The sequence below is a fragment of the Osmerus eperlanus genome, chromosome 18 (genome assembly GCF_963692335.1).
Source record: "Osmerus eperlanus chromosome 18, fOsmEpe2.1, whole genome shotgun sequence".
In the NCBI taxonomy this organism is placed as follows: Eukaryota; Metazoa; Chordata; class Actinopteri; order Osmeriformes; family Osmeridae; genus Osmerus; species Osmerus eperlanus.
Genome location: NC_085035.1, coordinates 9,482,446 through 9,624,192, shown reverse-complemented (window position 1 = coordinate 9,624,192; position 141,747 = coordinate 9,482,446). Strand labels below are relative to the sequence as shown.

General features: G+C 41.7%; 7 protein-coding genes, 2 long non-coding RNA genes and 1 pseudogene across 22 annotated transcripts in view; 9 read left to right on the top strand and 1 right to left on the bottom strand.

Moving 5' to 3' along the window:
• The first annotated feature begins 63,096 nt into the window (after positions 1-63,096).
• LOC134038727 (uncharacterized) lies at positions 63,097-63,614 on the top strand. The gene is made up of 3 exons (XR_009932679.1): positions 63,097-63,250; positions 63,379-63,480; positions 63,581-63,614. It is a non-coding gene; the product is annotated as an uncharacterized LOC134038727 (long non-coding RNA).
• Position 63,615: 1 nt separating this feature from the next.
• On the top strand, positions 63,616-66,383 carry LOC134038726 (uncharacterized). The gene is made up of 9 exons (XM_062484269.1): positions 63,616-63,775; positions 63,900-64,078; positions 64,178-64,268; positions 64,371-64,703; positions 64,791-64,908; positions 65,027-65,118; positions 65,257-65,368; positions 65,537-65,876; positions 65,963-66,383. Exons 1-8 carry the CDS (start codon positions 63,623-63,625, stop codon positions 65,710-65,712), a joined length of 1,254 nt encoding a protein of 417 aa, XP_062340253.1. The 5' UTR covers positions 63,616-63,622; the 3' UTR covers positions 65,713-65,876; positions 65,963-66,383.
• Positions 66,384-69,644: 3,261 nt separating this feature from the next.
• On the top strand, positions 69,645-72,217 carry LOC134038863 (putative nuclease HARBI1). Its single transcript, XM_062484490.1, has 9 exons — positions 69,645-69,671; positions 69,754-69,840; positions 69,928-69,969; positions 70,038-70,211; positions 70,291-70,326; positions 70,424-70,978; positions 71,048-71,163; positions 71,260-71,371; positions 71,466-72,217. Exons 6-9 carry the CDS (start codon positions 70,507-70,509, stop codon positions 71,834-71,836), a joined length of 1,071 nt encoding a protein of 356 aa, XP_062340474.1. The 5' UTR covers positions 69,645-69,671; positions 69,754-69,840; positions 69,928-69,969; positions 70,038-70,211; positions 70,291-70,326; positions 70,424-70,506; the 3' UTR covers positions 71,837-72,217.
• Positions 72,218-85,764: 13,547 nt separating this feature from the next.
• On the top strand, positions 85,765-86,964 carry LOC134038864 (uncharacterized). Its single transcript, XR_009932694.1, has 3 exons — positions 85,765-86,166; positions 86,316-86,435; positions 86,675-86,964. It is a non-coding gene; the product is annotated as an uncharacterized LOC134038864 (long non-coding RNA).
• Positions 86,965-88,930: 1,966 nt separating this feature from the next.
• Positions 88,931-92,345, top strand: LOC134039090 (myosin heavy chain, fast skeletal muscle-like; annotated as a pseudogene).
• Positions 92,346-92,546: 201 nt separating this feature from the next.
• On the top strand, positions 92,547-102,640 carry LOC134038859 (MARVEL domain-containing protein 2-like). 4 transcript variants are annotated; one of them, XM_062484479.1, is made up of 10 exons: positions 92,611-92,632; positions 92,801-92,853; positions 93,471-93,568; positions 94,143-95,126; positions 95,259-95,479; positions 95,943-95,978; positions 96,242-96,393; positions 96,815-96,986; positions 97,410-97,460; positions 101,197-102,640. In XM_062484479.1, exons 4-10 carry the CDS (start codon positions 94,160-94,162, stop codon positions 101,314-101,316), a joined length of 1,719 nt encoding a protein of 572 aa, XP_062340463.1. In that variant the 5' UTR covers positions 92,611-92,632; positions 92,801-92,853; positions 93,471-93,568; positions 94,143-94,159; the 3' UTR covers positions 101,317-102,640. The 4 variants fall into 4 exon arrangements, with proteins under 4 accessions (XP_062340465.1, XP_062340464.1, XP_062340463.1 ...); XM_062484481.1 differs by lacking the exon at positions 92,801-92,853 and having other exon boundaries at positions 92,547-92,632; positions 93,471-93,535; XM_062484480.1 differs by lacking the exon at positions 92,801-92,853 and having other exon boundaries at positions 92,550-92,632.
• Positions 102,641-106,675: 4,035 nt separating this feature from the next.
• LOC134038860 (uncharacterized) lies at positions 106,676-114,139 on the top strand. Of its 5 annotated transcripts, none has more exons than XM_062484487.1 (11): positions 106,676-106,885; positions 107,177-107,267; positions 107,781-107,815; positions 108,020-108,113; positions 108,242-108,396; positions 108,582-108,718; positions 109,133-109,226; positions 109,361-109,690; positions 109,780-109,948; positions 110,874-110,998; positions 111,289-114,139. In XM_062484487.1, exons 3-11 carry the CDS (start codon positions 107,789-107,791, stop codon positions 111,610-111,612), a joined length of 1,455 nt encoding a protein of 484 aa, XP_062340471.1. In that variant the 5' UTR covers positions 106,676-106,885; positions 107,177-107,267; positions 107,781-107,788; the 3' UTR covers positions 111,613-114,139. The 5 variants fall into 5 exon arrangements, with proteins under 5 accessions (XP_062340471.1, XP_062340470.1, XP_062340469.1 ...); XM_062484486.1 differs by having other exon boundaries at positions 106,678-106,885; positions 108,227-108,396; XM_062484485.1 differs by having other exon boundaries at positions 106,678-106,885; positions 107,781-107,882; positions 107,973-108,113.
• A 5,835-nt stretch (positions 114,140-119,974) lies between these two features.
• On the top strand, positions 119,975-126,739 carry oclna (occludin a). Its single transcript, XM_062484488.1, has 9 exons — positions 119,975-120,050; positions 120,421-120,501; positions 120,787-121,444; positions 121,557-121,724; positions 122,755-122,879; positions 124,360-124,545; positions 124,731-124,902; positions 125,601-125,642; positions 125,917-126,739. Exons 2-9 carry the CDS (start codon positions 120,449-120,451, stop codon positions 126,013-126,015), a joined length of 1,503 nt encoding a protein of 500 aa, XP_062340472.1. The 5' UTR covers positions 119,975-120,050; positions 120,421-120,448; the 3' UTR covers positions 126,016-126,739.
• A 1,198-nt stretch (positions 126,740-127,937) lies between these two features.
• On the bottom strand, positions 127,938-132,545 carry LOC134038730 (ankyrin repeat domain-containing protein 34B-like). Its single transcript, XM_062484273.1, has 2 exons — positions 132,327-132,545; positions 127,938-129,857 (listed from the first exon to the last, which is right to left on the bottom strand). Exon 2 carries the CDS (start codon positions 129,797-129,799, stop codon positions 128,108-128,110), a length of 1,692 nt encoding a protein of 563 aa, XP_062340257.1. The 5' UTR covers positions 129,800-129,857; positions 132,327-132,545; the 3' UTR covers positions 127,938-128,107.
• A 5,554-nt stretch (positions 132,546-138,099) lies between these two features.
• LOC134038762 (ras-specific guanine nucleotide-releasing factor 2-like) overlaps positions 138,100-141,747 on the top strand; it is a 26,556-nt gene continuing 22,908 nt past the window's right edge. For all 7 annotated transcript variants that reach the window (XM_062484324.1, XM_062484323.1, XM_062484321.1 and 4 more), the window contains exon 1: positions 138,100-138,811. In XM_062484324.1, the coding sequence (XP_062340308.1) occupies positions 138,533-138,811 (279 nt within the window). In that variant the 5' untranslated portion in view covers positions 138,100-138,532. The remainder of the gene's footprint in view (positions 138,812-141,747) is intronic.

Genomic DNA, 141,747 nt, shown 5'->3' with positions numbered 1-141,747 from the left:
CTTCCAGGTGCTGCCATCTCTTATTCCTGAAGGAAATGGCTCAGCAGAGATCTCGGTCACCTTCTTGTTATCTTTGTCAGTCTTTGTACAGATCAGCACTGCTTCGCTTGGTTTATTTTTCTGACGTCCAATAATCCTATTTACTCCTCTGGTCTCAATAAGACCACAGTAGTCCCAGCCTGAGTCTGTCCTGCACCAGGTGTGGTTATCGCCATGGGTGTCACACCAGTGATCCGATTGGCACTGCTCGTTCTTGTACGTTACATTATATCTTGGAGAGCAGTAATCCCACCCTTTATCTGTGTTGCACCCGTGGTACAAGTTCAACTCATCATACAAACACTCGTCCCTGCACACACTCTGATACATCGAAGTTATATATAGTAATGATTTGAGCTTCACTTCTCCACAGTAACTACCATTACCAGCCTTTGTATAGCACCAATAGTAATCTTTGTCATGCTTCCCACAAGGATGGTCATCTTTACATTCGTAACCTTTATAATCTGTGTTCTCCCGTAACGAGCAGTAATCCCAGCCCTCTTTAGTGTTGCACCAGTAGTAGTCATTTTCATACATATGGCAAGCGTCATAGCACAACTGCCCATACGTTGATGTGTAATGGTTTAGAAAGATTTTCTCTCCACGTGTCCAGCCGAGTTGGTCAAGGAAAATTATGGACACAAGGACCAGAGTGATTTTTAGTCCTTCTCCCATTTTGGTGTTTTGCTGCAGAGATAAAGGAAAAGTAGACCAAGGAGTCAACATTAACCATACCAGCCATATGTTATAGGTTGACCTTTGATCTTCCATAAATATGAAATCAGTCAAGTACATTCTGAAGAGGGTACATTTTAGGGGTTGGAAACTTTTGGTACCTCAGGATTCAATTCTTGGGGTCAGGATTCGATTAAAAATCGATTCACGTTAATCAAATTCCGATTCAATATATGTTTACATTAAATTAAATGATTTTTTAAATTTGGGAGACTGAATCGCGATTGAAATGTCAATCGATTTTTTCCCCAACCCCTTGTACATTGTGATGTGTGCTTGCAGCCCCTGCAGTTTCCTTATCAACATCACCAAACTTATTTTTTGAACTAGTATCAAATGTCCAAATATTTGAAGAAAGACAAAATGACGTTTCATGGGCGTTTACATTTTTCATCAAATATTGATGAATCGTTATGTATGTATACTTAACATTTATGAAGATTGCATAGATTTAAAAGGGATACAAAATAAATATGTTGCTGTATTTATATGTTACAACTATGATTTCTGCACATTTTAACTAGGTATAATGCAGTTTATACATATTATTTACATTTAGTCATTTAGCAGACGCTCTTATCCAGAGCGACTTACAGTAAGTACAGGGACATTCTCCCGAGGCAAGTAGGGTGAAGTGCCTTGCCCAAGGACACAACGTCATTTGGCACGGCCGGGAATCAAACTTGCAACCTTCAGATTACTAGCCTGCTTCCCTAATCGCTCAGCCACCTGACTCCCTATTTATAAAGATTGCATCGATTAAAAAGCATATAGCATAACTTTTTTGCTTCTTGTTTATACATCAAAATACTAAGAGAGAAAGTATAGAATGAAACAAGGTTCTCTCATCTTCCTGAGTGAAAGAATTACCTTAGGCTAGAGGTGATGTGTGTGTCACTTAGGCCGAATACCAATTCTCTGTCTTACCCCTACCCCTTAGTTTACCCCTAGGCTTTGTCCCTTGAAACTGAGTGGTAAGGGCTAGGGGTGAAAACTAGTGCTAGTGTTAATAACGTGTTATTAACGGCGTTAATGCAAACCCATTTTAATTTCAATTTTTTTATCGCGAGATTAATGTTCTTTTTGGCCTAGCAAACTTTGTAGTTTTTTTCACATGCTGTTGTAACAACTGACATTAGAAAAACTACAACACCACACCGGATCTAGCTAGATCGGAAACAAAACAACAGGCACGACGCACACACTTGTTGGGTGTGCTTTGCCTTCGGCAAGGGCACAACCTTTGTACTCTCACATATATATTATTTGGTGTGCTTTGCCTTCGGCAAGGGCACAACCTTTGTTCTCTCACATATATATTATTATTATTATTCTTTTTGCCCCCCTAAAACTCAGTCAATATTTGGCCTACATAGACAACCTAGGTGTCAAAAGTTTCGTCTTGGTAGCGATTGAGTTGCTTCTATTGGGATTTACGTTCCGTTGCACGGTTTAAGTAGAAATTAAGTTTTTGTGTTGAAAAGTGAAGCTAACGGTGGCTAACTTGCTAACCACAGTCAATGACGCTACTTACGTCACTAACGTCACGAAAACTCGCGTGACTACCTCTAGCAGAATATTAGTTTAGCAGCTCGTTAACTTCTGGGAGATAGCTAAGCTAACTGCTTTACTGCAAGGCAGCTGCAGAAACGCCACAAGCAAAGAGGCCAGGGTGATAACTATTTACTAATTTTACTTTGTGATATGACACCCAATTGTGATGTGTAATGTACAATATAAGCTGATATTATTAAGGAAGTACATCTACTTTTGGAAACAGTAGTCTACTATTTCACTGAAGTATTAGCATCATGACATTAGCCTCTGTTGCCTGGGCAACACATAACAGTGGTCTATGATGCATCTGTTTTCAATCGTTAAAATAAACATTCCTCACAAATACGTTTTCGTTGTAGGATTTATTATGACATTAGATTACAAGTAAACGATTTGTGGGTGAAATTATCATTACCTGTCGTTTCAAACCAGTGTAGCTCACTTCACCAACAAATCGTTTACTTGTAATGTCATAATAAATCCTACAACGAAAATGTATTTGTGAGGAATGTTTATTTTAACGATTGAAAACAGATGCATCATAGACCACTGTAGTATGTGTTGCCCGGGCAACAGAGGCTAATGTCATGCTAATGCTTCAGTGAAATAGTAGACTACGGTTTCCGAAAGTAGATGTGGTCCTACTTCCTTAATAATATCAGCTAATATTGTACATTACATTTCACAATTGTGTTTCACATCACAAAGTAAAATGAGTAAATAGTTATCACCCTGGCCTCTTTGCTTGTGGCGTTTCTGCAGCTGCCTTGCAGTAAAGCTATAGTTAGCCTAGCTATCCCCCAAGTTAACAGATGCGAAACTAATGTTCTGCACGCGTGTTTTCGTGACGTTAGTGACGTAGTGACGTTAGTAACGTCAGTGACTGTGGCTAGCAAATTAGCCACCGTTAGCTTCACTTTTCGCCACAAAAACTTAACTTGAGCCTAAACCATGCAACTGAACGTAAATAAAAATACAAGCAACTCAATCGCTACCAAGACGAAACGTTTGACACCTAGGTTGTCTATGTAGGCCAAATATTGACGAAGATTTAGGGGGGCAAAAAGAAATAAAAATAATAATATATATGTGAGAGAACAAAGGTTGTGCCCTTGCCGAAGGCAAAGCACACCCAATAAGCTTCAAAGGGGGTTCTTTATTAATGAATGAATGCAATATGAGTAGGCTAAATGCCTGAAAATATTTAAGTCATAGAGATTAGGTCCGTTTTTACACCGGTCTGCCAAATGTATTTGTTTTGATTCAACTATGAGGCTGCTGATCACCATTCCCTCTTGCAGGGGAAATGAGAAGACAACTATTTCATTCTACTCTTCACTCTTAGTATTTTGAGTTTTAAATGAGCAGAAAAATGTATGCTTTTAAATCTATTTAATCTTTATACATAATAAGTAGGCTATGCATTTGTTATATCAAATATACAGAAATATCAGTTGTAAAAATGTCATTAAAAAACGGATCCCTCTGCAACTGACGCAAGCAAACACACCCTACAATTTCCCCAGAAATTGTACCCTCTAGTTTGGGCTTGCGAGCCGGCTAAAGAGTAGTAGGCTAACATTACGTTTTGAGTGGATGGCGAGCGCAAGACGCCGAAATGGATGCCAGTAAGATTCTGAATGGAAAGTTTACTTTTAAAAAGTTGCCAAATGGTTCCATTGACAAGACCAAAGTGATCTGTGTGTTTTGTCGTTGTGAACTGAGCTATCATCGCAGCACGTCCAGTCTGAAATACCACTTGATAGCCAAGCACACAGCTTATGCGAATTCTCCGCCCCCTCATCAAAGCCAGACGATTGCAATGTTGTTTTCAATTTAAAAAAAACATTTGCACTAAGCAATCCGATCCACTTTTCCATGTTGATCAGAGCATTAAAATGAGAAAAAAGAATGGGACAAAAAGAAATCAACATTTAGAATAGATAAAAATGTGCGATTAATCGCGAGTTAACTATGTCATTAATGCGATTAATCGCAATTAAATATTTTAATCGCTTGACAGCACTAGTGAAAACATACCCCTATGAAATGAGGGGTAACCGTATATCGATGTCAAGACGGTAATTTGGAAATCAATTATTTAATATTTCAGAAAATATTACATTTAACGGACTCTCTGGATGATCTGGCCACCATTGTTGCCGGTTATGCAGTATTCACATACCCCTTGGTTTCAAGTAAGCTCCCGAAAACACTGGGTTTTAAGGGGTATGCACCCCTACTCCTTAGCCCTACCCCTTGATCAAAACGAGTATTGGGATAGCCCTTACTCTCACATGAACACGCAAATCTAAGGGGAAGGGGTAAAACAGAGAAATGGGAATAGGGATTCGGCTTAATATTATGCCTGTGTGTAGCTAGTGTAGTCGTTTTGTAGGTCTACAGTCCCTCCTGGAAGCTACTAGCAGCTAGCTAACAAAAAACTGAAAACAAACAGGGAGCTGTACTTTTTGTTAGCTGTAGCTATCCAGGTAACAAAATTACTTGACTTATCGTTCAGGGGCGTAGAACCAACAGTCCTACACCAGTTTTTACTGGTGTGGCAAGGTTAGACCCAGGAATTTTATCAGCGTGGCCAAAATAACTACTTATCTACAGAAAATGACTACGAAAATAAGTTTTACATTCGAAAATATAAAAAAATTCACTCACACATGGGATTAACTATTATTTATGTGTATTCCTGAAATAGTTTCTGGTGAATGTGTGGCTACCTTTTCAGGTAACCTACTGTTTAAAGCCTGACAACAGTTTGAGTGCAAAATTCCGTATCGACGTTAGCTTTATAGTGTCCCATCCAGTGGCATTTTTATATGTAAAAAATTGGGGGGCACAAAACATTTCAAAATATAGGATACATACCAGTAAAGCTACAAAACTACCTCTTGCTACTGATGTGTTTATTTAACACATCAACAAACAGCGTGGCTCCACAAAACACTTTTAAAGACAGAGCGGCTTGCTTCTACCAGGTGCTGTAGTACACAAACTGGAGAGAGAGACCTTCTTGTGTAATTGCTCTCCTTCTCTCTCACACACATGTACAATTACCACTGTCATATTTAAAAACCTAAATTAGAAATGCAACCAAGCTCAGAACCAATGTGCCTACAGGGCCATACGCGAACAGCAATGAGACAACCACTGAAGGCCACAACAAAGCGGAAAGACAACTTTTTAGGGATACAGATCCATTCTATGACAACAACCCTATTAGATAAGCATGGACACACTGACACTCGTCACCATCTTTATCTATCGATCCAGCCCAAAAATATGACCAATGCACGGACCAGCACCACAAAGGCAGGATGATCAAAATATGCGTTCATTCACCAAGGCTGAGAGCTCACGTGAAGAGAAAGGTGCCTTCTTTTGTATGCTAAACGTTACACACTTTTTCTTCAAAAACCACTCCACATTAAACCTGCGGTTACTTTTACCAGCAGTTTGAGCGATGACAATATTGTGGCTGATGGGCACCACCAAGTCGCTTTATTTCAACTTTCTCCTCCAAATTAAGGGTTTATAGGGTATATAACCGGTGCTCGAAATCCACTTTATTTATCCACTCTACAGTTAGGTCCATAAATATTTGGACATTGACACAATTTTCATCATTTTGGCTCTGTATACCACCACAATGGATTTGAAATGAAACAATCAAGATGTGCTTTAAGTGCAGACTTTCAGCTTTAATTTAAGGGTATTTACATCAAAATCAGGTGAACGGTGTAGGAATTACAACACATTTTATATGTGGCCCCCCCCTTTTTAAGGGACCAAAAGTAATTGGACAATTGGCTGCTCAGCTGTTCCATGGCCAGGTGTATGTTATTCCCTCATGGGAGTTCGTTATTTCATTGACAAGGAGCAAATAAAAGGTCTAGAGTTCATTTCAAGTATGGTATTTGTGTTTGGAATCTGTTGCTGTCAACTCTCAATATGAAGTCCAAAGAGCTGTCACCATCAGTGAAGCAAGCCATCGTTAGGCTGAAAAATCAAAACAAACCTATCAGAGAGATAGCAAAAACATTAGGTGTGGCCAAATCAACTGTTTGGTACATTCTTAAAAAGAAAGAACGCACTGGTGAGCTCAGCAACACCAAAAGACCCGGAAGACCACGGAAAACAACTGTGGTGGATGACAGGAGAATTCTGTCCCTGGTGAAGAAAAACCCCTTCACAACAGTTGGCCAGATCAAGAACACTCTGCAGGAGGTAGGCGTATCTGTGTCAAAGTCAAAAATTAAGAGAAGACATCACCAGAGTAAATACAGAGGGTTCACCACAAGATGTAAACCATTGGTGAGTCTCAAAAACAGGAAGACCAGATGAGAGTTTGCCAAAAAACATCTAAAAGAGCCTGTACAGTTCTGGAACAACATCCTATGGACAGATGAGACCAAGATCAACTTGTACCAGAATGATGGGAACAGAAGAGTATGGAGAAGGGAAGGAACTGCTCATGATCCAAAGCATACCACCTCATCAGTGAAGCATGGTGGAGGTAGTGTTATGGCGTGGGCATGTATGGCTGCCAATGGAACTGGTTCCCTTGAATGATGATGATGATGTGACTGCTGACAAAAGCAGTAGGATGAATTCTGAAGTGTTTCTGGCAATATTATCTGCTCAGATTCAGCCAAATGCTTCAGAACTCATAGGACGGCGCTTCACAGTGCAGATGGACAATGACCCGAAGCATACTGCGAAAGCAACCAAAGAGTTTTTTAAGGCAAAGAAGTGGAATGTTCTGCAATGGCCAAGTCAATCACCTGACCTAAATCCAATTGAGCATGCATTTCACTTGCTAAAGACAAAACTGAAGGGAAAATGCCCCAAGAACAAGCAGTAGAGGCCTGGCAGAGCATCACCAGGGACGAAACCCAGCGTCTGGTGATGTCTATGGGTTCCAGACTTCAGGCTGTCATTGACTGCAAAGGATTTGCAACCAAGTATTAAAAGTGACAACTAGATTTATGATTATGTTAGTTTGTCCAAATATTTTTGGTCCCTTAAAAAGGGGGGGGGGGGCACATATAAAATGTGTTGTAATTCCTACACCGTTCACCTGATTTGGATGTAAATACCCTGAAATTAAAGCTGAAAGTCTGCACTTAAAGCACATCTTGATTGTTTAATTTCAAATCCATTGTGGTGGTATACAGAGCCAAAATGATGAAAATTGTGTCAATGTCCAAATATTTATGGACCTAACTGTTTATTCTCAAGTTATCTGGCGTTTGTGAAGCTAACAAGCTAGCTAAGACAATCTACCCTACTCGCCCTTCTTGCAGACTAATGTTGGCGCCAGACAGACAGACAGCCAATCAGGTCTGAAATACGAAATGACGCTTGGCGGGGCTACCGGCTCTCAGCCCCACTTGGCATCAAATTTGTGTGATCCACATTACATTACATTCTGAGCATGCATATTAATACTTTCCCACGTCCAATCTACATTGCATTGTGAGAGAGGGGCTAGCCCCACCAGAGCCCCACCTTCACGATTAGCCTATTAGGCCTACTACTGCGAACTCGAATCGGCAGAACGCAGTCTGAAGCAGCAAGGCAGGGACCAATGAACATGCAATAAAATCCTAACACAAATGAATGATATGCAATTTAGGAAGATGCTATATTCATAGATAAGAAATTATACAAAGTAATCTTTGAGAAATAAAGAATAACATAATTTTGTTGCAATTCTTTCTGTTGACAACAGAAAGAACTAAGAAAGAATTCTAATAACCAGTCACCACTGGTCCCATCAACAACTGATAGGGCCACTAATGGATCCTAACGACGGGTGCACAATGTACAATTCTTATTAGTCTTTTGCGAAAGTTGCTTGTCGGACTGTACGAACATGATCCCCGTTATAAGCCATGTCACAGGGCCGGCCCAAGGCATAAGCGAACTAAGCGGCTGCTTAGGACCCCTGTGGATACCAGAGGGCCCCCAAGAGCACATGAAATTACAGTTTAATGTACCGTATTTCCTCGATTAAACGCTGCCCTCGATGAAACGCCGCACCAAAAATGAACCTTGTGTAATAAACATCACCCCAGAAATAAGGTAGTAGCAGCATGTCATTTTAATGAAAAGTATCTTGTGTTGCACTAGGGTTCCACTGCTAGCTAAATATGTTTCAAATACATTTACATTTGGTAACTTAGCAGACGCTCTTATCCAGAGCAACTTACAGTAAGTACAGGGACATTCTCCCCGAGGCAAGTAGGGTGAAGTGCCTTGCCCAAGGACACAACATCATTTTGCATGGCTGGGAATCGAACCAACAACCTTCTGATTAATAGCCCGACTCCCTAACCGCTCAGCCATCTAACCCCTGTCATATCACATCAACATACCTTACTTAGCAAATGACTCTAGCTAGCTAGAGACTAGCTGTTAGTTGGTATTAGAAGGGAAGCTTACGAAAAAATAGCCAGAAAACGAATAGCAGTCTAGCCTATTGCTAACACCTTTCTAGATTATCTACTATTGAAAGAACTGGAGAAGCAGCTGCTGTTGCATTAGCAAGCTAAACTATCTTACATGGCTACAGTAGGTAGTCTAGGTGTTTTCGCTATCTAGCTATTCTTGCATTCCTTGTAAATCAGTGTTAATAAAAAGCAGCTGAGATAGAGCTAGCTAGTCTAGCTAACATTGACATTTGCTCATTGCTTAAATCGGTGATTTAGAACAGTGGTTCACAAAGTGCGGGAGACAGCGAGAGGGGGTCGCGAGATGATTTCCAGAAATCAAGGAACATTTTAAAACAATTAGAAATAGCATATTTTAGCCAAAATTTAAAAGTTAAAAAGAGTAATTAAATTAATGCATGCAAAAATAAAAAAGCCATCAGCCTTTTGATTTTCCATTCACTGCAAGTACGGCAAACCATCTGACATCCATCCAGGACGACGCATTAGTTGAACTGTCAAGCGACCGAACGTTAAAGGCAGCGTTCTCAGCCAAGACACTGGCTGAGTTTTGGATTTCAGTGGAGAGGGAATACCCATGACCACGGGAACTAGGGGTGATGAGGGTGCTGCAGCACCCCCTGACAGCACGAGAATTTAAAATAATATGACTTGAAAATCCACCACCGCGGTACAGCCCCGCAGTAGCGGACTGGCCATCGGGAGCATCGGGAGAAGAATAACAATGGAAAACCAGGCTAAAAACGTAAGGGTGGGGCTGAAAAATTAAAAGACAAAAATACATCACCTTCACTAGACAAGGTTTTACCAATTGAAAAATGGCTATGTTTATTTTACACAATCTCAAAAAATATTTAGCGCTCAAATATAGGCCCAAAAATTTTGCTCACGCTCTATGCGCGCTCGCATTAACTGTCTAACTCCCAAACAAGCAACGCATCTAACTCAGAATGTGCATGCATTAGCAGGTTAGCTGTAGTGGCGGGTAGGGATGGGGATCGTTAATTTTTAGATATCGATACCATTTTCGAGACTGCTTAACGATCCGAGTCTTTATCGATACCACTATCGATACTTTTCTGGGGTGAGCTTGAGCTAACCACCATCTAAATGAATTAAGTTGGCAAATGTTAAACATATAGCAGCACCCACACAACCCACGCCACACTTTATGTAAACAAGATTACTGAACAACATTTATAACAATAACTTAAGTAAAACAGATGTCAAATAGAACAAGGAGAATGTGTTGCTCTCAGGTGGAGGCTGGATAAAAGGAGCACATATTTGCACAATGGATCCTGGCTCTGGCTAAATCTGCAATTGTCCACTACAGATGTACTATCCACAACCTGGATGAGTAAATAGTATAAATGACTGTGATTGGTTGGTTGACAAAAAGTGACATTGACAAGCCGTCATTGTTCAAGACTTTATGAAAAGTTTAAAACGTTTCAACAAAAGGCACCTGATCTAGCTAAATGACCAGCTAACCAAACCCAAACCTTCCTTATCTCATCCCTATTTTGTTCTGTCTCTGTTATTGTTTAACAAGACGCTTAAGCAACCCACAGACCCATGCTCCCGGTGACTATGTTTTGAATGATCAACAGCGGGGCGGGGGAGGCTAGTCTTTACTCACACACTGACTGTGCTCATAAAAAAAAAATCTGGTTCGCGCACGCATGAAATATTAGGGGCATAGCATAGGCGAGTGAAATAGTTGCACTGTAGAGCCCTGGCACTTATTATTGAGGCTTATTATTGTCAACGATGGATACTTGCTACGAAGTTGGGGTGCGCTGACTGCGCTCACCATGCAAACTTGGGTTGAGGAGGAGGATTGTCCGGCAGCTGGAGTTGGCACCGTTGCTTCTCGAAGATAGTCTAATGCATTTTACCTTCATGCACAACAGTGAGGTGCTTATTCATTGCAGTAGTATGTCCCCCCCCCCCCCCCCCTTACAATAAATTATCGTCGAACATACATTACACGTCGTCCTCATCTTTGGCTTTATTAAAATGTAGCAAGCCTTTGACCGCTTAGTATTGTAATAAACCTTGCCTCCGCTATGGAGCGTAGATAGTGAATGGCTAGTGCGAGTACACCGCTGGACATAGGAGAGGGAACACTCAAGATACAAAAAGGTTACTTTATTTGAATTCATAGAAGAGAGTATTGAGCCAGGCACACAGATCTTCCGGCAGTAGTCAGAGCCCCGCACACAGAAACCCCCCACCGGGCCAACCTAGGTGTCTGTCACTTGGACAGCCCCTCTAATTTAAACACCCCCACGGGGCACGGCAAACGTGTCTCACCCTACACACCCACGCAATCCCTTTAGGGCACAGCACGCAATGGCCACACGATGCTATCACACCCACACTTCACCGCAACGTCACGCGTGTCTCGGAACCGCTGGTGGGGTCTCTCTACTGTACGGGAGCGCCGTTGCCTCCCGCGGTACACTAGCTCGCCGCCCTATGACTAAAATGCGACCTCCCTAAAACTGGAGTGTACAACTGAGAATAGCGGAGATTGGATACATACAAAACAAACAAGGGATAGAGTTTAAAAACACTAGGCCTATATACTCAACTCTCCGGGGGTTTGAGACCCTCCCCTGGGGTCTGCGCTTTGTGAGGCTGCTCCAAAGACAGCAGGAGAGCCTCCTCCACAGGCTGGGAGCGGACAAGGGTACGCCTATAGCCCCGCTATCTAGGTCACCCTAACCCGCCAGGAACCTCGCCCTGTCCCCCCTAAATGGTCTGCGAACGCCGCCACCCCCCGATTGCGTACTGTGTATTTCTATTTCCGCGATATCCACCACAACGGCTCCCAGACCAACGCGACACCCTACCGATCTTCTCCCTTTTATATCCCTCTCGACACTCCCTTCAACAGGTGCAGCCACTTGCCTAATTGTCAGCGCAGCGCATGACCGCTCCCCTAACTATCCCCGTCATTCACTACAGTATGTTCAGCCATCGTAGCTAGTAACAAAATGAGAAATAAAGCGAAGTAGGGCGTGAGCCAATTACATTCTTCTTCTTTTAGTTTAAAGGCGATTAGACAATCGATGTACGTTTGTGCACCAGTGATTTGATTTAACCCTTGTGTTATCTTCGGGTCATTCTGACCCATCAGTCATTGTGACCCACCGTCGTATTGCAACAACTTTACCGCATACAAAAACAAAGTGAAGCATTTTCTTTTAACCGTTGGGCTGTCTCAGACCCCCCACATTGCAAAGGTTAAAAGATCATTCTTTTTATTTGTTTTTGTATTGGGTAAAATTGGGTTAACACAACGATGGTTCGTTATGAAACTTTGGGTCATGTGACCCGAAGGCAGCACAAGGGTTAAATGACATAACTTCTCTCTCGAGACATAAGTTACATTATATTAGCCTACCTAGTCTCGATAGCGGTATCGATAAGCTCAGACCTTATTGATCTTCGGGTTTTGAGAAATTTGGAACCGGGTCCTTACAGAACCGGGTATCGATCCCCATCCCTAGTGGCGGGGGCGGGTCTGGTGGGCCGGATGCGGGGGTCGCGAGTCACTGGCACCATTACTTTAGGGGTCGTGGGCTGAAAAGTTTGAGAACCCCTGATTTGGAAGACCGTACTGTTCAAACTATCTAAGAACATTTCATGTAGAGAACTAACACGTTAGCATGCTAACACAGCTAGCTTAGAACGCCACACCAAAAATGAACAATGTGTAATAAACGCTGCAGCGTTTATTCAAGGAAATACGGTAATTAAAATTTAAAAAACACAGAAGGCCCCCAAATGAATTCTGTTTAAGGCCCCATTAAGGCTTGGGCCGTCCCTGCCATGTCACACTAGAATCTCTGTTTTAATTATGAATTACAGACGTGTAGTGTGTCTTCTCTTACGACTGTATCTTTAATTAATGTTGACTGAGACTTCTTACGTGCGTAAGAAGCTACTAGCCTACAACAGAAGCTACTAGCCTACAACAGACTGTTGTAGGCTAGTAGCTTCTTACGCACGCAAGAAGTTGAAGGCTAGTAGCTTCTTACGCACGCAAGAAGTCTCAGTCGACATTAATTAAAGATACAGTCGTAAGAGAAGACACACTACAGGACTGTGGCTCAAATCTTCTGACACTGTCAGAATTAAATCGGTGTAAAAATCTGATCATAACAGCCATTAATCTGTTGGGGAACATGTCAAACTCGCAATCAATGACTACAGATTTGGCCAAGGATTAAATCAATCTTTTAGAATTCTCACAATTTGTTTCAGACATAGACTTATATATACTGTAGACACAGCAAGACTGCTGCTCTTTCAAGATGGCGTCCCCATTCATTTCTATGAAAAGTGCTCAGTGAGGCAAGCGAGAAGGCGAAACGGACTGCGCCATCTTTCTAGTTCCGGCTCGTCCGGTCTTGCGCAGAACAGTGGCTCGCCTTGTTCTTAGCTCCGAGACTCGTGCACATTTGCAAGTAGCTGTACATGTTGTACTTTGCGACATCTGGTCGCGAGTGTGTGAGCTAAGGAGCTAAGGCATTTTAGTCGAGTCAGAAAACTTGTAGAATGGGGTTAAAGTCCGATTAAGAATCACACACATCTTGCAAACTTTAAGATAATCAATGCTATCACTATAAAAAAAACTAATTAAAAGAATTAGGGTTGTGTATCGTTTGGATTTATACGATTCCGATGCCGAACCGGTACTTTTAAAACCATTCGGATTCCTAAACGATTACTAAACCGATTCTTGAAAAATGAAAATAATCAAAGAAAGGCTCTTTTATCGTATTTTTTTTTTATGGAAAATTATTTAAATGTAACAATATTTTAATGTTTTGAAGTAGCCTACTTAAATATATAATAAGTAAACCTAAGTCACCTAACACACAACTACAATAATTTAACAATAAATAACAGTTACACTATTAACAAGTAACAACAAAATAAAGGTTGAGTTGGTATGCTAACTAAACCAGCTTCAAACTTCAGCAGTTCTTTTGCAGATAAATGACCATATTTGCCTTCTCTGGCAAGATACGACACCTCTCCTGTCTTATGGCATGTCCTGCACAGGAGAAAACTCTCTCAGATAGTGTCGAAGAGGCCTGTACACACAGGTATGAGTTTGAAAGGGCAGACAAATTGGGGAGGTTGTCCCGGGACCAGGGACTGATGTTCGCAAGCTGACGAACACAGTGCATCCCTCTGCTTTAAGAAGTATTCCGTGTGTCGCCGCATGTTTCAATAAATTCGACGTGCTTCCCCCTTTGCACGTAATCGTTTTGAAACATTTGTTGCATTTTGCGATGTCGGAATCCTTGGCTGTGAAATACAGCCACACTTTCGACCGCTTTGCTTTAGGCATTTTAAATGCACTAAAAGCTAGCTAATGATAGACTAGCAGAGCAAGTGTAAAATGTTTACTAGCGATCACGTGCAGTGAATGGTTAATATGCTTTAACGTCCGTTTTGATGAGCCCAAAGGTAAAATATGGCATTTTGAAAGTAGCCTACATTTATGGTAGCTACCTAACGGTAGACTACAGAGAAAGTGTGATCGTTTACATCCGTTTCGGAGCAACAGAGGGAAATATTTCAGTCGACACATTAAGTGGAACCGAACTGAGGAACCGAAATGTGCGTTCTAATCCGGTCCGATTCCTACCGGATGCGTAGGAACCGGTTCCATAGTGGAACCGGGTTTCGGTACCCAACTCTAAAAAGAATACTATATAAATATAGGGCTAAATATAGGGATATTCTAGATGGAACTCACCACATGTTGTTGTTTTTCTTTGTGTTTTGAGTATGATTTCCAATGCATTGTATCGGATTAAATAAACTGTTCACTGGCTCATTCGTTGTTCTCGCCAGGCAAAGAAAGCTTAGTAGTTATTTTGGTAACAGAAATATTCCATACGTACGCATGATGTAGACTACGGTCAACTTTCTATTCAAACGAAATGTTTTCATATTGCCTTCAATTTAACATCAGTGTAGAAATGTAGCCTGTGTTTTCTATTTTTAACCTTCAAAACCAAACTATAATTATGCCTATTTTCTTTTAATCGATTAAATGGATATAACATGATCTAACAAGACTTGGCAACAGTTAACAGCGGCACAACTCGGCATGGTTTTTATTAAGACATTATACCTGCCACTAGTGACCGTAATTGATGAGTGAGTGTAGTTCCGGAGTCAGGATGACTAACGAAGATCATCAACTGAACATAATATACACATAATTATCAGTTAATGTATTAATAAGACTCCTGTTAAATGTGCCCTGAAAACGCCTATACATCATACCCAAAGTAAATTGAAAGATGTTCTTGAACCATTTGGAGAGTACATGCATGACTGTGGTCTCTTTTGAAAGGTGACGCTCTGAAGTTATTTCCCCTGTTGTCAGGACCCCTGCCAGTCCTACTGGTGTTGAGTAATAGAAGCTTGAACACAAGGAAAGTGAAAGTTTCTATTTCCACCTAGATTTTGTTTTGAAAACAGAGGCCTGAAGAGGCCTAGAGGTGGTAGGTATTAGCTGGAAGACAGAATTGGACGACAGCTTGAAGCCTTACCCAATTCAAATCAAAGGTCAAACATATTACCACAATATATTCATAATTGACACATGTTTTTATAAGAGTACATCCAGACCCTTTGTAACCAAGGTCAAATACTTAGGATAAAAAGGTATTATTTTTCATAATTGTTATCTCTAATGAAAGGTGGTACTTAGAACTATCATATATTATAGCTAAATCCCCCATTAATATTGATGAAACACAAAAACTGAAGCATGAACACATTGGAGTGCTTTATCTGACTCAGCAGGTTTGACGCACAAAGAACACTGCTTGTGTCATCTATTTTGGGCCCGGGACTTTTATTGTGAAGGCTCCACAGATACCTAGCATGTTGAGTATTAGCATTTGCAGCATTTCCTTAGCTACAAGGCTAACAAGCGGGGGGGGGGGGGGGGCAGGACGCACAGACCTAGTTGGCTTTAGAGGGCTGTCAAACAATGCGTCAATCGAAAGGGCAGAGTGTAGCAGCCTTCTTGACACTCTCCAATCGTAAATATTCGAATGACATCTCTTTCAATGAGCTTTAGTGCATGAGAGAGTGCAAATGGGTGAGTAGGGTTGTTTGCTTTTGCTTTGTTTAGATATTGGTGAATGGACAAAGACGTTGACTGAACTTGCTGTTGCGACTTGATCTTGAAATGGATTACAGCAATACAAGCACGATAATCGTTGCTTTTCAAGGATGTATGGCATGTGTAGCAGTTTAAAATATATATTTTTTAGTATTGAGTAAGTAAGAGTAAGTAAGTAAGTAAGTAAGACTTTATTTATATAGCACTTTTCATACAAGAATTGCAGCTCAAAGTGCTTTACATAAAATCAACAAAACAATAATACAAGTGTTGATCTAAACTAGCCGCACTCTATCTGCGGTCTCTCGAATCGATCTTAGATCCGAGCTGCTACTTGCAGTTTCTAATACACAAACATGACAAGGGGGTAGACAGGACAAGACAAGGTAAACATGAGGAGAGAGGAGGAAAAAAGGCAACACCCAGACAATGCTCCTAGAGGAGTACAGTGTGGGAACAGACAAAAACCTCAGCACATAAGTACAACAACATTTACAAAAACAGGCGAAGGCGTTGGATGGGGGTGGGGGGGTGGTGATATCTGTAGTAGGTGAAAGTTAATGTGTGAGTAGGTCTGGGTTGGCGCCCTCGACCTAGGCCACAATCAGTCTGATTCTCCCTATGCAGATTGTGTTGGCCAGGAGACATCCTTGGTCATGACCCAGGCAGAGACCAAACCACAGATGTGGGTGGGGGGGGGAAGGGAGGAGCAAGATAGTCTCGCTTCAGCGCTCTCCAGGGGAGTTGTTTTCCAGCGACGGCCTTGGCCAAGGCCTGTGCTGGTTACGGGGCCGAAAGTGGATAAGATTGGGGTAGTTGTTTTGACGAGTAGCCGCACTCAATTGAGTGCACAGTAACTTGGGCAGGAGGGGGGCTCGGTTCCGGCCCGCGGGCATCTCTGGACAGATCACAATCTATGCTCATGCCTTAACATAATATAGTAATTGCCATAATGTCATGAACGTAAAAACACGACAAAAAAATATAATCTGTTTTCAAATAACGGGAATAAACTATATTAACAACATTTCATGTATGTGTGCCAACTAGTGATGGGCATTCCGGCTCTTTTTCGTGAGCCGGCTGGTTTGACTCAGCTCATTCAAAAGAGACGGCTCTATTGGCTCCCAAACGTCTCTTATAAAAATATATATGTTTTAACTATGACTTTGACTATGATAGGTGTGAAAACAATTATAATTAAATGAAATCATACTCTACCTTAACCACAATGTATTTAAAAATGCATTGATTTGTTATGGCTCTCCTCCGAGTTTCGACAAGGCCTACTCGTCTGACTGTGTGTGTGTGTGTGTGTGTGTGTGTGTGTGTGTGTGTGTGTGTGTGTGTGAGTTGGCTCGGCCATCCCTTATTCCAGGGGTGGGGAACCTTTTTTTCTGCAAAGGGCCATTTGGATATTTATTAAATCATTCGGGGCCGTACAGAATTATCAACTTAAAAATGTGCCTGCTATATTTGGTCAAACATTTAATTAACTCACCCCTAATGTGATGGCTGGAACTGCTTGTCTTTGGTGAGGTTTGTGATGTTAGCTGGCAGGGCCGGATGCAGCCTGCTTTGACTGGGGGTGCAATAAACATTTCTGGGGGGGTATCATGATTACGGAAAGGGATTGTATAATTTTTTATATTAATACAATTTTTGACACTGCTTATCGATCCGAGTGTTAATCAGGCGTTGTAAACATTCGGGGCTTAGCTACATTTTTTGGTACATTGGTACGGAATGCTGCGCACCTCCACGGTCCTCTTCCACGTATTAAAATAGTGCTGCTGCCAACGAATAATACACCTAATAATATGTTGCCTGCAGTGCCATGGCAGGCCGGACCAAATGATTGCCGGACGTTCCCCACCCCTGCCTTATGCAGTCAAATTGGTTCACACCGCGAGCATGATTAACAGGAACAGAATGTGAGGCTTACCAGACAGTCGAAACAAATGTTGGTGCACCTTTAGGCCTACATAATTTTTTTGGGTTGTTCTTTGAATTAGTCAATTATTTTAAATACAATTAAAATCATTCATTATTTCATTATTACATAATCATTTAATTTCTATAGGCCATATTAATCTATTAAAAATAGAGTCGGCTCTTCAGATATGCGAGCCAGCTCCCGACGTTCACCTACATCTCATATTAAAATTGGAAGAGACATCTGATGAGAGAATATCTTTTAGAAAAAATGCATTTGTGAATCTAATCGCGTCAGGAAAGTTCCAAAAATACTCACACAAATGCAGGGATTTGTAACTCGTGTTCGTCAGGTTGCAAACAAATGGAATGGAATCACAAAATACATTTGTGAATCGTGTTACATTTATTTGTGAATCATGAAATACATTTGTGAATCGCGTTACGTTTGTTTGTGAATTATGAAACTAATCTAACTCTATAATTGAAAGACGCGATAAACTTTCAGCAGAAAATTTGTTTTTTTTAGATGTGTGGATATATATATATATTTATTCTGCGGTTTTACACTTTTATTTCAAGTAGCCTATTCAATTTGTTGCTGCTACAACTTTGTAGGTGAAGCCAAACATACTGTTCAAATAAATTGAACACCAAATACAAATTAAAACTAAAGTAACAAGCCTGGTTTGAAAATGTAAGAAGTAGAAAGTACGCATATTTGTGTAAAAAATTGAGGAAAAAAGTAAGTAAACCAAAACCAGAAAAATCTACTTAAGTACAGTAACAAAGTATATATTTTAACTTTGTTACTTCCCTGGAAATGTGTTACTCATGCTTACAGTTTTACAGTATATTAAATAAAATGTTTGCTCAATTATACTCACCTGCTGTATATAGAAGCACACAAGTTAGTGTTATTTCCCAAAGACATGAAAAATGACAAATTTGTATGTCATGATCAGAAGAGGTGGTTCTCACTCAGCCAATCCTGAAACCAGATTTTGTGCTTTTTACCAGAAGTGAATGAGTGATAGGGTTTACCGGAATTCATTCCCCAGCAATATCATGAGCCAAGAAAAACACTCAAGACAAATGTTGGCTATATGGGTCCGTGTACCTTGTGGCCCCGTGTACCTTGTGGCCAATGTGTGTTCTATTTTGCAACCCGTTTTGACAACCCCCCCCCCCCCCCCCCCCATTGAAATCAAAAGGATGTTATGGTAAGACCGATTATGTTCTATACATCTAAAACAGCCTGGGGTCAAATTGACACCAAACATAATAGGAGGGTTACGTAAACATGCCCTTACACGCTAAATGTCTGTTATTACATGCTATATTAATATAACTTTTAGCTAGGAACACTTTTAGTATGACGTTAAACTATACTTTGTCACGAAATATTGAATTAAGGGCTAATTAACTAGGGCTAATTAGCCCTTCATTCATGACATGGATACCGTAATAATCATACAGAGACATATTTGCATACCTTTATCTTCTTCTCGTTTCTCCTCTTCTTCTTTTCTTTTTTTTCGAAATTGGGCACCTAATGGCTTACTTGACCTTTTCCTGTCCATCTTCTTTGGCACTCAACAGTCAACAGATTTCCCATCCCCCCAACACTGTCACTCATGACCAGAAGTCAAGACTAAACCAATTCACCTTGGTGACCACAATCGTTTTGTGTTACATATTTTTATTAGCCATTTCACACAATTAAAAAAAACTAAAATGTGCAGGAACTTTAGGCCTATATTTATAATATTATGAATGAAATGTGCGTTATTTGGAAGAAAGTCGAGGTGCAACTGACTTTAGCCCACTAATTTAGAGTATTGCACTATACAGTGGACCCACCCCCCCCTGTCCGTTCCATTTGGGAGACCCAGTCAGGTGAGCTGTCTGTCCCCCTCCGCTTTTTTCACACAGCTTCTGTGCACGGCACCTTCTCAGCAAGCAGGGGTGCCTGCAGCTGCCTGAAGGGAGCGCCAATTTGCCAATTCCCCACACAGTGAAATGACCTATCTGCGATGCTAGATAGGTTAATTGGTTAATATTTACAAATTTGCAGTTTCATCAATAAAATAAGCACATTTTCAGCAACTACACTGCCCATTTCTCGTCACATTTTAATTCAGATGCTGACTTACATGTACTGTTTAGCTGAAATATGAATTGTAAAAACTTACAGCAATGGTGGTCAAAGGATTCTGTTTGTCTTGTTGGTCACGGCCCCTGACAGTTTTGCGCCAGTAAAGGTGGTCTTGCGGTCCAGGAGTAGTTACTTCAGACTGATTTCATCTCAGGACTGAAAGACGTTATCAGAAGGTAACTGCTTACATTTAGCTGCTTTCATCAAGTTTAGTCGCACGTAAAGTACTTAACGTTAGTAATATGTTAGAAAAATTATATACATTTGTCTGTTGAGAAGTGAATGTCGCTTTGTCAGGTTAAATCAAATTAACCAGTCGACGGTGCTAATATATGCTAGCTGCTGTAACAAAGTTAACTACCAGTGTCACTACTGTAGCTGCAGAGTTGCTAGCCTAGCTAATTACTTATATAATATGGCTATTCACAATACATGAATTAACTGTGGCTAGTGTTGGGATACAGATGTTGTCTAGTTAGACGGTATACTGTATGACTGACAAGCTATTAACGTAGACTTTTGCGTCTTTACACATTTTAATTCAGCTATAGGGTTAGCATGACATGCATTTCCTGAGTGATTTTGTCATTCCCTCAAGTTTAACAGAAGTTGTGGTGGCGGATTAAACAGTAGCCTATAGATATATAGCATTTCCCGTTTGGGTTTAGACATTTTGATGTGATCATCCACATTAATGATCAAACTTTTATTTTTATGTTTTTTGAATAGTCAACGTCATAGACTTATGACATTAACTGTAGTGGAAACTTTATTTTGTAATGTTTGGTGAGTTTCGGCACTTTTCAGTTAGAATTCGCCATGTTATAGAGCCAGACAAGACTTTGCGGACGGTCCGCACATTTTCACGTCAAGTTAATTTGTATACATCACACCGTGTGCGTGAAAACCAGCGTACGCAAGCTTTTCGTGTGTACGCAACGTTTATACATGAGGCCCCTGAAGACTCACTTCTCCATGATGGAGTGGTCCAGGTTGGAGGAATGGGAGAAAGTCCACTTTAAGAACATAAAGTGGGAGTCAGGTGGCTGAGCGGTGAGGGAATCGGGCTAGTAATCCAAAGGTTGCCAGTTCGATTCCTGGTCATGCCAACTGACGTTGTGTCCTTGGGCAAGGCACTTCACCCTACTTGCCTCGGGGGAATGTCCCTGTACTTACTGTAAGTCGCTCTGGATAAGAGCGTCTGCTAAATGACTAAAATGTAAATGTAAAAAATAAAGAGAAACCATCTGGCTATGCTGGCTATAGGTACGTACCTTCTTAGTGTCTCACATGGTTACTATCAACACTAGGGTTTTCCTGGATCAAAAATATGTTAAGGTGGGTAACTGCTGCGTGCATGCAAAATATCGTTCCCCCCGCACCGCTGTAAGGTGTATCTCAAGGAAACAGCGGATTGTAATGCTGGACAAAGGAATGGGTAACAGTAATTTACCTCACTTGAAAATTCACCTACAATATAGCTTGTATTGTTTGTATCCACCATGTGGTTGTGCAGGTCTGAACTCCACTGCTCGAGCATTCATGCGTCGTGGCAGGGCAGAGGTTCTGGCCCCCCTCCCTGGACCTGGATAAAAAACACAAAATAATATTGTGTTTTTTATCAATAAAAAGGGAAGATTTGCTCACCGATTGCCTCAATGCACTTCATTAAAGCTGTAAACGGTCATTTAGGTGGGGGGAGGGTTTCTTGCACAGATGTGATTGTCTTTTTAACTGATACCATATGGCACTTTTGGCCTTGTTTGAACACACTGGAGCACCGTCTTGTAATGTTTCTAGTATATATTAAAGAAACTTGGGTTCATCAAATATTTATTAACTAAGTAGCAACTAGAAAACTCGTCAACATGTGCCTCCAGCTTGGTGTATGTGTCTTCTACAAAAGAACCTGCTGCTGTGTCGTCAAGATAGTAGGCCTACAGATCACAGGTTAAAAAAAAGCTAGTCGTTGCTGCCCTCTGGTGTTCCGAAGTAATAACACCCTCAATCGTTGCACATCTCTCCCCCTCTCCCTCTTTTTTGCTTATGCCAGTATGCATAATCAATCGATCAAACAAACGAGTAAATGGCTAGTTATACTATTTGTGTTATATGGTTATTTCATTATTCCCCAAAAAACGAAACAACCAAAAACAAGCCATAATACTTAAATGTGTGTTTGAGTTACTAAAGTGACAAAACTATATTACGGCCAGGGGCGGTTTTAGGCACGGGCGGACCGGGCATCTGCCCGGGGCGGCATTTTTTCATGTCACGTGCATAAAATAAATAAAAATCTCTGCGCTGCGAAGCGGTTTTCTCTTTTCTATCATTTCACTGTGTGGGGAATTGGCAAATTGGCGCCCCCTTCAGGCAGCTGCAGGCACCCCTGCTTGCTGAGAAGGTGCCGTGCACAGAAGCGGACAAGGGGGGGGGGGGGGGGGGGGGTCCACTGTATAGTGCAATACTCTAAATTAGTGGGCTAAAGTCAGTTGCACCTCGACTTTCTTCCAAATAACGCACATTTCATTCATAATATTATAAATATAGGCCTAAAGTTCCTGCACATTTTAGTTTTTTTTAATTGTGTGAAATGGCTAATAAAAATATGTAACACAAAACGATTGTGGTCACCAAGGTGAATTGGTTTAGTCTCGACTTCTGGTCGTGAGTGACAGTGTTGGGGGGATGGGAAATCTGTTGACTGTTGAGTGCCAAAGAAGATGGACAGGAAAAGGTCAAGTAAGCCCAATTTCGAAAAAAAAGAAAAGAAGAAGAGGAGAAACGAGAAGAAGATAAAGGTATGCAAATATGTCTCTGTATGATTATTACGGTATCCATGTCATGAATGAAGGGCTAATGTTAATTGGTGGGTATAGGCTAACTCTTACGTTTGTTAGCCTTTTTGCTATGATGCTTGCTATGCAACAACAATATTTCGGTTTTAACTCAACAAACACGTGATAACATTTCACCATAATAGTGTGCGTTGCAACAAAACTGTTACAAGTTCAGTTATTATTTATTTTCATTATTTAGGTTAGGCCCTGTAATTAGCCAACGGAATTTTCAAATTTCAAAGACGAACATTTGCTTCAACTATATTTCGTGACAAAGTATAGTTTAACGTCATAACTAAAAGTGTTCCTAGCTAAAAGTTATATTAATATAGCATGTAATAACAGACATTTAGCGTGTAAGGGCATGTTTATGTAACCCTCCTATTATGTTTGGTGTCATTTTGACCCCAGACATAATCGGTCTTATCATAACATCCTTTTGATTTCAATGGGAGGAGACATCAGAAATGTTGGTGCTGCAGAGCTAGCCTTGTTGGTAAGACCTACTCTTGTGTTTGGTTTCACTTTTGTAGGATAATTCAGACTGAAATCCCATCAGGCTACAGCAGAACATCAAGCTATAGTTAAATACCATCAAATACTAGATGTCCCAACCTTAAATGCACCCTGCATCATTTTATCTCCCGTACAATGTACGGGACTCTAACCTCCCTCTGGGAGGTTAGTCCTCTCCAAGGGTTAGAGTCCCTGAACACGTGGTCTTTGTCAAGAGGGAGGTTAGAGTCCTCTCCAAGGGTTAGAGTCCCTGAACACTGTCTATTTGTGTGGAGTCAGATTGAGTTGAATAAAAATAGAGGAGTGCTGTGTGGTTTTTTTCTTTGACCAAGAAGTTACAGAAATCCTGAGGAGAGTTGGAGAAAGGTGGGGGCTAAAAGAGTCCCGTTGCTTGAGATCTTACAAAGGTGATCCCAGAGGGTATAGTTCTACATAATTATGTGAGTATTAATGCTTATAGATGTGTTCGTTTAGATGAATCCCAAGTTTGGTGGTTAACAAATGCGTGATCAACATTTGTTATAATTCCTAGCCAAACAGGGAGGTTTTTTGAAGCCTTTCCGACCAGAACTTGGATTTATAGGAGGAAAATCTGTGATGTGTGATGGTTCTAATACAATTGGAAGAGTTATACTAGAGCAAACCAGCTGTGTTGGTCAAAGAATGGTTTGAGGAAATGTATGTGAAAAATTATGAGGAAGCAATTGGAAAGTTACATAAAGGATTGGTTTAGAGAGGATCATGGAAGGTTATGAAATGAAACAAGAGAACGTTTTGTGGATGTGAAGAGATGATTGGTTTAAACACTGATGTTTTGAAGAGGAAACTATGAATATACTTTGAGGGTATATGGGACAACATTTTAAGTCAAAATAGTAAAATATAGGGTTTTTAAGAGTTTTGATAAAGGTATTAGATGTAATTTGGCTAAAAATGAGCAAGAGAAAAAACTAAATGTATTTTTATTTGGAGTTTAATTGTAATTTGGTTTTAAGTTTTATTTGAGAGTTTTATCAGAGCCTGGCATACTGTTTGGGATAAACAGTTAGGCTGTGATAATGTTGTATTAATAAATGGTATTAGTGCATGAAGAGGGTTATTATAACATTCAGTTCTGAAATAATTTGGGAAGACTCATCAAGTCTGATAAATTGTGGTTATGATGGTTTGAGCTAATTGGCTCGTTTTGAACTGCAGCAAAACGAGTTATGAAGTTCTACCTATCTGACCTTTATAGAAAATATATTTGGGAAAAATGTTTGGTTAATAGCTACATTAAGAACATTATTTGGTCTATATTTCATTTAAGAAGCATACGGATTCTGGTTTGGCATAATGAAAATTGCTTTTATCATATCTTTGATAAAAAGGTGTGATTTGGTAAAATAGAGAATCTAAAACAATATTGGTCTTAAACTTAACTGTTTTAAAAGACAGAAAAGGTTTTTTGGAATGTAAGAAATTAGACTAACAGTTGATTTTCTAAAGAAGGGAACAAAGAAACAGATTGTCATTTCTAGGCATGACTAATAGGAGTTGAATATCAAATGATGATGTATGGTCTTATTAGATGCTGTTACATGTGTTTGCTCAACAATAAGAAAACTGAAGGGTCAATACTGCCTAGATATGTTTACTGTGGATTGAAATCTTTCCCAGTCCTGTACCAGATGCATTAACAACATTTGAATTGAATTATAGAAGATCATAATTACACAACTTAAAACCTAAACCTAATGCTCACGAGAAAAGAGATGTCTTCTGCTAAATTCTGTTCCAGGTGAAGCAGTAAACCAAAGAGTGGAGGAGTCAAACGAGGAGATTGGGTATTGATTAAAGTTAGCAATGAAAGGAAGGATCTTATGAACACTTTAAAATATCCTGTCTAATTTCTGGTTTTTCTATTTGTTTCGAATTTAGTTTATTTTATTACAATTCTAAAAGCTTGGCTAAAGTTGTATGTATGTGGTGAAGGGGGCCTGTGAGCATGTCCAGGTCTGCCGTGGATACATGGATGTCGAATGTCCACTCTGTGGAGTGACGGTGGGTTTTCCCCTATAACATCATTAGGGTTTTCCCACTGTGTCCAGTGTGTCCACACCACTTGGCCATAACGCTGCATAGTCTCATCATTATTGTTGATTTGTATGTCAACATTGTGTAATCGGTAATGGGATATTTTTTAAATTTGGGTTTGTTGTCACACCCTATAAGGGTGTGAAAGGAGGGATTTATTTGAACTTTAAAAAATATCCACTTTAAATCCTCAAATGGGTTCTTGATTTCAATATCTGTGTTTAATCATTGGTGTTCGACTGTTCGCATCTCATTTGACTCAGTTACTGCTTGATCATGGGAGATAAGGTGATGCTGGGACTGTAACTATTTTCTGCTTCAGGACGAGTCAGACCGGCGGGTCTGACTACCTAACCCCTGTTCTAAGGCCCCATTCCCCTGGAGACCCTGTCCCCCCCCCTTCTCACTGGATGATCTACCCCTTCCCCTTGAAGACCCTGCCCCATCTGCCCCTATGCCTCATCAGACCTAGGAGTGGTCTGCCCCCCCCCTTCCCCTTGAAGACCCTGCCCCATCTGCCCCTATGCCTCATCAGACCTAGGAGTGGTCTGGCCCCCCCCTTCCCCTTGAAGACCCTGCCCCATCTGCCCCTATGCCTCATCAGACCTAGGAGTGGTCTGGCCCCCCCCTTCCCCTTGAAGACCCTGTCCCACCTGCCCCAATACATCATCAGATGTTCGGGGAAGCCTGTTGTACATTTATGGACAGGACCATTCAAGGTCATCGAGAGAACCTCGCACGCCCTAAGGGTGCTGGGGAAAGGAAGTACGTGGTACCACTGGAGCATGTGTTGTGCTGCTCCAGAATCCAGTCGTACGTTGCAGGAGTTGGTGGAGAAGGGCCAGTGAACCTTTTGCTATTGCTACGAATGTGAGAGTCAGGAAAAGAGGGTTACGACTAGGTCAAGAGTGATACTGCTTGACCACACTAGAATTGTACTGGACTAAGAAGGTTTCCGCTATTTTACTTAAGAGTGTGCTATATCAATATCAACATGATTGTTGCTGTATCCCGTGTATCAGGTTCCTGTGTAACAGGATCATTGTCTCGGCTGTGGAGAACCCGACGAAGGGGTTCCAAATGCCGTTGCTGGGGCTGGCTGACCAGGACGAGGAGGCGGTGGTTGATCCGGGCTATGTTGATTGATCTCTGGTGTTTTCAGAGATCAAAAGAGGGATTAAAGAATATATTGTGCTTATTAAAGTTATGACTGAATGAGGGAAGCAGGCTGTTCTTTGTGTCTCTCTCTTCATTTTCAGAAACAACCTTGAAACTGGGTGGAGATGGCACCCGAGCAGGTGGGACGCGCGGCAAGAACAACTCCCTGACGCACGAGAGAACAAGCTGAACCCTTTTTTGATACTTGTGTTTCAATTGCACTGTATAAATATATGCTGGGGAGGGACAGATAGCCAGTTGGACTTCGTGAACCAGCCCAAACTCGGGTTTGGGCTGGTTGCGGTTAGGGAAACATAGACAACCCACAGAGCTCTGTACTTGTTGATTTCCAACTGCTGCATTAAAGCTGATATTATCGGACCTCTGCGACTCCAGACCACTCTTTCTAGAACACAGATTTGTGTCATTGAATACCATCATTACATATTGGAATAGACACAAAGATTTTCAATCCTTCAAGATTCAAGCAAACAGACTTAAATTTAGGAAAACCAGACGCTGATTGAGCCAAACCAGGCTTTAATTTTGTGTGGTTTGCTAGACACGTCTCAAAAATTTAGACGAAATGTACATGTGTAAATGGAAACATGTCACGTGACATGGTTCAATTCGAGGCGAAAAAGACGCCGACTTTGTATGCAAGTCGGCGGTTTTTATGCGTGGTTGACACACGGGGGCGTCTTAATACTTGCCCACTAGGCTTGCCATATCGAACGCACCTATTGACAAGGAGATCACCGTGAGGGTTGCCTGTTGCCTGTCACCTGTCACAGGTCCATGATAAAGAGTCAAAAGCCTCACAGCATGATACATTTACATTTATGCATTTAGCAGACGCTTTTATCCAAAGCAACTTCCAAGAGAGAGCTTTACAAAAGAGCATAGGTCACTGATCATAACAACGAGATAGCCCCAAACATTGCGAGCAGCCAAAACATGAAGCATACATGGTGGAAAACCAAATAAGTGCCAAAGGGAAGAACCATAAGAGCATGCAGTTAAACAAGTTACAATTGAACAACATGAAACTCCCCACAAGAGTGTACCTGTAGAAAAAACAATCAACAGTAAAGTATTTCACAGCGAGTACAAGAATTTGAAACCGTTACAACTAACCAACAAGAGCAACAAGTCTCTCAATACGAGTCATTGTGATCCTGGAGGAAACTAACATCAGGTCCAGCCAAGCATTCCTAAGTGACGTTGTACTCCCGGAACAAGTGCGTCTTGAGCCTTTTCTTGAAGGTGGGGAGACAGTCAGTGTCCCTGATGGAGGTGGGCAGTTGATTCCACCATAGGGGGGCCAGACAGGAGAAGAGCGTGTCTTGGGACCGGGCGCTCTTGAGCGGTGGGACCACCAGACAGAAGAAGACCGTAGGTGGCAGGGGGGGGGGGGGGGGGGGGTGTAAGGCTGGAGGAGAGACTTGATGTAGTCGGGTGCAGTCCGGTTCAGGTCAGTACCAGAGTCTTGAATCTGATACGGGCCGTGATGGGAAGCCAGTGGAGGGAGATGACGAGCAGGGTAACATGGGAGCATCTGGGTAGATTGAAGACCAGACGGGCCGCCGCGTTCTGAATCCTCTGGAGAGGGCGGGTTGCGCATGCTGGGAGACCGGCGAGCAGCAGTTGCAGTAGTCCAACTTTGAGAGGATAAGTGCTTGGACTAGCAGCTGGGTGGAATGCTCAGACAGGTATCTCCTGATCTTCCGGATGTTGTAGAGGGTGAATCTACACGACCGGGAGACCGCAGCAATGTGGGCTGTGAGGGAGAGCTCGTCATCCATGGTCACCCAGAGGTTCCTGGCAGAGGATGAAGGGGTCACCGTCGCCGATCCCAGGGTGATTGAGAGATCGTGGGAGATGGAGGGTTTGGCCGGGATGATGAGGAGTTCTGTTTTGACGAGGTTCAGCTGGAGGTGGTGCTCGGTCATCCAGGCGGAGATGTCTGTGAGGCAGGCCTCGATCCTAGCTGAGATCCCTGGATCAGCCGGGGGGAACGACAGGTACAGCTGCGTGTCTTCAGCATAGCAGTGGTAGGAGAAGCCATGGGAGGTGATGATTGGTCCAAGCGAGGTGGTGTAGAGGGAGAAGAGGAGGGGTCCAAGGACAGAGCCCTGTCGGACACCAGTGGAGAGCTGGCGGGGGCCTGACACTTTGCCTCCCCAGGAGACCTGGTAGGACAGTTGGTTAGATACAGCACATTCAATTGTTTTAGAAAAGAAGGGTAGTAGTGATACTGGTCTGTAGTATAATATATATATAATGTAATGTCCTCAGACAGGTCTTTCCAAAGCTTAGGGATGCTACTTTTAAAATCCTTTACAATCCTTCAGTGGATGAACTCTGATGAACTACAGTGAGACAAGTAGTTCATCAGAACTACTAAGTATTGTATTCCTTAAAGTACAGATACAGCAACACAACCTGCATCACCCTCAACAGGTCTTGTAATTAAAACAATAACAAACCAACCAATCTTACTCAACAAACGGGTCAAAAACACAGACACTCTAAAGGGCTGCAGAGATAAAAAGGTCATCCAGAAATTAATATTGAGCACCTTGATGGGTTTCTTATGAAATTACAAATGTGTGCTTCAAAACTGAAAGGTGTCAGACAGTGTTGACCAAGATTCTACCCAGTCTGACACAGCTTCCCCTCCATTGTTACAGGGGTAGGGTATCTTCCCTGTGTCCTGTCATGTTGGACTGTAGATATGGTGGTAGTGCATGTGCTGTCCCAGTAGGTGCAGGCCGGTAGTTCTTCCAGCTGTGGGTCATACAGAAGTTCTCCCAGGTGATGACTGCTGGGACAATTTCACCCCCTTGGTTTTTCTATTATAGATTACATTTACATTTAGTCATTTAGCAGACGCTCTTATCCAGAGTGACTTACAGTAAGTACAGGGACATTCCCCCCGAGGCAAGTAGGGTGAAGTGCCTTGCCCAAGGACACAACATCATTTGGCACGGCCGGGAATCGACAACTGGCAACTTTCGGATTACTAGTCCGATTCCCTAACCGCTCAGCCACCTGACTCATAGATATGCAAGACACGTCAATAGGTCATTTGTTTGACATAAATAGTCAGTGTGGGCTGCTTAGATCTTCTCTTCTGTGTGGGTCCTGCAGTGAGCTCTGAAATGGCTAGCGTACCTAAAGGTTTTATCACAGAGGTCACAGCTGTAGGGCTTCTCTCCAGTGTGGATCCTGCGGTGAGATCTCAAAGTGGAAGTCTAGCTAAAGGTTTTACCACAGAGATCACACCTGTAGGGCTTCTCTCCAGTGTGGATTCTGCTGTGATCTGTGACATTGCTAGCATGGGTAAAGGTTTTACCACAGAGATCACAGCTGTAGGGCTTCTCTCCAGTGTGGATCCTGCTATGAGCTCTGAAATGGCCAGCCTGGCTAAAGGTTTTACCACAGAGGTCACAGCTGTAGGGCTTCTCTCCAGTGTGGATCCTGCTATGAGCTCTGAAATGGTCAGTCCGGCTAAAGGTTTTACCACAGAGGTCACAGCTGTAGGGCATCTCTCCAGTGTGGATCCTCATGTGCTTCTTGAGGGAAATGGATGAGGAAAGGCTCTTCCCACATGTATCACAGTGATGTGTCTCCATAACTCAGCTCTCTCTTTGTTCTCCGTCTGGTCTCTCTGGATCATGTCTTGTCTTTGGAAGCTTGTTTCTCTCTGGTTGATCCTCTATCTGGTTACTGCTGTTTCGGGTTGAGTCTCTTTCTGTTGTCTCTCTGGTTGATTCTCTGTAGTCTCTCTGGAGCCTTAAGATGTCTTCTCTGTCTAGTCTCTGCCCATGATCAAGTAGGATTAGCCAGTAGGGGATCTGGAAGAAACAGTTCCAAGTTAAAGGCAGGGTAGGCACGTTTTGCGAAGCTAGATATTTTAGCTTTTTACATTTAGTCATTTAGCAGACGCTCTTATCCAGAGCGACTTACAGTAAGTACAGGGACATTCCCCCGAGGCAACGTCATTTTGAGCAGCCAGAAATCGAACCTTCTGATTAATAGCCCGATTCCCTAACCGCTCAGCCATCTGACTTAGCCTGACCTTGTCATACTCATAATTCTAGTCAGAATATGAGTCTGATACCGCTCCGTTGGGCTGTGAGTATGAGGTGTGTTTCAACCGAACCCGGAAAAAAATGCCTCTTCACTCAATTGGATAGACATACAACCAATCAGAGCAACGTAGTATGTTTTTTGTTGCAAACAAATTCAACCCAAGCGGTCTTTGGTGATGTGGTTGATTAAGTTACTGTTGATCATCTGTCCATCATCGTATAAAGCCCGCCCTGACAATTTGATTGGTCCGAGCTCTTGTTCGGACATAGTTTTTCCCCAACCGAGCAACCACAGACCCAACTTCCCGACCAATTTTTTTTGTGGGCGGGCTAAGTTTGGCTGGCACCCAGGCTACATCTGACTCCCTTGTTTGACAAGATTCAAACCAAAATATCACACCTCCTCCCTTCAAAGCAACTCCCACAAAACTACAGTAACGAGCATTTAGTGGAGTGGCAGAGTGCGTGCAGGTATGTAGACAGACAGACAGGTAGCCTGTCCAATCACTAGTCAGGGTACCCCTTAATGATTGGTCGTGTTTATTACAGTATTGCAACGCCCACAGATGTCTGAATGATTTAATATTACCGTCAAACCTTAAGATATATAAAGCTAGCTATCTAGCACCGAAATTAGTTTAAAAACAAGCACAAAGTTGCAAATCCTGGATACAACGTCAAAAGCAACACATATATCGGTGGACTCCCGCAGGTAGACTGCCTTGTCTTTGTTTGACCGAGTCTTCGTGCGCAGAGGCTGCCAGACGAGGCTGCCTCTGAAGTGCTAACCGCCTAAATATGCTAATGTACAGATACCACGCCCCCAATTACTATCAAACAAAAGGCAGCTTGAGTACCCTAACACCGAAACTGACTCACTGGCTAGCTATTCTTTGACCAGTGTAAACTAGTTATCTAACTGCTGTCCCTTAAGTTCTTCCGATGAGACTAGGGTTTAGCTAAACTCAATGTTAAACAACAGCCTTGATCACTCGCAGTCAATGCGGCGGTCTCGATGTTCACCTCAGCAGGACACTATTTGCTCTCTTTTTTATTTACTTACTTACTATTTTTTATTTATTTACTTACGTCAAGAAAAGTTGCCTGGAAACGTGCTCGCGGATACGAACAGGGGACAAGCACAAAAGGGAACATCAGCAAATCGCTGATTTACCTGAGCAGAATGAGAACAAGGAGAAAGGATTTGATCCCTACAGTTGCCTGCCTTTATTGTAGCAAGTTTTACAAATGTTTGCACACATACATGACGGTTGTTTGTACAGTTTATTTCCAGATTTAACCATTTTGTAATGAACGCTATTATGCTCATGGCCAGGGCCGGATTATAATACGGGCAACCGGGCCAGTTGCCCAGGGGCCCCCAGCCATCAGGGGGCCCCCAACGACATGTCGTGTAACTGAAATAAATAAAAATTAGCAAGTCAACTGTCCAATGTTTACACACTCACTGTTTAAGCGCGACAAATTGACCCATTAAATCGTGTGAATTTTTCTACCAGAAGACCCTTTACGATTGGTACAATGGTAAGGGAGGGTGGGTTTAATGAAAAGGCTGACAAAAAACGTAGCCTAGCTAGACAGGCAGTGAATAAAAGAATGAATCGACGCACTCCTAGTGCTAGCGGGTACGTTAAGCGAAAGCAAAAAAGGAGAAAGAAGCGAGAGGAGCAGCTCTTTTACAAAGTGTGCCTTCTATCGACCTTGTTAAAAGGAGGTTGCTAGTTGCTCGTCAGAGAGGAGGCACCTGTTGCTAGTGCTAGCTCGTCTGCTAATGTTAGCAATGAGGCAGACTTTAGTTGAATCTACTAGTAGGCCGCAAGGCGAACCACGAAAAGTCTTTTAGAAAATGATTCCCGCTCCACAGTCTGGCATCTACACAATCTTTAGCTCATAAAAAAGAACGAGCCGTGCTAAGCTACCAAAAAAAAGTTTGTTGCTGAAATTCCAGTCAATAATCGTTGCGTCTATGTTTTATGCAGAACTAGTTTCTTCAGAGCGTAATAGGATTTTGGTGGCACAGTTCGACACGTGATCGTTCTACACCAATAAGGTAGCTGCTTTTTGTCAACATGGATGGATATGTTTGGCAAATAGAGGATGGAACCTTGCACGTAACAGAAATTCGGCCCCTGTTTGTGTGTTTTGCATGTGATACACTGCGGCTGCAAAAGTGCGTGTGAGACAGGCAGATGTTCATGTTTTTCTGCAGGACTGTATTGCACAGACTTATGTCGTTGTTGTAATTGTGCCAACACAAAAACTGAGGAACTGGAAGATAACTGTCCTGACATTGAGGACTGAGTGTCCTTAATCTGTTATTCCTTATTCTGTTTTGTACAGTTTTATATATATTTTTCATAACGATTGTTTTTATGGTTGATCAGTGTTTTCATTTGTGGAAGAATGAATGAATGTTACAACAACGACATAAGTCTGTCTGTCCCCCCCAGGTTAATGTAATAGCCTAGTTTAATAACTAATGTAATATTGCACATATTTTCGTACTATTTCCCCTAAAGCAATAAGGTTAGGCTACTTAGAGACCTTCCACTCATAAAGTATGTTCTAAATGGCATAAATGCTGCCAATTATTAATTGACGTATTGACGTTGGTCAGTAGCCTATAGCCTATCGGTACTCGAAGGCATGTACACTGTCTGCTTCAATTGAGCTTGATAGGCTAAGCATTCTGTAGCAAATAATAACAATAAACCCACTATTTATTAATTAAAACTACTTTTGCATAGTAATGCACCGAAAATACAAACGTAAGCAAAGGCAGCAATCGCTATTGAATCAACAGGCATGTGCAATTTAGCTAGCAGGGGAATAATACAAACAACGAAGATCACCAGTTAACTTAATTTAAATAAAAATTCTGATTCTGATTAGCAAGAACTATAGACTAACAGGCTTAAATTAACTGACAAATTAGCTATACGACTTCTCAAAGACGCACAATCTCAACTGCGGTGTGAAGCGCGTATCCGTGCTATTCTCCGACATGCACTCTAACAATCACATAGACGTCCTAAAATTTTGTACAGCCCTATTTCTGAACGAAATGACTCGCGAGCAGATTTGAGTCCGTCACTTCCGCCTTAGATTCGCGGGTGCTGCGAGCAGATTTGCGTCCGTCACTTCTGCCAAGTGGTTAACGTAAGTGTTCCATTTGAGACAGCACTAATCAGCGACGGAGTGCACTACAGATGTAAGTGCACTGTATTGCAGTGCACTGTATTGCAGTGTACTTCGTAAAGTGTTCGGTAATAGACACACCCAATGTCTAATATAGAGAGAACTGCCACTCTCGGGAAACTTCCGGGTTCTGAACTGGTTGCAGTTCCACTCTAGTTCCATATGAGGGCGCTAACGGTCGAGTGCAGAATGAATGGAGGTCTATGGAGCTATACCCCTCAAAATCCACTTTTCTCAGGATAACATTTTTTGTCTAGTAATTTGAATTATGAATTCGAAAGGGGAGGCAAAAGAAATACACACCGCTGGGTGATAGATTTTTTTAAAAGTCGCCTTTCTGTTCTAAAAAGCCTTTGTATGGCCTGAGATACTGCTTGACGGCAAGCTCTGGTTACTTCCACTTTTCTCTCGAGGCATCGACAACACAGCTGACAGGTTAGGCTCTCCGTGTCAATACACATGCTAGAAAGAGTTTTGGTTTGCTAATGTTGTTGCTAGTGTTAGCAGAATGCTAGCGTGTTATGGGCAACAACGACTTGCCCTGTAAGAAATCGAAAGGACATAAGTACTCGTTCATTCAACTTTCGACTTTTCGATCCATGTTGAACATGCAAAAACTACAATCAAATCTGAGATTTCTCAATGACAATCAGGTGAAAGAGACAAATTTAGCCGTTTAGCTCCATAGACTCCCATTCATTCTGCACTCGACCGCGATCACTCCCAGGGGAACTCTGGTGGAACTGCAACAAAATTCGGTACAATGGGGCTTTTAACCCTCGTGCTGCCTTCGGGTCACATGACCCAAAGGTTCATAACGAACCATCGTTGTGTTTACCCAATTTTACCCAATACAAAAACAAATAAAAATAATTTTCTTTTAACCATCGCAATGTGGGGGGTCTGAGACAGCCCAACGGTTAAAAGAAAATGATTCACTTTGTTTTGGTATGCGGTAAAGTTGTCGCAATACGACGGTGGGTCACAATGACTGATGGGTCAGAATGACCCGAAGATAACACAAGGGTTAAGGCTGTTTAAGGAGTGGCCAGGCTCTCCTTAAACAGGCTCTGGTCCCATCCTCTATTTGACAACCATATCCATCCATGTTGACAAAAAGCAGTTACCTTATTGGTGTAGAACGATCACGTGTCGAACCGTGCCACCAAAATCCTATTACGCTCTGAAGAAACTAGTTCTGCATAAAACATAGACGCATCGACAATTGACTGGAATTTCAGCGACAAACTTTTTTTTGGTAGCTTAGCACGACTCGTTCTTTTTTATGAGCTAAAGATTGTGTAGATGCCAGACTGTGGAGCGGGTTGAAACGATAACAGGGTTCACCTTACGGCCTATAGGGTGGACTAGGCTACTAGCAATAAACTAGAGAGGGTACCATTTCTGGGGAAATTGTAGGGTGTGCTCGCTTGCGTCGGTTGCAGGTGGGTCCGTCCCCTTAAGTTTTTTCCCATCTAGTGATATTTTCAAGCATTTAGCCTACTCAAGAACCCCCTTTGAAACAAGCGAACCCCCTTTGAAACAAGCTACTGTAACAATGTTGTCACCGGCAGTATTTCAGATGGAATCGCGATTCGAACAATACCATATGCTAACTGAAAATATGCCCCCAAAAACGTAAATACGCTTTACATCTATTTAGGGAGAAATGGCTAATTCAAAAGAAGGCTAGCCAAACTTCACTGAGTGAGGGGATTGTTTTTAAGCGCCGGAAATGAGAATGTTTCTTTTGACATAAAGTTTAGGCTGTGGCACTGAAGCCAGCGACGCACCACACAAGCTTGAGTTTAAATACATTCTTTAATGTGACATTACTTACTGTCCATGCAAGTTTTGATTTGCTTAAATGTACATGATGCTGCTAGTACACCACGGCACGATACTCGCTGTGCAACAGCACATCTATGCACGTTGTATCCATGCGTCGTTGCTAACGTAACAACGTTGTCACCGGCAGTATTTCAGATGGAATCACGATTCAAACAGTACCATCTACTAACTGAAAATATGCCCCCAACAACGTAAATAAGCTTTACATCTATTTAGGGAGAAATGGCTAATTCAAAAGAAGTTTGCTACGAGTAAGCTAGTTGCAGTGGCTAGCCAAACTTCACTGAGTGAGGGGATTGTTTGAAAGCGCCGGAAATGAGAACGTGCTGTGGCACTGAAGCCAGTGACGCACCACACAAGCTTGAGTTTAAACTTTACATACATTCTCTAATGTGACATTACTTACTGTACATGCAAGTCTTGATTTGTTTAAATGTACATGTATGATGCTGCTAGTAGTAGTACACCACGGCACGATACGATACTCGCTGTGCAACAGAACATCAATCCATGCGTCGTTGCTAACGTATGCTGACGTGGTGACGTAGCTAGCACTGAGTACCCTTCGTTGACTAAAGGCACTTTTTGCCACAAAAACGTCCTAAACCGTGCAACAGAACGTAAATAAAAATTTGTGGTGGGCATAGATAAAAAATTTTTAATCTAGATTAATCTCACTGTAATCTTGGCGTTAATCTAGATTAATCTAGATTAAAATGGCTCATTTGAATTCCGCCGAAGGCATTCAGAATGTGTGCTACCCAAATAATGACTAAAAGTAAGTCTTTGAAAACGGGTTTCTCAAGCCAGGTGGCGCACTAGACCAGGAGCTCATCTCCTGTTTCCAAAATGCATCACAAACTGCTTGAGAAAGCTTTTCTACTATGATAATTGGTGATGAAAATAAATTATGTTCAATAAGATGTACTTGTGTTTATTAACTGTTTATTAGATTAGTTAGCTTGGCTGATAGAGCAGGGCTGACGGGCTTGCCTCGATTGCACTCAAACATCGTAGTTTGACGACGATTCTTCCCCTGCGCTACATCAGTGCTTGGCCCGGCATCTTCCGCATTAGCTAAGGGATGCTTTGCGTTTAGGTGGTATTTGAGACTGAAAAAACTCCTACAGTAAACTAATTCCGCATAGCACAAGGTGCAAACAACCTTAGTCTTGTCGAGGTTTCCATTGGGAAGCTTCTTAAAAATACATTTTCCCTGAAGCAAACCAGGCGGCTTCATAGCTGCATCCATGTTAGCACGTCACGTTTGATGTGATAATTTCATACACAAGGCATACACACAGGTTCGAAGACTCGTTCTCGCCCCCACAGTGCAATTCGGCTAGGTATACATCCGCGCAAAAATATCAAGGTGAAAGTCATCATAGCTTTCGTAGTATAGACCCAGCTCCCAACCCAACTTTGAGAATAGAGTCGGCCGTTATCGCGTTAACGCCGATAACGGCCCACCACTAATAAAAATACAAGCAACGCAATCGAGACCAAGACGAACATTTTGATACAGGCGTTGTCTACGTAGTCCAAATATTGACTGATCCTTAGGGGGGCGAAAATAAACAATAAATAATAACTAGAAACGGCTGTTCCTGCGAAACAGCAGTGAGAATGCTGAAAACCTGAATGGGGATAGCTGACCATGCTTAAAAAGCAGAAAATAGTGAAAATTTAATAGAAAGTTATAAGCTGAAGCTTCAAAGCGCCCAAAAGGTATTTTTGAAAGGGGGTGGAGCTGGACAAAGGCATAAAACTACAGAAAAGAGAAGAAAAATGCAAAAAGAGAAATAATTCAGAAGAATTTGAAGATTTAGTAGAAAGTCATTTGCTCAGGTTTCAAAATGCCTGAAATGTATGTTAGAAAGGACCTTCAGCGAGATGAAGGCAGAAAAGTACAGAAAAGAGAAGAAAAATGCAAAACAAAAAGTGAAAAAAATCAGAAAGAAGAGAAACAATGCATAAATATAGCTGCAAGCAGCAATGAGGTGGCCAAACCGGTAAAGCAGGTAAAATGAACAAAAAACATTTTAGACATCCTCAGAACAGGGTTCTGAGTAAATGCAGCATTGAATCCATCAAAGATTTGCTGAGATACGACCCAACTTCCTGTTTGCCGGCCTTGCCGCAGATTTTGATTGGCTGTACCGACCAAACCGTTTCGAAAATATAAAATAATTTTGATAGTTTGTGTGCTAGACAGAAAACCAGTGACATGGCAGGCTTGTTGGCTTTGGCTACGTTGCCCTTGCCAGGACACCAATTTATCCTAGTGAATTATTCTCAGTCCTGGAAATTACTGTGTTCAGTTACTGTGTAAAAATATAAGCAGTTTTTCAACTGGCAAGCAGTTTGTCCCAAGTTTAAACAGCTGTAATTGGGTGTGCTCAAGCCTTCGGCGAGAGCACAACCTTTGTTCTCTCACATATATATTTATTATTATTATTTATTTTTGCCCCCCTAAAACTCAGTCAATATTTGGCCTACATAGACAACCTAGGTGTCAAAAGTTTCGTCTTGGTAGCGATTGAGTTGCTTGTATTTTTATTTACGTTCCGTTGCATGGTTTAAGTGGAAATTAAGTTTTTGTGGCAAAAAGTGAAGCTAACGGTGGCTAATTTGCTAGCCACAGTCACTGACGTTACTTACGTCACGAAAACACGCGTGACTACCTGTAGCAGAACATTCGTTTCGCATCTGTTAACTTGGGGGATAGCTAGGCTAACTATAGCTTTACTGCAAGGCAGCTGCAGAAACGCCACAAGCAAAGAGGCCAGGGTGATAACTATTTACTTATTTTACTTTGTGATGTGAAACACAATTGTAAAATGTAATGTACAATATTAGCTGATATTATTAAGGAAGTAGGCCCACATCTACTTTCGGAAACGGTAGTGAGGCATTAGCATGACATTAGCCTCTGTTACCCGGGCAACACATACTACAGTGGTCTATGATGCATCTGTTTTCAATCTTTAAAATAAACATTCCTCACAAATACATTTTCGTTGTAGGATTTATTATGACATTACATTACAAGTAAACGATTTGTGGGTGAAATTATCATTACCTGTGGTTTCAAACCAGTGTTGCTCATTGCAACGCTGTAGCCTACGCGAGACACACGACAAAAACATCTAACTTACACAGCTGTTTAGGAAGTCAAACGGCGACAGAACATGTTCGGCACTCCCCTTACTTAAACCAAAAGTCTTTCAATAGGTGAAACTATCTGACTACTAACCTGAACTTCATTGCCACAGCCTAAACTTTGTCAATCTGTTCATGAAAATAATTCATTTCAGCCTAAACCGTACAACGGAACGTTAAATCGAATTCAACCAACGCAATCGCTACCAAGACGAACACAGCAGTAGTCTAGTACTGTACTGTAGTAGAATTTACAGGGGCAGCTTCTCCACACAGGGCTATATCGCATTTTGCGTTGTTACTGACAATGATCGCTACCAGTGAGCTTTTTATGAAGGAGCGATTTTCCACTAAATAAATGTCAATCTTATTTACGTTTTTGGGGGCATATTTTCAGTTAGCAGATGGTACTGTTTGAATCGCGAGTCTATCTTCTGCCGGTAACGTTGTAGAATAATCTTCAAAGGGGGTTCTTTATTAATGAATGAATGCAATATGAGTAGGCTAAATGCCTGAAAATATCACGAGAAGGGAAAACTTAAAAGGACGTTTAAGTCATAGAGATTAGGTCCATTTTTACACCGGTCTGCCAAATGTATTCGTTTTGATTCAACTATGAGGCTGCCTCTTGCAGGGGAAATGAGAAGACATCATATTTCATTCTACACTTCACTCGTATTTTGAGTTGTAAATAAGCAGCAAAAAAAAGATGCTTTTAAATCTATGTAATCTTTATAAATAATAAGTAGGCCCTATGCATTTTTATATAAAATATACAGACCCCTGTGCAACCGACGCAAGCAAGCACACCCTACAATTTCCCCAGAAATTGTACCCTCTCTAGTTCAGTCTTATTTTGACATGTCAAGGTGATTGTGGTCTGAAGATAATCTGTGCCAAATTTGGTGAATATTGGATACATTTTGTTGGAGGAATAGGGAAAAAACTTTTTATAAAACGTGAAATTGGCGGCCGCATCAATTCAGCTGGTATCACAAGTTAACATGTGTCAGACACGGGATCGCCCCCTAGCGGTTAGATGACACAACCTTTTGTGGACCTCTTTGGAACAGGGTTCCGAGCACCTGTACCAAGTTTGATGTAAATTCAGCAAATATTTCCTGAGATATGATCTCACTTCCTGTTTTGGCGGCTTCATCGCCGACTTTGATCATTTACCGGAAAAACTATTTTGAAAATCAAAAACCATGTGAAAACATTTGTGAAGCTTGATCTGAAGATAATTGGTGCCAAATTTGTTGTTATTGCAGCTCCACCTAGAGGTGTAATGGCATGACCTATTTTGGACCTCTTTAGAACAGGGTCCCTAGTCCTTATACCAAGTTTGGTGTCAATGCACTAAAGAGGTGCTGATATGACCTCACTTCTTTTATGGTGGCTTGGTTGACGACTTTGATTAGCTGTTCCAGTCAAAAGGTTTAGAAAATCAAAAAACATGTGATGTCTTTTGTGAGGCTTGGTCTGAAGATGATCTGTGCCAAATTTGGTGAAGATTGGACAAACTTTATAGGCGAGTTAGCGAAAAACTTTATATTCAAAATGGCGGCCACATCAATTTGATTGGGTGTAACAAACTATTTCGAAAATCAAGAATCCATACGATAACTTTTGTGAGGCTTGGTCGGAAGATCATCTGTGGCAATTTTGAAGAATATTCGACAAAAATTGTAGGAGGAGATACGAAAAAACGCTTTTCCTCAACATTCAAAATGGCGGAGAATCTATAAAACTTGGACTCGTCTTGATCCAGGGAATACAACGATACCTCATTTTCGAAAATGAGACATGTGGTTAAAAAGTAAAGTGTGTAAACACACCTTCAACTTTGACCCATTGGTGGCGCTAGAGGGTTTAAAATGGAGACATGAAACTTGGTAAAATTGATGAGGGGACTGGCCCCAAAGCGTGTGCCAAATTTCACAACTTCTGACAATACGGTTCTAGGGGCTGCCATAGACTCCCATGGCAGAAGAAGATGTATAATAATAATAAATATAGCTGCAAGCAGCAATGGAGGGGCCAAGCAGTCCAGAGCAGGACATGGCCTCCATAGCACTTGTGCAACAATTAAGTCACAACAACCTGTTGCACTCATGCAACACACCAAGTTTGGTTGAAATATATGTTTGCGTTCAAGAGTACTGAGAGTTCAAAGTTATTTTTCTGGTATAACACTGCAGGCCTCCTCTGCTCCTCATGGGAACGATGGAACCCAAGTTTGGTGACAATCGCGCAAATGGTTGCTGAGATATGCTCTTGCGCCTCGTTTGGCGGCTTCGCCAGCGCTTTTGATCGTCTCTACCGAACAAACGTTTTTGAAAATTGAGAATTCATCTGATTGCTTTTGTGAAACTGAGTCTAAAGATCATCTTTGCCAAATTTGGTAAACATTGGACAAAAATTGGGGCGTGCAAAAGGTTTTTACACTTTTCCATGAAATCCAAAATGGCGGCCGCGTCAATTCGGTTATTATGAAAAGTTATCAATGGTCAGGCTTGATATCTCACAAGACATCAAGAGACAAATAAATTACTTTATTAAGGTAAAAACTTCAACAGTTATTAGCCAAAACACGTTTATGCTTCCGGCCACGCCCCCTTTTAGTCACATGACACAATTCTTGGAGGACATCCTTAGAATAAAGTTCCGAGTAGGCGTACCAACTTTGGTGTCACTGCCTCAAAGAACTGCTGAGATATGGTTTCACTTCCTGTTTGGCGGCTTTTCTGCAGAATTTGATTGGCTGTACCGGAAAAACATTTTTTCGATAACTTTTGTGAGGCTTGGTCTGAAGATCATATCGGTAATTTTGAAGAAGATTTGACAAAATTTCTAGGAGGAGTAGGCTTTCAAAGGTTTTTGATAAAACCGGAAAATCTATATAACCGGAAATTGACGCCATGGTGTGCATTGAATTCGGCTTGATCCAGGGAATCCAATGGTACCTCATTTTTGAAAATGGGTCATACGGTTCAAAAGTTGCGTGTGTAAACACAACTCCAACTTTGACCCATTGGTGGCGCTAGAGTGCCAAAGTATGGGACATGAAACTTTGTGAATTGGACCAGGGGACTGTCCCCAATGAGTGTGCCAAATTTCACAACTTTTGACCAAGCGCTTCTAGGGCCTGCCATAGACACCCAGTCTTAAGAAGTATAATAATACTAACAATAACAATAGGTGCCTCGCACCTTCGCTGCTTGGCCCCTAACAAGAGAGGGTACAATTTCTGGGGAAATTGTAGGGTGTGCTTGCTTGCGTCGGTTGTACAGGGATTTTAATGCCATTTTTACAACTGATATTCCTGTATATTTTATATAAAAATGCATAGGGCCTACTTATTATGTATAAATATTACATAGATTTAAAAGCATCTTTTTTTTGCTGCTCATTTACAACTCAAAATACGAGTGAAGTGTAGAATGAAATATGATGTCTTCTCATTTCCCCTGCAAGAGGCAGCCTCATAGCTGAATCAAAACGAATACATTTGGCAGACCGGTGTAAAAATGGACCTAATCTCTATGACTTAAACGTCCTTTTAAGTTTTCCCTTCTCGTGATATTTTCAGGCATTTAGCCTACTCATATTGCATTCAATCATTAATAAAGAACCCCCTTTGAAGATTATTCTACGACGTTACCGGCAGAAGATAGAATCGCGATTCAAACAGTACCATCTGCTAACTGAAAATATGCCCCCAAAAACGTAAATAAGCTTGACATTTATTTAGTGGAAAATCGCTCATTCATAAAAAGCTCACTGGTAGCGATCATTGTCAGTAACAACGCAAAATGCGATATAGCCCTGTGTGGAGAAGCTGCCCCGGTAAATTCTACTACTACAGTACAGTACTAGACTACTGCTGTGTTCGTCTTGGTAGCGATTGTGTTGGTTGAATTTGATTAAACGTTCTGTTGTACGGTTTAGGCTGAAATTATTTTCATGAACAGATTGACAAAGTTTAGGCTGTGGCAATGAAGTTCAGGTTAGTAGTCAGATAGTTTCACCTATTGAAAGACTTTTGATTTAAGTAAGGGGAGTGCCGAACATGTTCTGTCGCCGTTTGACTTCCTAAACAGCTGTGTAAGTTAGATGTTTTTGTCGTGTGTCTCGCGTAGGCTACAGCGTTGCAATGAGCAACACTGGTTTGAAACCACAGGTAATGATAATTTCACCAACAAATCGTTTACTTGTAATGTAATGTCATAATAAATCCTACAAAGAAAATGTATTTGCGAGGAATGTTTATTTTAACGATTGAAAACAGATGCATCATAGACCACTGTGGTATGTGTTGCCCGGGCAACAGAGGCTAATGTCATGCTAATGCTTCAGTGAAATAGTAGACTACCGTTTCCGAAAGTAGATGTGGGCCTACTTCCTTAATAATATCAGCTAATATTGTACATTACATTTCATAATTGTGTTTCACATCACAAAGTAAAATGAGTAAATAGTTATCACCCTGGCCTCTTTGCTTGTGGCGTTTCTGCAGCTGCCTTGCAGTAAGGCTATAGTTAGCCTAGCTATCCCCCAAGTTAACAGATGCGAAACGAATGTTCTGCTACAGTCACGCGTGTTTTCGTGACGTTAGTGACGTTAGTAACGTCAGTGACTGTGGCTAGCAAATTAGCCACCGTTAGCTTCACTTTTCACCACAAAAACGCAATTTCTACTTAAACCATGCAACGGAACGTAAATAAAAATACAACCAACGCAATCGCTAACAAGACGAACCTTTTGACACCGCCGTTGTGTATGTAGTCCAAATATTGACTGATCCTTAGGGGGACGAAAATAAACAATAATAAATAAATAAATATATATGTGAGAGAACAAAGGTTGTGCCCTTGCCGAAGGCAAAGCACACCCAACTAGAGAGGGTACAATTTCTGGGGAAATTGTAGGGTGTGCCTGCTTGCGTCGGTTGCACAGGGGTCAGTTTTTGAATGACATTTTTACAACTGATATTTCTGTATATTTTATATAAAAATGCATACTTATTATTTATAAAGATGGCATTTTTTTTTTGCTGCTCATTTACAACTGAAAATACGAGTGAAGTGTAGAATGAAATAGATGTCTTCTCATTTCCCCTGCAAGAGGCAGCCTCATCGTTGAAACAAAACGAATAAATTGGGCAGACCGGTGTAAAAATGGACCTAATCTCTATGACTTAAACGTCATTTTAAGTTTTTCCCTTCTCATGATATTTTCAGGCATTTAGCCTACTCATTGCATTCATTCATTAATAAAGAACCCCCTTTGAAAATTATTCTATGACGTTACCCGGCAGTAGAAGATGGAATCGCGATTCAAACAGTACCATCTGCTAACTGAAAATATGCCCCCCAAAACGTAAATAAGCTTGACATTTATTTAGTGGAAAATCGCTCATTCATAAAAAGCTCACTGGTAGCGATCATTGTCAGTAACAACGCAAAATGCGATATAGCCCTGTGTGGAGAAGCTGCCCCGGTAAATTGTACTACTACGGTACAGTACTAGACTACTGCTGTGTTCGTCTTGGTAGCGATTGCGTTGGTTGAATTGGATTTAACGTTCCGTTGTACGGTTTAAGATGAAATTAATTATTTTCATGAACAGATTGACAACGTTTAGGCTGTGGCAATGAAGTTCAGGTTAGTAGTTAGATAGACTTTTGATTTAAGTAAGGGGAGTGCCGAACATGTTCTGTCGCCGTTTGACTTCCTAAACAGCTGTGTAGTGTAGATGTTTTTGTAGTGTGTCTCACGTGAGCTACACTGGGCAACAGAGGCTAATTTCATGCTAATGCTTCAGTGAAATAGTAGACTACCGTCTACCTCTCTCCGAAAGTAGATGTGGGCCTACTTCCTTAATAATATCAGCTTATAATGTACATTACATTTCACAATTGTGTTTCACATCACAAAGTAAAATGAGTAAATAGTTATCACCCTGGCCTCTTTGCTTGTGGAGTTTCTGCAGCTGCCTTGCAGTAAATCTATAGTTAGCCTAGCCATCCCCCAAGTTAACAGATGCGAAACGAATGTTCTGCTACAGGTAGTCACGCGTGTTTTTGTGACGTTAGTAACGTCAGTGACTGTGGCTAGCAAATTAGCCACCGTTAGCTTCACTTTTCGCCACAAAAACTTAACTTGAGCCTAAACCATGCAACGGAACGTAAATAAAAATACAAGCAACTCAATCGCTACAAAGACAAAACTTTTGACACCTAGGTTGTCTATTTAGTCCAAATATTGACGAAGATTTAGGGGTGGGAAAATAAATAATAACTAGAAAGGTACATTTCCTGAAGAAAATGTGTGTGTTTGCTGAAAGCAGTTGAAACGATTGTTTTGATGGCTTGAATAGTGAAGAAGGTTTTACAAAAAAATTTAAAGAGGTATGTGCTTTAAAAAGAAAATGGTGAGAAAAAGTGTTAAAAGTATATCTGTCATTGTTATGCATTGCGATATTTTCTTACTGTTGAAAATGGAGAAAAACAGTGATGAAAAGAGTATCTTATTGACTTTAATACATTTTTTATCGTTAAAAGTAGTGGTGGGCATAGATAATCTAGATTAATCTCACTGTAATTTTGGCGTTAATCTAGATTAAAATGGCTCATTTGAATTCCACCGAAGGCATTCAGAATATGTGTGCTACCCAAATAATGACTAAAAGTAAGTCTTTGAGAACGGGTTTCTCAAGCCAGGTGGCGCATTAGACCAGGGGCTCATCTGTTTCCAAAATGCATCACAAACTGCTTGAGAAAGCTGTTCTATATAATTGGTGATGAAAATAAATTATGTTCAAGAAGATGTACTTGTGTTTATTAACTGTTTATTAGATTAGTTAGCTTGGCTGATAGCGCCGTGCTGACGGGCTTGCCTCGGTTGCACTCAAACAGTAGTTTGACGACGACTCTTCCCCTGCGCTACATCAGTGCTTGGCCCGGCATCTTCCGCATTAGCTAAGGAATGCTTTGCGTTTAGGTGGTATTTGAGACTGGAAGAACTCCTACAGTAAACTAATTCCGCATAGCACAAGGTGCAAACAACCTTAGTCTTGTCGAGGTTTCCATTGGGAAGCTTCTTAAAAATACATTTTCCCTGAAGCAAACCAGGCGGCTTCATAGCTGCATCCATGTTAGCACGTTACGTTTGATGTGATAATTTCATACACAAGGCATACACACAGGTTCAAAGACTCGTTCTCGCCCTCTACAGTGCAATTCGGCTAGGTATACATCCGCGCTAAATGCTAAAATATCAAGGTGAAAGTCATTATAGCTTGCGTAGTACAGACCCAGCTCCCAACCCAACTTTGAGAATAGATTAACGGCGATATTTTTTTATCGCCCGATAAGAGTCTCACGCCGATAATGGCCCACCACTAGTTAAAAGTATTAAAGAATGAAAGATTGAGAAACAGAAAAAAGTTTGAAGTTAGAAAAATGAGCAAATATAGTGATGAAGAGTATATTGCATAACAGTTATCAATATCATAGCAGACAAAAGTATGTCAGCAGTATGAAGGTGAAAAAAAGTGTTGCTTTGAAACCAAAATGGTGAGACAGTGTTAAAAGTATATCTGTCATTGTTGGGTGTGCTCAAGCCTTCGGCGAGAGCACAACCTTTGTTCTCTCACATATATATTATTATTTTTTTAATTTATTTTTGCCCCCCTAAAACTCAGTCAATATTTGGCCTACATAGACAACGTAGGTGTCAAAAGTTTTGTCTTGGTAGCGATTGAGTTGCTTCTATTGGAATTTACGTTCCGTTGCATGGTTTAGGCTCAAGTTAAGTTTTTGTGGCGAAAAGTGAAGCTAACGGTGGCTAATTTGCTAGCCACAGTCACTGACGTTACTAACGTCACGAAAACACGCGTGACTACCTTTGGCAGAACATTCGTTTCGCATCTGTTAACTTGGGGGATAGCTAGGCTAACTATAGCTTTACTGCAAGGCAGCTGCAGAAACGCCACAAGCACAGAGGCCAGGGTGATAACTATTTACTCATTTTACTTTGTGATATGACACACAATTGTGATGTGTAATGTACAGTATAAGCTGATATTATTAAGGAAGTACATCTACTTTCGGAAACAGTAGTCTACTATTTCACTGAAGTATTAGCATCATGACATTAGCCTGTGTTGCCCGGGCAACACATACTACAGTGGTCTATGATGTAGCGTTATCTGTTTTCAATCGTTAAAATAAACATTCCTCACATATACATTTTCGTTGTAGGATTTATTCAGAATCAGAATGGGATTTATTCGCCATGAAAGTTTGCACAGACAAGGAATTTGCTTTGGCAGGAAGGTGCATACAATAAACATATACCTAAAATTTAAATATGTGGACTATCTATACTAAGGGTACATAAACTAGCAGTACTAAGTGGGATTAGAATATAATTAAATATACAATAAAATAAAATATAAGTTGCCGTAAATTACAATACAAAAATACAAATATTACAAAAAATACAAATGTACAAGATACCATTTTGTAATGCAGTGCAAAAAGCAGTGTGTTTTAAGCAAGAAGTCATTAGAGTCAGTGTGGTCCCTTGGCCTTGTTGAAGAGGCCAACAGCGGAAGGGAAGAAACTGTTTTTGTGGCGTGAGGTATTGGTCCTGATGGACCGCAGCCTTCTGCCGGAGGGGAGTGACTGAAACAGGGAGTGTCCAGGGTGGGAGGAGTCGGCCACAATCTTCCTCGCTCGCCTCAGGGTCCTCGAGGTGTGCAGGTCCTCGAGGGTAGGCAGATTGCAGCCAATCACCTTCTCAGCAGTGCGGATGATACGCTGCAGTCTGCTCTTGTCCTTGGCAGTGGCAGCAGCGTACCAGACGGTGATGGAGGAGGTGAGGATGGACTCAATGATGGCTGAGTAGAAGTGCACCATCATTGTCTTTGGCAGGTTGAACTTCTTCAGCTGCCGAAGGAAGTACATCCTCTGTTGTGCTTTCTTGATGAGGGAGCTGATGTTCAGTTCCCACTTGAGGTCCTGGGAGAGGATAGTGCCCAGGAAGCGGAAGGACTCCACAGTGTTGACTGGGGAGTCACACAGGGTGATGGGGGTGAGTGGGGCTGTGTTCCTCCTGAAGTCCACAACCATCTCCACTGTCTTAAGAGCATTGAGCTCTAAGTTGTACTGGCTGCACCAGGTCACCAGGTTGGCCGCTTCCCACCTATAATCAGACTCGTCTCCACCAGAGATGAGCCCAATAAGGGTGGTGTCGTCCGCAAACTTCAGGAGTTTGACGGACGGGTGACTGGAGGTGCAACTGTTGGTGTACAGGGAGAAGAGCAGAGGAGAAAGGACGCAGCCCTGAGGTGATCCGGTGCTGATGGACCGGGAGTCAGAGACTTGTGTTCCCAGCTTAACGCACTGCTTCCTGTCAGACAGGAAGTCTGTGATCCACCTGCAGGTGGAATCAGGCACGTTCAGCTGGGAGAGCTTGTCCTGAAGCAGGGCGGGGATGATGGTATTGAAGGCAGAGCTGAAGTCCACAAACAGGATCCTGGCATAGGATGCTGGGGAGTCTAGGTGCTGTAGGGTGAAGTGGAGGGCCATGTTAACTGCATCGTCCACAGACCTGTTGGCTCTGTAGGCAAACTGCAGGGGGTCCAGTAGAGGGTCAGTGATGGATTTAAGGTGTGCCAGCACCAGGCGCTCGAAAGACTTCATTACCACAGAGGTTCAGGGCGACGGGTCTGTAGTCATTATGTCCTGTTGGCCTTGGCTTTTTGGGCACAGGGATGATGGTGGAGGACTTGAGACAGGCTGGCACATGGCATGTCTCAAGGGAGGTGTTAAAGATGTAGGTAAACACCGGAGACAGCTGGTCAGCGCAGTGCTTGAGGGTGGCTGGAGAGACAGAGTCCGGCCCAGCTGCTTTGCGGGGATTCTGCCTCTTGAAAAGTCTGTTAACTTCACCCTCCTGAATGGAGAGAGTCGTCACTGTAGAGGGGGGGAGGTGGGAGGCCTCCTGGGTGGGAAGGGGTAGTTCAGGACTGTCCAATTGTCTTTCAAATCTGCAGTAGAACTCATTCAGGTCGTTGGCCAGGCGGGAGTCGTTAGTGGAGTGGGGGGCTCTGGACTTGAAGTTGGTAATCTGCCTAAGCCCTCTCCAGACAGAAGCAGAGTCGTTTGCAGAGAATTGGTGTTTTAGTCTCTCTGAGTACAGTCGTTTAGCCTCCCTCACCGCCTTGCTAAACCTGTTCTTCGACTCCTTGAAACTTTCTTTGTCCCCACTCCTAAACGCAGCCTCTTTCTCTGACCTCAACCTTCTGAGTTTAGCTGTAAACCAGGGTTTGTCGTTGTTGTAGCTTACCCTGGTGCGTGTTGGTATACAGCAGTCCTCACAGAAGCTGATGTATGATGTCACAGCCTCTGTGAGCTCATCCAGACCATTGGTAGCAGTCGTGAACATGCTCCCAACAGGATCCTCCATAGCTTCACTGGTCCACTGTTTTGATGTCCTCACAGCAGGCTTACAGCGCTTTAGCTTCTGCCTGTATGCAGGAATCAGGTAGACCATGGCGTGGTCAGAGTGACCCAGTGCTGCTCGGGGGGCCGCATGGTATGCTTTGCTGATTGTAGAGTAGCAGTGATCCAAGGTGTTTCCTTCTCTGGTAGGGCATTTGATGAATTGTCTATATTTTGGGAGTTCTTGAGTGAGATTGCCTTTGTTAAAGTCGCCTAGCACAATAACCAAGGAATCCGGATTGTCATGCTCCACACCCTGGCGAGCACACGTTGAGCCTCGTTGACGCTAGCCTGCGGAGGCATGTAGACGCCGACCAGAATGAATGATGCAAACTCTTGTGGCGAGTAAAAAGATCTACAGTTAATAAAAAATGATTCCAGATCAGGAGAACTGACATTCTGACATTAGTAAACGATTTGTTGGTGAAATGACCATTACCTGTGGTTTCAAACCAGTGTAGCTCACTGCAACGCTGTAGCTTACGCGAGACACACTACAAAAACATCTACACTACAGTACACAGCTGTTTAGGAAGTCAAACGGCGACAGAACATGTTCGGCACTCCCCTTACTTACATCAAAAGTCTAACTACTAACCTGAACTTCATTGCCACAGCCTAAACGTTGTCAATCTGTTCATGAAAATAATTAATTTAATCTTAAACCGTACAACGGAAAGTTAAATCCAATTCAACCAACGCAATCGCTACCAAGACGAACACAGCAGTGGTCTAGTACTGTACCGTAATAGTACAATTTACCGGGGCAGCTTCTCCACACAGGGCTATATCGCATTTTGCGTTGTTACTGACAATGATCGCTACCAGTGAGCTTTTTATGAATGAGCGATTTTCCACTAAATAAATGTCAAGCTTATTTACGTTTTGGGGGGCATATTTTCAGTTAGCACATGGTACTGTTTGAATCGTGATTCCATCTTCTACTGCCGGGTAACGTCGTAGAATAATCTTCAAAGGGGGTTCTTTATTAATGAATGAATGCAATGAGTAGGCTAAATGCCTGAAAATATCATGAGAAGGGAAAAACTTAAAATGACGTTTAAGTCATAGAGATTAGGTCCATTTTTACACCGGTCTGCCAAATGTATTCGTTTTGATTCAACGATGAGGCTGCCTCTTGCAGGGGAAATGAGAAGACATCTATTTCATTCTACACTTAACTCGTATTTTCAGTTGTAAATGAGCAGCAAAAAAAAAGATGCTTTTAAATCTATGTAATATTTATACATAATAAGTAGGCCCTATGCATTTTTATATAAAATATACAGGAATATCAGTTGTAAAAATGGCATTAAAATCCTTGTACAACCGACGCAAGCAAGCACACCCTACAATTTCCCCAGAAATTGTACCCTCTCTAGTTATGCATTGCAATATTTTCTCACGGTTGAAAAAGGGGAAAAAAGAGTGATGAAAAGGGTATCTTATTTAATTTCATAAATGTTAAAGCGTTATGTTAGAGCCATTTTATATTTTATTTCATTCTAAACCTTTTACATTTTTAAACCCTTAGTATTAGTTAGACTTGTACACTTCTTATTTAAGATTCTTATATGTTTAATGTGTGCACCTTCCTGCCACAGTAAATTTCTTGTCTGTGTGATGTTTCTTGGCGAATAAAACCCATTCTGAAAAGTATTAATAATTGAAAGATGTAGAAACTGAAAAAAGTTTGAACAGTGGAACAGTGAAGAGCGTTGGCCAATCGGATTGGTTCCTTGTTTCTTGTAACGTAGCAACTGTTGGTCATTGTCAACATTTCTAACCTAGAATCTAGGTTTTAGGTTCAAGATGGAGAAACTAATCATGTGTGCCTGCACAACCAGTCCTGTTCAGACACTTAATTTAAAGATGACATCAAAATAATAATCCATAGTGCAGGGTTGCCGATGTTGTCGTTGTCCCTGGTGAGTTTTTTAAATTCAATCTCGTCACATTATGTTGTGCAACTGGAAAAGCTAGCTACTCTAACTCAGAATGCTGCTGCAAAAAAAGCAGAAGTATTGTGGGTGGTAAATAAGATCATGCTACATCTAGCCAGCGGATCATTTCTTGCAAGTGTGTCAAAGTGGTATTTTTACAGACTGTATTAACACCGTAGGCGTGAATAATGCATGCATCGTCATTGTCGTCCATCTTTAGCCGAAGAAGCTAGAGAGAGGATGCAATGGGAGATTTCCTACAGTAAGCTAGATACTGCTTCAAATTGAAAACGGAGACGATCTTTTGATTAACCCGTTAAGGAGTAGCGTCACACATATGTGATCGTTCGAAAGCGGGCCCCACAGAGTACCGTCACACATGTGATTCTGAACATTCCAACCGACTATTTTCCGATAGACAAAAACTATATGAAAAACGCTATAGTATGGCTTCAAAATGTACAATTAGGAGGCTAACAAGTAACACTAGCAGGTAGTAGCATTGCTACGAGTATTATGCTGGGTTGCTAGGTAACGGAAGCTAACTAAAACTAGCTAGCTTCCGTTTTGGAAAAATAACTCACTCTGGTGGAAGCGTCGGTAATATTTAGAACTCACTCCTTAAAAGGTTAAAGACAAGTTCCTTAACCTCTGTTGTCAATATTGCCGATAAAAAGTAAATACTAGCCAGTTTCGCAGTTCTATGGCAGCTACAGTACTGTATGATGACAGTCGTAGCTAGCGTTGTAAGCACTCGTCACTAGAATGGCCATAACTTTAAAACAAAAGATCATATTTCAAATCTGTCTGCTGTTCTACATTGCCCACACAATTATGTATATATATCAACTCTAACATGGCCTGTATCTTGTATTGAAAGTGCTCGAAAATTAGCTTGTCTAATGTATGGTGGACTGAGAAAACATATTTGTCAAAGCGGATGTCGTGGGAGAATTCCTATTGTTCGATTTACTGCTTCAAATTGAAAACGGAGAAGATATTTAGAGTAAAGACAAGTTTCTTAATGTCTGTCTTCAATATCGTCAACTAAAAGTAAAAACTTTTCAGTTACGAAGCTTTTGTTCGTAGTAACGCCAGCTGCAGTAAACCTTTCGTGACCCCGGTTTGGCTGTTCGTGACAGTCGGATATGACAGTGTTGAGGCTCGATTTTTGCAGATTTCTGTGAAACTTTCTTAAAGAAAATTAATCTAGCTAGATTATGTACACTTTAAGATCAATGTACATACCTTGTTTGGCCAATTTGGTCAATTTTGGAAAAAAGTAGAACCGTTTTTAGTTATGGAGAGCCATCGCGCTAGCTTGGAAATGCGTTATCCCACTCATCACTTCAGTGGTCATAACTTTTAAACAAAATATTCTGTCTTAAATCTGTCTGCTGTTCTGAATTCACGACAAAAGTACGCACATTTCATACGCTCTAACATATCCTCTATCTTGTAGTGAAAGTGGTTAAAAATTAGGTTTTCTAAAAAAGTAATGCAAACAGAGAAGATTTGTCAGAATGGCTCTGTGAAATTGTAAAGGAAAAATTCTAGCGGCACTGTGTAGATTTGAATAGTCAAGAGATGGCGGTTACAATACATTTATTTTGCTTATACAGATCATGAATTAACAAAGTACTTTGTGATCAGTCATAACGAAGGAGGTGCTAGCCACAGGTCGTTCGCCAGAGTGATGAAGAACAACCCCAAAACCCTGCCTTATATAAACTTTAAATCAGATGGTTCCTCTGAACTCTGTGATTGGTCAGCACTGCTCAGTGACAGTTTGACTTTATACCACAGTTCTTAGATGTGGCATCTCTCCCCAAACCAGTAGATAGTAAAACCACAGGAGTTCACCAGTCAAATGGTCAACTGTCCTTTGTGTGGGCAACTTCAAACAAGTATTTGATTAACCCCACCCAATGCAACAGGAAGGGTCAGAGCAGCTTGATCAGTTAAACTGCTCCCTCAGATCACAATAACAATACAGTTGAATCCACATTGTCTCCAGACCAGCTGTCTCCTCCTCCCCAGGTGTCATAAACTGCAAATGTCATCTCTACCAAATGGAGTTGACTCTTCTTAGGCAACTTTAGACTTCCATTAAAACACATTCCTCATATATGAAACACACATATTATAACTGTATTCCAAATTTCCATGACAGAAATCGTCTTGATAAAGGATGATTTGCCTAACATGATCATATAAATATTTACATCATTAGAAAGCCCTAAATCTTGTCTTCAATGGTCAAATGGTATAAACAGTTCAGGTATATTATTTGAAAAAGTCTGCATATTCAGGCAGGAAAGTGTTAAACAGTGTCAAAAATTGACGCGGTGAGAAACAGTTCTGTCAGTGCATGACGTCACAATTGAATTTGACTTGAACATTCTGAACCATTGAAACCCATTCTTTTTTTTAGCACTTTAAACTTTAATACCTTAAAAACTTTAAAAGTTATCAATGAGAAAAGTAATAGCATACTAGAGCAGTTCAGACTTTATCAAATGAAGTTTGAACAGTGTTTCTAGCTTAAACGGTGTGAAAGGAGTAGGCGACGGAAAAAAGTGGGAGGATTTTTTTTTTTTTATGTAAAAAAAATACATAATAATAATAAGTATGCAGAATAACAATAGTGTTTTTGCTTGCAGCAAACACACTAAAAATAATAAGTATGCAGAATAACAATAGTGTTTTTGCTTGCAGCAAACACACTAATAATATGAAAACAAAGGTTGTGCCCTTGCCGAAGGCAAAGCAGACCCAATAAATAATATATATGTGAGAGAACAATGGTTTTGCTCGCCGAATGCGTGAGCACATCCAATAATAATAATAATAAGAAGAAGAATACGTAGAGACACTTAAGGTGGCTTCGCCGCTTTGCGGCTTGGCCACCAAAAATGTGAACATTTTGCAGAAAATTATTTGCTGGAGTTTCAAAAGGCCTGAAATGTATGTTAGAAAGGACCTGCAGCAAGATAAGTACAGAAAAGAGAAGAAAAATGCAAAAGTACTGGCAGTTGGAAGGTACTGCTGTGAAAAGTATTTTTGAAAGGACCTGGAGCAAGATGAAGGCAGAAAACAGAAGAAAAGAAGAAGAAAAATGCTAAACAAAAAGGGGAAAAATTCAGAAAGATGAGCTGAAAACCAGTTGCTGAAGTCTGGGTTGAACGAATTTGAAGGTAAAAGGACAACACTGGAATGACTTGAACTTGCTGGAAAAAAAGGCAGAATTGATTAAATGGCTGAAAAAAAGTTATAAGTCCTAGCAGAAAAAGTTGAAGGTTTTAAGAAGGAGATGGGAGATGAATTCTGTTCATATTTAGAATTATTTTTCAATCCTTATAAAATGAAGTCACCTAAAGATGCTAAATAAGTAGAGAAAATAGAAAAATTAGCAGAAATGTAGTTGCTGGAACTCTTTTCAGAGCTGGAAAGTACTTGTGGAAGGACAGTGGAACAGTGAAGAGTGTTGGCCAATCGGATTGGTTACTTGTTTCTTGTAACGTAGCAACCATTGGTCATTGGCAACATTTCTAACCTAGAATCTAGGTTTCAGGTTCAAGGTGGAGGAGAAACTAATCATGTGTGCCTGCACAGCCAACCCAGTCTCATACTTCTGCGTATCTATGACGCGGGTTTACACATCTATTTTGCGTGCCATATATACGCCAAATAGCTGTTTTGCGTGCAGTTTATACGCAAATTCCTCCCATTCATTTCTATCGGCAGAAAATGCGTCTATATCACACGCAGAACTTCATCAACTCTTTATCCATTATACGTCATCATCCAGACTCTGATTTTGCGGAGATTCACGTTATCGTTTTTGTGGGGGAATTTTCACCTCAAACACCTACAAATAACAAACAGTAATTTTTTTTGGGACACCAACACCAAGCAGCATTCTTGCAAATATAAATAAGAAAAAAGATAAGCTGTAGCCTACAGGTTTTTGCCAGCTATGGAAGGGTGGGCTGTGGAGATTTAAAACAATGTTTTCTGATTTAACTCTGTTTAACTCGAGACAACTATCATCTCAATATTTAGGCTACCACACGACAATATCAAGTAGTAAAATCCGAATCTGGGTGATGACGTAAAATGATAAGCGTTTATGAAGTTCTGCGTCTAATATCGACGCCCTTTCTGTTGATAGACATGAATGGGAAGATTTGCGTGCAGTTTATACGCGAATTCCTCCCATTCGTTTCTATCGGCAGAAAATGCATATCACACGCAGAACTTCAACTCTTTATCCATTAAACGTCATCATCCAGACTCGGATTGTACAGAGATTCACGTTATCGAAGCTTCCAAATGTATTTTTTCAACGTTTTTGTGGGGGAATTTTCACCTCAAACACCTTTACATAACAAACAGTAATTTTTATTTGCCACCAACACCAAGCAGCATTCTTGTAGGCCTACATATAAATAAGAAAAAATAGCCTATAGGCTATAACACACACAAGCAATAAAAGCTGTCTATACAGGCCAGGTTCTTGCCAGCTATGGAAGAGTGGGCTGTGGAGATGTTTTTAAATGTTTTCTGATTTAACTCTGTTTAACTCTAGACAACTATGATCTCAATATTCACCACACACGTCAATATCGATTAGTGATCCTAGTCAAATCCGACTCTGGATGATGACGTAAAATTATAAGAATTTATGAAGTTCTGCGTGTAATATAGACGCATTTTCTGTTGATAGACATGAATGGGAAGATTTTGCGTATAAACTGCACGCAAAATAGGGATTTGGCGTATATATATATATAGACACGGGTTTAGGCCTACACTTCTATTTCGCGTGCCATATATATGCCAAATCCCTGTTTTGCGTGCAGTCAATACGCAAATTCCTCCCATTCATTTCTATCGGCAGAAAATGCGTCTATATCACACACAGAACTTCATCAACTCTTTATCCATTAAACGTCATCATCCAGACTCGGATTCTACAGAGATTCACGATCCATTATGCGTCATCATCCAGACCCGGATATTACGAAGATTCACGATACACTTCATCATCCAGACTCGGCTTTTACGAAGATCAAACGAAGATCAAACCATTATCCTGAGGTAGGTGTTTAACCATATAGGTTGCTGGTATTTTTGATTGGCTATAGGTGGCATTTAACTGTATAGCTTAAGTATCAACTCGGCAACCGTATGCCTGTCGTCCATTAATTTGATAGGCCTAGCGGGAGCGGGCGGCGTCGGCTTCCAATTCATTTTCAATGAAACCGGTCGTAGATGCTGTTTATACGCGAGCCTCAACGACCGGTTTCATTGAAAATGAATTGGAAGCGGACGCCAACGCGCCGCCCGCTCCGCTGTAGTGGACACCGGGCGACACCGGGCGTTGACGCAGCTTGTCGGCCTACATCACCTGCACGCCTGCTACCGCACCAACTAGCCTGTATCTCTAGACCATAATTAATGTGATACGCCTAGCGGGAGCCGGCGCGTCGGCGTCGGCTTCCAATTCATTTTCAATGAAACCAATGAAATGGCCTACGCGAGCGTCAACGACGCACCGCCCGCTCCACAGTAGTGGACATGCAGGGTTAACCTAATATAGCCTACCTCTATGCCTACTTCTCAGCGTGAGAAATACAAGGTGTGACGTGAGAGCGTATGAACTGGTTGAAAGCGTTTTCTGCCCAGTTGATATGTCTCCGAGATAAATGCCTTGATAGTTGAATAATTAAATATGCTTTCCTTAGGCCTCCTCCATTTTTCTTTTTGTTCAAACTGCATTAGTGGGTACCACCCAAGTAGTCTAATCTCGATTTGCATGAATTTATTGGTAAGGATGATAGTGGCGAGGATGTAGAAACGGGAGGGCCTTCACCCCTTAATATCCACAACCTAGGTTGTAACCAATGAGGTAATAGAATACAAGCTTGCTTTATAGATAGATTAATGTATGTCATCAGTTAACTAAAATCAGACTTCTCCAAACTCAAATCCAACTAGAGAGGGTACAATTTCTGGGGAAATTGTAGGGTGTGCTTGCTTGCGTCGGTTGCACAGGGGTCCGTTTTTGAATGTCATTTTTACAACTGATATTTCTGTATATTTTATATAAAAATGCATACTTATTATTTATAAAGATTACATCGATTTAAAAGCATTTTTTTTTGCTGCTCATTTACAACTGAAAATACGAGTGAAGTGTAGAATGAAATAGATGTCTTCTCATTTCCCCTGCAAGAGGCAGCCTCATCGTTGAATCAAAACGAATAAATTTGGCAGACCGGTGTAAAAATTGACCTAATCTATATGACTTAAACGTCATTTTAAGTTTTTCCCTTCTCATGATATTTTCAGGAATTTAGCCTACTCATTGCATTCATTCATTAATAAAGAACCCCCTTTGAAGATTATTCTACGACGTTACCCGGCAGTAGAAGATGGAATAGCGATTCAAACAGTACCATCTGCTAACTGAAAATATGCCCTCCCAAAACGTAAATAAGCTTGACATTTATTTAGTGGAAAATCGCTCATTCATAAAAAGCTCACTGGTAGCGATCATTGTCAGTGTAATGGAAATGAGCTGCGGGCTCATGTAATTAGTGGCTGCAGGTGTGGCTGATTATAGGGGGTATAGAGGAGTGGTTAAAAGGGGGACTGGCGGAGACAGAGGAAGGCTAGTCGGAGCGTGAGCACTTTGGGAGGCGGGTGGTGAGCGTTCGCAGTTATAAGGACTGCCGGCGACGAAGTCAGCGAGCGAGAGGGGTTAGTGTTCCTGTGGCAGGAGGGGAGGAATATCTGCCTCCTTTAGCAGCGATAGGGCGGGGAAAGTAGGAGAGTGCTCTGTAATTGATTGTCGACTTAAGCAACAACCCGTCCAGCCAACATCCAGTCCGGAAAGTGTACGGCGGGCCCAAGCTCAGACCCCGGGGGAGGGTCTCGCCAAGCGGCGGCTAAGTACCCTATCATCGTCTGTTGTCTTGTCCTTTTTAATTAGCTTTATTAAATTACCTGGCGGTGGGAGAGAACAGGGTGCGAGGAGCAGGGCACCGTCCAAAGGGGGATAGTTGGGCTCCTCTATACACGGGTGACGTAGCGTAGGTGTGCGTTCGAGTGAGTGCCAGAGTGCAGTGACGTTGGGGTGTCTACTGGGGGTTTGGCCCAGCTTCGAAAGTGCAGTGACGTTGGGGTGTCTACTGGGGGGTTGGCCCAGCTTTGAGAGTGCAGTGAAGTTGGAGTGTCTATTGGGGGTTTGACCCAGCGTTGAGAGTGCCGTGCTTTCACAGGATTGGGGAGGGTGGAGTGTGGTCCGGGGAGAGCCAACTTCCTTGAATGCCGGTGTAGCCTGTGTTGTGCCCTTGAGTATTTCACCTCAGCTTATGAGTTTTTAGAGAACCCAATGACGCAATAAAGACCTTGTTATATTGTTACTCGTTTGTAGTGGTGTTCTTTCAGCCTGACATATTTGGCAGTAATTTCCTGCTCCACGAACGAACCAATATTCATTACATCAGTAACAACGCAAAATGCGATATAGCCCTGTGTGGAGAAGCTGCCCCGGTAAATTGTACTACTACGGTACAGTACTAGACTACTGCTGTGTTCGTCTTGGTAGCGATTGCGTTGGTTGAATTGGATTTAACGTTCCGTTGTACGGTTTAAGCTGAAATTAATTATTTTCATGAACAGATTGACAACGTTTAGGCTGTGGCAATGAAGTTCAGGTTAGTAGTTAGATAGACTTTTGATTTAAGTAAGGGGAGTGCCGAACATGTTCTGTTGCCGTTTGACTTCCTAAACAGCTGTGTAGTGTAGATGTTTTTGTAGTGTGTCTCGCGTAAGCGAGTCAGATAGCTGAGCGGTGAGGGAATCGGGCTAGTAATCCAAAGGTTGCCAGTTCGATTCCCGGTCATGCCAACTGATGTTGTGTCCTTGGGCAAGGCACTTCACCCTACTTGCCTCGGGGGAATGTCCCTGTACTTGCTGTAAGTCGCTCTGGATAAGAGCGTCTGCTAAATGACAATGTAAATGTAAGCTACAGCGTTGCAGTGAGCTACACTGGTTTGAAACCACAGGTAATGGTAATTTCACCAACAAATCGTTTACTAATGTCAGAATAAATCCTACAACAAAAATGTATATGTGAGGAATGTTTATTTTAACGATTGAAAACAGATAACGCTACATCATAGACCACTGTAGTATGTGTTGCCCGGGCAACACAGGCTAATGTCATGATGCTAATACTTCAGTGAAATAGTAGACTACTGTTTCCGAAAGTAGATGTACTTCCTTAATAATATCAGCTTATACTGTACATTACACATCACAATTGTGTGTCATATCACAAAGTAAAATGAGTAAATAGTTATCACCCTGGCCTCTTTGCTTGTGGCGTTTCTGCAGCTGCCTTGCAGTAAAGCTATAGTTAGCCTAGCTATCCCCCAAGTTAACAGATGCGAAACGAATGTTCTGCCAAAGGTAGTCACGCGTGTTTTCGTGACGTAGTGACGTTAGTAACGTCAGTGACTGTGGCTAGCAAATTAGCCACCGTTAGCTTCACTTTTCGCCACAAAAACTTAACTTGAGCCTAAACCATGCAACGGAACGTAAATTCCAATAGAAGCAACTCAATCGCTACCAAGACGAAACTTTTGACACCTACGTTGTCTATGTAGGCCAAATATTGACTGAGTTTTAGGGGGGCAAAAAAATAAAATAAAAATAACTAGAGGGTACAATTTCTGGGGAAATTGTAGGGTGTGCTTGCTTGCGTCGGTTGCACAGGGATCCGTTTTTGAATGACATTTTTACAACTGATTTCTGTATATTTTATATGAAAATGCATACTTATTATTTATAAAGATTAAATAGATTTAAAAGCATTTTTTTTGCTGCTCATTTACAACTGAAAATACGAGTGAAGTGTAGAATGAAATAGATGTCTTCTCATTTCCCCTGCAAGAGGCAGCCTCATCGTTGAATCAAAACGAATAAATTTGGCAGACCGGTGTAAAAATGGACCTAATCTCTATGACTTAAACGTCATTTTAAGTTTTTCCCTTCTCGTGATATTTTCAGGCATGTAGCCTACTCATTGCATTCATTCATTAATAAAGAACCCCCTTTGAAGATTATTCTACGACGTTACCCGGCAGTAGAAGATGGAATCGCGATTCAGACAGTCCCATCTGCTAACTGAAAATATGCCCCCCAAAACGTAAATAAGCTTGACATTTATTTAGTGGAAAATCGCTCATTCATAAAAAGCTCACTGGTAGCGATCATTGTCATTAACAACGCAAAATGCAATATAGCCCTGTGTGGAGAAGCTGCCCCGGTAAATTGTTCTACTACGGTACAGTACTAGTAGACTACTGCTGTGTTCGTCTTGGTAGCGATTGCGTTGGTTGAATTGGATTTAACGTTCCGTTGTACGGTTTAGGCTGAAATTAATTATTTTCATGAACAGATTGACAACGTTTAGGCTGTGGCAATGAAGTTCAGGTTAGTAGTTAGATAGACTTTTGATTTAAGTAAGGGGAGTGCCGAACATGTTCTGTCGCCGTTTGACTTCCTACAGCTGTGTACAGTAACCTAGATGTTTTTGTAGTCTCGCGTAGGCTACAGCGTTGCAGTGAGCAACACTGGTTTGAAACCACAGGTAATGATCATTTCACCCACAAATCGTTTACTTGTAATGTAATGTCATAATAAATCCTACAACGAAAATGTATTTGTGAGGAATGTTTATTTTAAAGATTGAAAACAGATGCATCATAGACCACTGTAGTATGTGTTGCCCGGGCAACAGAGGCTAATGTCATGATGCTAATGCTTCAGTGAAATAGTAGACTACCGTTTCCAAAAGTAGATGTGGGCCTACTTCCTTAATAATATCAGCTAATATTGTACATTACATTTCATAATTGTGTTTCACATCACAAAGTAAAATGAGTAAATAGTTATCACCCTGGCCTCTTTGCTTGTGGCGTTCCTGCAGCTGCCTTGCAGTAAAGCTATAGTTAGCCTAGCTATCCCCCAAGTTAACAGATGTGAAACGAATGTTCTGCTACAGGTAGTCACGCGTGTTTTCGTGACGTTAGTGACGTTAGTAACGTCAGTGACTGTGGCTAGCAAATTAGCCACCGTTAGCTTCACTTTTCACCACAAAACGCAATTTCTACTTAAACCATGCAACGGAACGTAAATAAAAATACAACCAACGCAATCGCTACCAAGACGAACCTTTTGACACCGCCGTTGTGTATGTAGTCCAAATATTGACTGATCCTTAGGGGGGCGAAAATAACCAATAATAAATAATAATAAATATATATGTGAGAGAACAAAGGTTGTGCTCTCGCCGAAGGCTTGAGCACACCCAATAATATATATGTGAGAGAACAAAGGTTGTGCCTTTGCCGAAGGCAAAGCACACCCAATTAGATACATAAAATCTGTATTGTAAAGATCCCAGATATATCAGACATGTACATTTGTCATATTGTACATTTTCATTTCTTCACCTAGAATGTCCAATAGCTCGCTAGAAGCAGCACTTCTTCTTGGGGATGTTTCTTGACCAGATACAGGTAAACTGAATGCGTCTTTAAACAGTCATTATATATTTAGGGTTGGTGAGATTGAAAAATTGTACTCCCCAACACATAAACACACTCACCATACATTCTAGTACATGTATATGTACCAACGTTAGTGTGTCATAACCTAAATCAAGTCTATTATCATTTTAGGAACAAAACCAAATCCCGCCTGTTAAAAAGGCCAAACCATGTCCCACGACTGTCCAATGGAGGGAAAGGGACAGTAGTGAAAATGTGGGAAGGCCTCAACGGAAAGGAACCACAAAATCTCCTGGGAATGAAAGGCAGGCCTTGAATCCTGGTGAGGTGGTCATTTGGGCATTAACATTTTGTGTAAAGTTCCATGTGTTTTAAGACACAGCCCTAAAACACATACATTTTTACAAATTAAAAACACATGTGGTTAGCAGTCAATCAATCTTATGCAGTAGTCTATTTTGGATGTACCACTATAGTATTAGAACCTGATGTAAAACATCTACTCATTGTTCATAGATTGACTAAATGGACCTACTGTACTCATGTCATTGTATTTTGTTTCCAGTCTACGACACCAGTGTGGCCACCTTTCAGGAAGACTTTATTTTTCAAACAGAGACCGGTAACTACCAACTATACTTAAACAGGCTGGCTGTGGACTGTGTGTTGTTGTGCCCAAGTTTACTGTGTGTGTGGATCTGTGTGTATTTGCTCCCCTCTGCCGCATGCAATTCTTCACACAAATAATTGCTATAAATGAGATCCTGGTTATCAGCCAGCATTAGTTGTTCTATGGAATATTGAAAACAATATCTGTGATCTTAATCTTGTTTTTTCCTTAAATGAAGCGTCACTCATTGAAGAACTGGGGCATATTTTAAATTATGAGCCAGAAGAATTATCTTCAGCCATGACCTGGCAAAAAAGGCAGGCTATGAGCCATGAGATGGCAGATGGCGAGGGAGGCCATGGTTGGCAATCTATTGGCAGCTGAGCATGTAAAGGACTGCATCTGCCAAACTGATGAGGCTGTGGTGAGGTGCAGAGACGAGACGAGGTGTCTACCTAGGCAGTATCTCTGCACCAAATGTGATGGAGATGTTCACCATCATCTACCTCTCCACAACAGGGACTCCATGGTTTGTGGGTTTTACAAGCCATTGAGTCCAACCACGGCAGTCAAGAGGGATTCAGAGGCCTATCATTTTTCTGAGCAGGGTATGGGTCTAATGTGTGTCATACTTTGCAAGTGTGTGAGTGAACATTTTCTGATGTAACAGGTCATACTGTAAATATTAGTTGTTTATGGATGTAAAAAGCAACTGATAATTGTGTTCTATTTGTAGTCCGACTTCTCCCGGTACTTTTGCCCCAGAGCATTTGCACTTGTCCAGCAAGTTCATGCCGGTTGATCAGTGGCAAGTCCATTATTCTGATAGGAATGAATGGTAAAGTGGTTGTTTTCAAGCAACTTGTTGTTCCTTAAGGCTTGTCTATGGTATATGGTATATGCTGCATACTTAACAGCTTTTCTAACTCTTCCATTAGGACGTTACAACCTCACCCTTCCAGATATGGAGTGATCTCCTCATGTCTGGGTACTGGCCAGCCTCTGTACATTTTGAGACCATGTACGAGGCTGGGCTCTTCAGGTCTTTCTTGGACTTAAAGCTTTTGGCTCCAGGAGTCTCATGTCAAGCATTCCTAGGGATGCTTGATCAACGAACCATGACCTATGGCAGGGTAAGTAGGTGGTACATAAACAGTTGCTTTGACATGATTGTATACCTTTGTAAATTAATCTGTTTAATGTTGAACTGCAACTGTGTATTTCTTTCAAGTGGTTTACTTTTTTATTTCTTTTAAGAGCGGTAAAATATGTGGAGACACATTCCAGAAATCATTCCTGGAGTGGACCTTTGCCCAGCACGAGGTTGAGAGCTTGTGTGGGGTCCAGCCCTTTAAATGTCCAGCTTGCTGTCCGTCCATGCATGCCATCTCAGTGGATGGTAATCGGAAGCTGTACCGATTTTCTAATGCTCCAGGGTATGCACTGATTGTTATTTATATTTGGTTTATTTTTGTTGTTTACTATACATTACGTTATGTTTTCCATGACATGCCTTTTTTCTCTATTAAACTTAGGCTAGAGAAAGGTTACTTTGATGGCATGTTCATTGAGGAAGATGAGCATGTATCCTCCTTCGTGGGACATGTGCATGAAAAAACAAAACATGTAATCCCCCCCTAACGGTCAGATTTTAATTATACTGCCTGACAATTTTCCGTGTTGTCATTTTCTGACTTGATGAACTGATATAAATGTCACGTCTTCTAGGTACCAGGTAAAGGGGTTTGTGACTCCTCAAAGTGGAAAGCGGCCAAGGAGTCAGCCCAGAAGTCGGCCTCAAAGATCGACGAAGAGGGCCTTGAGATAGCAGTGTGTCGACATGGAGGACTTCTCAAGGCCCTCAATATGTTCAGAGGGGAAATATTTTCCTACCCTCTGTACCTGCAAAGCACCCTCTCTCAGCAAAATGTTACTTTCTTCTGCAAGTACTGGCCATACATGAAGAAAGTGGTTGCTAAGTGTCCAGAGCTGAGGCCCCTGCTGAACATGCGCCCACTGCTGTCCGTTATGCATGCCAAAGCACATGACTGGACATGTGAGGTAATGCAAATCTAGAATTAGATGTGCCTTTTTGATATTCAGTTGTGCACATGCAATTTTATTGTCCAGCTTTTGTGTACTGTGCAGTTGCAGTGGTCTGGAAGAAACCAGGAGGGAGCAGGCCTGACAATTGGGGAAGAAGTAGAGCAGGTCAACTCCTTTTTGTCCAGGGCTGCAATTTGCACAAAGTATATGTCCAAAGCAGGTAAGATTTATTGATAGGCTACAATTATTGTATTGTTGTTATTATTATTGAATACTTAGAATTTACAGTTCATAATGACAATATTGCTCATATACTGTAATTTGTTGTTTATTACTAGCACGATCGGACATGCTCACTGTCCTTGCTGTTGCATGGAATAAACGCAAATCCAAAAATATGGCAAAATATTTGACCCAAAGATACATCAAGGTATTTTTGTGATTTCTCTACCTACGTATAATAGGTATGTATAATAATCAATCTATAATAATCCAAATATTTACCTCTTATGTTTTTTATCTTCAAAATAAACAAGCTAATTGGTAGACATCCATTGTTGTTATTTAGACAGCAAAGAGGATCAAGGAGGAAAGTGAGAGCCTGGCACGCTTACAGGCAGAGCTCCATGCCCAGGACAGTGTACAGCAGTGGGTCAGTGATGTACAGCAGTTGGCAGCAGGTAACACATTATTACAGCACCTCTTATCTAATCAGAAAACTAGCACTGATCTGATTATCCATCTTCTATTATAAGGAAGCACAAATAACTAATGTACAGTGTATTTAAAAAAAGCAAAAACACTACACAGAAATATGTGTAACAAGAAATTGTATTTGTTTTAAATAGCAACAAGTACAGAAGACAACACTGGTCTTCAGAGCAAGATAGTGGATCTTTATCTAAGCATAAAGCAAAGGAAACACCAGCTCTACCGCCAAACAGGTCAGCTAAATAAATGCACACAATGTATTTATGCATTTGTATGCACCATTATACAACCTGGTATAATTTTAATTGCTTAGAAAGCAACGAGACGCCACAAAATCCAGGGGGAAATCTGCGGCTGCATTGGAAGCTGCCATTGAGGCTTTTAACTCAGTCACACAGTCAACCTACCACCTTCCTTCCACGGATGAATTGCTCATGGTTGACAACTACCGCTGGCCATGGGAATGCCCTGACACCAGTAAATATCTTTCAACTACACTGACAAACATACTAATGTTTTATGTGACTTTAGTGGATGATCCTCATTAACTGCATGCAATACAGGTTTTTCAACTAAGAAGGCAGTCTTTGACTGCATCATGATGCTGTCCAGACTGAGGGAGGAGGAGCAGATCCTTGTGAGGGAGGTCAAGCAACACTGGGAGTCTTTGAGGGAAGCTACAGGAGCCTTCAACGATCTGTCAAACCGCATCAAAAATGAGTCAGTAGCCTTACATTTTGAGTGTAGACATGATTACGGTTTGGATAAGGATTTTAATTTGTTTTTGTCTTGGTCCTGATTTGCATGTTTTTCATATTTAGGTAGTGACCTGGACATGTCAGAGGAGCGTCGCGGGGGCCTTCTCTGTGTCCTAAAGACAAAATGCCACAATCTCCTGCTCCAGCAAAAGCATGCCAGGACAATGTACCAGCAAGGAGTCTTGGGCCAGGGAACTGACACCATTGTCCTTGATGACACCTCAGACGAGGAAGCGGACACACAATAATACACAAAAAAATGAATATGAGAATATGTACGTTGTAAAACTATGACTATTTCTAAATTAAAAAAATAAAAAAGCTATTAAAACTTCTCATATTTTAGGTAAAATCTATGGTAACACAGAATAACTTGAGAAATTATATGATTATGCTTTCCTATAGTGATGTTAGACTCATATTTTATTTTAGTTCTTTTTTATTTGTTATATTGTGTTGTATATCCCCTTGTATATATTATTAATTCATTGAAGTGTTACTGCTGTCTTAAAAAAAGAACGATTTGTTTAATCTGACGTAAATACCTGTTCTACGTAAATGAACATGTAATTTTGAACACTGTTTTTGCAAACAATTTTGAATTAAAAAATAATAAATAAATAAAAGTGTATGAAGAAATGAACTCTTTATCTTATTTTTCCTCATTTAAATCAGATGTTGTGTAAAAGTCATTTACATCTAGTGATTAGTGTCCCGCAGTGATTAGTGTCTTTCCATCTAGTATCTTGTGAACATAAGAGCTAACTTCAACTTTAAGTAAAACTACTGTACGTAGCTGGTGCTTTTTCTCCTGTCCTCCCAAAGTTTCCCTAAGAGTCACCAGCTGCCACTGATTTTTGTCATTGAATTTATACGATTTAATGTATAGCTTATATAATTTATGCTACATATGTAATTTGAAAAAGGTCTCATTTACATACAAGGCCATTTTAAATGGTACTCCCTATTGACACTATTGCTCTAAAAGTACCATGATGAGGATCCATTAGTCATTGAAGGTTCACTGTATCTAATAGCGGGCTACTCCAACAACGCTTCTTGTGTGAGTACGGAACGATGACGTCTTATGCTCGCCTTGATATCATAAAGGTTATAGCAGGTAGGTAGGCTCTATAACTCATAAATGATAAATTCACATTTTGGGTATAATAAACACGTGGTGTGATTTGTACAAGTTTTAAAATTTATTTCATATTTAATAACTTTATATAATCTGCGCTACAACCAAAGTGAACAAACCGGACTACAAATATGGTGCCTATTATTGTTCAAACTTGTTGGCAGCGATCTGGGAAATTTAGTTTTCTTTTTAAACTCTATTTTAAACATCTTTTTCAACAATTACAATTAAAATATACATACAAGTCATAAATTATCAATGCTCGACAACTCAACATTTAACTGTCTTTATATGTAACCTTCACTTAGCATTATTTAACATCATCTTTGAAAGTGGTTCCGACATTATGTGAAGAGTGTCAATATTGGTCTAAATACAAAATCCCAGGCAGGGAGTTGTATTTGGCCCCATGTTAAATCCTTAACAACAATAGTAAGTAAAAACATTATCATCAAGGAATTTATCAACTATATACACAAAAGCAACTTTCATGCATTTGACAATTAAATCAAAGAGGGATTTACACATAGGCCTACATGCATATACACATTTATAGTACATGATATAAGCGCAGTAGCCTACATATATCCTCATAAGTGTCAATGAATTCGTATCAATTAGATACTCTTTGGCCTTGTTTTTATCTAGCCTACTTATTCTGAAAGAGTTGAGATCATTATTTTCGCTATAAGATCTCATTCGATTATTAATTTCCATTAAGCCTACTGCCAGCAGGCACATTTAAAGAAATGTGATCTGATTGATTGGGGTAATCGAGCACTTAAGATGAGCTTATAAATTTCCCCAAAACTTTCGCATTTAGCTTATCGGCAATTTTTTGCCAAGCTGCTTGTCTTGCTCTGGCAGCGGTGGCGGTGTTTGACTTAGCCATGATAATATGCTTATTGTCTTCGTAGAGACTCATTATAATAGTTTGCTCGGATGGCGAGATAGCCTATCACCGCTCTCTCTTTCGTCTTTTCCGCCATCATACCGTTAGAAAATCACGGTTTTGGTTATCGACCTTTCCTGCCTTTTGAAGTAGGACGTGCACGTGCAATTTCCCTGATAAGTTTAGCCTGATTGAAATTAACCACATGATTTGGATGCGGATCAGCCGTTGACGAACCGATTTTTGCTGTTCTCACTCATCTCGCTAATGTTAACGGGCTACAGGGACAATTGATTAACTTAGCTTCAACCCTTACGACGAACGGGGCCCAGGGGCCTGTTGCACAAAAGTAGAATTAAGACATCCGGGATAAATGACTCAGCTGAGCTCAATGAAGCCAAAACATGTGCGTCCAGGCTTAATTGGTTGCACAAAGACCAAGCCAGGATGAGCAGACACGGATTCATTAAGCCAGGTGAAACCAATCCTGGATAGGTGCGCGCTCACGGCTCACTCAAATAGACCCCGCCACAGATCACAGATTAACTGATTTACCATGGCAACTAGAGCCGCGTACTTTTCCCCGTCGGAAGCACAAATCCTCATGGAGGCATACGAGGAGGTAAAAGATATAATTAAGAAGAAAGGCAACACCGCCACAGTGATAAAGCAAAGAGAAAAAGCGTGGCAAAGTATTGAATGCCTGAATGCGTAAGTAGTGCACAATTACACACTCACCGCTCCGCTGAAACATCACAATTACAATTCAAATATTTAATTCACATCTCCAAAAATGCAGTTGTACTGTAATTATGAAACGGTTAAATTTTTTATTGAAATGCACTGCAGATATGAGTGAAATTGTGTAAAGTAACTCCATCACACTGTATAAAGCTATGATAAAGTTTTTGATATTTTTACTGAAAACAAGACAAAAATACCAAGTAATTTTTTGCAGTGTGACTCCATTAAATGTGTGTGTGTGTGTGTGTAGATTAAACATGAACGGGCCAAAACGGACATGGCAGCAGGTCAAAATCAAATACAAGAACATTCTGCAGAATGGTATGGTCCCTGACTAATATTTAACAAAGCACAAGCATATATTGTACCCAGAAGGTGCCTGCTCACACATTGTCTGTACTGTTTTAGCAGTGAAAAAGAATACCCACAGACAAGGCACGGGTGGTGGGTCACCAAAGGCTGACCTTACCCCAGCAGAGGACATGGCCTTGGAGCTAAATAAAGGCAGGCCCGTCTTAGAGGGGATCCCTGGGGGGAAAGAGACGAGCATAGGTTCCTCCCAAGATGCCACCCGCTTCATTCAAGGTATGTCCTTCCATCTCTACATGGGATACAACCACATTCATATTGAATCAATTTGGACTGTCTGACTTTGGTTTACCTATTGCCTTGCAGTGTCTGGCAGCACTGTGTTCCTGTTAGAGCCACAAGCACAAGCACCAGACGATGCTGATCCAGTGAGTACTCCATCAAAGGCATACTGTAGGCCTGGCATGTCTTGTCTACTAGCTTCAATATGAATCCGATTAAATGTGATAGGGTGAAGGCCCCAGTGCAGCAGCAACAGCACATGATGGAGACGATGATGAGGAGGAGACCATCTCTCTGGATTCCAGAAGGCATGAGGTATCATGTTAAGACTGTGAAAGTACTATTTACTCTACAATGGTGAGGAGTCCTCATCAAAATCAAAAAATCTAATTTCTTTTACAGGACCCAGATGCTATACAGTGGGAAAACCAGCCTGGCAACATAGTGCGTATTAATAAAAGGACACCACATCCTGCCAAATTCCAGCTGCGCTAATTGTATTGTGTTCACAGAGCTCACAAGCTATCAGAAAGTTGTATGGCAACCACCTCCGGCGCCAAATAGAACTGGCAGACATAGACATTCAGTACAAGAAGAAAAAGATGGAAAATCTTGCACTGGAGTCCGAAATAAAAAAGAGGACAATTAGGAAACTGGACCTTGAAATAAAAAAACTTGAGAGGGAGGTGAGATATGCCTTCAATGTACACTGTATGCTAACTGTAACACAAATGTATTAATCATTATTTTTCTTTCCTCCCCCAGCTCCAAGAAGATGACACAGCTGAAAATAAAAATTAGGTATATTCTCGTAAAGTCAAGTGAGCCATGACATATGAGCTCTTATTGTGAGCACACAGGACGGTGGCATCTTTCTAAGGTTTTTTTTTTTTCCCAGCAATCAGTACAACCAAGTCATCGTTATAAGGCATCGCCCTCTTTTGCCCACCCCCCCAGCACCAGGTGTGGCCACTAGCCTATATGAAGGCCCAAAATTGTGTGTTCCTTTCTGCTCTGACAATGGCATGCCCATTCGTGCGAGATGTGGTGGATGAAGAAGCACTTGTGCTGAGGAGAGCCTTCAGGCGAGAAAGGGTCTTCAGGGACCGGTTGGACCCACTGGCCTTCCCTGATGACCATCTATATGAAAGATACAGGTTTTCTGCAGATGGCATCAGGTATCTATGCAGACTACTGGGTCCCAGGATTAAGCACCGCACTGCACGGAGCCATGCACTGAGTGTGGAGCAAATGGTTTGTGTGGCCTTGCGCTTTTTTGCTAGTGGAGCCTTCCTGTACTCAGTGGGGGATGCAGAACAGCTGAACAAGGCCACAATTTGCCGCACAATAAGGAGTGTGTGTCTGGCTATCAAAGCATTAGCAGATGTCTTCATCTCCTTCCCTGGCCACAGAAGACTCTGTGACATCAAAGAGGAGTTCTATAGGATTGCAGGTAAGAGGATCTACAAATTACAGGACAACTGTTAACACATAGTAGGATACTCATTACTTTGTGTGACAGGTTTCCCCAATGTCATTGGTGCAGTGGACTGCACACACATAAGGATAAAAGCCCCCTCAGGTGCCCATGAGGCCGATTTTGTGAATAGGAAATCCTTTCACAGCATTAATGTTCAGGTGAACATAACTTTTTGATATTGTCCATTGACGAACACTCTGCATTGCCAGTGATGTGCATTGATTGGTGTAATATTCCTCATCTTATGATTTCAGATGGTCTGCAATGCTGACTGTGTGATCAGCAATGTTGTGGCAAAATGGCCTGGCTCAGTCCATGACTCCAGAATCTTTCGGGCCTCTGAAATCTATCAGTGCCTATCACAAGGTAAGCCACACAACCCCTATTTATAACCATCATGGCTGTGTCAAGAATATCACTGTGTTTATGAGGTAGTAATGATGAGATTTTGTGTTGACAGGTGAATTCTCTGGTGTGTTGCTGGGAGACAGGGGGTATGGCTGCCAGCCTTTTCTCCTGACACCTTTCACAGACCCCCAGGAAGCACAGCAGGCCTACAACCATGCCCATGCCAGGACCAGGGCCAGAGTTGAAATGACCTTTGGCCTCCTGAAGGCACGCTTTCACTGCCTTCACAAATTAAGGGTCAGCCCTGTTAGGGCATGTGATATTACTGTGGCTTGTGCTGTCCTCCACAATGTGGCCTGCCTGAGGAAGGAGAGGGCCCCCAGAGTGCCACCAGCCATGGACTGGGACAATCCGGCAATCTTCCCTGATGACGACAGTGGTCGGCTGCTGAGGGACCAATATGTGTTGAATTATTTTAGTTAGTATGTGTGCTTTCAATTTTGGTTAAATATGTCCTGCGGTGGCAGAGGAATTTGGGTTTTTTTGGGTTCGTTTTTTTACGAATTTGGCCTCTTATGATGTTTGTGCGGTATACTGTGTGTAATACAAGGCTGCAGGGAGGCTACTGCATCCATTCATTTGTCTGTTCAGTTGATGTGTATGGATTTGTCCTGCATTTATTTTAGTGTGCAGACATGCAGGGTGTGTTATATACAGACCTTTGAATGTGTATGTATCATTTTGTATAATATGCTTGGATTCTGTGCTTTCCATCTTGTAGAGTCACTGTGACTTCAGTTTCGAAAGGAGCTGATGGTTTACCTGCTTTGTTTTGTCCTTATTCAATAAAGGAACATAATGTTACACATTGTGTTTTTATATTCATATGGAATGTGTATTTGTTTATATGACAGAGTACTAGGGCCACACTGAAGAAAAAGGATAAAGTCATAAATTTATGAGGCTGGTTCTTTCTGCAGAAAAGCTACATATTGTTTTTACAGTTTTGATACTTATGACAATGTGATACTTAATATTCTGGCACATCAGCATGTCTTTGTTTATGAAACCATACTGAAGTACAATTTCACGAAATGCCCCACATCTGTCATTTTAACAACTGTCCTCCTTTAAAACAACTGGTTACAATATTATGACTTGTGTTTTTTTCCCCTCTGTGGCCCTAATATTCTATCATTTTATATATAGCCTTATAGTCTATGGGAAACTGTAAATTATCTAATGATAGCAACATCATCTAAAAATCATTTTTTTATCCAAAATCATTGAAATTAATGATCACAAACGTTTAAATAATGACAGTGGGTCTAGTTATATGTGATAACAATGTATAGTGAGCAGTGAAATAACTATTGGTTTCCATTTGTGGTGACTGCTGACTGACATTAGGGATGAGATTAAATAGATCCTGGAATTTAGCCTGGTCTGGAGCAGGCTAGCTCCACAGAATAAATCTCCATGGTAATTTATACCATAACATATCCTCCTGCCCCCTATCCATCTTTAGTGCAACCGGATTACGGATCAATTGAGCCAGGATCACCAAGATATCCTGGCTTAATCCCTTATCCTAGTTTTGTGCAACAGGCCCCAGGTAAGCAATAACCAAGCCATATCAGAATCTGAATTCGGTTTATTCGCCATGCATGTTATACAAACACGGAATTTACTGTGGCAGGGAGGTGCAAAACACTAAACAATCTAAGAATACAACAATTTAAATATAAAATATATATAAAAAAAAATAAATAAAAAAAAGAATAATGAGTCAGCAGGCATGGCAGAAACAAGGGTTTTATTTCTCAAAAACAGGAACAGATAGGGTACTCACACGGACAGGTATGGTAAGGACAAGACAAAGACTGGACACAAAACAGGAACCTAAATACACACCCAAACGACACACAGGTGGACACAATGACGCTAACGAGACAGGTGAAGACAATGACAGGGAAACACTAGGGCAGGACAAAAAACTGAAACTGGGGGGGCACGGCTGTGGCCGTGACAGTACCCCCCTCTCAAGGGACGTCACACAAGGCCGGAGCAGGTCCGGGGGTCGGCCCGGAGGCAGGGCAGAGGGCCGGGGCAGGTCCGGGGGTCGACCCGGAGGCAGGGCAGAGGGTCGGGGCAGGTCCGGGGACCGGCCCGGAGGCTGGGCAGAGGGCCGACGCAGGTCCGGGGACCGGCCCGGAGGCTGGGCAGAGGGTCGGGGCAGGTCCGGGGGTCGACCCGGAGGCAGGGCAGAAGGCCGGCGGCCGGAGCAGGTCCAGGGAACCACCCGTGGGCAGGACGGGCACAGGGGACGGGCACAGGAGGCGCCTGGGAGCACGGACTAGGGGGCGCCTGGGAGCGCGGACGAGGGGGCGCCTGGGAGCGCGGACGAGGGGGCGCCTGGGAGCGCGGACGAGGGGGCGCCTGGGAGCGCGGACGAGGGGGTGCCTGGGAGCGCGGACGAGGGGGCGCCTGGGAGCGCGGGCACGGTGGCAGGCTGCGGCCAGGAGTCCTCGGGCGGAGGAGGAGGGGGCCAGGAGTCCTCGGGCGGAGGAGGAGGGGGCGGCCAGAAGTCCTCGGGCGGAGGAGGAGGCGGCCAGGAGTCCTCGGGCGGAGGAGGAGGCGGCCAGCAGTCTTCAGGCGGAGGAGGTGGCCAGACGTCCTCTGGCGGAGGAGGCGGTGGCAGGGGCACAGGGCAGGACCGAGGCTGGGTCACAGGGCAGGACCGAGGCTGGGGTACAGGGCAGGACCGAGGCTGGGGCACAGGGCAGGAACGAGGCTGGGGCACAGGGCAGGAACGAGGCTGGGGCACAGGGCAGGACCGAGGCTGGGGTACAGGGCAGGACCGAGGCTGGGGTACAGGGCAGGACCGAGGCAGGGGCACAGGGCAAGAACGAGGCAGGGGCACAGGGCAGGACCGAGGCTGGGGCACAGGGCAGGACCGAGGCAGGGGCACAGGGCAGGACCGAGGCTGGGGCACAGGGCAGGACCGAGGCTGGGGCACAGGGCAGGAACGAGGCTGGGGTACAGGGCAGGACCGAGGCCGGGTACCGGCGGCAGGCGGCCGAGACCCCCCGGCAGGAACAGCCTCGGTGCTCTGGGTGCTGGGTGGCACAACCTTGTTCGTCCGGGCGCAGGGCGGCACAACCTCAGAATGAGGCAGGGGCACAAGGCAGGATCGAGGCAGGGGCCCAGGGCAGGACCGAGGCTGGAGTACAGGGCAGGAACGGGGCTGGGTACCGGCGGCAGGCGGCCGAGACTCCCCGGCAGGAACAGCCTCGGTGCTCTGGGTGCTGGGCGGCACAACCTTGTTCGTCCGGGCGCAGGGCGGCACAACCTCAGGATGAGGCAGGGGCACAGGGCAGGATCGAGGCAGGGGCCCAGGGCAGGACCGAGGCTGGAGTCGGGGTTCAGGCTGGGGCTGGAGCCGGGGTAGGAACCAGGACTTGGGGCGGGCCCTCCACTGCAGGCTTCGGGGTCCACCAAAAGCAAGTCGGGTCCCTAGGAAAGGGTTCGGGGAACTCTCTGCTGGGTCCATTTGTGGTCTTGTCCTTCTGTCACGGCGTGAGGTGGGGTTGGACCCAAATGCAGGGGAGTCAGCAGGCATGGCAGAAACAAGGGTTTTTTTCTCAAAAACGGGAACAGATAGGGTACTCACACGGACAGGGTACTCACACGGACAGGTATGGTAAGGACAAGACAAAGACTGGACACAAAACAGGAACCTAAATACACACCCAAACGACACACAGGTGGACACAATGACGCTAACGAGACAGGTGAAGACAATGACAGGGAAACACTAGGGCAGGACAAAAAACTGAAACTGGGGGGGGCATGGCTGTGGCCGTGACAAATGAGCAATAAAATATATATACAAATAAGAATAATGAGCAATATTAACAGACAATTGGAGAAAATGCAATTAACTAACAAAAATGGAAGACTAAGGGCGGTGGGGGCCCCTGGGCTTGGGTAATTTTCGGGCCCTACCAACTATACATGACTTTAAATAGAACAAAATGATACATACACAAGCTATATGTATTTAGAGCTGCACGATTCTGGATAAATTGAGAATAAAATAGAGATCACGATTCTGAACAAACAACTGAACAAAATAACATAATTTATGTTAATTGCTGAAATCTATTTAAAATGTTTAATTAATCTGAATTATTAAAAAAAACTTGGTTTGAATGTATGAATCAGCATTTTTGAACGAATCTCCTGAATTAACGATTCAATGACTAAATGTTCCCCAATGACAAAACATTTTTTTAAGTTATTATACCATGGTCTGGGTGAATACTCGATTCTGATTGGCTGCAGCCAATCAGCCAAGTAGTTCCAGCAAAACTGTTCACCGTTCTAAATTATTGAGCTGGCTACATTGTATGAGCAAAGAACATCTTTCCTTGGTATGAGCCTGTACAAAGTGTCTGAAATAAGTAACAATAACATCAGGGACGCAGTCACGCAGTCAAAACCTCCGTTTACAATTTTGAGAAACTTTACCAAGCTAACATGTAATTACAACAATGAGTGACTTCAATATTTCTTTTAACCTGTTTGGAAAATGTTACTTTTCTGAATTTATTGTGTCAGTCAGTGTCACGTAACTGCTCATCTCACATCCCATTCGATTCACCTCGCTAGTCAACCTAGCTCTACTTCAGACTGCGGCCAACACATAAAAATCTTGATTTTATTTGGGGACAATGACATGGCTAGATTGCTGGCTAGTCTTGTTGTTAAACATACTGTCAAATTATAATGACTGTTTGGAGAATGTCAACTTTGATGCGATCATCTCACATCCATTTGCTATTCAACCCGCTACACATGCTGCGGCCTTACATATTGGGAACAATGAATAAATGAATAAATAAAGGCATAAATGAATGAATGAATGAATGAATGAATAAATAAATGAATGAATAAATCAATCAATAAATCAATAAATCAATAAATAAATGAATAAAAATATAAATACATACATAAATGTAAAATATATGTAACTATTGATTGACAATTGTGCATTAATTAATACATATATTCGTTTATTTCTGTCTAAATGCATGGATGTGGACATCCATGCATGTTTGGTCCTCCATAAATGACAACCAAGACATACACGTATCCAATCCTCAGAGTCCTGCGATTGAAGATACATCTAATCCTCAGGAGCTGTGCATCAACTGTGATGAACCTCCAACATTGAACCCCCTCAAGAAATTGAGCAAAGAGAAGAGAATTAAGACAATGAAAAAACAGAGAGAACAACAAAGAAATGAGTCAAGGAAGCAGAAATGTAGACAAAAATATGCAGATTCCGCATTTAAACAGCAGATTTTTTTTGTTGAGTCTGCTAAATATAAAAACAATGATAGGAACAAATATGCAAGTTGTCTTAAGTACAGAGTGAAAAAACAGCAGTCAGTACTTCATAGATATTCACATGACATACAATACCGTTCAAAACAGAAATCTCGTGCCACAGACCGCTATTGTCAAGATGAGGCATTCAGAAGGAAACTGAAATCTCGTGTCACAGACCGCTATAGTCAAGATGAGGCATTCAGAAGGAAACTGAAATCTCGTGTCACAGACCGCTATAGTCAAGATGAGGCATTCAGAAGGAAACTGAAATCCTATATCACATCTCGATATGCAAATGACATGCAATACAGAGAAAAACAAAAACTGTACATTCTTAACCGGTACAGAAAAGACACACATTTCAAACACAATCACGTTAAACGTTGCACACTTCGTTCAAATTACAGATATGTTAATGAACCATTTTATAGAATGTTGCACAAAATGAGGTGTGCGGTACACATACATAGAAAATACCAAAGGCACGTACACATCAACCCACAACTGACAAATGAAAATCAAACCCCAGTGGTTCAAGTGGAAGATAGGTTAATCCAACAAGCTATATCCTCCTTCAAGTTAAAGACACAAAATGGGCCCACTTATGTTTGCACAGTTTGTCACAGAGCCTTGTTTCCAGATCAAGTAAGGGTATGCAAACGTGAAAGCTATCAAAAGAATCCAGACATGGTATCAGTTTGCTTGACTGGTAAATATTTTCATGTTTGCACTGAAACATGCACTGATCTTGAGCAATGTACTGTTCCTGAGAGGAGAGAAGAATGGGTCTGTCATAGCTGTCATGAAAATCTTAAGGTGGGAAACATGCCGGTCATAGCTGTGGTGAACAAGTTAGATCTGTCACCCATTCCCTCTGAACTCTTTGATCTAAACATACTTGAGAGACACATTATAGCCAAGCACATCCCATTTGCTAAAATCATCACCCTTCCCAAAGGACAACAGAGAGCAATTCATGGTGCTGTGGTTTGTGTACCTTCAGAGGTGGAAACGACTGTAAACTGTCTACCGAGACCAAATAGCCAAAGTCAGCTGATGAAAGTGAAGTTAAAAAGACGCCTGAGCTATAAAGGTCATTATCAGTTCCAGACACTGAACATGAAGAAAGTTTTGACAGCCATTTTGAAGCTTAAAGACATTCATTCCGAGTACAAGGACATATCTGTTAGAGATGATGCCGCCTCTTGTGATCCAACCATTGACAGCATGGCACAAGGTAATTTTGTCAATGACACAAGCGATCTGATGGACACTGACAGCAGGGATGAAACAAGTAACACAGAAGAACATGGACAAGATGATCTGGAACTTAACTCAGACAAAGAAGGGAATAACCAGACAACTGGTGTTGTATTAGACACATGTTTGCAACCAGCTGACATTGGACAAGAGATATTAAGTTACGGTGACGGTGTATTTTGTGTTGCCCCTGCCGAAGGAAATAGCCCTGTAAGCTTTTTCAGAGTTCCAAAATTGGAGGCTATGGCTTTCCCAGTTCAGTTCCCTACTGGAGAGAACACATTAGATGAGCTCAACCGAATGACAAAAATTATCACAAGCAGATATTTCAACTCTAGGCTCTTCTGTGTTGACAATCGTTTTGCCAGGGACACAAATTAAATTTTCTTTGCACAGTTTGTGACAGAGATTCACATGGCTTCTTCCAGTATGAGCATACAGCTCCACAAAGGGAAAGTAAGAACCAGAGATGGACGCAGAATATGCAACAGATTGCTGCAAGACAAACGCGAGGCTCAAAGATTGGTGCAAAACAAAGATGCAACCAGATTCATGATGCCACTGAGAGGGACTCCAGCCTATTGGGATAAAACCCTGAAAGATATTTTTGCTATGCTCAGGCAACTGGGAACTCCGACCTTTTTCTGTACGTTTAGTGCAGCAGAAATGAGATGGCCAGAAGTGATAACAGCAATAAAGGCACAGCAAGGTGAACAAGTTAACTTTTCAGAACTAGACTGGTCCACAAAATGCGACATACTGAGAAGCAACCCAGTGACAACCATGCGCATTTTTGAAAAGCGCGTTGAGGCTTTAATGAGAGACCTGCTCATGTCACCTGCACAGCCCCTGGGACACTTGGTTGACTATTTTTACCGTGTTGAGTACCAAGCAAGAGGGAGCCCTCGTATTCATATGTTGGTATGGATTCAAAATGCACCGGTATTCGAGGAGAACTCTGATCAGGAGGTTTGTGAATTTGTCGATAGGCACATAACATGTCAGCTGCCGAACCCCAACACTGATCCAGAACTTTACAAAATTGTAACGGAAGTACAGACTCACAGCAAAAATCACTCAGTCTTGTAAAAAAGGTAATAAACACTGTAGGTTCGGATTTCCTAAACCTCCTGTGAAGAAAACCATGATCACCCGACAGTTGTTAGCGGATGTCAGAGAAGCAAGTGGCGAGGCTGAATCGAGTGCTGAATCGATCATGACCCCAGACAATGCTAAAATGAAGTTAAAACCAGTGTGGGATTTGCTGACAGACCCTAACCAATCCTTTGAAAACACTGCACAGCTGCTTGCACAGTGCAACTTGAGATATGACGAATACGAACAATGTGTAGAGTCTCTGACCAACTCCAGCGTGGTTGTCATGAAGCGTGATCCAAAGGACTGTTGGGTGAATGGATATAATCCACACTTGCTAAGAGCATGGAATGCCAACATGGACATCCAATACATATTGAATCCCTACTGCTGTGTCATGTACATTCTATCCTACATTTCAAAGGCTGAACACGAGATGAGTGAATACCTCAAAACAATAATGAAAGACACGAGTCAAGCCGACACAACTGACCGTGAAGAAATGAAACGGATCATGCAGGCATACTCTAAAAACAGAGAGGTCAGTGCTCAAGAGGCCGTTGCCTGCGTATGCAGTTTGAAGCTTAAGATGTGTACACGAAGTGTTGTGTTCATACCGACGGATGACAATGCGCTAAAAATGAGTCTTCCGATGAGCAGTCTACATAACAAAACACCTGATTCTGAGGATGTGTGGATGTCGGGGTTGACAGATACATACAAAGCCAGCCCAGAAGGCATTGAAATTGAAACCATGTGCATGGCAGAGTTTGCTTCAACCTACAGGATTATCTACTCAAGACAAAGGAACGGTAAAAATGTATTGTCCCTTCTAAATGACATGGGAGCCATTCAAAAACGAACACACGGGAAACCCGCAATCATCAGATATGCACGTTTTTCACAGAAAAAGCACCCAGAGAAGTTTTACGGCACGTTACTAAAACTGTACCTTCCCTATCGCTCAGACTTGCAGCTGAAAACGGAACGTTTCCCAACGTATGAATCATTTTTAACTGGCGCCTCTGTGCAGCTTCCAGGAACAGAGTACCTGCAGTCTGTGTTTGATATAGTCAACATGAACAGGGCCGAGTACGAAAGGCACAACACGGCAGCAGACAAGGCCATTGAGGAGTTTGAACAAAATGGACCCATTGAGGATGCGTGGACAACACTGGCTCCAGCAACAGAGTTGGTTCGGTTGGAAAGCATTGCAGAACGGGAGGAAGTACACCCTGACGAACATAACGAACAAGATGATGTTCCCGAATATAGCGCTAATGCCACAGATAGAGGAAGTAGTACCGCAGCAATGGAAGTTCCTCAAATAAACCCAGCAGTAATGCAAAATATGTACCAAAGCCTGAACCAGACACAAGCCAGTGTATTCTATACAGTCGGAGACTGGTGCACAAAACGCGTTTGTGGTCAAAATCCTGATCAGTTTTTCAACTTTGTAACGGGTGGCGCTGGCACTGGCAAATCACACCTTATCAAGTGCATCCACACAGAGGCATCAAAGATACTCTGCAAACTCCCCCGAGTCCGTGAGGAAAGTGACATGTCTATGCCCACCGTTCTGTTGACTGCTTTTACTGGCACCGCAGCCTTCAACATTTCAGGCAAAACTCTGCATTCCATCCTTAAACTACCTCGATCTTTAAAGCCTCCATACCAAGGACTTGGAAATTGCTTAGATGAAGTGAGGGCAACACTGTCAAATGCAGAGATAATCATCATTGATGAGGTGTCAATGGTTTCAAAACCTCTTTTTGCATATGTGAATTGGAGGCTACAGCAAATCAAAGGGAGCAAGAAGCCTTTTGGAGGTATTTCTGTACTAGCAGTGGGAGACTTCTATCAGCTGCCACCGCTTGGGAAGGCTAAACCTTTGCGTGTATTTGAGGAGCACATCCTTGACTTCTGGCAAGACCACTTTCAGATGATCACTCTTACAGAAATTATGCGACAGAGAGAGGATGTGGCTTTTGCAGAACTGTTGAACAGAATCCGTACTAAACAAAAGAAGGAGGCTTTATCAGTGGCAGACAAAGAACTAATTTGCCAGGCTGTGATTGACTCAACAGATTTATCAAAGGATGTACTGCATATTTTTCCTACCAACAAGGAGGTGGACCAACACAATTCAGCCATCCTTTCTGCTCTATATACTGAAATTGTAAACATTGACGCAGAGGATTACAAAAAGGATCCACAAACAGGCCAGATGCAGAGACAAGCTTCACCATTTAAAGGTCACAAAGGAGATCTCCCTGACACACTACAAACTGCAATTGGTGTTCGTGTAATGCTCACCAGAAACATAGATGTGGAGGATGGATTGGTGAACCGCTCATTTGGCAAGATATGTAGAATAGTTACCCGTGTCCAAGATGGCAAGACTGTTGTACAAATGATTGGTTTAGAACTTGACCATTCGGGCGCTGGGCAGAGACACCGCAATAAAATACCTGGGAAACCTGAGAACTTGGTGTACATTGAAAGAACAGAGGAAAGATTGAGAAGAAATGGTGTGGTTCGTCGTCAGTGCTCCATGAAACTAGCATTTGCATGCACTATACACAAGGTTCAAGGGATGACAACCACGTCTGCAGTTGTGTCATGTAAGCGTATTTTTGAACCTGGTATGGCATATGTAGCACTCAGCCGAACAACCTCACTTGGTGGATTGCGCATCACTGATTTTGATGAAAAGAAAATATATGCCGATCCTGACATCTCAACCACTTTGGAGAGCATGAGAAGAGCCACGATGGACAACGTTATGCCACTTTCAAAGGATGCAAAAACAACCAGCCAGACACCAAAGCTAACCGTCATTCACCACAATACAGAGGGACTCCAATCTCATATCAATGATGTCAAGAGTCATCATGAACTGCTCCTTGCCGACGTTTTGTGTTTCACAGAAACTCACTTGTCAGGATCTGTTGTTGCTGAGAATCTCCAACTAGATGGCTATATGATGTTTAAGCGCAACAGGCATTTGTCTTACACAAACTATCAGCATTTTTCCAACAGAAATGGTGGAGTAGCTATGTATGTTAAAAACCACCTCAAAGCACATGTCGTTCAATACATGCAGAGTGTAACCGACCTAAAGTTTCTTGTCCTTAAAGTGGAATCCCCTGTAAGGGCATTAATTGCAACCGTTTACAGACCCCCAGATTACAGCCTGACTCAATTCTTGCCAAACCTGCGTAATCTCTTAGACTCTATGGAGATTTTGGATCACCACCCAGTCATTGTCTGTGGAGACTTCAACGAGGACCTGTTGGCCAACACAAGCAAGCCCATCTCAGACTTGTTACATAGTAGAGGGTTCACACAGCTGATCCAATCTGCCACCACTGAGAAAAATACTCTGCTCGATCACATTTTTATTTCCAGATCACAGCATTTGGTCCATTCAGGTGTTTTGCAGACCTACTACAGTTATCACAACCCTGTCTACTGTGTCATGTCCTCTAACAGTTCATAAAGGTATCAGCTGAGTTTATAGAAAAATGTAAAGTACACTCTTGCACTTTTGAGGTTGATGTTGTTTAATTGTAATTTGTACAAAAGTACAAGATACAAATGTGTAAAGTAGTACAAATTACAATGTGTCTCATTCTGGTACACTAAAAAAATATCACTTGCCACAATCATGTTTTCTGTCTACATTCCTCCAACAGGTCTTAGAATTGTCAGGTAAGACCAACATCCACTGAGAATCATGTATTTTTGAACAATACCACATTGTTGTTAATCTGGGATCATGTAGCTGCTGATGTAAAGAAAACCTAATCATCTGGTTAAAATGCACTGTATCCATTTTTCAATATATATATTGTTGCACAATATCAATTTTCAATCCATTTTTAGGGTCATTTTAAGTGTTCACAGTATTGGATAATATTATGGGTCATATAGTTTTCCAGGTAACCATGTTCTGAAGCAGAACATCATGCAGCCGTATTCAGTTGTACTGGACATACATGTTGATCTGCCCTGCAGCAGAAAATAAGGTATTTCATTATTGTGAATTATAAACCTTTTTAGCAAGTTTAGTTTCAGACTTTAGTTTATAACAATAACTTCCTGTTTTCTATTGTCAGGACCAGCTCTGTCCTCCTACCCTCCATCTCCATTTGTGCATCCATTGCTGTGCACTGTTCAGTTTAGTAGAGACTAACTACAGTTGGTTCTTAAGCGAGAGATCAGGTGTACGACTGGAAGGAAACTAATTGCTGCAGATCAGTCATCAGTCAGTCATCACTGTCACAGTGACAGCCCCACCTTTGTGCAGCATCAAGCTCCTCCCTAAACCAGCTGTAAAGGTAACAATTGTTATCACGTCCTTTGTAAAATATCTCTCTTTGACCACAACAAAAAAATCACTGTTGGTCTTACTACTTGTATTTATTATTCATGTCATCCTGCCCTTTTCAGTCAGTTTTTTTAACAGATATATGAAAAATGAAGGGTGGAAATGTGTTTTTGTTGTTGTTGTTAAAATGTGTTTTGGTTGTTTTTGTTTGTCAATTGTTTAATTGTTACATGCATATGAACTAATTAACCTTGAAGAAATTACATATTTGTATCATAATGAGTCATTAGTATGGGGTTTCAGCTGGTAGGTATATTCAAGGTTTTTCACATGTGTATACCTATTCTTGGGGTAACCCAAACTCTAATGAAAAGACGAATATTCAAGTGTTAAATTGTAAATTGACTGTGTAATCCAAGATAAATGTATTATCTTCAGATTGGCTAAAAAATGACTTGGTTTATAGAGCCTTGTCAAAAGATTTAATTGGAAAACAGATTCTCCCAAGCTTGTCTTCTAATCTTGAGTCAACTACATTACATTTAGTCATTTACATTTAGTCATTTTTAGCAACTAGTGATTCTAACCCAATGTTCCATCAAAGTAAGGAAAACCCAGTGTTTCAGTGAGCCTCAGTAAACTGAGCTTAATGTTGGTATAGTTTAAATGACAATGTTGATAAGACTGTAAGTCCAGGGCTACTGGTCCTTGAAGACTTGAACTTCTGTGAGTATTAACCTAGGTCTGGAAACAATGTGAAAAGCCTTTGATTGTAGGAACAATATTGTAAACTATTGAAATTCTAATATATTTATTCATAAATATCAAACAAAGGGCCCAATGTTCAGAAAACTCTGTGTTGATAAATTTGTCACTCTGGCAAAAATGAGGTTTTCAAAGCTCCAAGCCAGACAGACAGCCAGCCTGATATTACTGCATTTATTTGTCTCTGCACCAATTGTTATATCATAGAGTATTGCAATTGTGACCACCAACTTCATACTAATAGCTAACTAGCTAACCAACATTGTATTTGATAGTAGCCTAGCTCGCACGAGCATTCTAAGACCTACTTTACTTACGTATTAGATGTTACAATTGTTGCCGTAATTTCCCATCGGAGATTCAAGCAAGCAGAATTTTGGAAAAACAGACGCTGATTGAGCCAAACCAGGCGTTAATTTCGTGTGGTTTGATAGACACGTCTCAAAAAAGCACGCGTTTATTTAGACGCGTGCTTTGTGACACGTTAAAAGCACGCGTCTAAATAAACGCGTGCTTTGAACGTGTCACGTGACACGGTTCAATTTGAGGCGAAAAAGACGCCGTCTTTGCATGCAAAGTCGGCGTCAATTACGCGTGGTTGACACACGGAGACGTCCTAATACTTGTCCTTTTGGCCTTCCATAAATCACTGCCCACAATTTCCCTACCTCCTCCTGCAGTTATCTGGGCTAGTGTTATTTGATTCTTCCCTGTATTTTCAAGTACCAGCTCCTCCCCACTGTAGAAGCGGAAGATTTCAAAACAAGTTTAGCCCAGCACACAGAAGTTTGAAGGATGAGAAGATGGCAAGAAGGAACTTCCTAAGACAGTGTAAGCAGACACTAAATGACTGCACTCAGCTTTTGCTGTCGGATAACCCTGGACACGACGACCTTAAGTCCACGTTGACAAAGGTACAGTTTTTTCCAAATCATTATTTGTGACTTAATCGTAATCTTCACCGGCTAGCTAGGCTAACAGGGGTTTAACTTGGTCACTCGCTGTGCGGATAGCTTTTGTTTGTTTGTTTTTTAGCAATGGATTGCTACTGTGATACTTCTGCATTGCTAGCTAGCCAGTCACTGACTAGTCTAGACTGTTGGATAAAGACTAGCTATTTGCGTTTCGTTTTTATCCGTGAAAGCTGCCATGTTAAGGCTGGACAGTCCATATCCAACTATCTGTCCCCTAGTTATGTAGCTAGCTAAACGAGTTAGCCTCAACCCCCAACCATCTGCTATCCTCAGTAGTCAGTACAGTAGGAACCAGTGCTGCACATTCTTGAGATTCATTTTGTGTTGTTACCTAAAGTCGATTAGTCTAGCTAGCTGGTATTTTGAGGCAAAACCACTGCTGAAGGCAAGCAAGCTCAACCTTCAACCTAGGCGATGTATTCTACTATTTGTTCACATTCTCTAGCCCTGTCTACTTTAACACCATTGTCTTCTTTCAGGCTGGAAACAATGCACCGAAGCCTAGAGTGGGCAAAGGGGTGCGCTCTTAAATGTTGCTTCAGCAGATGGCCTGATAGCTGAAGTGTCCGAGCTCATGCAGGAGAGTCGCACCCATGGTCGGCATGCACAACCAGGTGGGAACCATTTCAGTGGGGTGGGTGCTCACAGCTCAGATAGTCCTTTGAGTTGTTTCACACATTGTTCACTTGCTGCCCATTGCATTTTCCCTTGTTCAGTATTTTTTACTGCCCTTGTTCAGTATTTGTTGTTAAATTGCAGTGGTATTTAACAGTGCATGCCTGGAGCTTGTGCAAGTTACAGTCTCTTAAATGTTGTAAGCACAGCATTGTATTATTGTTGCAGCCAGTTCCGGTTACCAGGCTCCATTGACTTGGAGTGGAGCTAGAGGTGCTCTTCATTATCACATCACCGGAGAGCAACTGAGGGGTCTGATGATAGATGGCAGATATTCTCCACGTGTTCCATTCTACACTCAAACCACATCTAAGGTCAGTTGTGCTTGGGGTTGAATGCTATTAAATGTAAAGCTTTTAAATGCATGGTTTCCACAATTTTGGCATGAATGGGTTGTCAATAATCAAGTACTCTAGTGATACATTGTCTCATCTGGGCATTGTCAATCTTTCTGTCTTGTCAGGCACTTTGCATTAACCTGAAGGCAGCTGCCTTCCCATCAATGTCGCAGAGGCTGCACAGAAGGTACAGTGTTGCTGCTCTGAATTCTTTATGACACATCGATGGAAACTACAGACTGAAGGTAGATGCTCACTCACTCACTTTCTTGGTATATCTTGGTTATTGAAACTGTAGGTTGTAACATCTCAAATGCTATCAGGTAGCTCACTTGTTTATCAATTAGAGCAAGAACTGACATGGATATGTGGATAAGAATAGTTTTATGATGTTGCTGCTACTTTGGTTATTGATACAGTAGTAGCACCTTGAAATATACATGCTTATATTGACAGTCCAATGTTATGTTTTTTGTGATTTCAGGTGGAGGATAGTCATCCATGGTGGCATTGATGGTTACAGCTGCCTTGTGTTTCTCCACGCTTCCAGCAACAAGTGCAGCATTACTAAATGCTGAGGCCACACAGTCCATCCAGGCTTAGAACAGGTGGTAGGTAGGTTGCCACCTATTGAATTGGATAACCATGGACCGGAACAGATAATCAATATTTTCCTGCAGTAGTGAATGTAGGTTACGGCTCGACATTAAATTATAACGAGAAGAAGAAGTGAATGTAGCTTGTTTCATAACAACATAGGTTGATGGAGAGATATGGAGGGGTGATTGTCATTGTTTGTTTACTAATTGTACAATAAACAATGTATATCTTGAATCTGCCCTGAGAGTCGTCCTTGTGTCTTGCCTCTCTAACATTATACATTTGTGGTTGAGGGACTGCAAAAGCCATAGCAAATAGAATAGAATATAACTTCACTTTTACAGAACTTTGTGGTGTCAGACACATACAAAATGTAGTATGCACACAGGTATGTGCAGTATTTACAGGTATATGAAAGATGATCTGATCCATCGACGTGTTCAATTTTTTGAGTCATGTCCAATACAAAACAGTTCATTCTAGCATGCCCATCCACACCAAAGGAAGCCTCCTCATGCAGCCCATCCATCCACCATAGATGTTCACCACCAGCAGCAGAAGAGAAGGATAGCGGTGCATCCTCTGCAGCCCCATCCATTCCACATCACACAAATAAAGTATAACAGATTAGAGTTGAACTTATATTTCCTCAGGTAACTTTGATATTTATGTATAATAGAGCATAGAATAAAATAATGAAATGAATCAGAATACGTATATTGCAGTATTTTGACCGGGGAGAAGACAGAACCCTGTGTGTGTGTTAGGAATTAAATTATCTGCAGTATGAATCAAGGATTTACACGTTTAGTATAGTATTCCCAACAGATGTGGTTACATTCTGTTAAAGGCACTAGAGATATTTCACAAACACAAGCCTAGCCTTTTAGTTTTTCCAGATGGGAATGTACATGATGCAGCAATGTAAGGGCAGCATCGTCTAGACTTCTACTCTTCATGGAAGCAAACTGGAGTTGATCTGCCAGGTTCTGGACTGTCTCTTGTAGTTGCAAAAGTATCAGACATTCAAAACTCTTCATCACCATTGATGTAAGAGCTACAGGTCAAACATCATCACATATGCTGACAAAGCCTCCACTGCCTCATCAAGTGTGATGTCAAAAAACACTGACCAGTCTGTGTTATCAAAAGCAGTCCCTGAGATATATGATTGTCTTTACCTAACAATGAGCTAATTACAGTTACATACAACTGTTAACAACAAAGTTGAAGACAGAAAGTACTATTTGTGGGGAATACTGCTTTGGTCGCACTCTTTTTGGTCTTTTGGTGGTCGCGAAAATCTAGAAATCCTAGAAATGCGGTGCTGAAACTTCAGCTTCAAAACGTTGCTCTCAAGAGTGGTTGATGGGGTGGAGGGAATGATGAAGAGTTGGATGGAGCGATGCAGGTGTATTTGGTAGAGGGGTGGATGGATGTGATACTGCGATTGTTATTGTTTATTATTGTATATATATTTTATATATACAATAATAAATCCATATCTGAATAATCACATTTCCCAGAGTTTTCCTTGTTTCTTGCCTCTCAAACCCTTCAAATATCTTGTTGCGATCTAGTGACACTGCTTTGTTGAGATACACAATGCTGTAAGATCGCCTATACTCGTGCATTGCTGTTGGTACCCAGAATGCCCTGCGGCAAGCTGAAAAGCTACTAAGTTAAGGGCATTAGCTTAGTTAAATAAGCATTGTTTGGAGTTATTTTGTTGTTTTCGTTCTGTTTTGATATGTGTAATGCTATGGTCTATAATTTAGATAATTTGAGTGTTCACCCTGATTGGGAATGTTGTCTAGTTCGATCGCTATCCAAGCTGTCCGCAGCCTTAGCATGAAAGTGATCAATTACCAGCATTGGGCTACGCAACGGAAACATTGTTTGCTTATAAAGTGCGGCATGTACTCCAGTGCGGCTTATGTGCGGTTTATACTCTAATTTACAAACACAAAGTGCTCATTCTGGGAGGGTGCGGCTTATTTACCGTAAAATACGGTACTCACACCAGTCCTTCAATCTTGCCTCCAATCCTCTCCCTGCTGGCCCTCCTTTATGGCAACCCTCTTAACCATCCCCAGGTGTGCAACAGCACACCGTCGTGGGGAATGTAGTCTGGTCAGCAATGGCGGTTCTACACGGGGGCCTACAGGGGCCAGGGCCCCTGTAAAAATGGATTGTAGTCCCGCATGACCTCGGCCACTGGAGGGGGACATATCTTCCATCCAGCACCCAGGCTCTTGCGGTGTCACAATAGTGACAGATGTCAATGGTTTATCATTATTTCAGGAAGCTACAGTACATCCACCTTGACTGGATGCCATCATTTCTTCAAAACCAGGAATCCGATAATCTGACTGAAGCTGAGGAGAGGTATGAGGGCCTGATCAAGAGCAAGATCCAAGGGTTGGGGGGGGGGGGGGAGGGTGCTGGTGATAAATCTTGCCTAGGACGCCAAATGTGCTAGGACCGCTACTGATTCCATACATCATAACCCTCATTTATGATGTCACATGTTGTGTCCCTGCAGGTGAGTTTGGTCATCTTGAGGAGAATGAAGCCCTGGTGTCTCAACTGACCAGAGACAAGCAGGCTTTCACCCAGCAGGTGTAGGCGCTGAAGAGGCAGATTGAGGAAGAGGTCAAGGTAACAGACTCAAACATATCTCGATCCCAGACGATAGTCTTAGACTTTCCAGTATCTTCAATTGATACCCTGCATTTAAAGTGTCGCAACTATTCCGTTCTCTCATTCTGCCAGGCAAAAAAAGCGCTGGCCCACGGCTTCCAGTCTGCTAGACATGACAGTGACATTCTAAGGGAGCAGTTTGAGTAGGAGCAGGAGGCCAAGGCAGAGCTGCAACGGAGCATGTCCAAGACCAACAGTGAGGTGGCTCAGTGGAGGACCAAGTACGAGATGCCATCTAGCAGCGTACTGAGGAGCTTGAGGAAGCCAGGTCAGTAGCTTATTGTTGATTTTGGACTTTAAAGTGAGCAGCATGAAATACTAACATGTATTTTCAACTGAAATACTTAACACCAAATGTATTTTATAGCCTCAACAAATAATATTGTATTTAAACCACAGGAAAAAGCTGGCTCAGCGTCTGTAGGAGGTTGAGGAGCAGATTGAGGCTGTCAATTCCAAGTGTGCCTCACTGGAGAAGACCAAACAGAGACTGCAGAGAGAGGTGGAGGACCTCATGATTGATGTGGAGAGGGCCAATGGTCTGGCTGCCAACCTTGACAAGCAGAGGAACTTTGACAGGGTAAAGCAGGCCAAGACAATCTGTCCACTGACATGATACTTATGGCACAATATATCTGATTCCTCTTATCAAGAATAAAACCTTGATTTCCTACATGAGCTAACTAAAGGAATTATGTCACTGAAAATCAACTTGATCGTCCTAGATTTTGACGGATTGGAAGCAGAAGTTTGAAGAAATCCAGGCTGAGCAGGAGGGGTCTCAGAAAGAGGCTTGGTCTCTCAGCACAGAACTCTTTAAAATGAAGAAGTCCTAGGAGGAGGTTTTAGAACAGCTGGAGACTATGGCGAAAGAGGACAAGAACCTGCAACGTGAGAAAATCCAAACTTTTTAAACTATTTATTCCCTAAATGTTCATGTTGAATGAATAGAGGCACACATTACAACCACATCTCTGAGCAGTTTTCCATTCAAATGGTTGTAAATGCTTTACTAAGGGAAAGATTGTACAATTTGTATTAACAACTTTCTTTGAATGTGCAGAGGAGATCTCTGACTTGACTGAGCAGATTGAATAGTCTGGCAAAAGCATACATGAGCTGGAGAAGGCCAAGAAGACAGTGGAGACGGAGAAGGCTGAGATCCAGACCGCTCTGGAGGTAACGATATCACAGTGTATCCCAAGAATTTTATTTTTGTAAAATGGAATAAAGGTCAAATCAGCTGCAATGTGTCCATATTTAGGGAATATGGCATGAGGAATCCAAGATTGTTCGTGTGCAGCTTGAGCTGAACCAGGTCAAGGGTAAAGTGGACAGGAAGCTGGCAGAGAAGGATGAGGAGATGGAGCAGATCAAGAGGAACAGCCAGAGGGTAATGGACCATACAGAGCACCCTGGATTCTGAGATCTGTAGCAGGAACGATGCCCTGAGAGTCAAGAAGAAAATGGAGGGAGACCTGAACGAGATGGAAATCCAGCTAAGCCACGCTAACAGGAAGGCTGCTGAAGCCCAGAAACAGCTCAGGAATGTGCAGGGACAACTCAAGGTAAGGACAACATACCACGTTGCAGAGCTGCAACCGTAAAACACTGTAATTCAGATGCAGGGAGAAGTAGAAGAAAGTGTCCAGGAGGCCAGAAATGCAGAGTAGAAGGCTAAGAAGGCCATCACTGATGTGACGGGCATTTAAAAAGCATGGACAGCAAAAGACTTCCCGCAACTCTTACTTAATTATTAGAACTCTCCTATTACATCTCAGGCTTCCATGATGGCTGAGGAGCTGAAAAAGGAGCAGGATACCAGCGCTCATCTTAAGAAGAACCTGGAGGTCACGGTCAAAGACCTGCAGCTCTGTCTGGATGAGGCTGAGAACCTGGCCATGAAGGGTGGCAAGAAGCAGCTCCAGAAACTGGAGGCTAGGGTGAGACTTATTTCCGTTGTCAACAATATTGAAATAAACAATCCCAAACATAGCGCTTTGTTTTAGACAACGTAATAAACATTACATTTTTAATTATATTCAGTATTTCTAACTTATTACACCTCTGAAATGTTAAAGGTGCGTGAGCTTGAGACTGAGGTGGAGGCAGAGCAGAAACGAGGGGGAGATGCAGTCAAAGGAGTGCGCAAGTACGAGTGCAGTCAAAGAAACTCACCTATCAGGTAGGAACATTTTCTCCTCCACACGAGTATAGCTGTAAGTAAATCAGTAAATCAATTATACCACAGACAGAGGAGTATAAGAAGAACATTTGTAGACTTCAGGATGTGGTGGACAAGCTCCAACTCAAAGTGAAAGCATACAAGAGGCAGGCTGAAGAAGCTGTATGTCATGTAGTGAAACAATAATCCTCTCTCCTTTTTTATGCCTTAGTTTGACATATATATAGTATACAGTATACGCATCCTTGATGTCCAACCCTCTTTACCCTAACTCTCAGGAGGAGCAAGAGCAATTCCCACTTGTCCAAGCTCCGCAAGGTTCAGCATGAGTTGGAGGAGGCTGAAGAGCGTGCTGACATTGCTGAGTCCCAGGTCAACAAAATCCGGGCCAAATCCCGTGAACCTGGAAAGGTAAATAGCCTACCTTCCTAATAGCCATTACAACACAACTAACCTTAACTGTAAAAACGATATCAATAACTGAAAAGATAAAAGGAAGATCTTGAAGGAGCTTGAAACATATCACGTTAAATGTATTTTCTTTGAATTTCCCTTTCAGGCCAAGGAAGAATAAACCTTACCAGACGGCTGTCTAGAGTTTTTCCTGTGTATCATAAAATATGATATCCATGGAAACATTCTAAGCATGTAATAAAAATGCGAGCATAAACTACGACGTGATGTGTTTATTTGTACTCATACACAACCCTGTTCATTGTTTCTTTATTATCGATACCCAATTCCATAAATTAGTCATCGGTATCACTTCCTCAAGGTGATCCAATTTCACCGTACGTTTTTCTGCTACAGGTAGGTGCTAGGTTGTGGTATTTGAAATGACGTCAGGACCCGGGATGGGCTAGTCACGTGGTTAAAGTCTATGCGAAAAATAAAACCTGTGTGGGTTTCAGAAAATGGGAGAAATCGCCTCACTATTGAGGAACCAAAGTTAAGGTAAGCGAACTATTTCAGTAGCCTACAACGTTTCAATGCTGATTCGCGGAACTGACCCGACAATGCCTATGTAAAAGTAGCATATAATTACGCAATGAAAGGTTACTTTTTTGAGTATTGGTGTCGTAGTTAAGTTGCAATCCCTTTTATAACCTACTTTACATTTAGTTCTCCAAGGAGGTCATGCATCAAGAAGGCTTGGGGGACTCAAGAAAGCTAATGTAATCTATTTCTATTGATGCAGTAATATAAGAAACAACAACTTCAATCAAACATTGATGAAGGATAGACTGGACCTGTCGTCGACTGGAAGCACTGAATAAATTGCCCTTTGATACTTTGCGCTGCGAGAAATGGTGCCTCAGGCGCGGAGTCAACTTGATTTCGGTGTTCTTATGGTAGCAAATGACACTTTTATGCATTTTAGTATCCGCTAGACTGAAGTAAATTGATATTGTAACCATATTAATTAATTATTAAACACACTGTTAATTTAGTCATGATTGAACAAAAACGGTGGAAAACAACAGTTTTAATTGAGCCTATATGCTACAGATGTTATGACCCGGCTGGGTTTAGCCTAGCCCGAGGCGACTTTTTTCCGTAGCCTGAACAATATAGCCCATGTCAGTCATCACTTTCCTCAGGGTGCGACTCATACGAATTCCTTTTTAGAAATCATTAGACTTCACCAACAGCTAATAACATTCCACTCACTAGTGTGTACTATAGAATGGCTTTTGAATTTTTAAACGGTTTGAATTTAGACACAATTTATGAATTTCAATGATGTGCGTGTACCTCGTGCTATTTGAAAACCAACAACTTGTCTTTGCAGGTGATTCCTGGGTAAATGATTTATGTATGTACAGACAAGGTTTGCATTCTGACCTGCAAGCCAATGTAAGTCGAGCTGAGTGACTGCGTGTGAAAGAGGTATTCAAACAGTATGTTTATACAGTATATACATATTAAATAAAGCCAACTCTGGTCCATCTAAACAAGGGCACTTTTGGGAGATTTGCTTTTTGGATAAGCAGAAACATATTTTTGTGCTGCCACCACTATTACTTTACTGAGGCATCTAAGGGTGTAGCCTACTATCAGGTGCAACTAGAATCTGAGATGGCATCTTTGTCTAGTTCCACATGTGGTTGTGGCACAAAAATGAATCAGCTTGCTTGGTGAGCCCGCTGTCTTATGGTGATGGGAATAGTCCGTAGGATGCAAGATTAGCATTCATGGTTATAGAATAACATTATGCTGCATGTGGGGCTGACTAAAGGTGTCAATGGTGCATTTCTGGTAAATATGGCATCAGGGATTACTTAAATCTTTCCTGTGGTGTCATTCTATTAATATATGTGTTTGCTAATCATGTTTGCTAATGTCACTATAGTATCAACTTGACCTAGAGAGATTAAACATTTTCTTGATGATTTGCAACAATAGTTGAATCTCCCATTTTTATATTGTGTATGTGTGTGTCTGGATCTTCCCACACCCTCAGGGCTCATCTCCTTTCCCATGTCCTCTGGAGGAGGCTTGTACGGCCGCACTGAGCGTGTCCGTCATGCGCCACACTATGACCAGGTCCCCCAGGGCTCCCCACAGAGAGACCACCTCCATGATCTCCAACCCCTGAGTCAGCTGGATGCAGAGCTAGCTCTGAGCGCCGACCCCTTACCACCTCCCCCCCTACCAGACCACCCCCCTGTGGGGCCTGAGTTTGACTCAAGTGACAGCAAGGATAACGCTGACCCGGAGGCTGACCCGTCTATCGACATAAAACCAGTCCACCGCTTCATTCCAGACTCCTGGAAAAGCTTTTTCCGAGGCACCAGTGGGCGTAGCAGTGACAAGCCTTGGTCGATGCCTGGCTCATCCTCCAATAACAACAACAACAGCAGCGAGGGTGTGCGCTGCTCACCCCCCCACTCGCCCTCTCTGCCGGGGTCCCACCGGGACCCCTATGGGGGGTCGGGTAGCAGCTACAACTCCCGCAAACAACTATTGGGAGGCGGGAACCACCCAGAGTCCATTTCTGGGCGGACTTACCGTACGGGTTTGACCTATAGCGAGCGTGTGGAGGAGTATCATCAGCGCTATGACTACATGAAGTCCTGGGCGGGTCTTCTGAGAATTCTGGGGTGTGTGGAGCTGCTGTTGGGGGCAGCGGTGTTTGCCTGTGTTTGCGCGTACATACACAAAGACAACGAGTGGTTCAACATGTTTGGCTACTCTTCTCCTGGGGGTACGTATGGGAGTTATGGAGGAGGAGGGATGTATGGAGCAGGCATGGGCGGGTCTTACTACACAGGTCCAAAGACTCCATTCGTGCTGGTGGTCGCAGGCTTGGCCTGGGTGGTGACTGTGATTATGTTGGTGTTGGGGATGACCATGTACTACCGCACAATCTTGCTGGACTCGTCCTGGTGGCCTCTGACCGAGTTCACTATAAACCTGGTTCTGGCTGTGCTCTACTTGGCCGCAGGTGGGTCCCACCGTGCAACACCTCTACTGGAGATTGAGAACTGGCCTCTCCTGTATTGACCCTATGCTACTATTGTGTCCTTTTGCGCAAGCTGAGAATCTCCTAAACTACGATGTTCCTTGTTCCCTACAGGTGTGGTGTACGTCAATGACATCACTCGCGGAGGTCTTTGTTCGTACCCTGTGTTCAACAACGGCATCAGTGCGGGCTTCTGCCGCACAGACGCAGGACAGACGGCTGCCATCATTTTCCTGTTTTTCACCATGTTGATCTATCTAATAGGGGCCTTCGTGTGTCTCAAACTGTGGAGGCACGAAGCGGCTCGCAGGTACCGCGAGAAGCACAGTCAAGAGGTGAGGCTCCTTCTTCTGGATATTCGTAAGTGAAAGTGGTAGAGCAATACCTGAGACACACATTTCAGAGAATATCTAGTCACTCCCAAATTTGCATAGCATTTGCTCACATCATGCTTATAGACGGTACATACTCACGTGTATCTACATTCTCTGTTATCTCTTGGGGATTTTCTCCACTCTGTGTTGACAATTACGTAGCTGAAAAGGCTTGTGAGAAAATCATCGTCCTTTGAGAATGTCCATTAGAAGATGGGGCTGTCATGGCGAGTTGCTATGCTCGCTTTGTTTTGCAGCACAGGGACTTTTTTTCCCTTCTTCATAATATTCAGTACAACATAATACATTGTTTTGTACAGTGTCTCTTGTAAATTGTTTGAAATACAACATAATAATAATTTACATAACACTTGATTTTGCTTTTGTGTGATATATATATTTTCTTGTATTACCTTTTGTTTAGATGCAATCGAGAGAGTTGCCTGGAACACAAGTTTTGGTAAGCGTTTTATTAATTTGTTACTGTTTCATGAAATCTTTTAAAATATGCATGTCAGATTAGCTGTTAATAGGAAGGAAACCTACAATTAAAGGGGAACCAGACAGAAAGAAATAGACTGATGGAAAACAGATTCAGGTTTCTTTCAGCTACGTACGTTATTATACTTTCTAGCTCAACAGTTGACCCATTGAGTAAAACAGTTTTGAATTAATCTGTCTCTTCTCGGGGATATCCATTATATTTGATCCTTTCTCTTCCAGATTGTTCCAGATCATGGTATTCCTGAACAAGTCCAGCATTCCACTGTTGTGCCCATCCAAGCTGCCCCCAAGGTCGGCCTACCCAAGGTCCTACAAGGGGCCATTCCCTCAGGACACATCCCTAAACCAGTCATCCTACCAGACTACATTGCGTGAGTGTGGCATCTGTGGGAGCTAAGAGTTAGATTTGTGTGAAAACTAACTGCGTATTTCAGACTTCTTCATGTTTATATATGTTTAGTGGCCATAAAACGGCTGCTATCATCCCGATTGGATTGTCAAACAGTGTTAGTAGGTTCCCAGTTTTGAGCAACAGTGTCATGTAAGCATTCGTTTCTTCTAACACTGTCTTGTATATATGATTAAAAGACTACAGCCACACAGTCTTTGGACTGCATTTGCTGCTACCGGTAGCCAGTACTGGAGCTTATGGGCACAGACTACCCTAACACAGACTACCCTAACACAGACTACCCTAACACAGATGTTGTTTGCCATGTTATAATAATTTTACTGTTCAGGATGACCCTGTTATACTGTGCACATAATAACACGACTTTTGATGTCCTACAGTAAGTATCCAACTGTCCGCACAGACGATGAGCGTGACCAGTATCGGGCTGTATTCAATGACCAGTATGCAGAGTACAAGGAGATCCACTCTGAAGTGCAAGCAACAGTGAAGAAGTTTGATGAAATGGACGCCATGATGCGCAGCCTACCACAACAGACCAACAACCCCATGGTGATTGACCTTGTTCAGCTATCATTCATTCACCCCGTTTTATTTTGAGGTTTGGTGCTCTTACACTTTCCAAAGAAGCTTCCTTCTATCATTTCCTCCCCCATACCAGTATTGAAGAGGTACTTGGAGGAATTGAATAACTTGAATTGAATTACAGCTATTCCTTGGATTCAATCATTTCTAAATATACAGCACCAGTGCAGAAATATGGTCTCTTGGGAATGTTTCACCCATTTTCTTTCCTCTTGTGCTTCGCTTCATTTCCCTTAGGGAACACGCCCAGATTTCCACAGGCTGTTTCTTCTTCCTTCCCCTCAGCTCACTTCCTCCTTCCATCATCAGTCATTTCCTCAGTGTCCTGTACTTGAATGTCCTTAATTTGCTCCGAGATATCAATGTTTTGCATCAAATTTTCTTTTTCAGGAGTATGAACGCGTAAACAGAATCCTCCAAGAGTACCAGAGAAAGAAAAATGTGAGTCAGTCTTCTTACTTTGTCTTTCACTTACTGTAAGGTCATTTTGACTATTTCAGAGTCTAGTATATGTTTTCCTGGGCCTGCCCCATTCTTTCCCTTTATCTCTGTATGACATTTGTAGGCAGGATATCGTTGAATGTCTGTGTACCAGTGATTCTGTTTAACCATTGTGTGAAGAATGAGCCAGACTTAAATGGGTGGAGAGTGTGCGTGTGGGAAAGAGATATATATATATATATATATCAGAGGGGTCTGAAATTGTCATCGTAGGTGCATGTCCACTGTGAGAGACATAATCAAAAAAAAAAAAAACAGAAATCACAATGTATGATTTTTTCACTATTTATTTGTATGATACAGCTGCAAATAAGTATTTGAACACCTGTCTATCAGCTAGAATTCTGACCCTCAAAGACCTGTTAGTCTGCCTTTAAAATGTCCACCTCCACTACATTTATTATCCTAAATTAGATGCACCTGTTTGAGGTCTTTAGCTGCATAAAGCCACCTGTCCACCCCATACAATCAGTAAGAATCCAACTACTAACATGGCCAAGACCAAAGAGCTGTCCAAAGACACTAGAGACAAAATTGTACACCTCCACAAGGCTGGAAAGGGCTACGGGGAAATTGCCAAGCAGCTTGGTGAGAAAAGGTCCACTGTTGGAGCAATCATTAGAAAATGGAAGAAGATAAACATGACTGTCAATCTCCCTCGGACTGGGGCTCCATGCAAGATCTCACCTCGTGGGGTTTCAATGATCCTAAGGAAGGTGAGAAATCAGCCCAGAACTACACGGGAGGAGCTGGTCAATGACCTGAAAAGAGCTGGGACCACAGTTTCCAAGGTTACTGTTGGTAATACACTGAGACGTCATGGTTTGAAATCATGCATGGCACGGAAGGTTCCCCTGCTTAAACCAGCACATGTCCGGGCACGTCTTAAGTTTGCCAATGACCATTTGGATGATCCAGAGGAGTCATGGGAGAAAGTCATGTGGTCAGATGAGACCAAAATAGAACTTTGGGGTCATAATTCCACTAAACGTGTTTGGAGGAAGAAGAATGATGAGTACCATCCTAAGAACACCATCCCTACTGTGAAGCATGGGGGTGGTAGCATCATGCTTTGGGGGTGTTTTTCTGCACATGGGACAGGGCAACTGCACTGTATTAAGGAGAGGATGACCGGGGCCATGTATTGCGAGATTTTGGGGAACAACCTCCTTCCCTCAGTTAGAGCATTAAAGATGGGTCGAGGCTGGGTCTTCCAACATGACAATGACCCGAAGCACACAGCCAGGATAACCAAGGAGTGGCTCCGTAAGAAGCATATCAAGGTTCTCGTGTGGCCTAGCCAGTCTCCAGACCTAAACCCAATAGAGAATCTTTGGAGGGAGCTCAAACTCCGTGTTTCTCAGCGACAGGCCGGAAACCTGACTGATCTAGAGAAGATCTGTGTGGAGGAGTGGGCCAAAATCCCTCCTGCAGTGTGTGCAAACCTGGTAAAAAACTACAGGAAATGTTTGACCTCTGTAATTGCAAACAAAGGCTACTGTACCAAATATTAACATTGACTTTCTCAGGTGTTCAAATACTTATTTGCAGCTGTATCATACAAATAAATAGTAAAAAAAAAATCATACATTGTGATTTCTGGATTTTTTTTTTAGATTATGTCTCTCACAGTGGACATGCACCTACGATGACAATTTCAGACCCCTCCATGATTTTTAAGTGGGAGAACTTGCAAAATAGCAGGGTGTTCAAATACTTATTTTCCTCACTGTATATACAGTTAGGTCCATAAATATTTGGACATTGACACCATTTATCATTTTGGCTCTGTATACCACCACAATGGATTTGAAATGAAACAATCAAGATGTGCTTTAAGTGCAGACTTTCAGCTTTAATTTCAGGGTATTTACATCCAAATCAGGTGAACGGTGTAGGAATTACAACACATTTTATATGTGGCCCCCCCCTTTTTAAGGGACCAAAAGTAATTGGACAAACAATCATAAATCTAATTGTCACTTTTAATACTTGGTTGCAAATCCTTTGCAGTCAATGACAGCCTGAAGTCTGGAACCCATAGACATCACCAGACGCTGGGTTTCGTCCCTGGTGATGCTCTGCCAGGCCTCTACTGCAACTGTCTTCAGTTCCTGCTTGTTCTTGGGGCATTTTCCCTTCAGTTTTGTCTTTAGCAAGTGAAATGCATGCTCAATTGTATTTAGGTCAGGTGATTGACTTGGCCATTGCAGAACATTCCACTTCTTTGCCTTAAAAAACTCTTTGGTTGCTTTCGCAGTATGCTTCGGGTCATTGTCCATCTGCACTGTGAAGCGCCGTCCTATGAGTTCTGAAGCATTTGGCTGAATCTGAGCAGATAATATTGCCAGAAACACTTCAGAATTCATCCTACTGCTTTTGTCAGCAGTCACATCATCGATAAATACAAGGGAACCAGTTCCATTGGCAGCCATACATGCCCACGCCATAACACTACCTCCACCATGCTTCACTGATGAGGTGGTATGCTTTGGATCATGAGCAGTTCCTTCCCTTCTCCATACTCTTCTCTTCCCATCATTCTGGTACAAGTTGATCTTGGTCTCATCTGTCCATAGGATGTTGTTCCAGAACTGTACAGTCTCTTTTAGATGTGCACAGATGTGTTTTTTGGCAAACTCTAATCTGGTCTTCCTGTTTTTGAGACTCACCAATGGTTTACATCTTGTGGTGAACCCTCTGTATTTACTCTGGTGAAGTCTTCTCTTTAATTTTTGACTTTGACACAGATACGCCTACCTCCTGGAGAGTGTTCTTGATCTGGCCAACTGTTGTGAAAGGGTTTTTCTTCACCAGGGAAAGAATTCTTCTGTCATCCACCACAGTTGTTTTCCGTGGTCTTTTGGGTCTTTTGGTGTTGCTGAGCTCACCAGTGCGTTCTTTCTTTTTAAGAATGTACCAAACAGTTGATTGAGCCACACCTAATGTTTTTGCTATCTCTCTGATGGGTTTGTTTTGATTTTTCAGCCTAACGATGGCTTGCTTCACTGATGGTGACAGCTCTTTGGACTTCATATTGAGAGTTGACAGCAACAGATTCCAAACACAAATACCATACTTGAAATGAACTCTAGACCTTTTATCTGCTCCTTGTCAATGAAATAACGAACTCCCATGAGGGAATAACATACACCTGGCCATGGAACAGCTGAGCAGCCAATTGTCCAATTACTTTTGGTCCCTTAAAAAGGGGGGGGCCACATATAAAATGTATTGTAATTCCTACACCGTTCACCTGATTTGGATGTAAATTCCCTGAAATTAAAGCTGAAAGTCTGCACTTAAAACACATTTTGATTGTTTCATTTCAAATCCATTGTGGTGGTATACAGAGCCAAAATGATGAAAATTGTGTCAATGTCCAAATACTTATGGACCTAACTGTATCTCTCTTTCCCACACGCACACTCTCCACCCATTTAAGTCTGGCTCATATATATATATATATATATATGGGAACAGAGACTGTAGAGGGTAACAGTCCTACAGTAACAGGACTATTGTATTTCTTTTTTAAACATCATATTTCTTTTTTAAACAGCATATGTATTCTCTATACCAAACTGATCTGATGCTATTTGATCATCACATTTGATCTCTAGTACTTATTTTATTTGGAATTCATTATAATAAGCAATGTGCCCGTCAACCCTAGGACCCTACTTTTTTGGAGAAGAGAGAGCGTTGTGAGTACCTGAAGAGCAAACTCTCCCACATTAAGCAGAAGATTCATGAATACGACAAGATCATGGAATGGAACGATGGTTATAAGTAAACATCTGCAGCCTCTCGAAGAGAAAAACGTCCAGGTCCTGACAAGAGACGAGTGGTAACATCTTCAGATCAGAGAGAAGCATGTCATTTTAAAATGTGAACTGATTAAATTGGTAGGATATATATATATTATACACACAAGCATCTAAATATGCTAACATATATGTAATATCTAAGCAGATAAATAACGTTGAGAAGAGAGTGTGTATGTTTGTGTGTGTAGGTGTGTTTGTTTCCCTGTGTGTGAATGTATGTTGAGTAATTAAGTGGTTGGATTGATATCTGACTGAAGGAACCGCTTAACCCTTGTGCTGCCTTCGGGTCACATGACCCAAAGGTTCATAACAAACCATTGTTGTGTTTACCCAATACAAAAACAAATAAAAATAATTTTATTTTAACATTCGCAATGTGGGGGGTCTGAGACAGCCCAACAGTTAAAAGAAAATCATTCACTTTGTTTTTGTATGCGGTAAAGTTGTTGCAATACGACGGTGGGTCACAATGACTGATGGGTCGGAATGACCCGAAGATAACACAAGGGTTAAGCAATGCTTCATTTTACTAAAATTATCTATGCAAGTCAAAGAGGTACTGTTAACATTCTGTAGCTGTGGCCTTCATTTCACTCATTTCAACTTCAGTGGGATCTTTAGTGGATTTGTACCTCCTAAAGTGTTAGGGAAGTGTAAAGGGAGAAAATGTTTTTGCTGCATTCCAAATGACGGGTTATGTAAATAATTATATTAAACTTATTAGTTGAATGTTTTTCACTGTCACTCGATCAATGAGCACTGGATATATTCATGTTTTAAGCACTGTAGAACCTTTACAGCCACCGTTAAATTCGCTGTCAACTTCACCTTCTGAAAGTGCGAGTTCTCTATTTTGTGATGTCCATTCCATTGTTGCGGATGCCCTATATAATTATCTAATCCATCAGATTCTGGTTTGTTTACATTGTTTTTTTTTTTTTTTTTTTGTCAAATCATATCTCTTAACAGATATGGATGGAAAGTGATGAAATATTACAGAATGTGTTTTAGTGGCACCTTTTTACGTTTACCACATTGCCTATGTAGTGTTAAGGCACTTTTCCCATTAAACCCATTGTAGCTTTAGCATCTTTTTGAGTTGTTCAGTAGTATGTGTATATGTATTCATTCTGTAAAAATGTGTGAAAGGTGTAAATGTATCCTATACCTTGATGGTTTGTCCTCTGTTCTACGGCATTCCCATGTTGCCTTCTTGTGCTGTAAACATTTGAGAAATGCTAATCTGTGTTGTATTGCATTGGTGCTTAAAACTACAGCTCTTTGATTGTACCTTGTCTGATTGTGTGTGTGTTCTGTGATATCAAGTTGCCGCATGGTAGTATTGGATTATTATTTATTTTTATTTTAGCAATCACAGAACAAAGGAATCAGGTAAAAAGTAGTAGCACATGAACATCAAGTGAACTAACTTACACACAAATTATACAACATACGAAGTACATAAACAAAAATAATCAAACGAAAATGAAACAATTTTACTACTTTTTTTGTTATCCAAAGATCTAAGAGACTTCAGTAGAGATTTAAATTCTATGAGAAAAGGCACAAAATTAGGAGATGAATTAGAGAATTTCTGCTTGTGAATATAGAATTTGGCATACAGAATGATAAAATTAATTAGGTACTCCAGGGCACCATTGCCTGAATTATTGTAGAAACATATCTTTAAGGTTAAAGGTGTAGATAGAGTTGGTTGGTTCAAAAAAGTTAGACTCCAAGTCTGTCCAAAACCTTTTGGAAATTCCACACAAAAAACAGATGAGATAATGTTTCAACGTTCTGTTTACAAAATGTACAGGAGGAGTCAATGTCGGCAAACTTAGCAACGAGGTAATTAGTAGGGTATATGTTGTGTAAAATTTTGAGGTGTACTTCCTTAGCCTTGTTAGAAATACAGTACTTATACGGTAGAAGCCAAGCCCTCCTCCAGTTTGTTCTCAATTTTAGATCACAAAAACTTGCCTCTTGGCACCACTGCAGTCTTTCTCTGAATAATTTGGCGAATATGCTTATTGTTACATTTAATATGTGTTAAGTCAAGTCCATCCAATAATAGTAATGGCTGTGATATATCGTGTATACCATAACTCAAGTGATTTTTTATAAGTAAAATTAAACCATTTGGGATTGCACGAATTAAAGAATTAAATTCTATGAAAGGAATTGGGAAACTGTACATTCATAAACTCTTCATAGGATAGCATATCACCAGATTCATTGAAAAGATTAAGAATGTGATTTAAATCTCTTTGGAACCACCTAGGAAAAAATAAGGATTTATTCCTAATAAGTATGTTACAGTTGTTCCATAGGAAAGCTTTATGCGGTGAAAAATTGTGGACAAAAGCAAGCTTCCAAGCTAGAAGGGCTTGTTGATGGAACCTCGATAAATTGGCAATTTATTTGGCAAGAAATTACATTTTAAAATAAAAGAAAGACCTCCAATTTTGTTAAAAATTTGATTTGGGATAAAATACCAAATTGACTCAGGGTTTATAAGACATCTTTTTAACCAGTTAACTTTAAAAGGTGTTCACTGTGTCAATGAAATCTAGGACTTCTAGACCACCTTCTGCTTTACTATTGGAAAGTACATTTTTCTTTAGTTGTGATTTATTTTTCCAAATAAAATCCAGAAAAATTATATTTACATCAGTGGCTGTTGAGTCATTTACAAATAACGATAAAGCTGGATACACAAAACGAGATAGACCTTCTGCTTTGGAGAGGAGAACTCTACCCAAATAGACAAATCCCTTTGAAGCCAGATGTTAAAAATATGTTTTGTCTTCTTTAGTCTACTTGAACAATTTAGATGTTGTCTAGCAATAAGATTTCTAGTTATAAATATACCCAGATATTTTACGGAATCCTTAACTGGAATATTTCCAATTACACTAACATCACAACCATGCAGAGATAAAATTTCACATTTGGACATATTCAATTTTAAACCTGAAGCTTTGGAAAAATGCTCTATTAAGTTAACAGCATTACATACCTGGTTCTTGTCTTTTTTTTTTTATCGTAGTGTCATCCGCCAATTGGGAAAATGTTTACTCCCTACCAAATATTGAGATTCCTTCAAAATGTTTGTCAGATATAATTCTAAGCGATAATAATTATGTGACTAAGATAAATAAGAAGGGGGAGATAGGGCACCCCTGCCTGACCCCTCTATTAATTTGAAATATTTTAGAAGTATTGAGATTAATTATAACCGAGCTATTAATATCTTTATAGAACATACTGACAATGTCAACAAAGCTGTTACCAAAGCCAAACGCTTTAAGGGACTGGAAAATAAATGTGTGCTCAATTGTGCCTTATAAAAGTCTAGAAACAAAATAAGTGCCTCAGACTTAACTGCTTCTGCATAATCCAGCAAATCTGAGTCTGATATTACAACTAATATGTCGATTCTTCATAAATCCTGTCTGAGTTTCAGCTATAATAGAGTCAAGCCCTTTTTTAAGTCTGTTCGAGTAAACTAAAGCCAATATCTTATAATCTATTGTTAAGAGAGTAATAGGACGCCAATTATCAATTAAAAGAGAATCTTTGTCAGGTTTTGGGATAAGAGAAATAATGCCTTGTTTCATTGTAGCTGTCATCTCCTTGTGGCTGATGCATTCTTTGTATACACATAATAAAGAGATATGAAGAAGTTCCCAAAAATGTATATAGAATTCAACAGATAGGCCGTCAATTCCTGAAGATTTGCCCTTCTTCATTGAAAAAAGTGCATCTTTAACTTCATTAACTGATAGGTCTGATTCACACAATGATTTGAAGTCCTCATCAATTGAAGGGATGGTTGCCTGAACATCATCCATGAAATTTGCACAATCTGCTTCATTAAATTGTGATTGATATAAATTCCTATAAAATTGAGACAAAATCAGAAATTAACTTTGGATCTTTAGAAGGAACTCCATCAATATTGAGGGCAGATAAACATTTTCTTTTAAAATTAGCTAGTGTTTTTTTCCCCATCTTCCAGCCATTTGGCTCTTGACCTAATGAACGCTCCTTTTGCCAAGTCTAAATACATTTGGTCCAGCTGTAGCTGGATTCTCCTTATTTCAATTTCTTCTTCCAAGTTAATGTTTACTTTTGTCAGTAGAGTGTCAAGTTTGTGCATCAGGTCAGCTTCTACCCTACTTTTTGTATTTCCTTACTCCTTTTAATAGCAACATGTCTGACTTTGTACTTAAAGAATTCCCATTTTGTCCTGTAGTTGTCAATTAGGCCGTCATTGAGGAATTCTTCTACTCGATTTTTGATAGAGTCATTAAAGGAATCATCGTTCAAAAGAGAGTTGTTAAATTTCCAATAACCCCGAAAACCAGAAATCTCCTTAGTTGCACTTAACTTCAACATAATTTTCTTATGGTCAGTTCATGGGGCATAAAGATGATTGACTTCTTTCACAAATTGAAGGATCGATGAAGAAACCAAAAAAATATCAATTCTAGACTTTAAAGTAAGACTACTGTTACACCAAGTGAAGTCTTTGGTACTGGGATTGAAGAAGCGCCATGCATCAGTCAAAGAAAGGTTGGAGCAGAGAAACGACACATGGTTATTGTTCCGTGAAGATTGGTTCAGTCTGGGGGGGGTCTCTATCTATCTCGTCATCGGGACATTCATTAAAGTCCCCACAAAGAATTATATATGAACCCTGGTATTTATTATTCAGATCTTTCAATTTGGAAGCTATGTCATTAAACAAGACATAGTTAGAAGCGTGGGAATTAAACCCATATATATTGCAAACAATAAAGATTGCATTGTCTTGTTTAATTATCAGTGTAATCCATCTACCATCCTGAGAAGAAAACGTTTCAAGAATATCCCCTTTAAATTTATGTAATAAAATTAAACCCCCTGCTGAATGAGTAGTACCATGGCAAAAATGAACTAAATTACCCCATTGAGCCTTCCAGAATTTTGCATATGATTCACAAGAATGTGTTTCCTGAAGTAAAATAAAATCTGCCTCAGTTCTTTTACAACAAAGAAATATTGCTTTTCTCTTAGTAATATCTCTAATACCTCTGACATTTAAAGACATGACATTTAGAAAATTAAACATAAAATCCATACAAAAACGTTATAGAAAAGGGATTACCTGTAAGCACTTGAACACCAAAAAACCTTGAAAAGTGCTAAGAAAATCCACCAAAAAGGAGGTGAAGATTAACAACCACCCAAAATGGCATAACAGATAGTGACAGAAGACTATAATATAGCCATCGCAATGTATATACATAATAGACAAGTACACAGCAAAACTGCCGGTGTTACTTTTTCAGTGTTGGTGTTAATCAACAGGGTGCAGTGTTATTTTAACACTTAATAGATAAAAATGTACACTAAGAGAGTTTTTTGATGAAAGTGTTGGTGTAGATTTTGGTCGTTGGGGGGGATTCTACACCGTGAGTGTTAAATTGACCACACCCTCGCATTTCCGGCAAAGAAGCGCCATCCAGAGCTGATCCAGAACTTTCGGTAGCCATCTTTCTAACCGCTGCGGTAAGTCAAACTCGGTTAATGTTAATGTTGTGCAGTTGATAAAGGCTTAAATAATTCGAAAAATCGTAGTTACTTTGCTTTTGTATGGATGTATGCTGTCTGTTACTTTCTAATCCCATTCTAAATAGATTTTTGTCGAACTGGCAATTGCTAGCTTACACTTGGTAAAGATGGTAGCTAATTTTAGACAACGGCTGTCGAGATAGTATAATATCAGTAATATCTGCGACTATTTTTTATTAATGTGCTTGTATTTCTTTTTACTAGCAAACATCGAAAAGATAAGTTTCACTTTGCTGACGAGTAAACTGAGGAGAGCTGGACAGGGCGGGAACAGTCGAGGAAGGAGAGGAGAGAGGTGAGTTTTCGCTATCATTCATAAGGAGAAGTTAATAATGCCTAGTATCTTGTTGAGGGAGTAGTAAATGTAGATATATTTATGTTTAGTCATAGCCGCAACAAACTCCGGTAGTTATCTCAATGCCGGAATAAAACCCTTGCGAGCACAGATATTTTTTAATATGCTCTGTAGCTCGCTATCTCAGCAGCAGCTAACGGCTTGTTAGCTAACTCTTACAAACAAGCTTAACAGAAAGCTGTCTGTATGTCCCTTCTGTTTAGCTTAGTTTGCCTGTATAGCGCTGTTGATCTGATATCAGCCCCCCTCCCTTTAGCAGCAGCACAGACAGGCTCACATCAGCAGCACAGGAGGACAGATGGAGAGGAGGAATAATCATGTTCTTCATTCTTAACCTCAGTCCCCCCTTTTAAAACCAACTATGTTGTCTTGTTTAATCATGTGCATGTTGTTTTATACCTTTTAGAATGTGTTTTATTTATTTATATATAAATGCCATTCTTTCCTTTGAAGGTGAAGACATGCTGGTTCCTGTCGAATATAAGGGGGTGAGCAAATGGGTCAGGGTACCAAAGGTGGAGGAGGTCTTCAATTTCTCTGAATTTTTACAAGGAGGTAACTAAAGTGTCAAACTTTATCCATGTCTTCTGTTTTGTGTAACTTACTTGGAAGTTATGCTATAATCCAAATTGTCTTTTGTTTTAGTGCTGGCAAAATTCAATTTGTCAGGTTTTACTGCTTTGATGCTCAAGGATTCTGCAGGAGTTGAAGTGGATTCTGACATCTTTGATGAGCTTCTGAAGTCATCTCAGGTGTCCTTCAAGGCCTTCACTGAAGATTGCAATGGTAAGAAAATGCAACTTAGTATTTCTCTTAACTATTTTAAATGTAATAATTTATATCCAAAGTTAGTTCTATACAAAAAATATGATTTTGTGTGTGTGCGTGTGTGTGTGTAGACAACAGTTTTGGAGATTCTTCAGAGGGCTCATCCTTAACTGATTGGTCACCATCACGTGCATCCCATGGGTCATCTCCAAGCTCAGACTCAACAATTATACTAGAATCCACCAAAGCTCGAAGAAAACGGCTGATTGAAGGACCCCCTGACAGCAGCAGTGCTCGCGATGTAAGTAATCTTTAAACTAAGGTCTCAAGCTGCAGATAATAAATTATTATTGGTTTAAAAAAAGAAGAAAAAAAACATGCGAAAGGGGCAACACTCCAGAGAGGAAATGTATTGGTCTAACCCCATTCAAATATGTTTTTGCCGTCTACTTTAAATGTCTGAATGCTAGGCAATTGTTGTTTCAGATTGTCAATGCAGCCCTGCATTCAAAGCCGGACGGTGACCAAATAATCAAAGAATACGAGAAAACAAAGAGTCTGTCGGATGGTACAAGAAGAAGGATGATCAACATGCTTGTGGCTGACATGGTAGAGAGCCATGGGTAAGTATTGCACACTTATAAACACATATTGATTTGACCAATGTTCATAATATAATATTTAACAATTATTTCTGTGTTCAATTCAAATATATATTGTTCTATCATGATTACAGTAATAATGAATAATATTGACAACAGCACAACAAAAGCAAAATGTACACAGCAAATTCTCAGCCTTTGTGCTGCATAATCCAAGTCTTAGATATGCAGCCATAGTTTCAATATGTCCCTTACATGTTTTACACTGTTTTCCCTTAATGTTTTTTTTATATTTCAAAATAAACTATTACCTGAAAAGTCTCCTTTTTTTTTTAAACAAAAAAAAAATCTATCACAGCCTGCAATTAAACCTTTTTTCAGTCACTTGATTTATGGGTGAAGTATCACTTTAGTAATTCATCTATCTTTTTGCAGGAGGATCCCTCCAGTAAATATCCGCAGTACGTATGCACTTGGCATTACAACCTTGTTCCCAAATTTGAAGGACCCGGATTCAAAGAATGGTTATGTAAGTATTGATATAAATATACATCCATGCTGCAGTGTTTCAGTGCATTGAATTACACGCATGACAGCTCTGTTCAGGATCATTCCTTGTTCTAAACCAGGTAATGGATTATTTTTTTGCTATGTAATCTACAGGAGCATTTCTATGATCACCAGAGTGGTTCTGGTTACCTGGCATGGAGGCTGAAGACTGTGCAGCGCAACTCTGCTCAAGAGATCAAGAAATCCAGGTCCAGCTTTCAGGATGGCCCTAAGACTCATCGCAGCATGCATTCACCTGTGAGGCAGTTGTCAGGTGACGAATGCAATGAAGCTATATCAGTGATGAGGCACTCAAGTGACACAACCCTCGTCCAAGACAAAATGAGGGCAACATTTCAGAAAAGACAAAAGGTTGTTCAAGACCCAGCAACAGCTTCCACTGTCCTAGACCTTTTTCCGAGATTCCTGGACACACCAGGCTTGGTAAGAAATTATGACTTGTTGACAGCTTTGTTCTGTCTTTATTTGTTTGCTCTCTAATGTATTTTTTCCTGTCATATTTTGTGTTTAAGATCGACCAAGACTTCAATATGCTCTTTGGTGATGAAGTGACTGGTAAATTCCTCGCTAAATGGCCAACATTCTTCAAACCGAGGATCATTGCGGAGTGCAAAAATCTTCCTCAAAGTGTGCACGTGGATGACCTCCTTTTGTCTGCCCAACAGGAATCTGATGATGGTGGTAAGTGTAAATAAGAGACTTAAGACTACACATGCCTGTATTCCATGCATCAAATATAATTTAGAGCCTGATTTTTTTTTTTTTTTTTTATCTGCTGGCTTTCACTCAAGTGTTTAACCCTTGTGTTATCTTCGGGTCGTTCTGACCCATCAGTCATTGTGACCCACCGTCGTATTGCGACAACTTTACCGCATACAAAAACAAAGTGAAGCATTTTCTTTTAACCGTTGGGCTGTCTCAGACCCCCCACATTGCGAAGGTTAAAAGAAAATTATTTTTATTTGGTTTTGTATTGGGTAAAATTGGGTAAACACAACGATGGTTCGTTATGAACCTTTGGGTCATGTGACCCGAAGGCAGCACGAGGGTTAAGGCAACAAAAAAGGTTGTTGAACATGGCTGTTTGTGTCATATCAACAAATATCTGTGATCCAGTTTGTTTTCTTTTTTGTCTTTATTGTGCAATCACTATTTTTTACATTAAAATTACATCACTGCAGCACAAATAATACTTGTAGCCCAGGTTGTCCTCATATTGATAGTTATTATAATACATATAGTGCTTAAATATACCTATACCAAAATGTAAAGATAATACCCCAAGTGCCTTAATTTCAACCCAATTGCTTTTAGCCAATGTATATTACAATAAATTGAATTTCCTGCACTCATTTTTGAAAGAAAAAGTATTCTAAAACGTTCAATGTTCTGACTTTAAATTAATATTGTCACAAATTCAAGCTGCTGTTCTGTAAGATTGCTGATTTACAATTGATTTTTTTCAGGCAGCCTTTGGTTTCCTTTCATTTAACATTAACAGTCAACAAAGCTATCTAGAGCCAATTCAGAGTCTCTGTAAGTGAACATTGAGAAGACATTGGTAAAGTAATTCAGGTAACTGCAATGGTGTTTTTTTTTTCTGTAGTATGGGACTGTGAGGTTGCCGCCATCTGCTTGTTGCTTCACCTGTTGCCGCCAACATCCAAGGGCAAGAAGTCTGCAAAGATCAGCGCAACAGATGCTGCTGTCCGCCTGGTGAAGTTCCTTAAGGTCTGTTCTCAGAATTGTGTTTAAAGTATTTTAGTAGTATTGGGTTCTCAAGGGCTGATAGTCATTTTGTGACATGGGGTGTAGCAGATTTCTTCTTTTGAAACATTTCTTCTTTCTAACAAGTTCAGCTTTGTCCTAATTTGAAATTAATTGCTCATGAAATGAATTAATAATAATTAATTAATAATTTTGCTTGAAGAATGTATCCTAATTCTAGGAAACAGTGCTGGCATTCCGCACCAAATCCCGACATTTTATTCCATGGAATTCATTCTCTCCCTCTCTCTTAGGTGGGGAGAAGCATGGAGACCTTCCTGAAGGAAACTGGCCCTGCTCAGCCCTTTCTCCTGTGTGTTGGAGAACGAAAAAACAGCATCCAGAATTTCTACATCATCCTGGACCAAAAGGCCATTCCCTCCAAGACACAGACTGGAGTTGCTGCCTTTGACGAGCTCTTCAAGGCACATTTTGCTTTTGCTGTGTCCTACGATGAGGCGCTGTGCAACTTCTACACCTTCATCCAGACAACCGTGTATGGCATTGACGTTGGCAGTGTGAAGGAGAGTCCTCGGGTGAAGGAAATTCGAGCAAGATTTCTTCACAGTTCATTTTGAAGAGGAACTAATTTCTGACTTGAAATGTTCACATGTTACATTTGCAAGGTACAGCACAGAAATGGTTCATTGTTATGTCGACATTTGAAGTTTCAGCATGGATTGTACCCAGGAAGGTCTTTGCGTTTGCATTGTGGAGAGGCTGGTTGTTCATTTGTTTTTTGCACATACTTTGGTTACCAGCGGCACTTATCTCGAGCACATAAGGATGGTGGTGATTCAGATTCCGTCAGTGATGTTGAGTTTGGTCCTGCAACTAATGTTGGAGCTTCTGTTTCACAACAACTTAATGTAGATCCTCCTGCGACTGTCACACACATTCCAATGGATAACACAAAAATACTAGACATGTGCAGCTCTGTTATTGCTCAACTGCAAGCCTCAGGAGTTCCTGAAAGTACGGTGCAGTGTTTAGTTGGTTCAATGGAGGAACTGGTCGATGACATCCATGCCCATGCAAAAGAAACTGTTGTTGAAAGTTTGTCATCTGAAGCATCCGGAGAAACATTAGAAAAAGTTCAGGACTGTTTTGGTCAACTTGAAAATCCATTTTCATCTCTTAACACAGAATCTAAACGAAAGAAGCACTTAGAAGAAAAATGGAAAATAGTGGAACCAGTGGAGTATATTCTTGGTGTGCGTTTTGATACACGCAGAGATAGAACAACAGGAACATACAGGCAAGTTCCTGTAAACGACAAGTTCATGTATGTACCAATCATGGGGTCTCTGTCATCTATGTTTAGGAACAGTGAACTTTGTAACAGTTTCCAAAAAACTAAACCACACCAGGAGGGTTTTTACAGAGATGTAAATGATGGCTCCTACTTCAGGAACCACATTTTATTCTCACAACAAGAACATGCTTTGCAGATACAGCTCTACTACGATGATTTTGAAACTGCTAATCCATTAGGCTCAAAAAAGGGAATTCACAAACTTGGCTGCATTTATTTTATTTTGAGAAATCTGTCCCCGAAGCTTAATTCTGTGTTGATGAACATACATCTTGTTGCCCTCTTTCACTCAGAGGATTTAAAGAAATATGGGTTTGATCCCATTCTAAAGCCACTTCTCAATGATTTAAAGATGTTAGAGGCTGAAGGAATGCAGGTGCCCTTTCAACCCACACCTTTGAAAGGTTCAGTTTTTCAGGTTACAGGTGACAACTTGGCTATACACGGCCTTTTTGGTTTGGTCGAATCGTTTAGTGCAAAGTACTGTTGTCGCTTTTGTTTAACTGAAAAGGGAGAGATGCAATCAGTTTTCAGTGAAGATCATCCAGGTTTAACTCTACGTTCTAAAGCCCTTCATTCAGAACACTGTGCTGCCGTACAACAAAATCCAGCTTTGGCCTCAACATTTGGTGTGAAAAAAGCATGTCCTCTCAATTCCCTCAAGCTGTTCCATACTTCAGACAACTACGCTGTAGATATAATGCATGATCTACTGGAAGGAGTGGTGCAGTACGAGTTGAAGCTTGTGTTTCAGTACTTGATAAAGAACTCGATATCTGTAAGCTCATTGTCAGAAAGAATCATGAGCTTTAACTATGGATTTACACAGAGAAAAAACAGGCCAAGTGGGGTAAAATTGGACGATGATAGCAACAATCTTGGCCTTAGTGCTGTTCAGTCATGGTGCCTCTTGCGCAATACCCCATTGATGTTTGGAGATTTAGTTGGGAGGAATGATAGCTGCTGGAACTTGCTGCTCCTCTTAATACAAATCGTCAACATTGTCTTTTCACCTATTGTAACCCATGGTATGACTTGCTATTTGAAACATCTGATTTTCGATCATCACAAGCTTTTTAAATCTGTGTTTCCAGAGCGAAATCTGCTTCCAAAGCACCACCACATGATACATTACCCAAGGTGTATTAGAAAGATTGGGCCACTATTACACATGTGGTGCATGAGGTTTGAAGGCAAGCACAACTTTTTTTAAAGGTCTGTGAAGAACTTTAAAAACATCACAAAAACACTGGCAAAGAGACATCAGAATCAACTGCCTTTTCATTTTGAAGGTTTTTATTTTAAAAGATTCCAATTCGGCCCCATTACTGAAGTCTTGGTCAGCAGTTTGGAGGGCAGTGAGGCGCTGAATGAAACTTTCGATTTGTCATGTGTTTCCACAACTTCCTGGGTCAAAAGCTATGGCACAGAGTATCAGCCTGGGATGTATGTATGTTCTGTTGTTGAAAATGAGATGCCTTTGTTTAACAGGATTGTCAGTGTTATTGTTAAAGATGACAGTGCTTATCTTCTAACTTGTGCTGTCTCAACAATGTATTTTGATGATCACTTAAATGCATTTAGCATTGAGGAGAAAAACAATGTCTTTGCGCTGCTGTGTGTAGATGATCTGATGTACTACAGGCCGTATGACAGGCAATTTTCAAGTGATTCTGACGACCAAATGTTTATTGTCCCATACTCTGTTTTTGTGTGACTCCATGCTGTACTTGTATTTAAGACCGTTTTGCATTTGTGCTGTACCTGTGCTTTCAATACACAATATTTTGTGAAATTACTTCTTGTATTGCCTTTTGTATTGTGGTTTTGGCTGGGGAGGAGGGTGGGTGGGTCCACAACATTCTACACCCTCAGTGTTATTTTTTTTTTTTACACCTGTAAGTGTTGATAAATTGGAGTCCAGTGTAGTTTCTAGTGTAATATTAACACTGCTCAGTGTAGTCTGGCAGTGTGGATTCTATAACACTGACACTAGTGTAGAGTATTATTAACACTACTCGGTGTTGGCCAGTTTTGATTTTTTAACACTGACACTAGTGTAGAGTATTAATAACACTACTCAGTGTTGGCCAGTGTTGATTTTCAACTCGTTTTAGTGTTGAATTAACACTGTGTGAGTGTAAAATCATTAACACTTTCAAAAGTGTTACTTTAACACCCAAAATAGTGGATGCATATGCACACTTTCTGGGTGTTAAATTTGACACTCTCAGAGTTGATTTAACACTAGCGATTTTGCTGTGTAGTATTATCGGCAGAACTATCTAAAGGACCATGGAGCTTACGGCTAAATATGCCAACAAATAATTAGTAAATGTCCACCCAACAAAGGTAGGTGGAAACTGAACAATGTTAAACAGCATACTCGCAAGAAAAGGATATAACTTTAGTAGGCCTAAGTATCAAAGATCTTGAGTGACCATTCTCAGTATAAGCTGAGACTTACGACTGTATAGACTTTCTATGTTACCTGTGAACAGTCTATCTTTTTTCCGTTTATGAAGACAGAGGAGCCGCGAAACGATGCCTTCTTCCCTTCATCTCTTGCTTTCTTCACTAAGGGCCACAGTTTCTCTCGGCTGCTTTCTCTTCAGGGGATAGAGCTTCTGTGAGTCTCAGTTTGTTGTCTAAAAGACATTTTGAGCCTTTCGCCTCCCTCCAGACAGCATCACGAACACGCCGCATTGCAAAAAGGATGATGGTTGATCTACTTGAGCCGTCTTGTCGTCGCTGCCCAACACGATGGACGATGTCGATGCCCTCCTTCAGGTTGTCACGAATATTAGGAGCCACTTTGCACAGGATTTCGATGATTCTACTCCTGATATTTTCTCCATCTTCCTCCCTCACAGTCAGCGATGTTTGCCTTCAGAGTAATATTTTCTGTTTGTAATAGTTATCTCTTTTTTCATAACTTCTAGTGTTTGTTGCTGGTGTTTAACATCCAGAGTGAGCTGCTGAACTGTCGAAGTTAGCTTTTCTATCTGTTTCGAAGTTGACTCCGTCGTTTTTTCTATAGCGGAGATTTTCCGAAAAGTCTCATCATGTTTCCCGGATAACACAAGGATGGCTTCTAGAATACCAGCAGTCTCTCTGTTGTCGCATTTTGCTTTTTTTGTTGGAGGTTTTAACGGAGTATCTGGAAGTGGAGTCACTCCGAATCAAATTGTGCGTCTGGACTTACCTCAAACCAGTCACCATCTTTTTCTTGGCCGTTAGTTTCATCCACATCCTGCATGTCAAAAGGGTTGTTGCTAGCTTCATCCATGTGCTGCATGTTCGGAGTAACGTTAGTGTCGTCAGTTTTCTCCAGACTCAAGGTCTTTTTGCTTTTCCGTTTGGCCATTCAGGTCCTTGTTATGTTGTCACTTATCTATGGTGCCTTCTAGTAATATTTAGAGTTGCATCGGTTAGTTAAACTCAAACCCTCCGAGTTACCTGACAGAGCGAAATCACACCGCTGCTGTCATGTTGACTTCCATCTTGGAACCAGGAATCGGTAGTATTGGATTTTTGTAGCATGCATAAAATTGCATGCTACATGCATAAACGTCATGTATGTTTTTCAATGCGCATTGTAGACAGGACAGGTCAGGGCCCCGTTCGTCGTAAGGGTTGAAGCTAAGTTAATCAATTGTCCCTTTAGCCCGTTAACATTAGCGAGATGAGTGAGAACAGCAAATATCGGTTCGTCAACGGCTGATCCGCATCCAAATCATGTGGTTAATTTCAATCAGGCTAAACTTATCAGGGAAATTGCACGTGCACGTCCTACTTCAAAAGGCAGGAAAGGTCGATCACCAAAACCGTGATTTTCTAACGGTATGATGGCGGAAAAGACGAAAGATATGGAAGCAAATCGTTACCAAAATTCAAATGCAAATGCATTTCCAGAAATGCATTTGCATTTTAAGAATGTGGCTGCATTATTTGACTCATAAATGAAATTAGTAATCAATCATCCTATTTGCATTTTAATTTTCTTCTTCAAGAGTGCTCAATCTTTCACTTAATTAAAATGAAAAAGAAATAGACATTTGAGATTTAATTTTCAAAACATGCCCCAGCAAATAGATACCAAAATTCAATTTGAAATGTAAAATTTGAAAATTAAAATGCATTTCCAGAAATGCATTTTCATTTTAAGAACGTGGCTGCAAAATCGTGACCACAATTCAAATTCAAATGCATTTCCAGAAATGCATTTTCATTTTCAAGAACGTGGCTGCAAAATCGTGACCACAATTCAAATTCAAATGCATTTCCAGAAATGCATTTTCATTTTAAGAACGTGGCTGTAAAATCCTGACCACAATTCAAATTCAAATGCATTTGCAGAAATGCAAAATGAACGAAAAAGCATTCTGAGCGGCGCAGCAGAGTGACGTCAGTAACCGCTCTTCTACAGCTCCCTGCAGACCGAGCTACCCATCTTGTTCGGTTGTTGTGCCGGGAAATTGATTGAATTGCCGGGTCTTTAGAGGACGCATCACAGACTGAGCAACTTGATGTCAAACAATGAATAAAACAGTGGCAGAGCTACTATTAATGTGTACATCTGTGACGTATGAGTCTGCAGCCAAGCTCTCTATGACTTGTTCTACTCGGTCACGGGCATCAGACTCAGATATATTATTAGATTCTACCTGTTCAGCTAATTCCAACAGTGTTTGCACAATTTGAGGGAGCGCCATGGTCTGTGATGCGTCCTCTAAAGCAGCGGTCCCCAACCTTTTTTGCGCCACGGACCGCTTTCATGTAAGACATATTTTTTCACGGACCGGCAGAACGGACTGGGAGGAAAGATAGGCCCTGGACAGCTGCGCTGCTAATGCATGTACATTCTGGGTTTGATGTGATCCTAGTTAGTGACTTCCACACCTAATGCGAGCGTGCGGAGCTCGCAAGAAAAATAGTTTAGCTGATTTGAGCGAAAAATAGTTTGAGTTTTATGTAAAATAAACAGCCGTTTTTTCAATTGACCCATCTTTAAGTTTCTTAGCCTGGTTTTCCATCGTTATATTGTTACTAGCTAGCTTTCGATGTGTCAGTCCCACTGTTGTGTGTGACTATAAGCTACGACAGTGACACCCGAAGTGCGTTCCTTATATCCAGTTCAGGTCTATTCCAAAATTTTGTTTGATTGCTGTCACGGCAGAAAATCCCGCTTGATGTTGGAAATGGAAGCAGGGTTTTCAGTGCTTTAGTGGCGATCTCAGGATAGCCTTCATCCAAAACACCGATAGAGTTGTTGTCTCAAACAGGCTTCATTGAGTGGTAACTATCACTTGTCATGTGTCAAGAGGAAGAGACGCGCATGATACCGTTCAATAAAGCCCACAAACTTGCTAAAAAATGAATAAACACACGTCTTTGCAGAGCTTTTTTGCTCAGGGGAAAAGGCCCACGGAGAATGAGAGAATCAGGTCATTTTTCAGAATAAAACGTCTTTCAGACTCTGATAATCAATTAAAAGGAAATAATGTTATTAATTCTTTTTTGTGCGGCCCGCTACGAAATGACCCACGGACCGGTACCGGTCCGCGGACCGGTGGGCACCGGTTGGGGAACGCTGCTCTAAAGACCCGGCAATTCAATCAATTTCCCGGCACATTTGCAATGTAATGCAATGCAGATGTGCACACACCGCCCCCTACCGAACAAGATGGATAGCTCGGTCAGCAGGGAGCTGAAGAAGAGCGGCTACTGACGTCACTCTGCTGCGCCGATCAGAATGCTTTTTCGTTCATTTTGCATTTCTGCAAATGCATTTGAATTTGAATTGTGGTCAGGATTTTACAGCCACGTTCTTAAAATGAAAATGCATTTCTGGAAATGCATTTGAATTTGAATTGTGGTCACGATTTTGCAGCCACGTTCTTAAAATGATAATGCATTTCTGGAAATGCATTTGAATTTGAATTGTGGTCACGATTTTGCAGCCACGTTCTTAAAATGAAAATGCATTTCTGGAAATGCATTTTAATTTTCAAATTTTACATTTCAAATTGAATTTTGGTATCTATTTACTGGGGCATGTTTTGAAAATTAAATCTCAAATGTCTATTTCTTTTTCATTTTAATTAAGTGAAAGATTGAGCACTCTTGAAGAAGAAAATTAAAATGCAAATAGGATGATTGATTACTAATTTCATTTATGAGTCAAATAATGCAGCCACATTCTTAAAATGCAAATGCATTTCTGGAAATGCATTTTCATTTGAATTTTGGTAACAATTTGCTTCCATAGAAAGAGAGAGCGGTGATCTATTCTCGCCATCCGAGCAAACTATTATAATGAGTCTCTATATACAATAAGCATATTATCATGGCTAAGTCAAACACCGCCACCGCTGCCAGAGCAAGACAAGCAGCTTGGGAAAAAATTGCCGATAAGCTAAATGCGAAAGTTTTGGGGAAATGTATAGGCTCATCTTAAGTGCCTCATTGCCCCAATCAATCAGATCACATTTCTTTAATTGTGCCTGCTGGTATAGGCTTAATGGAAATTAATAATCGAATGAGATCTTGCTAGCGAAAATAATGATCTCAACTCTTTCAGAATAAGTAGGCTAGATAAAAACAAGGCCAAAGAGTATCTAATTGATACGAATTCATAGACAATTATGAGGATATATTTAGGCTACTGCGCTTATATCATGTACTATATATGTGTATATGCATGTAGGCATATGTGTAAATCCCTCTTTGATGTCATTGACTGGGACATTGCCAGGGAATATGATGAATTGATTCATCAGCTGGTTAAGCGCCAAGTACACTTTTCTTACAGCAACGCATGCTGCGGCTTTGCCAATGTTTTCTGGATCGCCTATACTGTATAAAAATGTAGCCTATAGCCTACCTGACGCAAAAAAACTCAAGGCTATGCAGTCTGAAGCACAGTTAAAGTTTCAAGTAGTAGCTTTATTTTCAATTTCTTCACATGTCAAGACATAAAAAGGAATCGATATGACGTTTCCCACTCTCCCACAGTGAAACATATAAAAAGCACAGGCACAACAGATAAGACAAGACATTTCGTAAAACATAGCGTTACATATTCACATACAGCAGCATAAGCTCATAATAAAGCATATAGCTTGCTGCGGCGTATGATATTTGCAATGTACGGCCCGAGAAGGTCTTTCAAATAAATGAGTCCATGTCGGCTGAATCGATATCGCTCAAACAAGAAATAAAGGATCCGTGTGAAATAAAGGATCTTGGCAATCGCGAAGAACTCTATTGGTATGGAAAGCTAATCGAACTAAAATATAGCTCCTTGGTCAACTGGGTCTCTCAAAAAGGGAGCTGCCATGTTATTTTCTGGGGGTGTGGCAAGCTTATCCAGCTACACTTACGTTAGCCTGCTCTGGAGCAGGTTAGTGCTAATTGATGTTACTATGGTGATTTATCGAAAGTTGCTTCCACGAACCAAAAAGAGGGGCGTTTTTTATCTTAGCCTGAAAATTAGCTCGCTAAACCGCTTAGCGAGCTACGACGAATACCCCCCAGGTTGGAGATGGTGAAATTAGAAACCAAACCAACCAACCAATTACAGCATTTTAAATAAATGGGCGGGGGAAAGCTATGATGACGCGCTCACCTAAACTAGGTGTGGTGTTGCTTGTATTTATGAACGTCGAAGTGTCTTTGCCTGCAACGTTTCTCAAACAGGTGAGTGTTTTGTTTCTCCATTGTAAAATACGTGCAATTTGATTCGAACTGTGATTGGATTGCATTTTGTGTTCCTTTCAATAGTGTGCTTTGTACACCTGTGTACCAAAATTACAACATTTGTTTGTTGATCAAGCAACTGTCGTTGGATATTTGCCGTTGAATTATTCTTGCCAAAGTTAAATTACTCTTTAATTAGAAGGCCATTCTAATCAAATATTTAAATGGTGTATGGCATTGGAGAGTGCTTTTACTTTCTAAACAAACCAAAAGCATTAGCAGATAGCGGGGCATATTTTAACACAACAGTAGGCTACGTCATTGATTTAATGCCTCTGTATTTTCTTAACACTATTCTGTCTTCCAACAGAAATTCAAGAGCCTCTGAGGACTGAAAAATGTCTTCAAAGCCCTACGGGAGTCCACCTCCCTACCAGTCAGAGCATGAATTGTGAGTTTGTTTACCTTAACATAGTATTCTTTTCTTTGTGTGTCCTGCATGATTCTGTTATTGTAAAGTATCAGCTTTTGTCAATTTCAATAGACCACCGAAACTTCCTATCCAATTATTCACCACAGAGCAGGAGTAGTGTTGGTGTACATGGTGCTACTTTTTTTTGTCCACACCAATGCTAAAGCATAACCCTAAGCCTTTGTTTGACCTAACTGTGTCCGTTTTAAGTATAATTTGCACAGAAACATGAAAGGAATTTGTCTTCCCTGTGTGTCTGCGTAGTGAAGAGCAACCTCAGCAGGCCTACTCCTTCTACGCAGACGATGAGTTCCAGCACTTCTACCGCTGGGCGTCTCCTCCTGGAATCATCAAGATCATGGCCATCATTGTTGTTGTGCTGAGTGTGGGTGTTTTCGCATGCGTGGCCTCTACACTTGCCTATGACTCCCAGGGAGCGCTTGGCGGGTTTGGGGGTGGTATCGGGGGAGGTGGTAGTTATGGGGGAGGAGGTGGTTATGGAGGTGGAGGAGGTTACAGCAGCTTTGGCGGTGGAGGATATGGAGCTAACAACGGTTATGGTTATGGTTCACTCGGAGGCAACTATAATGACCCACGGTCAGGCAAAGGCTTCATGATCGCCATAGCGGCCTTCACATTCATCGCAGCCTTGGTCTTCTTCATCATCATAGTGTCCCGGCAGAACCTGTCAGAGTCCAGAAGGTTCTACCTGTCTATAGTGATCGTGTGTGCCATCCTGGCTCTGCTGATGTTTATAGCCACTATAGTGTACCTGGTGGCCGTGAACCCCATGGCCCAGTCGTCTAACTCTGTCTACGGGGCCCAAATTGCTGGCCTGTGTGCCCAATACCAGCAACCACAGTCAAACGCGATGTTTGTCAACCAGTACCTCTACCACTACTGTGTTGTGGAACCACAAGAGGTGAGTGGGATGGGCCCCCATTAATTGTCAAATCGATAATTCTTTTTATCTGTGTGGTAAGTAATTGTATATGCCGTGTAACTCCTTGGCCCATCTCCACATCCTCTTCTAGGCGATTGCTGTGGTGTTTGGGTTCCTAATTACAGCCGCTCTGATCATCATGATGGTGTTTGGTCTGAAGACTCGTCAGAAGATCCGAAACTTCGGCAAGGAGAACATCCTATGGAAGAGAGTTAAGGTCATCAATGAGGAAGCCCCGCCCCAGGATGTAGAGGCTTGGGTGAGTGAGAGGGGACAGGAGTGTAGGGACAGTATCCTGTGACTGTTCTGTGTAAGGTGCGATCAGGGCAGCCTCCTGCTAAGGTTAGGTTAGACCGTTTGTCTGCTTGTGGAGTGCAGTAGAAGCAGGTCAGAGCTGAAGTGGTTGAACTCGTTTAGCCAGTCTCTGGTCTATAGCAGTGGGGGAGGATAACTGGAGTTGTGCTCTCAGTTTCTGGGTGTGGTTTAGAATGTGTGTGTTGCTGTAGGGGGTGGGGGGTGTGGGTCATGTGGTTTCACTCTTACTCAATCTGTCAAATGGCGGATGGACATCCACAAGAGCAAGTATGAGGTTAATTATCTTTTTCTATACTGCATTACCTTACACAGGACAATGCATTTAATCTGAAAGATTTATAAACAAAGAATCAGTGTCTGAACAATTTTTAGGACCATCTTCCCTCTGGGAAAGTACCAAAGTCATGATTGACAAAAGTTGGGCATGGATACTGTATTTTGTCAAAAATTAGGAGTGATTCAAAGCTTTGTTTTGGTATGCTCATTTCTGGTATTTAAGTTCCTGGAAGAAGATTAACTGGTCGGACCAGTATTAAAAGTATACAGACTGCCAGCTATCAAACACTCTGGAAACTGCTGAAGCAGGGTTACTGCAAGGCTTGTTGCCTCCCACAACTCATTAGATTATTGTTATGTTGTGAAAACAAAATGTTCCGAAGTGTCAGTCCTATAGAGGCATCCCTGGGTGGAAGAATTTAGCAAATGTCCTTTGTTTGACAAAGGACATTTGTCAAACAACTTGTGGGACATAACTTCCCACAAGTTCAAGTTACAGTGTTACTATGTTGGTTATCTCACCAATAGTGGTGTGGCGAGACGAAATGTTAGTAATAATAATTAACTGAAAGATTCCTCTGATTTCAAGCTCAAAGTTACATTCATGTGGGAACCCTTTTTCAAATTTATTTTAAGTAAAACAATGTAGAAATAAACAAGTAGACATAAACAACCCTTCTGTTTTGGTCTTTCCACAGGTGAACAATGTGTCAGGTGTCCCTGATGAGGGTATAGTGGCTGACTTCCCTATGAAGTTTGGGGGTTCCAGGAGCCACCTGGATGACAACAGCACAGACTGCGACAAACCACCCATCAGTCCTGAGTGAGTACACACACAAACAGACAGGGCTTTATAGAAAGAAGTTTCCCTGTTGGGAACAGTGCAAAAAAAGCTATGCTATGTCTATACCAGTGTTCCTCAACTGGTCTAACCTCATGACCCACTTTTGTCCTCAGTCATTAAGTCACGACCGGGGGTGGGGCGGGCGATGTCCGTCCATTTTGGGGACAGAGCCAAAGCACACGTCTGCGACCCACTACACACCAGCTTTTGACGCACTTTTGGGTCAGGTACAGGTTAGCCTGTACGGTACAGTACATAGCAGTGCTAAGAAATGGCAAGTCACTAGCTGATCTGCAGTTTGAGTGAGCATGCCAGAGCTTGCTGGCGTGCAGAACTGAGTGTTCCATGAAGAGAGATGGTTCTCTGAGAAGTTTGTCCGCTCAGAAGCAGTTAGGGCAGATCTGTCCCACAGAGACAGCCCCAGATATATTAGGCGGCTCCGCAAATGAGTAACTCGCCACATGACTGCAGTTGTACAACCGACAGATGTACCTTATCACATGTTAATTAGCTAGAAGGCTAAGCACAACTCCATGAGTTATGCATTAAGCTAAATCTGTGTTTGTGAATTTGAGAGGTCGTCGTTGCCTTGGTGCATCCCTTCATTTTAATTGCGTCTCAGTGCCTTGGTCCCAAAAGTAGCAATTCATTATATGGGATTGATTGAGAACCTGATCAAGTGACTGGAATTGTCTTGGGAAGATAACGGGTTAAATGAATTATTCACTGCCATCTTTTTTACTTTTGTGTACTTACTGTGGAAGCTAAAACGAGTTGGAAAGTAAGTATTCCCCATTCCAGTTCTACCATATAAACCTTGGTGAAGAAGAGATGAGAAGGGAGTGGATGGGGTGTTTGTTACTATCTTCCAGTGAAAGAAGACCATTCTAAAAATGCTGCCAATTTCCCGGCAGTCCAAAAGCCATCTTTTTAAATGCCCTACCATTGTAAAGCGACTCCAATGCCAGTGAAACAGGAAACTTGATATGATGATTTGTTTAGGAATGGGGATGTTCACATTTTTCCTAGATAATCTGACTGAGATCTTCAGAGAGGTTTTGGCTGTGCTTGTTTTTGTTCAGTGAGGAGTAAGATCACCAATTTGGGAGAGAGGAGCAGGAGGAGATCCCTGTTATTAAGAAGTCACAATTGATTTGTCACAAAGACTGAGTTATATAGACTCTTCAGATGTTTGCTTCTTCTTGCACAATCATGTAATTGAGTCATGGCTTATCTCCTCACAGAAACTCGAAGCAAAACAACTTCCTTAAGTCAAGTGTTTTTTTCAACACCAGCCATGACTAGTTTGTCTATGAACTACTTTGTCTACATTCATTGTTGATAGTCCAGTACTAGTTACATTTGTGACCACTACACAACATTATAGCCTTATACAAGCCTAGAAGGCTATAGTGATATATGGAGCCTTTTACAAGTCTCTCTCTCTCTCTTTCCACAGGCCCCCTGTAGAGTATCTCATGCCTTCACGCAGCAGCGCCCCCTACAGCAGTAGCTCAGAATTGGCCAGCTCGGCGGGGAGGCCCAAAAAGAAGCGGGCTAGACGACCTCGCCGCGCCAATGGACAGGAGCCAGACACAGACTATGCCTCATCTGGAGATGAGCTGGATGACAATGACTTTGACAGGTACACTGAACCCCTGAGTCCCAGTCATTCTCTCACCTCGGATCACATTTATCTGCATTGTGCTTAAGAATGCCGTTGCAGAAAATGCATTTCCTCCGATGCTGAACTGGCATCTCTCCCCTCCCTCTTCCTAAACTCACATGTACCTTTTTGTGTAATTTTCCTTCCCTGGGTGACACCGTTAGTGAGTTCCCACCCATAACCAGTGAGCAGGAACGTATCAACTACAAGCACGAGTTTGACCGGGATCACCAGGAGTACAAGGACCTGCAAGCAGACCTGGACGTCATCAATAAGAACCTGTCAGACGTGGACCGAGAACTGGATGACCTGCAGGAAGGCAGCCCCCAGTTCCTGGTGAGCAGAATGACATGACTCGCTTAAAACATTCATGGAAATCTATTAACAAGTAATTCTCTAGGTACAAGAAATGCTTTGGGTTTAGGGCAGGGTAGGAAATTTACATATTTTTTCGGGGACAATTGTGGCCGAAATCGGGTATTTTTCTTGGCATCGTCTCCCTCCACCCCAAGCCAATCTAGCTTAAATTTTTTAATGGTCGCTGGGTGAGTGAATTTCATCTTTGGAACCTGAGATGGTGACGGAGACTGTTTGCTGATCCTCATTACTCCTCACACTTGCAGTCACAGGTCTAATTTAAGAAGCGTAAAAAAAAGTATATATTTTTAGAACGTTCGGTTCTTTAGGCACACGCAACATCAGTAAAGGCAAAAATCTAAAACATTCTACGGCAACTGGACCGGGTTATATAGGCTACGATGTTTTTGAAAAGTTAATTAAATTATCATTATTATTAGAGGAAATTATGGGGGCATTTTTTGCCCCTCTCCTAGTGATATCAGGGGCAAAATTATATTTCATAGGGGCGGTTTTGCCCTCGTGTATTTCCGACGCTGGTTTAGGGGTGGAGTTTGGGTGCAGGGTTTCCTCCTAACGGATGAAAAAGCTAATAAAAATAGCTGGAAAAGCCAGAGAAGTTTGGGTCACGAACGTTCAGCTATTTTTTATTTTATGTAATTTATTTGTATCTACAGGATGCCATGGATGAGTACAACAGACTGAAAGACCTCAAAAGGGTATGCATCCACTGTTGTGCAGAAGACAAGCTCTTTTCAAGTCATCAATGTATTTCACTCCCTCTATTGTTTGTTTAGTTTCACACCATTACCTCTTAGAGACAGAGATGCAAAGCAGGCATTTTAGTGTATCCTCTCATGCATGCTGCTAATGACTGATTTATTAAATCCTCTCTATCCTCGTGTTTACCCTAAACTACCGTTGTCATGTACCAAGCCGTATCTCAGCTGCTTCAGACAAGCGCAGAAGGCTAATGTTCCTCCTCTCGCCCAGTCGGCAGATTACCAGATGAAGAAGCGTCGATGTAAGTACCTGAAGGCCAAGCTCTCCCACATCAAGAGGATGGTGAGCGACTACAGTCGTGGGGCCTGAAAGACATCGCTTCACCCAAGGTCATCCCTTACCACACTCACTGTTGAATCATCTTGGAGGATTCATTTGCAGCAAGAGAGTCTGCCCATCAAGCACTGTATGCTAAACGGATTCTGGATAAGCTATTCCATTCTGAAAAGCTATCCCTGTCCTTCCGAATCCATGACTGGTGAGATTTCTGCATGACAGAGGGTTATGGGAGTGGACATAATTGTATGTTTTGTGTACTATGCCACTGTTTTGTATTTTTTAAACTCAGACATTAGGTAATAGTTGACCCTTTTCTTCTATGCATACTTAACTGTATTTATTCGGTCTCTTCCAACACTGTAATTTGTCTGAATCTTTTGAGTGAATCGTAAGTGCCAGACTCGGTATGACTTGGATCCTGAATTGTTTTAACTATCACCAACATCACCAAAGTCCTTGTTACTTGTTTGTATTCTATGATACTTTTTTACTTTTAAGCAGAATGGATTGACAGTTGTAAATATGTGAATATACTGTGCTGTGATGTTCGTCAAGGTCTCCAAGTTGGTCTGTTTGTGTAAGTTTTGTTGTCGCCTATAAATTCTGGCGAATTCTACAATACAATATAGTCCATAAATGTTTTTAAATGAATTTGATTGTATAAAAGTGTAATGTTATTTCTTTTATAGAATAGAGAAAATACAACTTTTTTGATTTTTATTGAATTTTCAATCAAAATAAATTTTTTACACCAGTTCCTTCTTAATATCTAATCCTTTAACAAACAATGGCAAAGCAGAAGCTGCAAATTCACACAGGACACGACTAGAGTAAATCTCTAGCAAAAACAGGAAGGGTATTACAGACCCAGGTAAATTATATAGTGTACCTGGAATAAGGTGTCTCATTCTTAGTATTAGGATATATATTTTTCATACAATATACTTAAAAGTTAAGCATAACGGTGCGTTTACAGTGCGTTTACACTGCAGCGACGCGAATCGCTTGCCATCGCTCGCCTTCCCACAGTTCACCACGCGCGGGGGCGTATCAAACAGATTAATGTAGAATTGTAGTTCTCTAAAGTCACTGTTGTAGTTGTCATGGCCAAGTGTGCAGACTTGGGTTTACGTACTCGCAACATCGATCAAAATACAACTTGTATACAAAATACAAAACTGTTTAATAGACATACACGTTGACATGTGTAAAAACGTTTTATTATAGTAGTACTCAAAGTCTCTGCTAATCTGTCGATACGACCAGGGAGTTCCAGCCGGGCTTAACAGTGTAACGGGCGTTTAACGCACCGTTATGGGTAGCGACGCGATCGAGTTGCGATTTTCTCAACTTTATGCAAATGAGGAGCGGGTTTTTCTTGTTTCTCGTAACGTAGCAACCATGGTAAACTTTTTTAGTTTTCAGTATTTAAGATGGAGGAGAAACTAATCACCTGAGTGGCTGCATATCCAGTCCTGTACGATACGTCTCTGTATTTGTACAAAGACATTAATAAAAAGAATGAGGCCAGGCGCAGGTTTGCCGACGTTGTCGGTGCTCCTGGTGGGTTTTTTGTACTTTCAAATTCAGTCTCTGGTCACATTAGTTACGTAACTTTGTTCTGGTAACTAACGCTATACTAGTACAGTAGTAGCCCGGCTGGAACTCCCTGGTCGTATCGACAGATTAGCAGAGACTTTGAGTAATAAAATGAAACGTTTTTACACATTTTAACGTGTATGTCTATTAAACAGTTTTGTATTTTGTATACAAGTTGTATTTTGATCGATGTTGCGAGTACGTAAACCCAAGTGCACACTTGGCCATGACAACTACAACAGAGAACTACAATTCTACATGAATCTGTTTGATACGCCCCCGCACGTGGTGAACTGTGGGAAGGCGAGCGATGGCAAGCAATTCGCTCGTTGCAGTGTAAACGCACTGTAACTCACAACTTTACCACCCATATGAGATGGAAATTGCCATCCTTGTGTCGATAGGCACATACGTGCCTTCACTAAAAACCTGGGTTGCAATCATTAGCGTTGGCATAACTGACAAGTGACTAAACGAGACAGATGGATGAATGCACTGTTCCAAGTCTGTCCACAACAGCCCCTCAATGACCAAAGATCCCGTCAAAGTCACCCAGGTGCTTGATCTGCTCTGTCTGCATCGAGTGTCTCCTCAGCAGCATTCTCCTGGTCTTCAGCTCTTTTGGGAGGCCAGGAGGAGCCGAAGGTAGCAGGGTCTTCAGGCCTGCTACTGCTCCGCAGACAGCCCTACTTCCTGGGCTGGGGTTGGAGCCCAACCCAGAGATGTTGGGGATTGGAGAGTGGTGATGATGAGGGAATAGTGGGGGCAGGCAGCTGGGCCTCGTCTGGGAGATGTGGTCCAGTTGAAGGGCCCCAGAGCCCCTGCGCTCCAGCCCAGAGAGGGCTCTTCTGGTTAGGACTGGGGCTTCTAGAGATTCCCTGGAGCCCAGCAAAGTTGAGGAACGTGACATGACCAGCTTCCTGCTCCCCAGAGGGGCTCTGCCCTCCTCAGGAAAGCCACTGGCCAGCTGAGGGTCGGAGCTATAGTGATCAGCCCCAAGGTGTCGTCTCTGGATGATGTTTCGCAAGCTGGACACAGCCAGACTGGGGAGGGGGCAGCCAGAGTCTCTCCCCCCAATGGAGGTGGAGGAGGATGGGGATCCCTGGCCTGAGTGGAGACTGTGTGAGTGGAGGTTTGGGTGGGAGGCAGAGTGAGAGGAGAAGAGACTTGAGATGTATAACTTTCGGCGCAGTGGCCCCCCAGTTTCCCCCACTTTGTCCTCAGTGTTAGTGTTGATGATCTTGTTCTGGTCGGTACTGCAGCTACACCTGTGGGGGATTCTTTTGTCGTATTCTTCAGTGTTCAAACCCAGCCAGTTGATCCTGACTGAGAGATCCTCTTCCACATCTCGGAGGTCTTCTGTTGATGAAGGGGCTAAGCTGGGCTGACGGACCAGCAGGGAGGCAGGGATCCTTAGCCAGGGCTCCGAGTTCAGCCTCTGGAGAGGCTGTTGCAGTCTGTCCAACCTGGCCAGGCCTCTTGCACTGGAAGGGGAGGAAGGTTGGGAACTCATGCCCCCCGACCCAGAGCACATACTCTGCTTGAAAGAGAAAACTTGGCGAGGGCCACCAGTGGAGGAGGAAGAAGAGGAACATGGAGGGGAGGTGAGGAGCTGGATCTCTGAGGGAGATGCACAGGGAGGTGCAGCTGAGGAGGGGTGCAGCCCATCCCCCTGATCCAGGGGAGCAAGAGGGGGTACGTTGAGGTACTGCCTGGCCCTTGGCTTCCCACAGGGGAACGTGTCCGTGGTGATGATGATCACCTCCTTTCCCTTGGCCTTGCAGGTGTCCAGCAGCAGCTTCAGAACCTCTTGGTCCCCAGCAGTAACTGCATAGAGCAGTGCTGAGCTTCCAGAATGATCCTCCAGGCCTGGGTCTGCACCACTGGCCAGGAGCAAGGACACCACCGCGGCCCCGGCCTGCCCCCTGCAGGCATGCATGAGGGCCGTCCGACCCGATTTGTCCTGAATGTTGAGGTCGGCTCCTCTTTCCAGCAGATACTGAACCAACTTGTCCCGGCTGGCACTCTGTGCATCGACGTGCTGGGTCCTGCAGGCCACCATTAGGGGGGTCTGGCCCTGCCCATCACTCTCATTGATGTAAGCCCCTCCCTCCAGGAGAAGGCGTGTGAGACGCAGGCGTCGTAGGAACACGGCTCGCAGCAGGGGGTTACCTGGCTCGTGAGGGGCCCCTGACACATCGTCCTCCCCCTCCATGGCCCCAGTCTCTGGCCTTGGAACCCTGCTTGAAGACCTGCTCCCGCTGGACAGGTGTCTGTGAGAAAGAGAGGAATGTCTTTTTAACTAAAGTTGTTCCATAAAAACAGCTATCCACCAGTTCAACTATAGAAACGGCAACAAATAATAACTTTGTGTCATTGAAATCTAGTCTTTGTCCACAAGTTTACAGTAGATAACTACATCGGATTTAAGAGATCGAAATGTTAAGGTCTTAGGTGGGCTGTTTGCCAATATATATAATCTGAATAATTTTGAATAAACTGTTTCTTTTTACAGTATCAGAAACCCATTCAAAGCTGTTCTTGTCTTCTCTACTTGGTTTCTATAGACCTTTGTGCTGTTAATCCTTGCCTCCCCTTTCGATCAGAGACTGAGATTGAAGTTACTGTAGTCGTGTCTCAGGCTGAATGGAAACATATACTGTACCAAAGTGGAATAATACCATTGAAATCCCCAAAATACTGTGAAAGTACATTTGATGTCTTTGTGTGGATAAGCTTCAGTGCGTACACTAAAAGCTGCGAATCCCAGTACATATAGAATTTTATTCGACAAGTTTGATCCAAATATTTGTATGTGTCTTTACATCTGCTCCTCTCAGTCGCTTCAAGTCTGCTTTAACCATAGAGAAGCAGTAATTACTCTTATTTCCTGTTGAGAATATATGACAAACAGTGCAGAGGACACTCAGGAGCACAGTCTGGTGTGTGGGCGGCGGGAAAGGAGGGAAAAGCACCTTTGTCTCTTTTCAGGGCAGAGGAAAAAAAACATTTTCTCCAAAGATGTTTTTTCATTTTTTACTGAAATGTGAATATTGTGCTGTTTAAAAAACGTGTTTTTGTCATTCAGTTCAAACCTGTGAATCACTCTTAATCTCAGGCTTTCTGTTGTTCGAGCCTGAGGATCAGTGGGGTGGTTACCAGGGGCGTTGTTAGACATAAAAATCTACTGGGGCACAGGCCCCTATTCATATGCCATTCATATTCATTTTTTTTCTTCCAAGCGTGCTGCGCACAATGCACTACTCGGCTATAGAAACTCCCTTGCTTAACCCACTATACAACAGTTCAGGGATGCAAGTTTGATATCAGCTTTGGCAGGGACATCAATAGTTAATGCGAGCGCACATTTTTGCATTCATTTTAACGCAAACTGTTTTTTTGAGCTTCATGTAATATGTTTTAGTCAAAATAAGATGATCGGTTTGTGTTTTCGGTTAAACTGCTTTGATTTAACAAGTGTTGATTGGGATACTGCATTTATTTTTTCCGGGATTATCAATCTCAATTAATGCACTGACTAATAAAGTAAATTGTTAAAACTCAAACTTTAGATTTTACTGGGGCACAGCAGATTTACTGGGGCACGTGCCCCAGTAAAAAGTGTCTAACGACGGCCCTGGTGGTTACTGTCTAACACAAACGCCAACCACAGTTTCCTTCTGTTCCAATATTATATCTATGAACAGTTTATATTTCCAAATACTAGGTATTGAATGTTAAATAGTAGCAAGGGTAAATCTTTACAACAAAGGCACTTTTACAAACAGAACATGCATAATATAGATCAAGAGGGGAATGAGTATTTCAATCGAAAGGATTCAACCCATTCAAATAGGTAGCTCGTAAATACTGTATACACAATTGCTGCCTGCATTCTGTTGGATCAAACCCTTATTCCTGAACATTGTTCTCTTTCGTTATTCTATTTCATCTTGGCCTTACCATGCCTCGATATGAAAAATACAGTAGCTGACAGGTCACGCTAAGCTGTGTGTATTTATAACTTGTTTCCATTAGCATTGTTCTGGTTTCCATGGAGGAGTGAGGCAACAGTTCCGTGTGTGTCTTTGACTCTCTGTCCTGTCAGCAGAGTGCTGTCATGCTCCACCTGTCTGTGGGGGATCCACAGAGGCTACACTTGAGAGTGAAGAGCCCAGCTCCAACACTCAGGCTCAGTTAGAAGAGATAGCGTGTGCGTGCGTGTGTGTGTATGTATGAAGGGCCCACCAAACAGAGGAGTGAAGAGTACCCTGGATCCCACTCCTGAAGCTCATGCCAACCATACACAGAGGTGAGAAGTGGTAGAAATCGACAGAGGGAGATGGATGGAAAGAGAGAGCTTCACTTCTGGATGCCAGTCAGCTCTTCCAAGCCAAATTCTTTGTTTTTGCCACATTCTAAGGCACAAATCTAGACTAGGAGAGATATTCTCTATAATCGTCAGTTTAGGTTAATTCCTTTTAATGCTATGGTCCGTTTCCCCACAGAATATCCTATCTTAGATTTTTGTGTACAGAGAGGATAAAGCTTACTTGCAATCAAAGCACACAGGGTTTTCTGGACATTATGATGGATAATGTGGACTCCAAACACTACTACGGACATTACAATTGTCACTCTTCTCATCAAGATTGTGATTAAACCTGTGACTTAAAATCAGCTATGTGAATTATAGGAAGCACATCCACAGACAATCTCATCACAAAAATCGAGTTACTCACCAGTCCTTGTGCTCTGCTCAGCCCTTCTTTTCCTACAAGAGCGCTGAAAACCAAATATCCATTCAGCACGGGTGGTGTTGCGTGTGAGTACTGTACTGGGGAAGGCAGAAAATTCAGCCAAGGATGTGAGAGTGTGTGTATGTACGCTCCTATGGGAAAAGTGAGAGAGAGAGAGAGTGATATAGACTACAGTAGGTGTGACGTTTGTCAGCTCCGAGAAACAATAATCCCTAACCAAGTAGTGCAGCGCAGCAGCAAGGAGAGGTGGAGGGGGCAGTTGATGTGAAGAGAGAGAGAGCAAGATGCTGAAATAAAAGAAAGGTGAGGGAGATTTTGAAAGAGAGAAAAAAATCACATTGAAGAGAAGGAGGGCTGAATAATCTTGATACATTTCATGGATTTTTAGGATGGTTCACGATGCATTGTTCATCACTTTACAATACTCATGACCACACGTCAACACCTTACCAAAAATTTATTGTTTTTCCTCGTCTGGCTTGTCTTTTAAGGAGTGAACTAAGTACACTAAACTGTTGAAATGACTGCTGAGGGGTCAAGGGCAGGGCTGAGAAATCTATGTGTTTAGTTCATCAATGACATCTCCATGACAACAGTCAGAGGGATGAGGAGGAGGCGTGCGTGTGTGTGTGTGTCCATGCCTGTGTATGTGTCCTATTCAGATTTATGAGGTTATGATCACCATCTTATATGTTATGGTTCAATGTAATATTTTTATTTATTTGTATTTCTAATCATTTCATAATTTAATCAAGCAAAGCTTTCTCAACAGACTGTCAGAGAGAGAGACATGAGACGAGACATGGGGAGAGGATGGGAAAACAGACAAATGATGGCACATTAACAGTTGATGGGACGTACACAAACAGGCAGACACAAATAAATGGGAGGACATGTTTTCTATCCATTTGTGACAGCAATCTTTCTGACAGGACTAAGCTTGTCCCTTTGTCTTGGTGGTCATGCAGAGGGAATAATGTTATGCCACTGCTAAAAGCATGACACCTTCCATTTCTACGGTCTGAATAGAGGAGGAGCTGAATAAACCTAGGCTCCCATCCACACTGAAAAACATACCAAATCACTAATTAATGAATTATCCATCGTGAGCACATCTGAATGAAAATCACCCACCTGCTTGCCTGCCGTGCTCTTTGCAGGTGCAGGCTGAGGCTCTTACATGCCAAAACCAAGACATGTCAGAAATATATTCTAACACTCAGAAACCTACATTACAACATGAATCAGGCATAGAAAACCTTATATTAGATTCTGTCTACCTCGACATCAAACCTTATTTGCTTAAAAACTGTATTTGTTGTGTTGATGTGCCCAGTGCACAAAGGTATTCTTTACTTGTAGGGTACACATGTTCAAAAAATGCTTGCTTTGAAAAGTACAACAAAAGGCCCTATATAAGGCTTTGGCACAACTGCTTTATGTCCTCGGTTAGCCGTTGCCATAGGAACGGAGCAGCCTTGTTTGCAAGGATAGCTGAGATTTTCACCACCAGATGGAGACATCTCACCTATCCTCAGACTCAGACGTTGCAGAGAAAACGAAGACAAGAAGTATTGGTTGAAATGTGCTAGGCTCTGCTGTATAGTATGTTTTGAGTTGAGCTTTGGAGAGATAGACTCACATTACATTACTGGTATTTGACAAACATTATTAGGATTTCTTCTTATTTTTAATTAGCTCTGATAATCATTCGCTAATTACAAAGGCATCAATTCAGAGTGCGAATTATGCAATGACAATCGGGGGTTCAACTTCTTCGACCAGGGCGTAAAGTAATATTTAAGATTACAGATAAGAACGACATATAAATGTATCGACCCCCCAACCTGTTGTTTTTACCTCTTTTGGGGGGTCTAATGCTTAATTATGGGGGTCAACCACCCTCCCCCAATCCCCCCCGTAATTCGAACCTTGCAACAATTGGATGGAAACAGAAACATATTTTAATTCACCATCAGTCACATCGTTGCAAGACATACTTTAAAAAAATCTACTTGTACAGATAATGTTTCTTTTGCTCCTGTTGCCTTTGACCATATGTTTATGCTCCAAACATCAATAAAACAGTTTGTGGTGGGTCATTTTAGGGACTTATGGGTGGCAGTTATTTTGGGAGTGACAGACATACAGTATTGGTAATCCTCCATAATCCTTCAGTGCTTGTTCCATCAAGCAGAGGGCAGTTATCAAAGCCCCTGACACTGCAGACCCACTCAAGTATCTTACTCATCTTATGTGTTATCACAAACTGGTGTTACCGTGCAACTGTGGCCACAGTGCAAACACCCTTGTCAGAACAAATATGCTAAAAACCATTATAACAATAAAACAATTCAAACCAATGTACTTGAAAGCGATGCAGGCCAATAAAAGGAAATTGACCAAATGGAACATCGTTTTTGAGAAGAGATGCCAGGTCAAACCTTCTTTTGACCTGATAGCAACAAAAAACAAAAAGCTTGCTTAAGGCTCTATGTGCCAGGTGACAGGTCAGACTCTGATAACCCTGCAGAGGTGACAATCTAGTACCTGTCTGACCCCGGCTGGGGGACCACGCACACAAGCCCTGGCCTAATTTCTGACACACACACACGCACACACATACACACAAGATTGATTTAACAATAGCAATTGGAATGATTTAGACACAGCTTTGTCTTAGGAGGTAAGTAGCAGTTTGTGGCCAGCTGTGATCCAACACAAGTGTGTACTTGCTCTCTCCTTCCTCCACAGCAAAACTGTTCCTCATCATACCCACACACTCCCTCTCCCCCTCCCCTCTCCCTGTCTCCATCCACTGTTATAGAACAATGTTTAAGCCTCTAAACAATTTTTTTTCTTTCATTTGGCTGTGTTGTATGTTGTTTTATTGGTAGGTGGAGAGGTCAGGTCAGGAGAGTAGCCTTCAGGAGAGTAGCCTACAGTAAAGTAGGATCAGGCGAATCTAGTCTGAATGACGGATGGTTAAACTACTCTCTGATTGGAGAGGTTGTCATTATACAGTTTTTTCATCTACACATCACAAATCCTTCACAGATCCCACAGGTCAAGCTTATTATTGATGTGTAAACTTATGTTCTCGTGTTTACAGTACCCAAGTTTGAGACACTCACCTGGATGTGTTTTGTTTTAGAACAAGACATTATTAATAGTTCCCATTCACACTACAGTTAGAATGTTCCCTGTAGTAAATTTAGATAGGGTTTTCCCAATGCTAGTCCAAAATACTTTTCTTGCAGTAGCATGTGATAGTTCTGTACCATCTTTTTTCCATCATGCATCGCTTTTCCCCCTTTTTGTGTGCTCACCAATGCATTAGTCAGCATGTTTGAGCTTTTCTGAACCTAGCTCAGGGCAAGCTGCCGGAAAGAGGAAGGTTTGGTTGCTTTTGTGTTTAAATTTCCTGAGCGTAAGTGGGTGGGGAGTGGGTGCCTGGGCCCCTCTCAGAACCTGCTGTGTTTCTACCCACGGCTGGGTGCAGAGCAGAAGAACAGAACCGCTGAGGGCAGGTTATTCTGAACCGACCCCTCTGCTGGGAGCGGGGGTGTATCTGGACCGGAGTGCTGCTGTGTAGCTACCTGCTCCAGAACTTTTCTCAAAACAATGGGCTTGAAGCTTAGGATTTTTTCTTCCTTTTTTTTTTTTGGTACTGCTTTTTTGATACTAATGTACGGTGGCCGACATGTGCAAACGCGCTGCAAATTAAGAAAACACATGCAAATAGACAAAACACAATCAAATTAAGAAAACATCTTCATTAATTTGACAACACATGCGCAGCGCTCCGTGGGCCGAAAATCAAACTGTTCCATTTAGCACTCCCCCTAGAGGCCTGGAGAACTTCCGTTGTGAAAACTAGATGCAGCGTTTTTGGTTTGCGCGCTTTCGTTTTTGCAACGCGTTTATGTACTGCAGCGTGTTTGGTTTGCGTGCTTTCGTTTTTGCAACGCGTTTATGTATTTGCAGCGCGTATATGTATTTGGTTGTGTTGTGTGTATTTGCAGCGCGTTTGCTGAATGCTGCGCATGTGTTGTTAAATTAATGAAGATGTTTTCTTAATTTGATTGTGTTTTGTCTATTTGCATGTGTTTTCTTAATTTGCAGCGCGTTTGCACATGTCGGCCACCGTACTAATGCAACACAAATCACCTACAGGCTTTGTGTATAAGCGTTTCTAAATTGTGCAGCACTGGGTACGTTTTAATACTAGCTGAGAATTGTAAGAAAATGTGCTTACTTACAACCATTCAAAATACCTAGAGACTGCCACATTGTCCTGTGTACAAGTTATTTATTAATTGCGGCATTCCAATCAGACTGATAGTGTGTGTCATGGCGTGGGCTGTGTTTTGTTTGCAGAAAAGTGTATGTGTCTGTAGCACCACACCAACCCATGTGACCGTGGGTCCTCCTGATCTCTCCCAGCCTTCAGACCTAATCCTGACCTCAGGGCCTTGGCATTAACACTCTCCCGCAGGGTCACTCAGGGTTTATCAGCCGAACCCCCTCCTGCCCCAGCCTCCCCAGTACACCCCACCAAACACACACCTCTGGCAGCTTAGTTCAGAAAGTGGAGCAAGCTGTGAAGTTGGTAATGTGGCCAAAATATTTTGTTATCACCCCCCCATCAGCCCCCTCCTCCTCCCCCCCAGCCCCACCCCACCAGTATTTACAATATCTAAATGCACTCACAGGCATCTGTCCATGAAAGAGGACACGCTGACAGCACACATGCACACACAGACATCTGCATGCTCACACGCACGCAAACACTTAAGTACACACTCAGAGTGACATCTGTTTGCCCTGTCAAGCAGCCACGTAGTTTCAAAACAAACAACATTTTGAATTCAACCAGAAACTGTTTGCGCATTGTGAACCCTACAACTTCTGCTTTTGACAAATTTCGATAACAAACGTGGTTGGGAAATGTACCAATTTTTTACATTTTAATTGACTTGGATTTCGCATGTCAAATACAATAATATGGTCCATATATGCTTTTAGCAATCTTTGCCAATCCACGTTTGGCCTGATAGTTGTCCTATGAGTTGGCTAAACCATAAGACGTGTTTAAGAAAGAGAAAAAAGGGAGATTTGTGGTGGTTTTGGATGTGTGTAGGGGGGTGGGGGTGAGGGTGAGGGGGCTGGTAGAAACAGTTAAAATTAGGTTATATTAATGTCTCATCCACTACATAGAGCAGGATATTAGCGTGTTACAGTTGGCTTGCAAAAAGTACTAGTGATGGGAAGTTCGGATCATTTTACTGACTCGGTTCTTTGAATTCCTAGCTAGAGGAAACAGAAATGATTCGTTCATTTTGACTGGGTCTTCGGGTACGAGTCTTTGGATAATTTTTCACGTGACTTGCATAGGCTCAGAAGAGGAAACAGAAAGTATTTGTTTACTTCATTCACTTTCGCGTGACTAGGTTTAGTAAGACGTGAATGATATTCGTTCACAAGTGATAATTATAGTTTTTGTTATTTTAACTTCTTTTTTTTCTCGGCCACGAGAAAATGAACGAATCGCTCTCTGAGACTACTCGTTACTCCCGAGTCATACTAATGATTCGTTCAAAATGAACGAATCGTTCACGAACGACACATCACTAATAAGTACAATGTTCTACCTTTTCACCACGTATGCGCGCCGTTGAAGCGCGCACGCCGTTTATTGTACTGTAGCCTAGAGATCCACATCACAGCGACAGGGCATTCAGACAGTAGGCTAGGCCAGTGCTGAGAGACCTGTCTCTTTAAGTTGGTGTCAAAGCCGATTAACGCTGATCTCGGTCGTGATTCTGTTTTTATCGTCTGTTCCCTGAATATATGTTAGTTTCCTGAATCTATTTTGGTTTTAATATTTGAAGTAGGCCTGTTTAATTTCGAATTAAGATTTTCGACGTGATACGCATTTGGATATTAAGTTATGGTCATGGAGATCTCATTCTACTGACAGCGGGTCGGAGAGTCTGATGTGCGCTGCGCAGCGTGCTAGGACACTCCAACTTTTCCTTGCGCGTCTGTGGTAAGCTTGGATTACCTCGCTCGTATACAAAGCTCCTGCTATCTATCCTGCTCCACAGTTTTCTTCAAAATATGACTAAATCTCACAGATGTGATGCCTCTCGTCACTTTTTGTAACTATTAATAATAGGCCGAAGATGCAGAAGAGCGTGCGATACAATGAGGGGCACGCTCTGTATCTGTCCGTGGTCGCGCGTAAAGAAGGCACAAAGCGTGGCTCCTTGAGCAAGAAGACGACGGAGAACAGTCGGTGGAACGAAAAATACTTCGCTCTTTATCAGAATGTTCTCTTCTACTTCGAAAACGATCAAAGCGCGCGGCCGTCAGGAATATACCTGCTCGAGGGCTGCACGTGTGAAAGGATCCCTGCGCCGAAAGTGTCATCAGTCGGGAAGGAGTCGTCAGATAAGCAGCAGGTAAATTGAAGTTCAAGAAACGAAAGGGTTTGGATAGGTTATGTGACAAGTATTTGGCAAATTTTGGCACGGTACCCCGTTATATTGTGTTAAAGCGATTACTCACACAGAAAGGGGATTATTACGCACAGAAAGTGCAATTTTGGGTGGAAGGCCGTGGGTAGGCTACTTCAAGATACATGGCCGGTGCATAATACCAATTTCTTTACTCTATATGGGGAATATTGTATTATATTCATCCACAAAAGTGAAAGTGATTTTATCTTAAATTAGATTTGAGTGGCTCCTCAGACAAATTGTTGACACTTGTGGCAGTGAACCTTGACAGGAAGGCTGGCCAGTCATTTCCACAAACAAGATACAGTGTTACTTATGCATCAAGACCTGCAGATCGAGTGGAACTTGAACCAACACAAATTTTCCATCTCATGCCAACATACAGCTAAAAGCTGTTTTACATTTATTATGGCCTTGAGATTTTTAATCTTGAAGTATTTGAATGCTAGCAATGTTGGGTTGAAAGCAATTTTATGTAATATACCTGTAGTGTGGTTCAAAATGTAAAGTTTTTCTTCCTCTCTACTTCACTGTGTAAAACTAACTGACCCCAGGATTGACTAAGGCAGCATTCAACTGTGGTGTCTGAAATCACAGTGGATCTGGGTACCAACCAGTGGGGTCCTTATGCCTATTTTAGCCCCCCCCCTTTTTATACAGATTTTTGACAGTTTTTTAAAAAATATAAAACTACAGAGCAAAATCACGCTCTTTCTGATTGAACCTGAATCTATGAACTGTCTGAATCAATGGATATCCGCAGCCCCAAATGGGCCCCCCCAAAAAATTGCGGCAAGCTACGCGCGCAAACACAAAACTCCCCTTGGGGCTAAGCCTCCCCTTTTTTTGAATCCTAGAAACGCCCCTGGTACCAACTGGTGCTGAAACAGTTCAATGTTTTGGAGTTTGGGTTGCTTTAAGGCCCCTTTTCTGTAAACACGTCAGTTGTCTGGGGTAGTATAGCACATGTATGTATGCATGTTTTTTGTTGTTGCAAAAGCCCCAACCCAAGACTTCAGTCATTTGATCAAGTTTGTTATTTTTCATGCACATCAACTCTTTGAGAGACTACCAGGGGTATGTGTCGCCACATTAGATCAGATTGTGAGGCTGTGATTGACCCCTGGCTTCATGTCTGATACCAATCAACACCTGGACCACAAGGGTATGAGGCTCCCACTGCCAATGGTGTTAACGTGACTGTGTGCCTACTAATCAATGGGGGGGGGGGGGGGTTGTTCGTGCGTGGGTATCTATTTAATGTTTTATGTGTTTTGTTCTACATTTTGTTTGCCACTCACACGCCAGGTTTCCTTGTTCTGCGAGGGCACTAAATAATCTTGAATCTTGAACAACATAGCATGGAGAATGGACATAGTTGTTTTTGGTGTTGCACTACCACAACCAGCTGAAAAGAGATGTACACTGCCGAACAGGTTGAATGTATGCAGTAGGCCTTTACTATATGGTGTTGCCATATTAAGTGTGTATGACAACCCCCACTACAACTGTATTACTGTAAGATTCCACAACGATGACTTTGATAGACTCAAGTAAAGTCACTGCAAATCACCTCTCTTTTTCTCCTACTTTCATTACTCTGTCTCCCACCCTCGACACACTTTCTGTCTCTCCGTCTCATGCAGACACAGTCATAGAGTCACACGCCTATGACAGAGGCCCAGTGCCATTGCCCATGCCGTCTGACAACATGTCATTAGAGGCCCAGGGGCTTGTCTTTCTCGCTAGCTCCCCAGCTCTGAGTTATCTAGACAACAAAGGGATACGTGCTATAAAAGTGGAAGGTTTCAGTTGGAGGATTTGTAACCCGCACAGATGCCATGCTGCTAAGTCCTGAACTACTGCAAAGTGTAGCAATATGTTGCCCCCTAGTATACTGCAGTGATGGTAACATGGTAACTTCACATGGAAGGTTCAGCTTACATGAATATGCAGTAGTGTGTTCAGTGGTAGACTGTCAGTAGTCCAGGAAAGCAGAGGATTCATGTGCTTCAAACACAGTTAAAAGGCAGATGGGAATTAACAGAACAAAACATCAGAGAACCTAAAAGCACTCAGGGACAATGGTTCTGAATTGATTGATCAGTGTTCTACTGATGTCCTCAAATAGCCTCTCAAAAAGCTCTGTGAGCTCTGCTCACAGAGCTTCTCCCAAAACCTACTCCTTATTGATGAACAATTGCAGATTGAAACATTGCAGGTTGAAATTCAGAAGACTAAAATACTTTTAATGAATATTGAAACTCCATCTATTTTTCATTGTGTTTGGCTAATACATGCATAATGATAAGCATGCTAAATCAAACAATCGCTCCTGAAGCAAAAAGCAGCACTCCGTTCTCATTTGCTGCTGTTTTCACTTCTTCATCCAACTTTTAACCGGGAAGTTACTCTAGAACCCTATCTCCTCAGAGGATCCAATTGTCACGTGACGCTTAACACAACTCCTCCTGATTCTTTGAGGTGGGGGCTGTGTGCATGGGTGCCGGGCCTCACCACCGGTGCTGATGACAACTGAGACATGTCGCCTCGTTCGGTCTGCGCTGCCTATTTGGGGGCCGACTGTCACAGAAGGTTCCGTGTGAAAGCCCCGGCTCTTGTGTGATCCTCGAGGGAGAGGAGATTGATCTGCATACAGCTGCAATTTGGGATGCAGTGTTTCACACACGATTTTGCATGTTTGTGCACACTTGTGTGTCCTCAAAAGGATCCCAAACTGTTGTCGAGAGCTTAAGACAAATACATCTAAATTATGAACCATTTGGTGGAGAAGGCAGAAGTGGGAAAGGGTTGACAGGAGAGAGGCGCCATGAGGACTCGGGGTGAGAATCAAGGGGGATCTTGCGCATGCTACTCCA

Coding starts and splice junctions, on each gene's coding strand:
- LOC134038726 (XM_062484269.1), top strand. CDS start 63,623: ATGTCTGGGTACTGGCCAGCCTCTGTACATTTTGAGACCATGTACGAG. Junction 64,079..64,177: donor CGATTTTCTAATGCTCCAGG/GTATGCACTGAT, acceptor TATTAAACTTAG/GCTAGAGAAAGGTTACTTTG. Junction 65,119..65,256: donor TGACCCAAAGATACATCAAG/GTATTTTTGTGA, acceptor GTTGTTATTTAG/ACAGCAAAGAGGATCAAGGA.
- LOC134038863 (XM_062484490.1), top strand. CDS start 70,507: ATGAAGGCCCAAAATTGTGTGTTCCTTTCTGCTCTGACAATGGCATGC. Junction 71,164..71,259: donor TTCACAGCATTAATGTTCAG/GTGAACATAACT, acceptor TTATGATTTCAG/ATGGTCTGCAATGCTGACTG. Junction 71,372..71,465: donor CTATCAGTGCCTATCACAAG/GTAAGCCACACA, acceptor TTGTGTTGACAG/GTGAATTCTCTGGTGTGTTG.
- LOC134038859 (XM_062484481.1), top strand. CDS start 94,160: ATGTCCTCTGGAGGAGGCTTGTACGGCCGCACTGAGCGTGTCCGTCAT. Junction 96,987..97,409: donor AACAGACCAACAACCCCATG/GTGATTGACCTT, acceptor TTTCTTTTTCAG/GAGTATGAACGCGTAAACAG. Junction 97,461..101,196: donor AGTACCAGAGAAAGAAAAAT/GTGAGTCAGTCT, acceptor CGTCAACCCTAG/GACCCTACTTTTTTGGAGAA.
- LOC134038860 (XM_062484483.1), top strand. CDS start 107,789: ATGCTGGTTCCTGTCGAATATAAGGGGGTGAGCAAATGGGTCAGGGTA. Junction 108,114..108,226: donor CTTCACTGAAGATTGCAATG/GTAAGAAAATGC, acceptor GTGTGTGTGTAG/ACAACAGTTTTGGAGATTCT. Junction 108,397..108,581: donor ACAGCAGCAGTGCTCGCGAT/GTAAGTAATCTT, acceptor TTGTTGTTTCAG/ATTGTCAATGCAGCCCTGCA.
- oclna (XM_062484488.1), top strand. CDS start 120,449: ATGTCTTCAAAGCCCTACGGGAGTCCACCTCCCTACCAGTCAGAGCAT. Junction 121,445..121,556: donor GTGTTGTGGAACCACAAGAG/GTGAGTGGGATG, acceptor ATCCTCTTCTAG/GCGATTGCTGTGGTGTTTGG. Junction 124,546..124,730: donor GATGACAATGACTTTGACAG/GTACACTGAACC, acceptor TGACACCGTTAG/TGAGTTCCCACCCATAACCA.
- LOC134038730 (XM_062484273.1), bottom strand. CDS start 129,799: ATGGAGGGGGAGGACGATGTGTCAGGGGCCCCTCACGAGCCAGGTAAC.